This window comes from Pelophylax lessonae, assembly GCF_965119305.1.
Source record: "Pelophylax lessonae genome assembly, chromosome: 3".
Taxonomy (NCBI): Eukaryota; Metazoa; Chordata; class Amphibia; order Anura; family Ranidae; genus Pelophylax; species Pelophylax lessonae.
Window position 1 is genome coordinate 179,034,734 of NC_138770.1, and position 144,179 is coordinate 179,178,912.

A 144,179-nucleotide genomic window follows, 5' to 3' on the forward strand; every position below is an offset into this window, starting at 1 on the left:
GCCACCCTCTGAGGGGTATAGTAAGCCCTATGGAGGAACTTAATTTGAATAAAATGGTTCCTGGCCGAGATCATCCTAGACACAAAATATCCCAGCCCCTCCTCCCAGGTCTCCTCATCGAGTGACGGGATGTCCTCTCTCCACTGAGCAAACAACCAAGGAAAGAGCCCTCCAGTTTGAACGCTATCCTAAGATACACCGAAGAAAGTATACATTCAGCATGCCTAGTAGTCAGGAAGTGCTCCACAGAGTTGGGGGCCAACGTGATAGCCCGAGGGTATTGGGACTGCAACGCGTGTTTGAGCTGCAAGTATCGGAACAGCATAAAAGAGGGTAGAGCAAATTTAGAATGGAGCATCGAAAAGGGGAGCAGCTCTCCAGCAGGCATCACCTGCTGTAGTTTGGTGATCCCAAACCGGTGCCACAGCCCCGGGTCCAGGATAGATCGGACATGCTGCAGCCTGGGGTTCCCCCAAAGCGGGGTATGCGGGGAGACAGTGTCAGGGTCACTGATCACAACTGACATCTGTCGCTAAACTCGAACTGTAGTCCGCATCAGTACAGTCAGCAATTGGTAAACTACAGGACCGCGATACACCAGGTTACTGAGGGCCACGCAGGAACCCAATATCGCCGCCTCAAGACCCACAGCCAGATTATCCCTCAGTTGTGCGAACCACCACTGCACCGTGACCAACACCGTCGCCCAATAATAGTGATGGAAATTAGGCAACGCCAACCCTACTCGGGACAATGGGAGCTGCAGAGTAGACCTTGCAATCCTAGGTGTAGAGCCCGCCCAAACGAAATCCACCAACGTTCGGTCTAGTCTAAGGAAAAAGGCGTTCGGTATTTGCACCGGGGAAAGATCATTTTGATGAGGTTGATCCTACCTACCGGCGTCAGAGGCAAAGATCTCCAAGTCTGGCAGCGGGTAACCAGCTGCTGCAGGATAGGAATGACATTATCATCCAGATATCTAGTAAGGTGCCTCTGAACCTCAATGTCCAGATAGCGGAACTTCGTGACCCACCACAGGGGTAAAGAGGGGGAGGCAGGAGAGGGGGCTGCCGATAATGAGAACAGCTGCGACTTGTCCCAGTTGATACGCACATCGGAGAACGAACCGAACCGGTTGAAGATCTGCAGCGCCAGCTCCAAGAAACCCGCCATGTCAGGGAGGTACAGGTACAGGAGGGCATTATCAGCTTACAAGGAGATCCACTTGACCAGAGGGCCCACCTGCAACCCACCCAAGGTGGGGGTGGACCTCAGGAGGATGGTCAAGGGCTCCACAGCCAGAGCAAAGAGGCCCGTGGATAACGGGCAGCTCTGTCTAGTCCCTCGATGAAGGTAAAAATTAGATGAGAGAGTGCTATTGGTACCAACTCTAACTGTAGGGGCAGCGTACAGTAGCCGCAACCAGGAAATAAATTTAGGCCCAATTCCAAACCGACTCAATACCTCCCAAAGATAACCCCACTCCACAGAGTCAAAGGCCTTTTCCGCATCAAGTGATGCCACCACACCACCCGAGCCAGACTCCGCCGCATAAGAGAGGTGAGTATAAAGTCGTTGCACATTAATGTCTGTCCCCTTACCCGGCATGAATCCTGTCTGATCACCATGTATCAGGGATAGAATAACAGAGTTAAGCCTCCTGGCCAAAACCTTTGCCAGTATCTTAGCATTCACGTTAAGAAGTGAAATCGGCCTGTAGGAGGCGCAAAGATCCTGGTCCTTCCCAGGTTTTGGTATTACCACGATCACTGCCCCTGACATAGACAGGGGCAAACTGCTCCCATCCAGGGCTCCAGCTAGCAAGGTATGAAGACACAAGGCCACCATGTCTAAATTGGACTTGTAGAACTCCACTGGTAGGCCGTCCGGACCTGGGTCTTTACCCGATTGAAGAGCGGCAATAGCCTTGGTAAGTTCCTCAAGCGTGACCGGGCCATTCAACCTTTTCTGCCCACTTCTGAGAGTTGTGGAAAACCTATATCATCCAGGTAGGCATGGAGACTGTCTGGGGAGTACGCTACCTGGGACGCATAGAGCTCCTCATAATAGTGTGCAAACTGAAAATTAATAGCGGGGGGATCCTAGTGACAACACCCATGCTCGTCCTGAATGGTGGCAATCACCGTAGAGGCAGAGCGCTCCTGAGACAGCCAGGCCAACATATGTCCGGCCCTCTCACCCTGTTCAAAGACCCTTTGGGACTGAGACAGCAAGTGCTTCCAGCAAGCCGTGGCCCGCAGTAATGCAATTTCCCTATGCACCGCCTGTAACAGTTCAAATGGGCCCCGGTTCCTATCCTCCCCATACCTCAACTCCAGGGCCAGGGCTCTACCCTCCGCATCCTCCAAAGCCAAAGCTGAATCTTTCCTTGCCTGTCCAATCGCGCGCTGGTACGCTCCCCGGGCACATGCCTAAAAGCATCCCAAGCGATCAAGGGAGGGGTGGAGCCATCTTTATGGACCCAATACTCCAGCAGCTCGAATGAAATAGGCGGGGCCACCCGTTCATCATCCACCCAAAACCTGGGCAACCGCCAGAGGCCCTCGCCCGGGGCAACCCCAAGAGAGAAAGAGTAAAAAGCACGGGGGCATGGTCCGATATCCCAAGGGGAAAGATGATAACTTCCTGAGTACCTTCAAGCAGGGGGCTAGAGAGGTAAATGAGATCAATCCTCGAGTAAGAGGCATGCGTAGCTGAATGGCAGGTATACTGTCTCAGCCTTGGGTGCTTCCACCGCCACACATCCACCAAGCCTAGAGCTTCGGCCTAACGGTAGAGGGGAGAGTCCACAGGCCATCCATCGGCAAATTTGTCCAAGGACGGATTGGGGGGCATTTTGAAATCTCCCGCCACCAACAAACATGCAGCCGGATACAGGGCCAAAATTGGGGTCAACCGGTGTAGAAGTGCAAGCTGCCCCAGCGGAGGTACATAAACCCCAGCGACAAACAGCTCCATTCCTTCACAAAGTGCGTGTAATAATACATATCTCCCTTGGGGTCCAAGTGGAGATCCAGGAGGCTAAAACGGACAGATCTGTGTACTAAGATGCTCACACCTCTAGAGTAGGAGGAGCAAGTAGCATGATAGTAAGAACCCACCCAAGCCTTCTTAAGAGCCAACACCCTACTCCCCACCAAGTGGGTCTCTTGCAGTATACAGATATGTGTGCGGTAGCGTTGTAAGAAGGAGAACACCAGGGATCGTTTGAACCTGGAGTTCAGCCCCCTCACGTTCCATGAAAGTACAGTAATGGGACCCATATCAGCAATTTGTGGAATCATAAACCCTCCGGATCAGCTCCGCACCCCCCGAATAAGGAGCAGAGATCCTCCATCTGAGGTCATGCAGAAAAAAATAGTAAAAGCAGCAGACACAGAAATGAAAAATACACTTCCCCTCCAATAGCATAGCATACACTGTACCACAACATATGAAAGCATGAGAAAAAGGACAAAAAAGAAAAACAACATAAAATGAAACTCTTCCCCCCCCCCCGCACTACACCCCCCCCCCCCCCAACACGGGTGTGCTTGAAATCCCATAACTATCAAGGCAACCGCCAACCGGGTCGCGAGCCAGTGGGCACTGGAAATAACAACAGGTGCTACAGCAACATAGTCTCCGAGCCATGGACGCCGGCATAAGAAAGCAGATAGATGATCTCTGCAGAACAGTCAGTGTGTAATTCATAAACTTCGCCCCGGGGGCACATGCTTAAACTCGGTGCAAACCGGAAAACCATGCCGCTGGCGGGACAAAGAGAAAAGATAAGGGAGAAGGGGGCCAAAGTACAAAGGCCATCAGGGGCAGACCTCCGCCAACACAGGGAGGGACAGAGTCAGGGCTCAAAGCAGTCCAGCAGACCAGCAGGGGATATCCGGGGCACCCCGAGGGGGGTGTTCCCGCACTGTCCAAGGAAAGAGGGTTCAACGGAGCACACAGCCCCCACCAGCTAGGTAGCAGGAAAGGAGGACTCACAGATTCTGGGGTCGTGCCCGGGGAAGGGCCTCCATCCACTGCAAGGTATCTTCAGGAGAGATGAAGAATCGCACCGCTTCCCCCGTAGAACAAAGGTGCGCGGAGGGGCGCCCGGCGGGCCAAGGGACGCTGGCATCCTTTTCGTCCGCTCCTCAATGAAGAAGGGAAAAAAATTGAGCCTGAGGCAGTAATGAGGCGCTCCGCAAAAAGCACCGGGTCAGTACCCTCTGTCCCCTCCGGGAGTCCAACAATTCTCAAAGGGTGGCTTGGCAGGTGGTAATGGCCTGCATAAGAGCCGTGAAGTTGGCCTGCTCCACCAGGGACGGCTCCAGGTCCTCTGTCTGAGTCACCATGTGGAGGAGAGCAGCAGAGGAAGTTTCCGCGCCACCAGTTCTGCAAAGAAAAATGGGTAAATAACAGCAGCCAGTCCGGAGCTCTAGCAAAGCACGTCCGCCGCAGTGGCCCTCTTGGACACGCCCCCGGATAGATTTTTTTTAACTTTATGCATCCTTGCTAACAAAAGAACACTGGGCAGGAACCTATGATTAGCTCCTCCCATCCTGTATACGCCCACTGGCTACTCAGGAATAGAGATGGCCTTGCGGTTTGCCTGGCAGTCGGTTCGTGGCGAACTTTGCTTGTTCGCAACCCGCCAATTTTGCGAACACATGGCGTTGTTTGCAGCGGCCTTATTAGTTTATATAGGGGACAGGGAACAGGACAGCTAATTGAAACATTTCAGCACATGGACATGCCCCCTACCTTATAAATAGACCAGAGCTGGCGGCCATTTCATATTCTTCTTTTTGTCAGCATAGGGAGAGGTTGGCGAGTGCATCAGGGACAGAATGCCAGTGACACAAATAGCTCTGTTAAGATCCACAAAAGTCCTTTTCAGGGCTGGTATTTGGTATAGGTCTACTACAGTCTCTTTTCAGTTTAGGGACAGGTATGCTGTGTTCATCAGGGACAGATCGGCAGTGACAAAAATCGCCCTGTTAAGATCCACAAAAGTCCTTTTAAGGGCTGGTATTTGGTATAGGTCTATTACAGTCTCTTTTCAGTTTAGGGACAGGTATGCTGTGTGCACCAGGGAGAGATCGGAAGTGACACAAATCGCTCTGTTAAGGTCCACAAAAGTAATTTTAAGGGCTGCTATTTGGTATAGGTGTGCAGTACACTATATAGGGGTGTAATCCACGTATAATATACTTTGTAATATAGAAAGCATATTATAGTGGATTTGTATTGTGCACTGTGCAGCATTATGACTGGTGTGTTGAGCTTGCTGCAGCAATACTACAAACAGTGACAAAAGCACTTTTAATGTATTATAACTGGTGTGATAGACCAGTGGCCCCCCAATACCACATATTGAAGTGGGGTGTTATTTTACAGTATACTTTTCTAAGAGTGTATTGTAGTCCTGCAAAAATTTGGCCTCTTTTGCTCCGTTAACTGTGCTACACACAGTGACAACAGTTACTGACCAATTATTTGTAGAACTGGTGTGATAAAACGGTGGCCCCCCAATACAAAATATTGAAGCGGGATGTTATCTGAGTATACTTTTATAAGTATATTTGTGTCCTGCAACAATATTACCTCTTTTGCTGTGTTAACTTTGATACACACAGTGCGACACTCCCTGGCCAATTTTTTGAACAACTGGTGTGATAAACCAGTGGCCCCCCAATACCACATATTGAAGTGGGGTGTCATCTGAGTATACTTTCATAAGTGTATTTGTGTCCTGCAACAATATTGCCTCTTTTGCTGTGTTAACTCTGATACACACAGTGCCAAACTCACTGGCCAATTTCTTTAGAACTGGTGTGATAGACCAGTGGCCCCCCAATACCACATATTGAAGTGGGGTGTCATCTGAGTATACTTTCATAAGTGTATTTGTGTCCTGCAACAATATTGCCTCTTTTGCTGTGTTAACCCTGATACAGACAGTGCCAAACTCACTAGCCAATTTTTTGAACAACTGGTGTGATAAACCCGTGGCCCCCCAATACCACATATTTAAGTGGGGTGTTATCGGAGTATACTTTCATAAGTGTATTTGTGTCCTGCAACAATATTGCCTCTTTTGCTGTGTTAACTCTGATGCACACAGTGCCAAACTCCCTGGCCAATTTTTTGAACAACTGGTGTGATAAACCAGTGCCCCCCCCAATACCAGATATTGAAGTGGGGTGTCATCTGAGTACACTTTCATAAGTGTATTTGTGTCCTGCAACAATATTGCCTCTTTTGCTGTTTTAACTCTGATGCACACAGTGCCAAACTCACTGGCCAATTGTTTGTAGAACTGGTGTGATAGACAAGTGGCCCCCCAATACCACATATTGAAGTGGGGGTGTTATCGGAGTATACTTTCATAAGTGTATTTGTGTCCTGCAACAATATTGTCCTTTTTTTTGCTGTTTTATCTCTGATACACAAAGTGCCAAACTCACTGGCCAATTTCTTGAACAACTGGTGTGATAAACCAGAGGACCCCCAATACCACATATTAAAGTGGGGTGTTATCGGAGTATACTTTCATAAGTGTATTTGTGTCCTGCAACAATATTGCCCCTTTTGCTGTGTTAATTCTGATACACACTGCCAAAATCACTGGCCAAATTTTTGAACAACTGGTGTGATAAATCAGTGGCCCCCAAATTCCACATATTGAAGTGGGGTGATATTTAACAGTATACTTTTCTAAGAGTGTATTGTAGTCCTGCAAAAATGTGGCCTCTTTTGCTCCGTTAGCTGTGCTACACACAGTGACAACAGTTACTGGCCAATTATTTGTAGAACTGGTGTGATAAAACTGTGGCCCCCCCAATACAACAGATTGAAGCGGGATGTTATCTGAGTATACTTTTATAAGTGTATTTGTGTCCTGCAACAATATTACCTCTTTTGCTGTGTTAACTCTGATACACACAGTTCCAAACTCCCTGGCCAATTTTTTGAACAATTGGTGTGATAAACCAGTGGCCCCCCAATACCACATATTGAAGTGGGGTGTCATCTGAGTATACTTTCATAAGTGTATTTGTGTCCTGCAACAATATTGCCTCTTTTGCTGTGTTAACTCTGATACACACAGTGCCAAACTCACTGGCCAATTGTTTGTAGAACTGGTGTGATAGACCAGTGGCCCCTCAATACCACATATTGAAGTGGGGTGTTATTGGAGTATACTTTCATAAGTGTATTTGTGTCCTGCAACAATATTGCCTCTTTTGTTGTGTTAACTCTGATACACACAGTGCCAAACTCACTGGCCAATTTGTTGAACAACTGGTGTGATAAACCAGTGCCCCCCCCCCATACCACATATTGAAGTGGGGTGTCATCTGAGTATACTTTCATAAGTGTATTTGTGTCCTGCAACAATATTGCCTCTTTTGCTGTTTTAACTCTGATGCACACAGTGCCAAACTCACTGGGCAATTGTTTGTAGAACTGGTGTGATAGACCAGTGGCCCCCCAATACCACATATTGAAGTGGGGGTGTTATCGGAGTATACTTTCATAAGTGTATTTGTGTCCTGCAATAATATTGCCCGTTTTTTTGCTGTTTTATCTCTGATACACAAAGTGCCAAACTCACTGGCCAATTTCTTGAACAACTGGTGTGATAAACCAGAGGACCCCCAATACCACATATTAAAGTGGGGTGTTATCGGAGTATACTTTCATAAGTGTATTTGTGTCCTGCAACAATATTGCCTCTTTTGTTGTGTTAACTCTGATACACACAGTGCCAAACTCACTGGCCAATTTGTTGAACAACTGGTGTGATAAACCAGTGCCCCCCCACCCCCCCATACCACATATTGAAGTGGGGTGTCATCTGAGTATACTTTCATAAGTGTATTTGTGTCCTGCAACAATATTGCCTCATTTGCTGTGTTAACTTTGATACACATAGTGCCAAAATCACTGGCCAATTTTTTGAACAACTGGTGTGAAAAACCAGCGGCCCCTCAATACCACATATTGAAGTGGGGTGTTATTTAACAGTATACTTTTCTAAGAGTGTATTTTAGTCCTGCAAAAATGTGGCCTCTTTTGCTGTGTTAACTGTGCTACACACAGTAACAATAGTTAATGGCCAATTATTTATAGAACTGGTGTGATAAACCAATGGCCCCCCAATACCACAGATTGAAATGGGGTGTTATCTGAGTACACTTTTATAAGTGTATTTGTGTCCTGCAACAATATTGCCCTTTTTTTGCTGTTTTATCTCTGATACACACCGTGCCAAACTCACTGGCCATTTTTTTGAACAACTGGTGTGATAAACCAGTGGCCCCCCAATACCACATATTAAAGTGGGGTGTTATCAGAATATACTTTCATAAGTGTATTTGTGTACTGCAACAATATTGCCCCTTTTGCTGTGTTAACTCTGATACACACAGTGCCAAACTAACTGCCCAATTTTTTGAGCAACTGGTGCGATAAACCAGTGGCCCCCCAATACCACATTTTGGGGTGTTATCTGAGTATACTTTCATAAGTGTATTTGTGTCCTGCAACAATATTGCCTCTTTTGTTGTGTTAACTCTGATACACACAGTGCCAAACTCACTGGCCAATTTGTTGAACAACTGGTGTGATAAACCAGTGCCCCCCCCCATACCACATATTGAAGTGGGGTGTCATCTGAGTATACATTCATAAGTGTATTTGTGTCCTGCAACAATATTGCCTCATTTGCTGTGTTAACTTTGATACACATAGTGCCAAAATCACTGGCCAATTTTTTGAACAACTGGTGTGAAAAACCAGCGGCCCCCCAATACCACATATTGAAGTGGGGTGTTATTTAACAGTATACTTTTCTAAGAGTGTATTTTAGTCCTGCAAAAATGTGGCCTCTTTTGCTGTGTTAACTGTGCTACACACAGTAACAATAGTTAATGGCCAATTATTTATAGAACTGGTGTGATAAACCAATGGCCCCCCAATACCACAGATTGAAATGGGGTGTTATCTGAGTACACTTTTATAAGTGTATTTGTGTCCTGCAACAATATTGCCCTTTTTTTGCTGTTTTATCTCTGATACACACAGTGCCAAACTCACTGGCCATTTTTTTGAACAACTGGTGTGATAAACCAGTGGCCCCCCAATACCACATATTGAAGTGGGGTGTTATCAGAATATACTTTCATAAGTGTATTTGTGTACTGCAACAATATTGCCCCTTTTGCTGTGTTAACTCTGATACACACAGTGCCAAACTAACTGCCCAATTTTTTGAGCAACTGGTGTGATAAACCAGTGGCCCCCCAATACCACATTTTGGGGTGTTATCTGAGTATACTTTCATAAGTGTATTTGTGTCCTGCAACAATATTGCCCTTTTTTTTTTTGCTGTGTTAACTCTGATACACACAGTGCCAAACTCCCTGGCCAATTTGTTGAACAACTGGTGTGATAAACCAGTGGCCCCTCACTACCACATATTGAAGTGGGTGTTATTTAACAGTATACTTTTCTAAGAGTGTATTTTAGTCCTGCAAAAATGTGGCCTCTTTTGCTGTGTTAACTCTGCTACACACAGTAACAATAGTTACTGGCCAATTATTTTTAGAGCTGGTGTGATAAACCTGTGGCCCCCTAATACCACAGATTGAAGCGGGATGTTATCTGAGTATACTTTTATAAGTGCATTTGTGTCCTGCAACAATATTGCCTCCTTTGCTGTGTTAACTCTGATACACACAGTGCCAAAGTCACTGGCCAATTTTTTGAACAACTGGTGTGATAAACCAGTAGCCCCCCAATTCCACACATTGAAGTGGGGTGTTATTTAACAGTATACTCAGTTAACTCTGATACACACAGTGCAAAACACCCTGGCCAATTTTTTTAACAACTGGTGTGATAGGCCAGTGGCCCCCCAAAAACACATATTGAAAGGGGTGTTATTTAACAGTATACTTTTCTAAGAGTGTATTTTAGTCTTGCAAAAATTTGGCGTCTTTTGCTGTGTTAACTGTGCTACACACAGTAACAACAGTTAATGGCCAATTATTTGTAGAACTGGTGTGATAAACCCGTGGCCCCCCAATACCACAGATTGAAATGGGGTGTTATCTGAGTATACTTTTATAAGTGTATTTGTGTCCTGCAACAATATTGCCCTTTTTTTGCTGTTTTATCTCTGATACACACAGTGCCAAACTCACTGGCCATTTTTTTGAACAACTGGTGTGATAAACCAGTGGCCCCCCAATACCACATATTGAAGTGGGGTGTTATCAGAATATACTTTCATAAGTGTATTTGTGTACTGCAACAATATTGCCCCTTTTGCTGTGTTAACTCTGATACACACAGTGCCAAACTAACTGCCCAATTTTTTGAGCAACTGGTGTGATAAACCAGTGGCCCCCCAATACCACATTTTGGGGTGTTATCTGAGTATACTTTCATAAGTGTATTTGTGTCCTGCAACAATATTGCCCTTTTTTTTGCTGTGTTAACTCTGATACACACAGTGCCAAACTCCCTGGCCAATTTTTTGAACAACTGGTGTGATAAACCAGTGGCCCCTCACTACCACATATTGAAGTGGGTGTTATTTAACAGTATACTTTTCTAAGAGTGTTTTTTCATCCTGCAAAAATGTGGCCTCTTTTGCTGTGTTAACTGTGCTACACACAGTAACAACAGTTAGTGGCCAATTATTTGTAGAACTGGTGTGATAAACCTGTGCCCCCCCCCCCCCAATACCACAGATTGAAATGGGGTGTTATCTGAGTATACTTTTATAAGTGTATTTGTGTCCTGCAACAATATTGCCCCTTTTGCTGTGTTAACTCTGATACACACAGTGCCAAACTCACTGGCCAATTTTTTGAGCAACTGGTGTGATAAACTAGTGGTCCCCCAATACCACATATTGAAGTGGGTTGTTATCTGAGTATAATTTCTTAAGTGTATTTGTGTCCTACAACAATATTGCCTCATTTGCTGTGTTAACTTTGATACACACAGTGCCAAAATCACTGGCCAGTTTTTTGAACAACTGGTGTGATAAACCAGCGGCCCCCCAATACCACATATTGAAGTGGGGTGTTATTTAACAGTATACTTTTCTAAAAGTGTATTTTAGTCCTGCAACAATATTGCCTCATTTGCTGTGTTAACTTTGATACACACAGTGCCAAAATCACTGGCCAGTTTTTTGAACAACTGGTGTGATAAACCAGTGGCCCCCCAATACCACATATTGAAGTGGGGTGTTATCAGAATATACTTTCATAAGTATATTTGTGTACTGCAACAATATTGCCCCTTTTGCTGTGTTAACTCTGATACACACAGTGCCAAACTAACTGCCCAATTCTTTGAGCAACTGGTGTGATAAACCAGTGGCCCCCCAATACCACATTTTGGGGTGTTATCTGAGTATACTTTCATAAGTGTATTTGTGTCCTGCAACAATATTGCCCTTTTTTTTGCTGTGTTAACTCTGATACACATAGTGCCAAACTCCCTGGCCAATTTTTTGAACAACTGGTGTGATAAACCAGTGGCCCCTCACTACCACATATTGAAGTGGGTGTTATTTAACAGTATACTTTTCTAAGAGTGTTTTTTCATCCTGCAAAAATGTGGCCTCTTTTGCTGTGTTAACTGTGCTACACACAGTAACAACAGTTAGTGGCCAATTATTTGTAGAACTGGTGTGATAAACCTGTGCCCCCCCCCCCCAATACCACAGATTGAAATGGGGTGTTATCTGAGTATACTTTCATAAGTGTATTTGTGTCCTGCAACAATATTGCCCCTTTTGCTGTGTTAACTTTGATACACACAGTGCCAAAATCACTGGCCAGTTTTTTGAACAACTGGTGTGATAAACCAGCGGCCCCCCAATACCACATATTGAAGTGGGGTGTTATTTAACAGTATACTTTTCTAAGAGTGTATTTTAGTCCTGCAAAAATGTGGCCTCTTTTGCTGTGTTAACTGTGCTACACACAGTAACATCAGTTACTGGCCAATACCACAGATTGAAGCGAGGTGTTATATACCTTTCTCCAGATATACTGCGATTCTCTAGAGACTTTTGTCACAGGGTAATTTAAAAAATGACAGGCAGAGGAAGAGGCAGGCCCTTACGCAGGGTTGGTAGGGGTAGGGCAGGAGCAATAGGCCAGAGCCAAAGTGTGAAGTTTCAGAAGGTGCATTCTATTATGTCAAAGGACGCACCAGACTTGGTTGAGTGGCTCACTCAGCCTTCCTCTTCTGCACCCTCCTCATCCTCTCTATCTGCACCCTCTTCACTGTCTGCTGTGTGCACCCCCAAAGATACCACCACAAACCCCACCACCACCATATACCCTCCGATTGAGTCACTGGAATTATTTTCCGATCCATCACAAGACATTTGCGATGCGCAGCCATTGTTGGCATCGGATCAGGAAGAGGAGGTAGCAACAGCCGCCACTCAGCAGTCTGACGACAGTAGCCAGATCAGCCCAAGGAGGTTGTTCCCCGATATTGCTGCCTTCTCCGAGATCTTGAATGTTAGTGGTGGGGAAGGTGACGTGGACGATGACGTGTCTATGGATGTCACGTGGGTGGCCACAAGAGAGGAAGAGGAGAGGAGTTAAGAGGGAGAGATGGACCAGCAGATAGGGAGGAGAAGCAGGCAAAAATTGCATTGCAAAAGAGGTACAAAGCATACTGCAAATGTATTAGGAGCAAGCCATCAACCATGTACAGTCACATCTGGAGCTCCCAGGACGCCGACACATGGCTCCGCAGTGTGGGCTTTTTTTAATGTGTCCATTGTTGACAACAGTGTTGCCATCTGCAGCCTTTGCAGTCAACGCCTAAGTTGCGGTAAGCCCAACACTCACCTAGGGACGAGGCACCTGAACTTTCATCACCGAGCCCAGTGGGAGCAACACCGTCAGAACCCACAAAGCCACACTCCAGGCTCTCTCCGTCCAGCCTCTTCTCCTTCTCCTCTCTCCTCACAATTGTCCTCCACTCCACCTTTTATGATGCCGTCATCACATTGTTCTGGAAAAAGGCAAGCTTCTGTGGCCCAAATGTTGGAACGTAAAAAAATGATGACGCCGGATAACCCTCCTGCCCAATGTTTGACTGCTGGCTTGTCGGAACTGATAGCCCGCCAACTACAGCCATACCAACTGGGGGACTCGGAGCCCTTTTGTAAATATGTGGCCATTGGAACACCACAATGGAAGGTCCCAGGCAGGAAATATTTCTTGCAGAAGGGCATTCCAGAGCTGTATGGCCATGTTCAGCGGCAAGTGAGTGTATCTCTGGCACACAGTGTCGGTGCCAAGATACATCTGACCACAGACACATGGTCTAGCAAACACAGGCAGGGAAGGTATATCACTTTTACTGCCCACTGGGTGAACCTTCTGACAGCCGTCAAGCATGTAAACCGTGGCACCCGTGTAGATTTGGTTGTACCGCCATGGATTGCATGCAGGCCTGCCTCTTCTTCTCCTGCTCCTCCTCCTCCATCCTCCCTCTCCTCCTCAGCTGACTCCTCCTTTTCTGCTGCTACCTTTTCTTCCACTACGCCGCCCAAGATCCCCAGAACCTATTCCTCATGACAGGTGAGACGTTGCCATGCTGTGCTGCTTCTGTTGTGCCTGGAAGCCAAGAGCCACACTGGTCCTGCACTCTTTGCAGCTTTGTGTTCACAGGCAGATTAGTGGCTGACACCACTGAATTTGACAGTTGGTAAAGTGGTGTGCGACAACGGTGCCAATCTGCTGAGCGCGCTGAAACAGGGCAAAATAACACACATACCATGCATGACACACGTCCTGAACTTGGTCGTGCAGTGATTCATTGCCAAATACCCTGTGGCCCAGGACGTCTTGCGGCAGGCCAGGAAAATCTCGGGCCATTTCAGAAGATCTTACACAGCCATGGCTCGCCTTGCTGACATTCAGCGGCGACACAACCTGCCCGTTAGGCGTCTTATTTGTGACTCTCCAAAGCGATGGAACTCAACGTTGCAAATGCTTGATAGGCTGCTCCAGCAGAAACGTGCAGTTAACGACTACCTGTACGAACTCTGTGGCAGGACAGGTTCTAGGGAGCTTGGGTTTTTTTCACCTCGCCAGTGGCTGCTCATGCAGACTTCTGCGGCCATTTGATAAGATCACCAAACTGGTCAGTCACGGCCAGGGCGCCATCAGTGACATCGTACCTTGCGCCTTCTTTCTGGAGCGTGCATTGCGTTGTGTTATTGATCAAGCCGTCGAGGAGCAGGAAGATGAGGAAGTCGCAATGTTGGATGAATTCCCAGTGGGTGCTACTCCATCTGAAACAAGTCAACATCAGGAGTCTGAAGAGGAGTCAGAGGAGGGTGGTGCCGGGGTGGATAAGGAGGAGCAAGAACAGCATGCTTTAAACCTTTCTGGGATCCCTGGTGTTATCCGTGGATGGGGGGAGGAGAACAAGGACGACATTATCATGTCTGATGAGCTGGAGCAAGGCCACTACACCGCTTCCAGTTTGGTGCGAATCGGGGCCTTCATGCTCCAGTGTTTTAAGGGGGACCCCCATATAATAAGCATAAAGGGCAAGGACAAGTACTGGGTGGCAATGTACTTAGACCCCCGATACAAACAAAAAATGGCAGATATGTTACCAGCATCACAGAGGGCGGTCAGAATGTAGCACTTCCAGGCCTTGCTGCGAGAAATGTTGCATTCTGCTTTTCCAGTCACAGAGAGAAAGTTGCGGGTAGCAATCCAACAGCGCATGCAAGAAGAGGGCGGTTTGAAGATGTCTTGGTCACTTCAGATATGAGATCCTTCTTTCAGCCGAACCATCGACAGCTGTACTCCGGATCCTGCATCAGGAAACACCTAGACCGACAAATTTCTGACTACATCGGGTTAACGGCCGATTTGGACGCTCTGAGGAGTTATGAACCCCTGGACTACTGGGTGGGCAGGCTTGACCTCTGGCCAGAGCTTGCACAATTTGCAATGGAACTGTTGGCTTGCTCCCCATCCAGTGTCCTGTCCGAAAGGACGTTCAGTGCAGCAGGGGGGATCGTGACCGGTAAGCGCACTCGCCTAGCTCATGACAGTGTAGACTACCTCACATTTATAAAAATGAATGAGGCAGGGATCTCTGAGGAATTCAACACATGTGACCAGTAGACCATGTTTCATTGAAATTCCTCATGACAGGCCACAAATATCTGCCAGACCACCATCCACCCACAACAATTCCTGGTCCTTGTCTTCACCAAATACAGCGGCATAAAAGGCATTTCATGTCCATTGAATGCCTAATTTTTAGGGCCTTTCATGTCCGACAATTATTTTTTTTGTCATTGCCTAATGAACCTTCTGCCACAGAATACTACGTTCTTAGCTTTCAGGTAAACCCATGCGGGCTAATTTTTTGGGGCCTATACTGGCCGGCACTTACTTCTGTATCCTGTGAATGCCTTATGTACCTCCAGCCACAGAATACTACGTTCTTAGCATTCAGGTAAACCCATGTGGGCTAATTTTTGGGGCCTATACTGGCTGGCACTTACTTCTGTATCCTGTGAATGCCTAATGTACCTCTAGCCACCAAATACTGCATTCTTAGCTGTCAGGTAAACCCATGTGGGCTAATTTTTGGGGTCTATACTGGCCGACACTTCTGTATCCTGTGAATGCCTAATGTACCTCCAGCCACCAAATACTACATTCTTAGCTGTCAGGTAAACCCATGTGGGCTAATTTTTGGGGCCTATACTGGCCGACACTTACTTCTTTATCCTGTGACTGCCTAATGTACATCCAGCCACAGAATACTACGTTCTTAGCTGTCTGGTAAACCCATGTGGGCTAATTTTTGGGGCCTATACTGGCCGGCACTTACTTCTGTATCCTGTGAATGCCTAATGTACCTCCAGCCACAGAATACTACGTTCTTAGCTGTCAGTAAACCCATGTGGGCTAATTTTTGGGGCCTATTCTGGCCGACACTTCTGTATCCTGTGAATGCCTAATGAACCTTCAGCCACAGAGTACTACGTTCTTAGCTGTCAGGTAAACCCATGTGGGCTAAATTTTGGGGCCTATACTGGCCAACACTTACTTCTGTATCCTGTGAATGCCTTATGAACCTTCAGCCACAGAATACTACGTTCTTAGCTGTCAGGTAAACCCATGTGGGCTAATTTTTGGGGCCTATACTGGCCAGAACTTACTTCTGTATCCTGTCAATGCTTAATGTACCTCCAGTCACCAAATACTACATTCTTAGCTGTCAGGTAAACCCGTGTGGGCTAATTTTTGGAGCCTATACTGGCCGAGACTTACTTCTGTATCCTGTGAATGCCTAATGTACCTCCAGCCACCAAATACTACGTTCTTTGCTGTCAGGTAAATGCATGTGGGCTAATTTTTAGGGCCTATACTGGCCCGCAATTACTTCTTTATCCTGTGATTGCCTAATGTACCTCCAGCCACAGAATACTACGTTCTTAGCTGTCAGGTAAACCCATGTGGGCTAATTTTTGGGGCCTATACTGGCCAACACTTATTTCTGTATCCTGTGAATGCCTTATGAACCTTCAGCCACAGAATACTACGTTCTTAGCTGTCAGGTAAACCCATGTGGGCTAATTTTTGGGGCCTATACTGGCCAGAACTTACTTCTGTATCCTTTCAATGCTTAATGTACCTCCAGTCACCAAATACTACGTTCTTAGCTGTCAGGTATACCCATGTGGGCTAATTTTTGGAGCCTATACTGGCCGACACTTACTTCTGTATCCTGTGAATGCCTAATGTACCTCCAGCCACCAAATACTACGTTCTTTGCTGTCAGGTAAACGCATGTGGGCTAATTTTTGGGGCCTATACTAGCCGGAACTTACTTCTTCATCCTGTGAATGCCTAATGTACCTCCAGCCACCAAATACTACGTTCTTAGCTGTCAGGTAAACCCATGTGGGCGAATTTTTGGAGCCTATACTGGCCGACACTTATTTCTTTATCCTGTGAATGCCTAATGTACCTCCAGGAACAGAATACTACATTCTTAGCTGTCAGGTAAACCCATGTGGGCTAATTTTTGGGGCCTATACTGGTCGACACTTCTGTATCCTGTGAATGCCTAATGTACCTCCAGCCGCAGAATACTACGCTCTTAGCTGTCAGGTAAAACATTTTAGGGCAACTTTTCCAATTGCAATACTTCTGTTATGACATTGTCCATGTGGTGGGACTATTCGTGCACAGCTAGTAAGTCTTTTGTGGCTGCAAATATGACCTAAAGTTCGCCTCCTATTAAAGTCAATGGGGCCCGCCACGATCTTGCGGTTCGCGGACATTTGAGAAAATTTGCGGCTGACGTTCGCGAACCGCCCCGGCCGATGTTCATCCATCACTACTCAGGAACAGTGTCCCTCCCTGGAATTGATGACACTAGCTTTCAGTAACCACTCCCACTTGCTGCTCTTGGACTCGGAAGGAAGAGTGATTGAAGTCATATGACAGCACACAACGTCCTCAGCAGAAGTCAGGCAGGGTTCATGCCAAACCATCGCACTACAGACCACATCTACACCCTGCACAGTCTGATCAAGAACCATGTCCATAATACAAGACATGGGAAGATATTCGCCTGTTTTGTGGACTTTAAGAAGGCCTTTGATTCAGTGTGGCACCCAGGCTTATTCCTCAAACTATTGGAGAGTGGAATAGGAGGGAAAACATATGATGTCATGAAGGGTTCATATACCGAAAACAGCTGCAGCGTAAAGGTGAATGGAAAAAGAACAGAGCACTTCCGGCAGGCCAGAGGAGTCAGACAGGGCTGCAGTCTAAGTCCAACCCTCTTCAACATCTACATCAATGAACTGGCTGCAGCTCTAGAATCCTCTCCAGCACCTGGGCTGACTCTGCATGACACCGAGGTGAAGTTCCTGCTGTATGCAGATGACCTCAAAGAAAACAAAAATCATGGTCTTCCAAAAAAAGAACACAAAGAGCCCTTCATTTACACTAAACAGCCGCACTCTTGAGGAAACTAACAGCTACACCTACCTCGGCCTAGAAATCAACCAATCAGGAAGTTTCAAGCCAGCCCTAGAGGCACTAAAAGACAAGGCACGCAGAGCCTTCTATGCCATCAGAAGACCAATGTCTCACCTAAAACCCTCAGTGAGAGTCTGGCTTAGAATCTTTGATAGCGTCATCACCCCAATTGTTCTTTACGGCAGTGAGATTTGGGGTCCTGTCACCTACCCAGACCAATCCAAATGGGACTCAAGCCCGACAGAAATATTCCATCTGGAATTCTGCAAGCACCTCCTCCAAGTCCACCGGAGCACCTCTAACAGTGCCTGCCGGTCTGAGCCTGGCAGATTTCCCTTACTTCTTGCAATACAGAAGAGGGCGCTACCATTCTGGGATCATCTACAAAAAAGCAATAAGAAACCAGCCCAAGCCTGGCGGTCTGCAACAACTCATCAGCGCCTTGTCTATCCCAACCTCCCAACAGTCTGGCCTGACAAAATCACAAATAAAAAACATAACAAATTATTCAGAAGAAAAATATGTTGAAGAATGGAGAAATGAAATAACAAACTCCAAGAAACTAACTGTTTACCAGTCACTGCAGAGAGACTACAAACTGGCCCCATACCTGGAGGTGCTACAAGAAGACAAAAGACAGACAGACCCTGAGCCTGTACAGACTGAGCGCCCACAGCCTGGAAATGGAATTAGGACAGCACAGACAAACCTACAAGCCCAGGGAGAGCAGATTGTGCCAGCAGTGTGACCAGGGGGTCCAGGAGGACGAGGACCACTTCCTGCTAGAGTGCCCTAAGTATTCATCAGTGAGGGACACGCACTTCCAGAGACTCTCCGCTTTCATCCCGCACTTCAATTCTATAGAAGAGAAGAGGAAACTCCAAATCCTACTGGGAGAAGAGGAGCCAATGGTAAAAATAGCTGCACAATATGTGACAGCGTGTCACAGACTGAGAGGGACATGAAAAACTGAGAAGTTAAAAATCCTTTACATTGACCCACCCCCCATTCCCCTTTATATTACCCATTAAAACACACACAAACTCAACTGCTTTGGCAATGCTAAAATGTATTTGGTCCTGCCAATAAAGCTTATTTGAATTGAATTGAATTGAATTGTATGAGAGAGAGAGAGAGAGAGAGAGAGAGAGAGAGAGATGATGAGAGAGGGGATGAGAGAGGGGTGAGAGAGAGAGAGGGGGGATGTGAGAGAAGGGATGAAAGAGGGGGATGAGAGAGGGAGAGGGGGTGAGAGAGAAAGAGAGGGAATGAGAGACAGAGGGGATGATAGAAGGAGTAAGAGAGAGAGTGGGGAATGTGAGAGGGGGATGAGAGGGGCAGATGAGAGATAGAGAGAGGGGGCAAAAGAGAGAGAAGGGATGAGAGAGGATATTAGAGAGGGGGGATGTGAGAGGGGGAAAATAGTGAAAGTGGGAGATAAGAGGGGATGAGAGAGAGAGTGGGTGAGAGAGAGAGATGGGAGAGGGGATGAGAGAGTGGGATGAGAGAGAGTGGGGTGAGAGAGAAAGGGGGGGGGTGAGAGGGGGTATGAGAGAGAGAGAGGGAGAGGGGATGGACAGTGAGGGACACTCACTTCCAGAGACTCTCTGCTTTCATCCCAGAGTTCAATTCTATAGAAGAGAAGAGGAAACTCCAAATCCTACTGGGAAAAGAGGAGCCAATGGTGAAAATAGCTGCACAATATGTGACAGCATGTCACAGACTGAGAGGGACTTAAAAATCCTTTACATAGACTCACCCCCATTCCCCTTTATATATATACCCATTACCACCCCCCCCCCCACATCACAAACTCAACTGCTCAAATGTATTTGGTCCTGCCAATAAAGCAAATTTGAATTTGAATTTAGATGGGAGAAGGGGACGAGAGAGTGGATGAGAGAGTGGGATGATAGAAAGAGTGGATGAGAGAGGGGGATGAGAGAGACAGAGGGGATGACAGAGTCGGATGAGAGGGAGGGGATGAGAGAGGGGGAATGTGAGAGGGGGTTGATAATGAAAGGGGGAGATGGGAGAGGGAAGTGAGAGAGAGAGAAAGAGAGAGAGGGGGGATGAGAGAGAGAAAGAAGAGACAGAGAGAGAGGGGGAGACAGAGACAGAGAGATGGGGTGAGAGAGGGGAATGAGAGAGAAGGATGAGAGCGAGAAGGGGATATGAGAGAGGGAGATAAGAGAGGGGATGAGAGAGGGAGATGAGAGAGAGGGGAGAAAGAAAGAGAGGGGGTGAGAAAGAGAGAGGGGGAGGGGGATGAGAGAGGGGGCGAGATAGAGGGGGTGTGAGAGAGGGATGAGATGAGAGGGGGAGAAGAGAGAGAGAGAAAGAGAGGAGAATGAGAGAGAGGAGACAGAGAGAGAGAGAGGGAGGGGATGAGAGAGAGGGAGGAGGGGATGAGAGAGGGGGATGAGATAGAGAGAGGGGATGAGAGAGGGAGAGAGAGAGAGAGGGGGGGTGAGAGAGAGGGGGATGATAGAGGGGAGTGAGAGAGAGAGAGAGAGAGAGAGAGAGAGCGGGGATATGAGAGGGGGATGAGAGGGGGAGATGAGAGAGAGAAGGAATGAGAGGGGTGACAGAGGGGAGACAGAAAGAGAGGGGGGTAAAAGAGAGAGAAGGTATGAGTGAGGGGGATGAGAGAGAGGGGGATGTGAGAGGGGGAAAAGGATGAGAGGTGATGAGAGAGAGGGGATGAGAGGGGTATGAGAGAGGAAATGAGAGAGTGGGAAGATAGAGAGAGAGGGGATGAGAGAGAGAGAGTGATGGGATTAGAGAGGGGGATGAGAGAGAGGGGGATGAGAGAGAAAGAGGGGGGATGTGAGAGGGGGGTGAAAATGAGAGGGGGAAAGAGGGACACTAGAGTGAGAGAGAGGCGATGAGAGAGAGAAAGAGGGGAAACAAAAAGAGAGAGGGGAGACAGAGAGAGGAGGGGGTGAGAGCGGGGAATGAGTGAGAGAGAGAGGAATGAGAGAGAGAGAGAGAGAGAGAGAGGGATGAGAGTGAGAGGGGGAGATGAGAGAGGAAGATAAGAGGGAGATAAGAGAGGGTATGAGAGGGGGGAATGAAAGATAGGGGAGAAAGAAAGAGAGGGGGTGAGAGAGAGAGAGTGAGGGGATGAGAGAGGTGGGACGAGAAAGAGGGGGTGTGAAAGAGGGATGAGAGTGAGAGGGGGAGATGAGAGAGGGAGGGGGTGAGAGAGGGGGATGAGAAAAAGGGGAGATAGAGAAAGAGGGAGAGGATGAGCGGGAGAGAGAGGGAGGGGATGAGAGAGGGGGATGATAGAGAGGGAGGGGATGAGAGAGGGAGGGGATGAGAGAGAAGGATGAGAGAGGGGGTGAAAAAGAGAGGAGGGGATGAGAGAGAGAGGAGGGGATATGAGAGGGGGGTGAGAGTGAAAGGGGGAGATGAGAGAGGGGATGAGAGAGGGGGATGAAAGCGAGAGAGTGGAGACAAAGAGAGGGGGCGAGAGAGAGAGAGAAGGGATGAGAGAGTGGGATGAGAGTGAGAGAGGAGATGAAATAATGGGATGAGAGAGAGAGAGGGGGGGATGAGAGAGGGGGGATGAGAGAGAGGGGGGATGAGAGAAATAGGGGATGAGAGAGGGGGGAATGAGAGATAGAGAGAGGGGATTAGAGAGAGGGGGATGAGAGTGGAGAATGTGAGAGAGGGGGATGAGAGAAATAGGGGATGAGAGAGAGAGAGTGGATTAGAGAGAGGGGATGAGAGAGAGTGATGAGAGAGAGAGGGGATGAGAGAGGGGGATGTGAGAGGGGGGGTGAGAGTGAGAGGGGCAGATGAGAGAGGGAGATGAGAGAGAGGGGATGAGAGAGATAGAGGGGGGAGACAGAGAGAGAGGGAGAAGGGATGAGAGGGGGGATGAGAGAGAGAGAGAGAGAGGGGGGTGAGAGGGGTATGAAAGTGAGAGAGGGAGATGAGAGAGAGGGGATTAGAGAGGGGGATGAGAGAGAGAGAGGGGGGTGAGAGTGAGAGGGGGATAAGGGAGGGGGATGGGGGGGAGAGAGGGGGATGAGAGAGAGAAAGGGGGTTGTGAGAGGGGGATGAATGTGAAAGGGGAAGATGTGAGAGGGGGGGTGAGAGTGAGCGGGAGATTAGAGAGTGGGAGATGAGAGAGGGAGGGCATGAGAGAAACGGGATGAGAGAGAGAGAAAGCGAGGATGTGAAAGGGGGTGAGAATGAGAGGGGGAGATTAGAGAGGGACATGAGAGAGAGAGAAAGAGAGAGAGGGGGGATACAGATAGAGAGGGGAATGAGAGAGAGAGGGATGAGAGTAAAATAGGGGATGAGAGAGAGGGGAGACAGAAAAAGAGGGGGTGAGAGAGAGAGGGAGAGGGAAGGAGGGGATGAGAGAGCAGGGATGAGAGAGAGAGGGGGCGTGTGAGAGAGGGATGAGAGAGAGAGAGGATGAGAGAGGGGGATGAGAAAGAGAGAGAGGGGGTATGAGAGAGGGAGATGAGAGAGAGAGAGGAGATGAGAAGGGGAGATGAGAGAAAGAGGGGAGACAGAGAGAGAGCAAGGGGTGAGAGAGGGCGGCGAGAGAGTGAGGGAGGGGATGAGAGAGGGGGATGTGAGAGAGAGAGAGAGGGGATGAAAAAGAGAGGAGGGGATGAGAGAGAGAGAGAGAGAGAGAGGGGATGAAAAAGAGAGGAGGGGATGAGAGAGAGAGGAGGGGATATGAGAGGGGGATGAGAGTGAAAGGGGGAGATGAGAGCGAGGGAGTGGAGACAGAGAGAGGGGGCAAGAGAGAGAGAAGGGATGAGAGAGAGAGGAGATGAGAGAGTGGGATGAGAGTGAGAGAGGTGAAAGAGTGGGATGAGAGAGAGAGAGGGGGATGAGAGAGGGAAATGAGAGAGAGAGGGGGATGAGAGTGGAGGATATGAGAGAGGGGGATGAGAGAGAGGGGGGGATGAGAGAAAGAGGGGATGAGAGAGGGGGATGAGAGAGAGAGGGGATTAGAGAGAGGGGATGAGAGAGAGTGATGAGAGAGAGAGAGGGGGGTGAGAGAGAGGGAATGAGAGAGAGAGAGGGGGGATGTGGGGGGTGAGAGGGGGAGATGAGAGAGAGAGGGGATAAGAGAAATAGAGGGGGGAGACAGAGAGAGAGGGAGAAGGGTGAGAGAGGGAGAAAGGATGAGAGGGGGGATGAGAGAGAGAGAGGGGGGATGTGAGAGGGGTATGAGAGTGAGAGGGGGAGATGAGAGAGAGGGGATGAGAGAGGGGGATGAGAGAGAGAGGGGGATGAGAGTGAGATGAGAGAGGGGGATGGGGGATAGAGAGGGGATGAGAGAGGGGGATGAGAGAAGGAGGGGATGGGAGAGAGAGGATGAGAAAGTTGGATGAGAGACGAAAGGGATAAGAGAAGGAGGGGATGAGTGAGAGGGGATGAGAGAGGGAGATGAGAGAGAGAGAGAGGATGAGAGAAGGAGATGAGAGAGAGAGTGTGCACTGTATGGGACTCTGGGAATATTATTTTACCCATGTGACTTTCAGAAGGCAAGATCCATCCACACACAAGATCATCCCCAGATCCTCCCAGCTGGGGCCACGAACAGAATGAATGGGAGATCAGGGCTGCAGAGGAGGGGGCTATGCACGGCTCTCCTGCAGGGGTATTCCCTGTTCTCTAGCCAGACACTGAGCTCTCCACTGTGAATACTGTCCACTGTCTCTACCCACTCCTCTCCTCAGGAAAAGGAGTCTGTATGCATGGGGTGAATGGGGGCACTGATTTCATGTCATTGATCTACCGGGACTGACAGGAAACTGGACCGCTGAGGAGAGTAGCATGTACGGAGACCACTCTGCAACAAGTTAAAATGCAGTGACAGAGCCTCTCATGGGGCCCCTTACTGGCCCCGGGCCCTCGGGCAGTGCCCGACTGCCCGAATGGTAAGTCTGCCCCTGGTCCACTCTCATTGTTAGCCACTAGCGATGGTCCGAACACCCCCCTGTTCGGTTCGCACCAGAACATCTCAAACAGGGAAAAAGTTCTAGTGAACATGCAAACTCTAATAAATAAAAAGTAATAACCGCGCTAATGGTACAGGAGAACAGCAGCAACTTCAAGTGTGACCACACCCCAAGTAATATTTCTATAAAAAGTCGCGCTAACTTGAATAATGGAAAATAAAGTCCATAAAGTCCATATAAATCAGGAACACAGTATCCAAACAGGCTCCCTATGGGTATACGCTTACCAGAGCTGGTAAATCAAAAGGCAGGTTCTCAGAAGCTAATCTCGTCTCTTTGATAGTAGACTGGAACCAATATCTCGCGTAGACTCAAAAAATTGGAGGAAAGATAAAAACGCAATAGCATAAAACCCAACAAAAACGGATGAAAAAATACACCAAAGTGAGTGACTAACAACTGGATGAATAGTGTGAACTCCGCCAGTGTATGGAAATCAGAAAAAAGAAAAAGAGAAATGCTCTAATAGGGACACCTAAGGTACCCCTTACCAAAGATAGTTGAAAAACATGCAATCATATAAGTGCAATCCTGTGACAGCCGGAGTCGCCTCTTACCACAGTGTAAAGATATGTTTGCCAATGTGAATAGAAAATCCTATGGGTGTCTTCTATGTAGATAACCACCACCAATAACACTCGCCTCTTACCAGATAGAAATCAGATTGAGCCAAATAGAGCAAGAGAGTCAAGTATGACAGGACGCCAGCCTTCACCAGTAGAATTTGCCTCTTACCCTAAGGGGATGGTGAATGAGCCTATAGGGATGATGAGCTTCACGGAACCTGCAGTGGACTCCAGGGCAAGTGACTCCAATACGAGTGACTCCAATGAAACCAGGGTATTACCACCAAAAAGAAAAGACCTCCATAGTGTAAAACCATACGATTTATTGAAGAAAAAGAGAATAAAACTTACAGAAACAAGGAAATGGGGAGCATGTATATCAAGGCCGCCGGCCGGACGGTCTCCGCTCGTCCGCACTTCCTGGTCGCGAACGGATGACGTCAGTACGCCGTGTCCTTACGACGTTTCGTCACAGATGACGTTTTCAAAGGTGTGGACGGCGTACTGACGCCATCTATTTAACCAGAAGGGATGGGGCAGGGCCACCGGAGATCAATGAGGACCGCTCCGCCATCTTAAATGTGGGAACGGAGCATCCAATTCATGGTAACACAATGATATCCGGGCACAGCCCAGCATCCCTAATTGTACATAGCAAGCAAGGCAATTTGAACAGTCCCGCTCGCTGCAGGTTACATAAATAATTATCTGAAAAAACATATCAGACATTGAGTACATTATTAAGTTAAGAACACCAATTAATGGCAATTAAGAGAGATGCATGGTCTCCCTGCAAAGAACCAAGCAAAGTCTCTATTACACATTACATCCTTAATGAATGCTAGTTATACCAAAACAAAAAGAAAATAAAATCAGAAAATTAATGTATTGTCGATCCTAAAACGGTGTCATCTAAACCCAAAAGAATCGGGTCAAGCTCGACATTAACGATGGCAATATAATTGTAATGCCATCTGATGGCAACAAAAGGAATTGCAATTTCTTTGCAGAGAGCCATGCTTAACATAGTGTAGTCAGTGAAGGCCACATTGTACTGAAGGGTAAAAATTATATAAAAATTAGTATCCAAAAACAATTAAATCCGATCCAAGGATAAACTAAGTAGATAAGTGCTAGTACACATCTTAACAGTAAACCCCTTTAAAGGTAACAATAAGACTAGGTGTAATTCTTATTTGTAAAATATATGAAAAATTGTTTTTAAAAAAACTTTTTTATACCGGGAGAACCAAGAAAGGTAAAAAATAATAATAAAAATCATGAATTATCAATAAAAGCATTAACCTCAACATCAACGTTGAGACCAAACGGCACATATGTTTTAGCATGGTGTATCCAAGTCATCTCTAACTTTGATATGCCCCTCACCAAGGGTTCCCCCCTCCAATGAGGTTCAAATTTGTCTATCCCCAAGAAAAGTGTATTCTTGGGGTTTTTGCCATGAACCAGGGCATAGTGTTTGGACACTGAATGCTTCGGGAACCCTTTGAGTATGTTGGACACATGTTCATTTAATCTAACCTGCAGGGGTCTTTTAGTTCGCCCTATATATTGAAGCCCGCATGGGCACTGGAGGAGATAAACTATACCAGTGGTCATGCAGGAAATAAACGGCTTGATAGCATGGACCCTATTAGTGCTAGTAGCTGTAAATTGTTTGACTGATCTACATTTGTTGGAACTAAATGAACATACTCGACATCTATTACACTTGTAAAAGCCTGTCAGTTGGCTTAGGAAAGTAGGCTTAGGTGCAGGTGGTTCTAAGATATTGGGTGCTATCTTATCTCTTAAGGTAGGAGCCCCCTTGAAAACTATACGCGGTTTAGCTGGAAGGGAGGATCCCAAAACGGAATCATTACCCAGAATATGCCAGTGCCGTTTTATGATGTTTTTGACACTCATATGCTGACTTGAAAACGGAGTAACAAATGGCAGGTTATAAGAAGAATCATTTTGATCAGCTCTACTGACATTCCTTAATAATTGGTTTCTATCCATTTGACTAACTTCTGATAAAGTATCCTGAAGAAATTTTGCATCGTAACCTTTATCTAGAAATCGTTCAGTAAGGGTATGGGCCTGAGTCTGAAAAACTTGGAAATTGGAACAATTACGCCTGATGCGAAGATATTGACCCTTCGGAATCGCTTTTAACCAAGGTGCATAATGACAACTATCGACAGGAATATATGAATTCCTGTCGGTTGTCTTAAAATAGGTCGAAGTGGTAAACAGTCCATCCTTAATGCCTATAGTAAGATCTAGAAAATTAATGCTAGTCTGACTGCATTCATAGTTTAACTGTATACCACGGTTATTCAAATTAAGTTGGTTCAAAAAAGATATTAGGTCGTTATATTGGCCATCCCATAGGAGGAGCACGTCATCTATATACCTAGCCCAAAGCAATATCTGCGGCCTGCGATGGGCATATATGACGTCCTCCTCCCATTGGGCCATAAATAAATTGGCCAGAGAAGGGGCGTATTTTGCCCCCATGGCCACACCAGTGACCTGGCGGTAAAATTGTCCACTGTACCAAAAATAGTTGTGGTGTGTAGCGAACTCCAACAATTCCATGATGAAAGATATTTGAATAGCCGGCAGTTCTGAATCTCTATTAAGGTACATATTTACCGCATTTAATCCCACATTGTGAGGAATAATTGTATAGAGGGATGACACGTCGGCTGTGACCAGCCAAAGGTGTTCAGTGGGGGTCAAAGATGACAAAAGGCCAATGACGTGTCTCGTGTCCTTAATGTACGCTGGTGTAGTCTGCACTATGGGTTGCAAATAAGCGTCAATGTACTTCCCCACCCGGGACGTCACAGAGTCAATGCCGCTGACTATGGGACGACCCGGGGGGGAAGTCAGACTCTTATGCAATTTAGGGAGATAGTAGATAACCGGAGTGCGGGGGCACTTAGGAACCAGATATGCTCTTTCCTTTTTATTAATTATATTAAGATCAAATCCCCTATCGACTATCTCCACTAAAGCTTTTTTATATGCAGATTTCGGGTCCTTAGAGAGAGGTACATATGTTTGGCTGTCACCCAAAATACGTCCCATTTCTTTGTTGTAATCACAACGGTCAAGGACCACAATGCCACCCCCCTTGTCTGCTGGCCTAATAACCAGATCCTTGTTATCACACAAGGAATCTAGGCCTTTTTGTAGTTCGGCAGACAAGGAGGTTTTATGTGGCTTGATCTTATCCAAATCTCTGAGCAACACGTCCCTGAATACCCTAAGTGATGGAGCTAGGGATCCTGGCGGATTGAATAGAGAAGCATTAGACAGGCCAGAGTGGTGAATCTCTGAGCTGACCATGCGATTCTCTTTGATGGGATTGCTCAAAGATGGCGGAGCGGTCCTCATTGATCTCCGGTGGCCCTGCCCCATCCCTTCTGGTTAAATAGATGGCGTCAGTACGCCGTCCGCACCTTTGAAAACGTCATCTGTGACGAAACGTCGTAAGGACACGGCGTACTGACGTCATCCGATCGCGACCAGGAAGTGCGGACGAGCGGAGACCGTCCGGCCGGCGGCCTTGATATACATGCTCCCCATTTCCTCGTTTCTGTAAGTTTTATTCTCTTTTTCTTCAATAAATCGTATGGTTTTACACTATGGAGGTCTTTTCTTTTTGGTGGTAATACCCTGGTTTCATTGGAGTCACTCGTATTGGAGTCACTTGCCCTGGAGTCCACTGCAGGTTCCGTGAAGCTCATCATCCCTATAGGCTCATTCACCATCCCCTTAGGGTAAGAGGCAAATTCTACTGGTGAAGGCTGGCGTCCTGTCATACTTGACTCTCTTGCTCTATTTGGCTCAATCTGATTTCTATCTGGTAAGAGGCGAGTGTTATTGGTGGTGGTTATCTACATAGAAGACACCCATAGGATTTTCTATTCACATTGGCAAACATATCTTTACACTGTGGTAAGAGGCGACTCCGGCTGTCACAGGATTGCACTTATATGATTGCATGTTTTTCAACTATCTTTGGTAAGGGGTACCTTAGGTGTCCCTATTAGAGCATTTCTCTTTTTCTTTTTTCTGATTTCCATACACTGGCGGAGTTCACACTATTCATCCAGTTGTTAGTCACTCACTTTGGTGTATTTTTTCATCCGTTTTTGTTGGGTTTTATGCTATTGCGTTTTTATCTTTCCTCCAATTTTTTGAGTCTACGCGAGATATTGGTTCCAGTCTACTATCAAAGAGACGAGATTAGCTTCTGAGAACCTGCCTTTTGATTTACCAGCTCTGGTAAGCGTATACCCATAGGGAGCCTGTTTGGATACTGTGTTCCTGATTTATATGGACTTTATGGACTTTATTTTCCATTATTCAAGTTAGCGCGACTTTTTATAGAAATATTACTTGGGGTGTGGTCACACTTGAAGTTGCTGCTGTTCTCCTGTACCATTAGCGCGGTTATTACTTTTTATTTACTTTTGCTTTTTTGACCTTTAACTGCAGCTTTTGGTTGATCCAATTTGATATGGACATCTTTGAGTATCGGGCCTCTAGGTCCTTAAACACAGATGGGGTTTTTGAAGCCCTTTCAACTGAAGAGACTGATATGAGTGGGCTCTTTATGAGATTGAAGAACCTACTTGTATCTGAAATTCATACACAATGGGACATAGCCTTTCTTGACACCTATATCAAAAAAACTATGGTTCCCAGGAGCCTGAGGTGGGAGGTCAGTCCCCAACAAGGTGAGGTGGAGTTGGAAGATTGGTACAAGTACTTTAATGAGGCGGGGGTGAATTTTTTGCGCTTTTTATCAGGGAGAAAAACTGCTAAACTCTCCAGACTCGATGACGAGGTCAAACTGGTCAAAGAGAAACTGGCACCCTATATGGAGAGTGCAGAGTATAAATCCTCCTCTTCTGATCTTTTAAAGAACCTCGAAAAAGAAGAGAAGGATCAGAGGATTAAGAAGCGCAAAAAGTTCAATCGTGATCTTCAGGATTATCTGTCCAGTAGCGTTTTTGAGTGGCAGAAGCGTTTAATGGCAGAATTGAATCCTGATGATGAGGTTATGGAAGTAACCCCAGCTCTAATCAATGGAGCAACACCAATTCCTCAACCAATAACCAACACCAAGAAAACACAAAAGAAGGGACCACTTTAGAATAATCGTCGTCCTTCACTTAAATCCCCATTTAGGGGACAAAACCCCAAAAAAAGGTAAACAACCGGCCAACCAACATAAGCCAAATGATTCCTATAACAATCAAGGTTATAATACTAATTGGCAACAGGGAAATAGAGAACATCAAACTGTTCCGAATTATCGTAAGGAGGATTTTTTGCATACTCCGGGCTACCCAAACACTCCACAGTGGAGAAGGGGTCCTTACAATTACCCTGAACCCCCTTATCACTATCAGAGAGATCAGGGTTCCGATTATGGCCACCAACGTCCAGCCTATGGGAGGTATGATCATAGTCCCCCTAGACCAAGTACACATTGGTATGATCCACCTACAGGACCTATGAGAGGCCCGGATAGGGACCAACGCTGGCAGGGAAGACCTGATAATAGACAGGACAATTACCATTACAATGTCCCAATTGAGAATAGATTTTATCCTTTAAAGGATAATGAAAGCCCCAACAATATTCAGGCTTCCTCAAACTCGAATGCTTCCCAACGGTCCAGGGAGATAACATCAGAAAATATTACATCTCAAAACCCTAACAATCAAAGCTATCCAGGTTGGGGTTTTCCCAGGGCCACACAGGGAACCAAGCGCCCTGCCGAACCTCAAGAGGAGTTAGAGGAGGCAGGCGCGTCAAATCTAAAAAAAGTAAAAACATAGCAGGGGCAGGGGTCTTCAACCTAAGCAAAGTAACGTTGTCAGAATCCGAAAAACTCATTTTAGATAAAGGTCTCAAATATGCCCCTCCTAAAGGGTTGGATAAGTTCCAAACCTACATGGATATCCATAAATTTGTAAGAAAACTCAATGTCAAGAGATATATATTGAGCAATCCCATCAAAGAGAATCGCATGGTCAGCTCAGAGATTCACCACTCTGGCCTGTCTAATGCTTCTCTATTCAATCCGCCAGGATCCCTAGCTCCATCACTTAGGGTATTCAGGGACGTGTTGCTCAGAGATTTGGATAAGATCAAGCCACATAAAACCTCCTTGTCTGCCGAACTACAAAAAGGCCTAGATTCCTTGTGTGATAACAGGGATCTGGTTATTAGGCCAGCAGACAAGGGGGGTGGCATTGTGGTCCTTGACCGTTGTGATTACAACAAAGAAATGGGACGTATTTTGGGTGACAGCCAAACATATGTACCTCTCTCTAAGGACCCGAAATCTGCATATAAAAAAGCTTTAGTGGAGATAGTCGATAGGGGATTTGATCTTAATATAATTAATAAAAAGGAAAGAGCATATCTGGTTCCTAAGTGCCCCCGCACTCCGGTTATCTACTATCTCCCTAAATTGCATAAGAGTCTGACTTCCCCCCCGGGTCGTCCCATAGTCAGCGGCATTGACTCTGTGACGTCCCGGGTGGGGAAGTACATTGACGCTTATTTGCAACCCATAGTGCAGACTACACCAGCGTACATTAAGGACACGAGACACGTCATTGGGCTTTTGTCATCTTTGACCCCCACTGAACACCTTTGGCTGGTCACAGCCGACGTGTCATCCCTCTATACAATTATTCCTCACAATGTGGGATTAAATGCGGTAAATATGTACCTTAATAGAGATTCAGAACTGCCGGCTATTCAAATATCTTTCATCATGGAATTGTTGGAGTTCGCTACACACCACAACTATTTTTGGTACAGTGGACAATTTTACCGCCAGGTCACTGGTGTGGCCATGGGGGCAAAATACGCCCCTTCTCTGGCCAATTTATTTATGGCCCAATGGGAGGAGGACGTCATCTATGCCCATCGCAGGCCGCAGATATTGCTTTGGGCTAGGTATATAGATGACGTGCTCCTCCTATGGGATGGCCAATATAACGACCTAATATCTTTTTTGAACCAACTTAATTTGAATAACCGTGGTATACAGTTAAACTATGAATGCAGTCAGACTAGCATTAATTTTCTAGATCTTACTATAGGCATTAAGGATGGACTGTTTACCACTTCGACCTATTTTAAGACAACCGACAGGAATTCATATATTCCTGTCGATAGTTGTCATTATGCACCTTGGTTAAAAGCGATTCCGAAGGGTCAATATCTTCGCATCAGGCGTAATTGTTCCAATTTCCAAGTTTTTCAGACTCAGGCCCATACCCTTACTGAACGATTTCTAGATAAAGGTTACGATGCAAAATTTCTTCAGGATACTTTATCAGAAGTTAGTCAAATGGATAGAAACCAATTATTAAGGAATGTCAGTAGAGCTGATCAAAATGATTCTTCTTATAACCTGCCATTTGTTACTCCATTTTCAAGTCAGCATATGAGTGTCAAAAACATCATAAAACGGCACTGGCATATTCTGGGTAATGATTCCGTTTTGGGATCCTCCCTTCCAGCTAAACCGCGTATAGTTTTCAAGGGGGCTCCTACCTTAAGAGATAAGATAGCACCCAATATCTTAGAACCACCTGCACCTAAGCCTACTTTCCTAAGCCAACTGACAGGCTTTTACAAGTGTAATAGATGTCGAGTATGTTCATTTAGTTCCAACAAATGTAGATCAGTCAAACAATTTACAGCTACTAGCACTAATAGGGTCCATGCTATCAAGCCGTTTATTTCCTGCATGACCACTGGTATAGTTTATCTCCTCCAGTGCCCATGCGGGCTTCAATATATAGGGCGAACTAAAAGACCCCTGCAGGTTAGATTAAATGAACATGTGTCCAACATACTCAAAGGGTTCCCGAAGCATTCAGTGTCCAAACACTATGCCCTGGTTCATGGCAAAAACCCCAAGAATACACTTTTCTTGGGGATAGACAAATTTGAACCTCATTGGAGGGGGGAACCCTTGGTGAGGGGCATATCAAAGTTAGAGATGACTTGGATACACCGTGCTAAAACATATGTGCCGTTTGGTCTCAACGTTGATGTTGAGGTTAATGCTTTTATTGATAATTCATGATTTTTATTATTATTTTTTACCTTTCTTGGTTCTCCCGGTATAAAAAAGTTTTTTTAAAAACAATTTTTCATATATTTTACAAATAAGAATTACACCTAGTCTTATTGTTACCTTTAAAGGGGTTTACTGTTAAGATGTGTACTAGCACTTATCTACTTAGTTTATCCTTGGATCGGATTTAATTGTTTTTGGATATTAATTTATAATTATATAATTTTTACCCTTCAGTACAATGTGGCCTTCACTGACTACACTATGTTAAGCATGGCTCTCTGCAAAGAAATTGCAATTCCTTTTGTTGCCATCAGATGGCATTACAATTATATTGCTATCGTTAATGTCGAGCTTGACCCGATTCTTTTGGGTTTAGATGACACCGTTTTAGGATCGACAATACATTCATTTTCTGATTTTATTTTCTTTTTGTTTTGGTATAACTAGCTTTCATTAAGGATGTAATGTGTAATCGAGACTTTGCTTGGTTCTTTGCAGGGAGACCATGCATCTCTCTTAATTGCCATTAATTGGTGTTCTTAACTTAATAATGTACTCAATGTCTGATATGTTTTTTCAGATAATTATTTATGTAACCTGCAGCGAGCGGGACTGTTCAAATTGCCTTGCTTGCTATGTACAATTAGGGATGCTGGGCTGTGCCCGGATATCATTGTGTTACCATGAATTGGATGCTCCGTTCCCACATTTAAGATGGCGGAGCGGTCCTCATTGATCTCCGGTGGCCCTGCCCCATCCCTTCTGGTTAAATAGATGGCGTCAGTACGCCGTCCGCACCTTTGAAAACGTCATCTGTGACGAAACGTCGTAAGGACACGGCGTACTGACGTCATCCGATCGCGACCAGGAAGTGCGGACGAGCGGAGACCGTCCGGCCGGCGGCCTTGATATACATGCTCCCCATTTCCTTGTTTCTGTAAGTTTTATTCTCTTTTTCTTCAATAAATCGTATGGTTTTACACTATGGAGGTCTTTTCTTTTTGGTGGTAATACCCTGGTTTCATTGGAGTCACTCGTATTGGAGTCACTTGCCCTGGAGTCCACTGCAGGTTCCGTGAAGCTCATCATCCCTATAGGCTCATTCACCATCCCCTTAGGGTAAGAGGCAAATTCTACTGGTGAAGGCTGGCGTCCTGTCATACTTGACTCTCTTGCTCTATTTGGCTCAATCTGATTTCTATCTGGTAAGAGGCGAGTGTTATTGGTGGTGGTTATCTACATAGAAGACACCCATAGGATTTTCTATTCACATTGGCAAACATATCTTTACACTGTGGTAAGAGGCGACTCCGGCTGTCACAGGATTGCACTTATATGATTGCATGTTTTTCAGCTATCTTTGGTAAGGGGTACCTTAGGTGTCCCTATTAGAGCATTTCTCTTTTTCTTTTTTCTGATTTCCATACACTGGCGGAGTTCACACTATTCATCCAGTTGTTAGTCACTCACTTTGGTGTATTTTTTCATCCGTTTTTGTTGGGTTTTATGCTATTGCGTTTTTATCTTTCCTCCAATTTTTTGAGTCTACGCGAGATATTGGTTCCAGTCTACTATCAAAGAGACGAGATTAGCTTCTGAGAACCTGCCTTTTGATTTACCAGCTCTGGTAAGCGTATACCCATAGGGAGCCTGTTTGGATACTGTGTTCCTGATTTATATGGACTTTATGGACTTTATTTTCCATTATTCAAGTTAGCGCGACTTTTTATAGAAATGCAAACTCTATTAACCACTTCAGCTCAGGAAGGTTTTACCCCATTAATGACCAGGCCATTTTTTACGATTCGGCACTGCATTAATTCTAATTACGCGGTTGTGCGGCGCTGTACCCAAATATAACTGGTGTACTTTTTTCCCACAAATAGAGCTTTCTTTTGGTGGTATTTGATCACCTCTGCGGTTTTTAGATTTTGCGCTATCAACAAAAAAAGAGCGACAGTCTTGAAAAAAACACAATATTTTTTTACTTTCTGCTATAAAACATTCCCAATAATAAAAAAAAAAAATTAAAAATCAAATTTTTTTTATCAGTTTAGGCCAAATTGTATTCTGCTACATATTTTTGGTAAAAAAAAATCCCAAAAAGTGTATTTTATTGGTTTGCACAAAAAAGTTATAGCATTTACAAACTGTGGGATATATTTGTGGACATTTTTTTTTGTTTTTATTAGTAATGGCGGCGTTCAGCGATTTTTAGCGTGACTGCGACATTGCGGCGGCCAAATCTGACACAGTGACACTTTTTGGGGACCAGTGAATTTAATACAGTAATCAGTGCTAAATAATATGCACTGTCACTGTATAAATGATCTATGTGATTATGCACAGCCAAGCCGCCCTGCCGCAGAAAATCTGTGTGGGGCAGGCGGCAAGTGGTTAAAGTCTATGGGACACGAACATGAAAAATCAAAAGTCCTCATTTTAAAGGCTTATATGCAAGTAATTGCCATAAAAAGTGTATGGGGACCCAGGTACTGCCCTGGGTAATATGTATCAAAGCTAAAAAAAAAAATTGTAATAATTGTTTTTAAAGGAGCAGTGATTTTAACCACTTCTGGACCACCCACCACATATATACTGCAGCAGGGCAGCTCGGCTGAGCTAAATCATGTACATGTACGTGATTTTGTGCACAGGTTTTTTGGGGCGCGTGCACACCACTGGAACGCCGCTCCTACTGTGATTGGACACAGTGGGAGCCAATCAATGGGTCCAGTGGCCGCGACGGCCACTGGGACAAGCTGATCGTTCAGCGGAATGACAGAACAGTGGTCTGCCTATGTAAACAAGGCAGACCGCTGTTTTGTCGGGGAGTAAAAGAGAGATCTTGTGTTTCAGCTAAGCTGAAACACAGATCTCTCTTTTCCTCTACTGTATCCACTCCCCACACAGTTAGAAAGCACTCCCTAGGAGCACACGTAACCCCTTGATCACCCCTAGTGTTAACCCCTTCCCTGCCAGTGTCATTTATACAGTAACAGTGCATTTTTTTAGCACTGATCACTGTATTGGTGTCACTGGTCTCCAAAAAGTGTCACCGAGTGTCAGATATGCCCGCAGCAACGTCGCAGTCCTACTAAAAATTGCTGATCGCCGCCATTACTAGTAAAAACAATAAAAAAAAATTAAAAGTCCATAAATGTATCCCATAGTTTGTAGATGCTATAACTTTTGCGCAAACCAATCAATATACACGTATTAGGATTTGTTTTTTTTTTTTTTAACCAAAAATATGTAGAAAAATACAATTTGGCCTAAACTGATGAAAAAATTTGATTTTTTTTTACATCTTTTTTTTGGAAATGTTTTATAGCAGAAAGAAAAAATATTGTTTTTTCTTTTCAAACTTGTGGTTTTTTTTTTTGTTTATAGTGCAAAAAATAAAAACCTCAGGGGTGATCAAATACCACCAAAAGAAAGCTCCATTTCTGGAAAAATAAGACATCAATTTTATTTGGGTACAGCATTGCGTGTCCAGGTCGCAGGATTCGCGCAGCCGAGCCAGCCTGCCGCAGTATGTATGCGGCGGGCGGTTGGCAAGCGATTAACCACCTCAATACTGGACACTTTTAAGACAAAGGTGACCAGCGCTATGGATTTATGGGGTGAATGCATAAAAAAATCACGGTTTGAACCTGGTTCAAACTGGCGAGGCAAGCTGCCATGAATGATCAAACTGCTGTTGATTGAGTGTATTGCGACGGTCGGGCTGTTTGTTGCAGACGGTGGATGCTGGATATCCTACACATCTAAGATATTTTTGCCGCTCTGGTTTCTTTGGATACCTTACTATATCCTAGGTGTCCGGGATTATTTAAACTGGATTCTATCCTTTAATTCATTCCACCGTCTAACCTCCGTGTTTTTAAGGCTCTGACGATTGGCGGAGTCTGCGACGTCTTACGTAATTTCCGGTACCCGGAGCCAGAGCCGTGGAACACGGAAGTTTCCCGGCCACACAACACTGATCGCGGACAGCCTAGAACTTCCCTGTGAGTCTCTACACTTTTTCCTGTTATGTTGTTTGGATATGGTACCTAGGGGTCTCCTTCTTTCTTTCTGAGGAACACACAGACCCACAAGGAAGCCAGAAGGGACAGCGGAACCCATACACGGTACCCTCCTGCAACTAAGACATATCAGGTCGTATAGCAGGGTGCGACACCTAGCGGTCACGCAGGTTGTTGCAACCCGAAATCATCACATTCATTCATCTATCTAATTTATCTTACACTAATTAATTTCAGTTTATATGCTTATTACCGTTTGCTCATAGCAGCACTTATTATTTAATTCTCTTTTCTCTTCACTGAGCACCATCACCTCTGCTTTATAGTGAGGATGGCTACATGCTTCACTTGTTTGTTTTAAATAAAATATCACCATTTTATTTCAGCCTTGTGTCTCTTTCTTTGCACTAACACTTATGCACTTTATTACTGTAATATTTAAAGATACAAGGCATATATACATTTTATCTCAACTGATCTCTGTTTATCCTTTATAAGGCACCTTTTAAAAAATTGCACTTTACAAAATGTATTTATTTATTTATTCACGGCACATATAAGTGGTATCATTCCACACCACTACTCACGCTAGTAAAGCACATTATTGCTATATTCTTGTAATACGGTAGCGCCGTTCACAACCCCACTTGCACATATTTCACTGGACACTTTTACCCCCTTTCTGCCCAGGTCAATTTTCAGCTTTCAATGCTCACAACACAACCTAAATTAAAATTGTATTCTTTTTTTTTAAAACAGATGAAGCTTTTCTTTTGGTGGTTTAATAATCACTGTTTTTTTTTTTTTTTTACCTTTTGCTATATTAATGCAAAACTGACTGTCAATTTAAAAAAACATTTTCTTAGTTTCTGCTTTAACATTTGTAAATAAATACATTTTCTTTTAAAATGTAGGCCAAAATGCATTTTGCTGCATTTTTTTGGCAAAAATAACCCAAAATCTGTGTAAATTTATTTTTCTGTGTGTAAGTTAAAGAGTCAACTAACTATGATACATTTGAAAATTCATCAGTGCTGATGTACTGACTACTGACTGCTTATCTCATTTCTTGAGGCCATAAATAGCCAGAACAGTACAAATACCCCCCAAATGACCCCTTTTTGGAAAGTAGACAGTCCAAGATATTTAGTAAGAGGTATGGTGAGGTCTTTGAAGTTGTCATGTTTTGTTTTGGAAAATGCCAAAATTTAAAGAAAATTGTTTTTTTTTTTTTTCAAAAAGTTGCTATTTTAACTTTTTATTTCTCATACACAGCATAGGCATACTTAGAATTACACCTCAAAACACATACTGCAATGCCTTCTGAGTATATGGGTACCACACGTGTGAGACTTTTTCACAGCCAAGAGGTATAGAGGGTCCCAAAATCCAAGGAGCACCATTGGGCTTTCAAGGAGAATAAATTACTGATCTAATTTTCTGACTACCTATCACATGTTTGGAGTCCCTGGAGCACCAGGACAGTGGAAATACCCACAAAATGACCCCATTTTAGAAAGCAAATACTCCAAGGTATTTTCTAAAAGGCATAGTGAGTCTTTTCAAAATGTCATTTTTCGCCACATGCTTTTGGAAGATGCAGGAAAGAAAATGAAATGTATTTTATTTTTACTTTTTTCACAAAGTTGTCAATCAAGATATTTATAATACACATCATAGACATATTTAGAACTACACCGCAAAACACATTCTGCTACTTTTCCTGTGTATGGTGATATCACATGTGTGAGACTTTTTCCACAGCCTAGCTGTTTAGAATGGCCCAAAATCCATAGGGGCATACATTTTTTCATCTAATTGCCTGACTACCTATCATATTTTTGTAGGTCCTGGAGCACTGGGACAGTGGAAACACCCACAAATTTACCACATTTTGGAGAGTAAACACTACATGCAGCATGGACATACTAAAAATTACACACCAAAACACATCCTGCTACTTCTTCCGAGTAGGGCAAAACCACATGTGTGAGACTTTTTCCCTGTCTGGACTGATTATATACATTGTATTTGTGTATCGCACAAATCAATATACTGCAATGGTTACCTTTATACAAGTGGTTAGGTAATATTATGTATCGTAGTGTCACCTATAGCAGTTTCAGTTCCTATAAGCCAAGCAAGCCAAACTTATTGGTGCGTCACTGCGTCCAAGGAATGCCTTGTTAAGTGAATGGCCCGGTGTCTCATAGGAACGTAGTCAGCTGGATGTGCAGATAGGTCAGTTCAGACCGCAGGCAGAGACATGCTCAGCAAACAGGCAAAGGATTAGTCCAGGCAGCAGGCAGAAATGTGGTCACCAAACATTCCAGGGTTAGTATAGGCAGTAGGCAACACTGCACTGGTGTGGCAGTGATCAGGGACACTATAACTGTTGTGGCGGTTATTAGGGACAATATGAGTGGTGTGGTGATGATCATGGACACTGGGACTGGTGTGGTGGTGATAAGGGACATTGTAACTGGTGTGGCGGTGTTTAGGAACACTGACTGGTACAGCAATGATTAAGACACTGTGAGTGGGTGGCAGTGATTAGGAACCCTGTGAGTGGGTGGTGACCAGGGTTACTGACTGGTGCAGGGTGGATCAGGGACATCTTCAGTGGACGCTGGTGATTAAGGACAATGTGAGTGGACTGTGGTGATTAGGGACATTGTGAGTTAATGGCGGTGATTAGGGACCCTGGCTGGTGCAGCAGTGATTAGGGATACTGACTGGCAGCACTGGTCTGGTGACATTGTACTTCTGTGGCATTGATATGATTATACAATTTTTTAAATGTATTTATTGTTTATTTATTATTTTACAATTTATTTTTTTACATACTGCCACCAGAGCACACCGTGACACTATACTATTCTGGGGGAGTGATCAAGGGATTTTTTTACACTCTGATTGCTTTTTACAGTGATGATCACTGTAGTAAGCAATATGTAACACTCTTCAAAGGTATCTATCATGAAACAACATTGCACCTGCCCTATTTCTGTGCATTGGCTGGGTGGGAAGCAGATAAAAAAATTACAACTTTATTTTTTAAAAAATGAATGTTTCTTTATTACATGATTTTCTAAAAACTTGAAGCAAGAAATGGAATCTGCAGATGACACACTGCCTCTTGGGATATCCACTCACTTTTCCAAACAGGGGTCATTTTTGGGAGTGTTTGTGATGCCCTTGCACTTCTGGCCCTCCAAATATGGATAATTTACAGTTATACTAAACAGAGAAGTCAGTTTCCCGGATTACCACCACATCCGATAATGCTGTACTGCACTGGTGACAGTATGTAAAAAAAAAAAAAAAATTAAATTTTTTATTTAATTTCTTCATTTTCGAAAAAATTGTGATAAAATGTTACAACTTTAAAAAACTTGCAATGCCTCTTACTAAATACCTTGGACTGTCTAAATTCTGAAAAGGTGTAATTTGGGGGATATTTCTATTTTCCTGGCATTTTCGGGCTTCAAGAAATGAGATGGGCTGTCAGTACATCAGGATTGATCGATTTTCAAATATATACCATCATTTAGGCCTCTTGCACATGATACTCCTGTTTGAGCATCTACTTTTTTATCGTTTTTTTTTTTTTTTTTAAATGTATTTGCGCGTATTTTCACGCAAATGTGCAGAAAGGTATTTTCGTGTTCTTGTTCTGCACATTTTGTAAATTGCCATTTGCGCACATTTGTGTGCAATTGCGCATATTTGCATGCATTTGCACGCATAAGGCGTAAATTACTGCCCAAAAATGCTGATTTTTCTATTTTGTTTTTACTGAAGAATGCATGGCGCTTGCTTATGCGCCTGTCTGCATTACAATTAATGAGCTGATTTTTAGCTAAGTAAAAAAAAAAAGCTGTACTGAGCTTTTTCAAGCTGCAGTGTGCAAGAGGCCTTATGGACTCTATAACTTTCCTACAGACCAAATTACATACACTGATTTGGGTTACTTTCACCAAAAAAAAGTAGCAGAATACAGTTTGGCCTAAATGTATGAAGGCAGAATATTTATTTGCAAACCTTAATAACAGAAAGGAAGAAAAATGTGTTTTTTTTTTTTTTTTTCAAACTTTCCTGTCTTTTTTTTTTATTTAATTAGCAAAAAAATAAAAATAACCCAGTGGTGGTAAAAATGTTATTTGGGTACAGTGTTGCATGACTGCCCAATTGTCATTCAAAGTGTGACAGCACTGAAAGCTTAAAATATGCCTTGCCAAGAAGGGGGTGAAAGCGCCTGGTATTAAAGTGATGAAGTATGATTTATCTGGGCTACTATAGATATCTCATCTTCTGGGAAATTAATTGAAGGTGATAGATTATATTGAATAAAAATATATATGTGCCTCTTAAGTCCTCTGTTTTGACCTTTGGGATTGAGTTGTAATGTCTAAATCAAAAGAATGCCAAAAAAATCAACACTATAACTGAAAATATTTATTGAGAGATTGAAGGCAACACATCAGTGTACAGGGAGTTGAATATTTATTTTTTTATGAAGAAACAAGAAGGTAAGTGAAAGGAAACTATGGACACTCTGTTGGTTGTGTCCATCATTACAGCTTGCATGTGTGGAATGTGCAGGCCTCCAGCAGACCTAGAGAAGGAAAAGAAAAGATAACATTTATGACATTTGGGGTATGTCATCATTATTCTGTGACTTCATATAATCTGTGCTCCCTATAAATTAAAAATACTTTTCTTCATTAAAAGATTTGTTTAAATATACCACTACTACATGTTACTAGGCTCATTTTTAGACAACATTCTTCCACCAGTTTCATTGGCGTTCCAAAACCTTATAAAGACGCAAAATAAAGGTGCTTAATGTGAGTATGACGCCATTGTGACACCCCCTCAGGAGCATGTCTTTCATGAGCCACGCTGCCTTTCGATGTTCTCAGCTAAGTATAAAGTGGCTCGTCATTATGTTATATAAGTGTGGTAAAATCAAGAAGCTTTGGAACAAGCTTGCAGGGTGGTTTGGGAAGCGGACTCAACATCTCATTCTCCGGTTTAAAGAAATAGTTTCTCTAGATGTAATTCAGAGTTCTCAAAAAATTCAGTCTTGATAGCATTGTAAGAGATACTGGGCAAGTGGTTGAAAATAGATTCCCCACAGGTCAGACATACTACAGAGGCATTTGTCCCACTACTTTTTACTGGAGTTTTATGATTCTATATCTGAGATGGTCAATTTAGAAAATGGAAAGTTCACTACATGATGGTGTAATTATTTGAAGCAATATCTTCTTCATTCAATGAAGTCAGGGGGAAGATAAGGAACTTTGTAATTAAGATCTGTTGATGTCTTTCATGGGGGAGGGTAGAGGTTTGAGAAATTTTTGTTTGTATTTATATTTTTCAAGTAAAAAAGAAAGGTTTCATATAAAACTTGAGTTTAAAAAAAAATATTATAGTTGGAGAGTACAATTAAATACACATTTAATTTTACCTGATTTTCCACATATGTTAAGATTCTCTATAGCATCAGCATATGGTTTGCCCAGATAGTCATTCATGGTGTTTTCTTTCACCTCAGTCAGACATTGTGTAGAGTCTTTAAATAATTGGTCTTTTCTGCCTTCTGAGACATACATTTCAAATTGTGGATTCCGGCCTTCATTCCTTCCGAAATCTTCCTACAGTTAAGGACAAAGAGATTGTTTAATACCTTGGAGTACTTACATGCAGTCCTGCCTTATATTGTACATTTGCCAGACATTTAAAACTGGAAGGATGGCAAAATGTTTTTCAGAGTAAACTCAAATTGCATCTGATAGCAACACCAATCTACCATAGAACAACATTCAACCACAATGTAAGATTATAAAAATAAATGATGTGCTTGCTTCAGGGATTGTGGTCAGGTGGGCACACCAATGCACGTATGAGGTTGAAGGGTTGAGGTATGTGCAGCCTGTCACCTCCGGGCAGGCACAACTTCTTCTCTCTCTTCCTTTTTGTAGGAAAGGTGACCACAGAGAGGGAAGGGAGAAGTGGTGCTGGGAGAAAGGGAGCGGGCGCCCTCTGGTAGTGGGAGGATGGCAGTGCAGTTTATGCTGGCTCGATTACCTGCTGCCCACCCACGGTCGTATGGCCACCAGTTCGTGGCCCGGGGATCAGGGACCCCCGCTTTACAGGAAAGTCAAGGTTTGCTGCCAGCCTAATCAAAATGAATTAATTTGAGTTAATTAGCACTATTTAAAGTGATAATAAAAGTTCGTTTTTTTTTTAATTAAAATACATTTTTTTGTATACTTGCTTGCTCTGTACAAGGATATTCCTCAGAGTGGTCCCTTACCACCTTTACCACTCAATGTCTCCTGTGAAAGCAGGAAGTGAGGGGACAGTGCTGGCTCATTGACTCAGTCAGGAAAGTGTTTACCGATATAGGCGGGTAGATTAGGTAGTGGGGAGTTTTTAAATATCTTAATGCAGTACAGACATAGGGGGAGAATTTTTAAACTGAAGCATGCAAAAGCTGGTGCAGTTCTGTATTGAAACTAATCAGCTTAAGCCTAATTTAACAAGCTGAAGTTAAAAGCTGATTGGCTACCATCAGCTGCACCAGAGTCTCCAGTGCTCTCTATGTACTTTTTTTGGAGGTTTTTGTACCTCATGTTCATGACCGTGACTTACTGAGTTTTCCTTCAGTGCAAGGGCTGTGGGTGGCGAGAACCTGCAAGAGGATCGCCACTCATGGACTTCAGTTTCCAGTGCTCAGTCCACAGTCCTCATGGGTTTTGGTTTCCCAGTGCTGTAGTTTCACTGTAAAGGTTGATTGGCACCCTTGTTCCCTTCTTTTGGCCTACAGTGGTCTGGTAATGGAGGGCATTACAATTGATATGGAAACAAGTCAGGGACAACCTAGAGATGTTAACCCATTCACAATTGTACCAGGCTGATATTGTGACAAAAGTGTAAAAATTGCAAAAAAAGAGGTGTTACTAATTGAAATAAGTTTTATTTTCTTTTCCAAAAAGTTTTATTTTCAAACCAGAAGACAACATATTTACCTATAGAGGGCCTTTAACCATTTGCCGACTGCCGCATGACTATTTACTGCGTCAGTCAGCCTCTCCTGGGCAAAGTGACGTAGGGGTACGTCGCTCGCCCACGAGCCTGTCGGCTCGCTCCCACCCGCTTGTTCCGTGTCTAGCCAGTGCGTGTGACCGGCCACTCGTGATCTCCCACAGGAGAGGGAGAAAGACAGACGGCTGATGTAAACACAGCCGTCTGTCATTCTCCCTGAAGTAGGCACAGAGGCTATGCGATCCTGCTATATAGGATGTCTCTGTGGTTACTTCACTAGCCACGCCCCCTAACAGTTAGAATCATAGAATCATGCCCCTAGGGACACACTTAACCCCTTGATCACCAATAAAGTTAACCCCTTCCCTGCCAGTGTCATTTTTACAGTAACAGTGCATATTTATAGCACTGATTACTGTAGTAATGTCACTGGTACCCCCAAAAGTGTCAAAAATGTCATTCAGGGGTCCGATCTGTCCGCTGCAATGTGGCAGTCCAGCAAAAAAAATGGCAGATCGCCGTCATTACTAGTTAAAAAAAAAAAAACAATAACAATGACATAAGAGCCGGTTCACATTAGAGCGACACGACTCCTTACTACTTCAGGAGGCGACTTGTCAGTCCCTTGCACCACGACTTCGGAGCGACTTGCAGGGACTTCACATAATGGAAGTCTATGCAAGTCGCTCCGAGGTCGCCCTGAAATAGTACAGGACCCTTTTTCTAAGTCAGAGCGGCTTGTGTCGCTCCTATTAGAACGGGTCCTGTAGCGGTCAATGGACCGCGAGGGAGCGCAACTTGTCAGGCTGACAAGTCACCTGACAAGTCGCGCTGATGTGAACCGAGTCTAAATCTTTATCGTAGTTAGTAAACACAATAACTTTTGCTCAAACCAATCAAAATACGCTTATTGCGATTTTTTTTACCAAAAATATGTAGCAGATTGATTTTTACTTTTTTTTGCAGAATTTCATATTAAAAAATGTGAAAAATATTGTTATTTTTTCAAAATTGTCACTGTTTTTTTGTTTATAGCGCAAAAAATAAAAACCGCACAGGTGATCAAATACCACCAAAAGAAAGCTCTGTTTGTGGGGGAAAAAAAGTCGTCAATTTAATTTGGGTAGAGTGTTGCACGACCGCGCAATTGTCCATTAAATTCACGCAGTGCCGAATCGTAAAATAGGGCCTGGTCTTTGAGCAGCCAAATCCTCCGGGGCTTAAGTGGTTAATGAGGCTTTTTTTCAGGAACATTATTGGATTTCTAGGAAACCCTTTCTTATGTAGCAAATGGGGCTCAGAAGACTGTATATGAAGCTCCAGCAAAACTACACAGAAATACCAGGTGACTTGACAGGTCTGTATTGAAGTTTTTGTCAAAGCTCCAATTAGGTGTAACCTATTATAAATTTGCTGTAGGAGGAGATGGGCCTTGAAAAGACTAGTGATTGTTTCTTCTAATTCCTTATACAGAGGTAATTTGAAAGCATCTGCTTTAATTTTCAAAATTTCAGTATTCAATCATTAGATTTGGTAGGGCGTGGAGGAGATTTTCTAGGAGGGTCCTTTCAAGCATATGTATAAAGGGTTAATTGCCAGACAACTAAAAAAAGCAGCAATTAACTTTTACCAAAAATCAGCAACTTACAACTTGACTACACCTGACCCCTTTTGCATGTGCATTGTGGTGTGCTGGCCCTAGTATATTGCCAACTGCTGTAAAAAAAAAGTATGCTTTGGTATAATTTATAACTAAGGGTATTGCAACTCACCATTCTTCAGTTGGGGCTGTACCGTGTGGTAAATACCTAACCTGTAATACAGGGTTCACTTTCCATGTCATAGTGTTCTTAGAGGACCTTTGGGCTTTTTAAAGTTACAGCACAGCATTAGCTATGCTATTTTAGACATTCTGTTGTGTATTTATAAAAAATGTAATTAGCAAATTTCTCAGTAAAAGTGGCCGTACATTCATTCTATAAGGATGGGGCAACAAAAAAATTTTTATTAGGTGATCTCCTGTGCTGGTTGAACATTTTCCATTGATTTAAAATTAGAAATACTGCATTGGCCCCTAGTGTTTAGGAATATAACAGCCAAATTGAGTATTTTTTTTTTTATAAATATACCTTCATGTTTCTGTTTAAATGTTCCTGGGAGAAGACTCAAGAGAATATAGGTTTGAGTCAGGCTGCATTCACATGTCAGCTTATAATCGCGGGCAGAACCGCCGCGGTTCCGCCCGCGATTCGGAGATTTATTGCAAATCGCGGGACGGCTAGCGTTGCCCGTTGATTTGCAATAGCCCCCCAAACGCCGAGCGATGTTGCCGCGATTTACGCCCGCGGAATCGCGGCAACATCGCGCAAACAAAATCGCGGGACGCAATACGCTCCAAAGAAGCTCTTGTACTTTTTTGGAGCGTATTGCGTCCCGCGATTTTGTTTGCGCGATGTTGCCGCGATTCGGCGGGCGTAAATCGCGGCAACATCACTCGGCGTTTGGGGGGCTATTGCAAATCAACGGGCAACGCTAGGCGTCCCGCGATTTGCAATAAATCTCCGAATCGCGGGCAGAACCGCGGCGGTTCTGCCCGCGATTATAAGCTGACATGTGAATGCAGCCTAAGAAGGGCTTCTGACTTTCTGATGCAACATTGTTTACAGTAAATTCTATTTTATTAATGCTGACTATATGCTATTAGGAAACTTCCCCATGAACTGCTGCCCGTCAGCCAATCTGAACTCATGGTAATGACCCCAAACCACAGAGATGGTGCTTAGATTGAAAAGAAAGACAATACCATGTTAGCAATGAAATCCATTAAAAGGTATTTCTTTCCAGTATAGCAATTTTTCCACTGTTTTATTAAGTGTAGGAAAATCCCATCAAAGAGATTTTAGGCAAAAAGATCCCAATTTTTAAATGTGGAAAAAAAGTGCTTGAAAATGGCTTACCTGCTGCTGTTTGAGAATTCTTACAACTACTTCTTTTCTGCTTAGGGTGGTGGCAACAGCATGGGCTGGTACTATTGCGAGGTTGCAGTTTTCATATTCACTGACAGGTTTGCGAGAGCCATCTGGACACAATAGTTCCAAATCATCTTTCTTCACACCTTTAGCCCATGCTGGAGATTTTTCATCTAGACAGTAAAATGAATCTCAATTATTTCATTACCACTCTTCATAGGTATAACAATATGTAGTTAGGACACATGTTGAAATAACCAGTGTTACATTAAACACATGCTGTACAAAGGTGTTTGTATCTCTTTGCTCTTTTACACTAAGCTCTTCATTACCAGCACACCACATAAGGCTGATATATGATATGTGAATGGCTATGGCATAGTGATAACAGTGTGTATATAGAATGAAGATATCTGGCAATTTTTAATCAGGAAGGTTGGAAAGTATTGCCAGATTTTCCTTCTGTTTGGTTGATAGTCAGGTCCAAATTTCTGTAAAAATGCAGGACAGATAGCACTGATAATGAACTGGCAATAGAAAAATCTTCTGAAACTGGCACTGGTTAAATATTAAAACATCTAATGTTAACTCTTGGAACATACAGAGTCATGATTTTCATACCCCTCTCATTAGGTAATAGGTTGAACCATAAAGGGAAAGATTTGGGCTGTTTTGAAGCATGTTCCTTCTAGAGCTACAGATTTGGAAACTAACATTTTGGAGGGTGTATGTTATATGTTTTTTTCCCCCCAAATTGTTCGCCCTTTTATTATTTCACACGGAATACAAAATGTGACATTATACTTACTTTCAATTAGTTCATCTACAGTGGTGTGCTTCACAAAACATACTTCTCCTTTCTCAATGAGACACCTGAAGCAAAACAGAGTATGCATGTATTAAAGTAATTGTGCCGTATGCATCGCTTATCATAAAATATATATATGTCGTGTCCATATCATACATACATCTGGTGCAGGGCCTATCTTAGAGAACATATATTTACTGATTTAGATTTTTTTCACAGAACCAGGATGGTAATGAAGGGGATACACTGGAGGAACCTTCAGAATGGGGGGAAGTTGTATGAGCCCCTAGTCAAGACTCTACAGTGACGACTAGTACAGCTGAGCTGATATAGTTAAATGACATAAATAACACAGTGAACAAACAAGTCCATAAAATGTGTTGCAAAAATTAATAGTATGTACTGATGAAAAGTCCCAGAGAGGTGATGATAGACCCGAAGACTTGGAATCCAAAGGTAAAGGCAGAGGTACACCCGTGGAATAGAAGTAGCGAAATAGCAGCTTAGCAGAAGCTCAGGCCTCCAACTTAATGGAATGGCCACATACGCTAAACCAATGATTCCAAATGGATCACCTCCTCCAGAGACCAGGTAGCCAAGTAAATTCCTCTATATCACATAGGAACTTACTTGGCTACCTGGTCTCTGGAGGAGGTGATCCATTTGGAATCATTGGTTTAGCGTATGTGGCCATTCCATTAAGTTGGAGGCCTGAGCTTCTGGTAAGCTGCTATTTCGCTACTTCTATTCCACGGGTGTACCTCTGCCTTTACCTTTGGATTACAAGTCTTCGGGTCTATCATCACTCTCTGGGACTTTTCATCACTACGTACTATTCATTTTTGCAACACATTTTATGGACTTGTTTGTTCACTGTGTTATTTATGTGTTATTTATGTCATTTAATACTTCACTTTGATTTATGGGTTACACCATACTAGATAGCGCTGCACTATTTTTTGTTTTATACTGTTGATCCTACTATTGATCAAGTGTTTTCAGCTGCTTTCACATTTATTTATTTTTGCTCACTTGTATATTCACTATTAGCACAGGATTTTTTGTGTTTTAGAGCTGATATAGTTGCAGTAGACATAATAAACGTGGCAAAACACTGGTACAAACGGCACCTTTCTTATCACATTCTATAAAGATGCTTTGAATTATTAATTCTTTGGTCCTTGAGATGAGAAGAACTAATGGTACTTTTTTTCTTACACTGATAGTTACATTTTTATCTCTATATCTTTCTCCAGTGGCACAGGCTAAGAGTGCCAATCAGGGCCGGGACAAGGGTTGAGCAGAAGGGGCAGCTGCCCTGGGCACTGTTGTATCATGTGAGGTGGGGGGGGGCGCCACATGGAGATTGGGGGGGGATATTTGTTGGAAGGGGGAATTAAAGGGCTGCAAGGGTAAGTATTGTTCTAGGAGTGAAAATCTGGGGGGGGGGGTGCTAATATGGTGATTTAGGGGGATTTGTGTTGGGAGGGGGATAAGGGGGAAGAAGATTTGGGCTAGGTGAGGGATTTGGGGGGAATATGTGCTGGTAGTGGGAGATCTGAAGTGGGGGGGGGGCAATATAGGCAGACTTTGGGCAGGAAGATCAGAGCTAAGGCATTTTATACAGTTGCATAGGTAGCCAGGTTAAAAAAATACATATCTATAGAGTTCATCCAAAAGACAAAAAGAAATAATTAAAATCCTTGTATCCTCAGAATTGTAAACTGGAAATTGACCGTTATAAAGTCTGGTCCAATTTGCTTCCTGTTCCCCAAAGTCAATCAGATACTCCTTGGATCAACATTATACAGTGTTATTTCTTATACAGTAAATGTTAAAAGCAAATAATATTTTCCACATTTAGAAAGATATCTGGTCCCTTTTTAGAAACATTCTATGGAGTTAACTAAACTAGATACTGTGGAGGTTCATACCACATGTTCTAGTTCGTTTCATTGCATCTCAAGCTAGGTTTGCTACTTGAACAATTGTTTAGTACATACATCTTAAATTAATATTGCATAAACAAACATATACACACATTTACATGCCTGCCTTTACATGCCCATGAACTTTAATGGCATCCCAGTCTTAGTCTGTTGGGTTCAGTTATGAGTTGGACCACCCTTTGCAGCTATAATAGCTTCAACTCTTCTGGGAAGGCTGCCCACAAGGTTTAGGAGTGTGTCTATGGGAATGTTTGACCATTCTTCCAGAAGCCCGTTTGTGAGGTCAGGCAATGATGTTGGAGAGAAGGCCTGGCTCGTAGTCTGCACACAAATTCATCCCAAAGGTGTTCTATCGGGTTGAGGTCAGGACTCTGTGCAGGCCAGTCAAGTTTCTCCACCCCAAACTCGCTCATCCGTGTCTTTATGGACCTTATTTTGTGCACAGATACAAATCATTTGGTGGAGGGGGGATTATGATGTGGGGTTGTTTTTCAGGGGTTGGACTTGGCCCCTTCGTTGCAGTGAAGGGAACTCTTAAGGCGTCAGCATACCAAGACATTTTGGACAGTTTCATGTACCCAAATTTGTGAAAACAGTTTGGGAATGACTCCTTCCTGTTCCAACATGCATGTGTACCTTTACACAAAGCAAGGTCCATAAAGACATGGATGAGCGAGTTTGGGTGGAGGAACTTTACTGGCCTGCACAGAGTCCTGACCTCAACCCAACAGAAGACCTTTGCCAGAAGAATTGAAGCTGTTATAGCTGCAAAGCGTGGACCAACCCAATATTTAACCCTACGAATTAGACTGGGATGCCATTAAAGTTCATGTGTGTGTAAAGGCAGGTGTCCCACTACTTCTGACACTATAGTGTATATATAAAACAAAATTGCAGCGCTAAAATTAACTAAAATATATCTGACATGGAAAATAAAAGTCCCATTTGAGATGAAATAAGGTCCAATCCACTAGAGACACCTCGATATGTGACAGTTCTTAAGGTCAGTGACTGAAACTATAGTAACCTCCACCACACACAAGGTAGCCGATTGGCCTCTTACCAGATATGTATGACCACTGCTCTCACAAACACCTTATAATCCAAAACAAGGGGTCATCCCCGGAGATTGCCAGGGAATTATCCCAAGGTATCCGGATATCACATCCCAGAGACAGGAACAGCCACACAACACCTCTCCCGGATGTATAAATATAAAAAGGGAAGGACAATAGTGTAATACGTTCCCAAAAGTACAAGTTTATTTGAAAGTGAATACACTCCCCAAAGCAAGCTCCAGCAAGCGTCGACGTCACAAGCCGGAATGGACTGACCACCCCAGAACGGTTTTGTTTGCATCTGATGTTTTAACTGAAGGCTTTTACAACTATTAAATTTGGTGAGTGTATTCACTTTCAAATAAACTTGTACTTTTGTTTTTTATTTTCCAAGTCAGATATATTTTAGTTAATTTTAGCGCTGCAATTTTGTTTTATATTCTCTTATCACATTGTGGTTATTGCTAGCTGCTATCCTCTGGTAGCGCGGATATTCAGTTATTTTATACTATAGTGTACATACATATCAACATTGAATAAGGTTAAAATACATTCAATGTTGTCCATCAAGTTCCAACTAGGCTTGCTATCTTGCTATCTGATAAATAGTTTATCATAGTTTATCAAGTATATATATATATACACACATATACACACACAGTATATATATTAGCTTTAATTAAATCTTACAATTTTTTTTTTTTTTTTAATTTTCAATTTTTTTTTATTGCTTTTTCTAACCTAAAACATTAACTGTCATTCATGAATCCTGCTTTACTATTTGGTTTATAATGAAACTATCACAGTATTAATGTTTCATTCCATTACCTGAGAGCACCTTCATAACCATAATATTTCTCTACGTTATTTGGAAGGCATTTTGCTTTATCAATCCCACCGCACAGCTTGCAGAGGTTAGAGTTAACATCAGCTCCAGGAATACAGCTCTCACTGAAGAAGGTTGCTGCCAAAACAAATTACAGTATCAACATGTTTGTAGGACAATAAAAAGACCCCCTCTTTCATGATACTTCAGTTTTGGTTATGTTCACTGTTCCTCCTTCTCTTTCATGCTATAAAGGCCTATATCACACCAGAAAGCGGTGCAGGAAACCACCATTCTGTGTGCGTTTACTGCACCACATTCAAAATGCACTGCAATTGCAATCTACAGCACATGTCATAATTAAGTTAATAACACAGGTCGCAAAGATAGTGCATTTCTGCATCGGATCACATGGTAAAGTAGGTTTCCAAAAGTAGTGCATACACTATTTTTGGCTTAGTAAGGTGCGATTTCAGCCTATTTGAAGTGAATTGGCTAAAATTGCACCTCATAGAACTGCATATGACTTGCACAGGACATACAGCATGTTCCTGTGTGATTGCTGGTGGGAATTGGCCCTAACTGTAATGTATTCTAGCCCTGCACTGAATGTGCTTTTTAAGGAAGAGGGTAGAGGGTTCAGCTGCTTTACTGCCTTTGAGGCTATCTGGGAGTTCACACCAGCATATTATGCCCAATCTTTGTGTTGGGGGAAATCCATTGCCTCTGCCTACATTAATTTCATTGGTACCTGGTCCAATAATGAAACAAGTACACTCTTTTAATAAATGTGCAATCGCAACATCTGGATTTGAAAAGTGTGTAAAGTCAGTATGTACAGTTATACCTGAGTTCAAGATGGAATAGGAGAGACTTTGTAAAGAAACCTCAATGAAATATCATTTTTTTTCTCCCCTGCATGGCAAAAACAGAGCAATGGAAAGGTGATGCTACCTGGGAAGTGCAATGTGATCCCTTTCATTTTTACTGTGTAAACAAATAAGCAGTCAACTTTAAGGATTTTGAAAGGCAACCACTATTTCCACAAGAATTTTACAAGTAGCATTTCCTATGCAGGACTGAATTAAATGGGGGAGCCATTTGAATTATGCTGCCCACAACTTTACTAATAACATTAATATATAACTTAATAATACCAAATGCAAGATTCCATTAACATTCCAGAAATCAATAACTGATGCATTCCAGAATGCAATAACGCCTCATAAGAATAAAAAGAAAACAGGGCCTTAACAATGGCCTTTTATTATATCTCCACAGTAGTCTAGTACCAGCCATCAGTCACACCTGTGGCTATATATATATATATATATATATATATATATATATATATATATATATATATATATATATATATATATATACAGTATATCTATCTATCTATCTATCTATCTATCTATCTATCTATCTATATATGGCATATATATATATATATATATATATATATATATATATATATATATATATATATATATATATATATATATATATATATGGCCTATATAGTGGGCACACTATGTCCAGCTCCAATTACCTTTTAGCAGCCACTTTATAAAAAACTGTGAAGTTAGTTAGCCCAATCATTTTAACAATGGATGTGACCATACAAGAACATAAATTATGATCTTTCACTTGCATGCATATATTCTATATTTTAAGACCTTATCTGAAAAGGTCTTCCATTAGAATTTTTTAAATAAATGCCTTCCTATTCAAACACTGGTAGATTTTTGCCAGACCAATCTTTTAACATTCTATGTGGAGGTAAACTGTAATTTGGATAGATGAGGCCTGTGGATTTAGTGTATCTAGATTTGCTAAGGCATTTGATAAAGTCCTTCATGTTCAGAGAGTAGTGATTAAAGGCATATGTTCTGAATGGTCTAGAGTTGTGAGCAGGGTTTGAGGAATGAATTTAAAATGTAAAAGTATTCTCCCTGAGAAAAGACAATTAAGAGGGGATATATTCATGATATAAACATATTTAAATGGTGACCCTAGCATGGGAAAACATTTTTTAATCTAAGGTTTCTAAAGAAGACACATGGCCACACAATGAAGTTGAATGAAAAACAGTTCAATCTTAAACTATGTAAGGGGTTCTATACTGTTAGAGCAGTAAGGCTGCGGAACTCCCTTCCACAGTTAGTGGTGTCAGTGGGGAGTGTAGATAAATTCAGAACACTTTTCGTTTCTTTTCTTAGATGTACACAATGTACATGAATATAAAAAAAATGGTAGTGACATAAACACACAAGTGAATAAAGACACTGGTCCATCCAGTTCAACCTATGTATAAATACTAACTTACACAAATCACAAACTCCATGTTCCTTGTGAATATAACCAGCAGGAATATTATAGCCAGCGGTGCGGCCAAGAGCTGTGTGGCAAGACTTAGTTCCTCGTAGATTTTTCAATGTGATGCTCTTGTCCTTCTTTTTTACGACTGCAACAGCACGGTATGTTCCTTGATGGAGATCAAACCAGAAATTATTATTATTATTATTAGTTACGTTTCTCTTTCTTCCAAAGCACAAAAAAACAAATCTATGTAGAAAAACAGTGTCTCTGAACAGTCTAACCAGTTTACATGTGCCATACCCCAAGCATAAAATAAAGAATATATACAGTCTTTTAATTATATAATGAAAATTTGACTATTCTGTAAATATGCTGATTCACTTTAAAAAAAATAAAAAACAATGTACATCTTTCTGCTGTGAATAAGTAGAATAGCAATCATCTAGGGTTTTATGCTTGTCTACTTATGGTGTTGGCTGCTGACCTCTATCTGTACACTGGAGTTTGCACATCTACACATTACAAATCAAACTCAAGGTTTAATTATAAAAAGGATTACCTTTTACATTTGGTCTTTTTTGTTTGCACACGTCAGCTGTTGAGAGATGAAAAAGAAGTCACATAGATTAAAACAAGCACATTCTGTTACATGGATTTAGAAATAAATCGTTGATATTTCCCCAACATAAACCCTTTCCCCTATTTCTGATTTCTACATAAATCTGAGGATAATGACAAAAACAGTAAGTAGTAATTATATACATACATGGATATGTATATTTTAGGAACCTGTCACAATATATTCAGTTGTCAAGCCTAAAAAAGACACTTTAAAATGCAATGGTCAGCAAAGATTTCAGAATCCAGATATACAGTCCTGTTTACTATGGATGTACTGCACTTAAAGCGGAGATCTACTCGAAAAGGAAAGCTCCACTTGTTTGCTTTCTCCCCTCCTCTACTGCCACATTTGGCACCTTTCTGGGGAGGGGGGGGGGGGGGGTTGGGTGGAGTGGATACCTAGCAAAATCAGGTACACACTCACACTTTTGGGCAAGATTGCCGCAATCGTTGTGCGGCAATCTAAGAAATTTCCACCCCCTCTTCCTTCCCCCGCTGCCTTCTGGGAGACACACAGGTCCCAGGAGACAGCGGGACCATTCAGAAAGTGCAGCACAACTCACGCTTGCACAGTAGGAAACAGGCTTAATTTCCTGTTTCCTTTAGTGAAGAGTGTCCTTATATTAAAACTCTGCTGGTAATAAGAGGGAGTCCACCATCCAGCAGGTGTTCACATCCACTGCCAGAAAACCACCGAGAAGATCTGAAGGATGAAGTGACTGGGTCAAACCTTGAGACATAGACCATCTAAGGAGAATCTCAACCCCACCAGAAGTGTGGTGATACATCTCGATTGAAGATTCCTGAGCTATTGAGGTCCCTACATCACTGGTGATTATCATTGCTTGTATGACCCATTTACTATACAGTATCGGGGTCCACTACATCTGGTAAGCGTAAATATCTCCAACCGTGGTGGTAGGCTTGTCACATTGGTGACCACTGACATCTGAACACCCTTGGCTTTCTACCTGGTTTCAAGTATCTTCCCCTAAGCACTTTATGGGAATGTGGATTTGCTTTAGGATCTCCCCACTTCAACTTTGTGGATTGTTTTATGAACTTTATTTTTTCACGAGTTTATACTGTATATATGATCAATATCTATATATGTTTTCCAGCGCTGCACTTTTTTATACTTAATTTGTACACTATGTCTTTGTCGATTGTAGTGCTAGCAGCTTTTTAAATCTGGTCTGTCAGCGCAATATTATTCTTTAACCACTTTCAGACCAGAAGATTTGGCTGCTCAAAGACCAGGCCCTATTTTGCGATTCGGCACTGTGTGAATTTAACAGGCAATTGCGCGGTCGTATGACGCTGTACCCAAACAAAATTTTCCCACAAACAGAGCTTTCTTTTGGTGGTATTTTATCACCTGTGTGATTTTTATTTTTTGCGATATAAACAAAAAAATTGCGAAAATTTTGAAAAAATAACAATATTTTTCAAATTTTTTTTATATGAAATTCTCCCATAAAAAAATAAAAAATCTAAATTTTTTAACATTTTAGGCCAATTTGTTTTCTGCTACATATTTTTGGTAAAAAAAAAAAATCAATCGCAATAAGCGTATTTTGATTGGTTTGCGCAAAAGTTATTGCGTTTACTAACTATGGGAAAGATTTATGTCATTTTTATTGTTTTTTTTACTAGTAATGGTGGCGATCTGCGTTTTTTTTTGCGGGACTGCGACATTGTGGCAGACAGATCTGACCCCTATCTGACATTTTTGACACTTTTGGGGGTACCAGTGACATTACTACAGTAATCAGTGCTAAAAATATGCACTGTTACTGTAAAAATGACACTTTCAGGGAGGGGGTTAACTATAATGGTGATCAAGGGGTTAAATGTGTCCCTAGGGACGTGATTATAACTGTCAGGGGGCGTGGCTTGTGAAGTAATCACAGAGACATGCGATCCTATAGAGCAGGATCACATAGCCTCTGTGATCACTTCAGGGAGAATGACAGACGGCTGTGTTTACATCAGCCGTCTGTCTTTCTCCCTCAGCTGCGGGAGATTGCGAGTGGCCGGCGGCCAGCAGAGCTGCCATTCACACACGCTGGCTCCCCGAGTCTGCGGTGGGTGGTCATTAAGTGGTTAAATATTTGCATATATGAAAATAAAACATTTGTGAGGATGACCAGTGCACATAATTGGTGCAAAAACAAGAGATCTGCAGACATCAAATGCCTGATAATATTCATAGCAAGAGTCTAAAGGTAAAAGAGGAAAGCATAGTCAGAAAAGGGAATAGAAGAAAATAGAAAAATAGAAAGAAAGAGAGAAAAAAGAAAAACAGTGGAGACGAGTTCTTTTAGGGTATAATGCAATCATAAGGTTAGACTTTTCAATGAATTCTATTACTCAATTTCTCAGATGAGGAATAATGAATCCATATGTACCAAAGCTTGGTAAACTTTTCCCACTTATCAAGCTCTCTCGCTTGCATCTCCTCCATGAGCATGATGTCATTAATTTTGCTTACCCAAGAAGATAAGGTTGGGGTGGAGGAATTTTTCCAATGTCTGGATATTAATTGACTAGCAGCGGAAAGGAAGAATCTTAGTAGGCTAGATTTTTTAGTTTAAACCGTGCCTGGGAGGATGGATAACAGAGCTATGGAGAGAGAGAAGGGATAAGGGGTTCATCATAGATCTCTGTGTAGATCTGAAAGATCTGTGACCAAAAGGGGCGGATACAGTCACACTACCACCAAATACGTTCCTCTCCTCATGTGACAGTGCCAGTATGTGTCTGTGGAGGTTGGAAAGATCCGGTTGATTCTAACCGGGCCACAATACCATCTGGATAGTAGTTTTTAGTTCTTCTCTTGAGCATAATCTGAGATAGAAAATTTGTGAGTAAATAAGAATGTAGTGTGCCAATCTCCAGCTGGGACCTCAAATCCCAGCTCCCTGCACCACAGTTTAGTAAACGTGGGGAGTGAATTGCGGGTGTGAGCCAATATTGATTTGTATATCACTAATAAGGTGTGGTGGGGTATGGAACTCCTCTTTAAAGTGGTTCTTAACTGTATCTGAGTAACACAAACCCGAAAATGCTATTTAATTAATTTCTTCATATTGAAAGCAAACTCACCCATCCATCTATGCCTCCATGATTTAATTTGCTCATAAATCATTTTGGTTTAAGGGCAGATGTTTTATGGAGCATTTGCTTCCTGGAATCCATCTGCCCTTAGCTCATGCTCTCCCCTCCCCTCTTAAAGAAATACATTAAAATAAATAAAATGCCCATGAAGATATATGGGATGTATGACATCAATTTAGGTTAGAACAGAAACCAGAAAGCAACTGAAAAAAAAAAAGTTTAAAACAAGTAAATATACAGTAATATACCTTTCTAGCTATTTACTAAGGCCAGCAGCATAATGATTAAAAATAGTTGATTTAGATAGCTTAGTTCCACTTAAAAGGAAAACTGTATTTAGAGAAAATGGTAAGGGTTTCATTGCTGATCTCATTTTTAAAATGTAATTTGTCTGACTGTCTTTAGCATCAATACTTATAGAGCCATTTAAAAACAACTAGCATGAAGCAGCAAAATTCAGAGTGAAGTATGAAGTTCTGGGTCTGTAACTCACACTACTGAAGCCATTGGACCTGCAGACAACCAACCAAGACTAATGGGCCATACACACTATACAATTTTCTTTAGATTTTTTCCTTCAGACTTACCAAAACCATATAATATAAGGTAAAACCTAAACACTTTTAATTTGAATGCAATCAGGCAGGCTCTTGCACTACATAGAAAAGGTAAATCTAAAGGAAATATGACAACAAAAGTTGTATAGTGTGTATTCAGCTTAAGTCATCCACAAGACTGCCTAGGCAGGAGCCTAGGACCTGGCAAATATCCAGGGGGGCCTAGCTACAACTTTAATGCTTCTACAGTAAGTCAAGTGGATAGTGCAGTTAGTTGAAACTGTGAACTCGTCTGTCATTTAATAAGAAAAGATGCACTTTTTTTTTTTTTTTTCAAATTCTATATTTGTAAACACAAAGGAGAAAAATACAGCATTTGAACAACAATGAGTAAACAATAGATTCATGTATAAGAAACCATTAGATACAGACTTCCATGCCAACAAAGGAACCCGGAGTAAGTTGAGCCCCGGTTCACACTTATGCGATGCGGGAAGGCTGCGAAGCCTGTTCCCACATCGCAAACGCACCCCTGGCAGTTTACACTGCCATATGCGATACGCTGGGGTGTCAATGTAATCTTAACGACACCCCCAGTTTGATCGCATATCGCAGTGCGATCTTAGAGTTCGCACAGGATCGGATCACACAAGTGTGAACCACTGTGCGATCCGATCCTGATGCGGCTGCAAAAAAGGGTCCTGTGCGTCTTTGCTGCGGGTGCGGTGCGAATTTAGCCATACAAAGTGTAATCGCATGTAATGAAGGAGCAGTGCGCTCCGATATTACATGCGATCGCCGCAGCCGCACTAATGTGAACCGGCACTGAAGATAGGGAGCGCAGACCAATGTTGGCAAAAGACAGAAAAATTATAGCAGGTAATCAGTTGCTGATGGTTATGCAGGAATTCTTTACGAAACAAGAGTCAAAAATAAAATGGAAAGATCAGTAATTGTCCAAATATTTCAGGCAAAGATAAAGAAGAGAAGGCAAGGGGAAAAATAAAAGAGAGGTGGAAAGGGTAGAAGATGGTGGGGTGGGAAGAAGAGAAAAAAAGAAAAAGGGGGGGAATAAGGAAAGCGGGGATCGAATGGTACAGCTGTTCTAGCGGGGTCGGCATTTGCCAGGGAGTCATTCATTTAGGAGGGCTTTCCCTTTACCAGAGAGAACAAATTGGTTCCAGAGCAGCCAAGTTTTGTCGTATTGTTCCCTCCTGTCCTGGGCCGATAGGACCAAGTCCTCCAGTGTTTCCACAGATCTAACCTTTTTCAGCCACCTGGCTACTGAGGGGGGGCTGGCACTCTTCCAACATAGACTAATACAGGCCTTGGCAGCATTGAGGAGATGGCGCAAGATTGATTTTTTGTACTTTTTGACTGAAATTTGCAAGCAGTGTAGTAAAAAGAAAGCAGGGTCATCCTGTACTGGGAAGTCCGAAAAAGTTTTGAGTGATCTGCCTCACCTCCGACCAAAAATGCGTTAGCCTCCAGCAGCTCCAGAAAATATGGAGCATGGTGCCCAACTTTTGTAATTCATCTCCTGAATATATGTACATATTGAGGTTTTAAGTGCTAGGAGAGTAATATTTTGGCGTGGTGCTGGTGAGAAGGTCCTATTCAGAGCCCTCTCCCACTTGGTCAGTCCCGGTGATAGGAACCCCTCGGGGGGGCTCAATAAGCAAAGCATACATCTTGGACAGGGTGCGGGGGAGAGGGTCACCTGGTGAGCAGTATTCCTCGAATAACGTGAGCGGTCGGCAAAAGGGGGAAGGAAAGGTCACCTAGAGTGTGAAGATAATGTCGCAGCTGCAGGGTTTGCCAAAATTGCAGTCAATAAGTCCCCTGCGAGCCAGTGAGCGCAGCCAGTGAGGGCCAGGTGCGGGATTCAAGAAAATGTGAGGCCTGGGAGACCCCCTGCATCAAAAGCTTTCTGAAAGGGCCTTTCTCTGTACCTGGAGGGAAGGCTGGATTTCCCAAGATGGGAAAAAGCGGAGAGTAGAGAGAGGAAAGGCTAGGAACTTGGCAGATAGTGGAGCAGATCTGGAGAGTGGGGCCAATAATAGGATGAGATCAGAGCATAGGGGGTAGGGACGCATAGCACCAAGGCACCCTACTCAATGGCAGTGCGACATGGTGCTGTTCAATGGAGGTCCACAATTTAAGTGCCCCGTGTCTACACCAATCCACCAGCCGTCCCATGTGCGATGCTTGGTAGTATCTGTGGACGTCCGGCATAGCTATTCCATCCTGGATTTTTGAGAGGGTCAGGAGGCGTCTCTGAAGTCTGGGCTGTTTGCCAGCCCAAACATATTTAGTGAAAAGTGCATGTGTTTGCTTAAAGAAGGCTGGCGGGACAGTCACTGGGAGTGTCTGGAACAAATAGAGAAATTTTGGTAAAATGCTCATTTTAAGTATATTACAATGTCCAAACCAGGAGTGCAGGTAAGTCTGCCAACCCTCTAGAAGGGAGCAAGCCCTGCCAAGGAGGGGAGGGAAGTTTAGCCAATAAAGATGTACTGGATTTGGGGGAAGGAAAGATGCACTTTGAGTCAGTTAGAAGTGTCTGATGGGGGAAGCCTTGACAGTTTAGACAATACAAATGGTTGGGTGGAAATGGGTGGTCATCAATTGCAGGCAAAGTATTCCAATCAGTACAGGTTTTCTTTAGAAGTTCGTACTTGCTAATAAATAAGTAAGTAGATAGCGAGTGCTGCTTATTTAAAAGGTCAGACATTGTCTCCATGGTGGAGTATGCAGTACCCATGTTTGCAATGACTTTGTATATAATCACTAGCTATACTACCATGTTAGTGTTGTCAAATCTTTTTAGCTTACCATCGTAAATTTCTTGCATTGCTGGGACTAATCCACATGCTCCTGCTGTAGACAGGTATCCACCATCAAGAGCAACAGCATCAGCTTCACCTTTCTGCAAAGACCAGTCAACAAAATGTTATACACAAAAGTAAAACATCACACCGGCACAATACTGTTCTAATAAAATAGGGGAGCCAACTGAAGGTTTGGCATACACACATATGCACAAACAAACACACAACACCCACTTACAAGTATAAGAAACTCCCGTAGTGGGCAAGAACTGCATTTCTTGCACCAGACATAAGAATAATAGCATATACTGGATATATCTACTTCTTTCATTTTACAAGTCTTAAATATTATTTCAAAAATATACAAATGGCATCCATTTATTTAATAGCGTCATCCATGTACTAACCCAGCAATCATGATCAAGGAAATTAAAATCCAGTGATTCATAGGATAATTGATTTAAACGTAAGGCTCCATGCACACAGGGCGTCATAAAAACGTGCTCCAAAGCTGTTTACATAACGCCGGGAAACAGCAGCTGTAAAAACGTGCTTTCAGTAGCTTTTTCTACTAGCGTTATTGCACGTTTGGCCACAGTAGCTGTTAGCAGCGTTTTTTTCTGCCTCCATTCAAAATCAATGGTTCCCTATGGGAGCCTATTGATTTGAATGGAAGTCACACCGCAGGTCGGATCAGGGTGATCCGACTTGCGGTGCGACCTGCACTGTGAGAATCTTGAGGGGGAACTCCACGCCAAAATGGGGAAAAAAACGGCATGGGGGTCCCCCCCAGGTTCCAAACCAGGCCCTTCAGGTCTGGTATGGAATTTGAGGGTAGCCCCGCGCCGAAAAAACGGCGTGCGGTCCCCCCCAAAATCCATACCAGACCCTTATCCGAGCATGCAGTCCGGCATGCCAGGAAAGGGGAGGGGACGAGCGAGCGGCCCCACCCCCCCCTGGATCATACCAGGCCACATGCCCTCAACATGGGGGGGTGTGGGTGCTTTGGGGCAGGGGGGGCTCTGCACCCCGCACCTCAAAGCACCTTGCCCCCATGTTGATGAGGACAAGGGCCTCATCCCCACAACCCTGGCCGGTGGTTGTGGGGGTCTGCGGGCAGGGGGCTCATCGGAATCTGGAAGCCCCCTTTAACAAGGGGGCCCCGATCCCGGACCCCCTCCCTATGTGAATGGGTATGGGGTACACTGTACCCCTACTCATTCACCCCATAAAATGCAGTGTATGGAAATAACGACAGGAGACGTTTTGGAAAATTTATTAAAAATCTTCATCCGGCTCTTGTCCTCCCTGGGGGTCTTCTCCTCTCCGAGGGTCTTCTGCTCTTTTGCTGTCCGCCCTTCTTGTCTTCTCCTCTCCGAGGGTCTTCTGCTGTCCGCCCTTCTGCTGTCCAATCTTCTTATCTTCTCCTCTCCGGTCTTCTGCTCCTTTGCTGTCGGCTGTCCTTCTTCCTCCGGTCCTCCTCTGACGACGTCTTCAGCGATTATGCCGGCCTCTGGTCTCTGCAGCTTATTATATAGCCATTAGGGGCGTGGCCGCCAGATGACATCATTGGGAGACCACGCCCCATTGTGTCACAGATGACGTCATCTGTGACACAAGGGGGCGTGGTCTCCCAATGACGTCATCTGGCGGCCACGCCCCTAATGGCTATATAATAAGCTGCAGAGACCAGAGGCCGGCATAATCGCTGAAGACGTCGTCGTCGGAGGACCGGAGGAAGAAGGACAGCCGACAGCAAAAGAGCAGAAGACCGGAGAGGAGAAGATAAGAAGATTGGACAGCAGAAGGGCGGACAGCAGAAGACCCTCGGAGAGGAGAAGACAAGAAGGGCGGACAGCAAAAGAGCAGAAGACCCTCGGAGAGGAGAAGACAGCAGAAGACCCCCGGAGAGGAGAAGACAAGAAGGGCGGACAGCAAAAGAGCAGAAGACCCTCGGAGAGGAGAAGACCCCCGGAGAGGACAAGAGCCGGATGAAGATTTTTAATACATTTTCCAAAACGTCTCCTGTCGTTATTTCCATACACTGCATTTTATGGGGTGAATGAGTAGGGGTACAGTGTACCCCATACCCATTCACATAGGGAGGGGGTCCGGGATCGGGGCCCCCTTGTTAAAGGGGGCTTCCAGATTCCGATGAGCCCCCTGCCCGCAGACCCCCACAACCACCGGCCAGGGTTGTGGGGATGAGGCCCTTGTCCTCATCAACATGGGGGCAAGGTGCTTTGAGTGCGGGGTGCAGAGCCCCCCCTGCCCCAAAGCACCCACACCCCCCCATGTTGAGGGCGTGTGACCTGGTATGATCCAGGGGGGGTGGGGCCGCTCGCTCGTCCCCTCCCCTTTCCTGGCATGCCGGACTGCATGCTCGGATAAGGGTCTGGTATGGATTTTGGGGGGGACCCCACGCCGTTTTTTCGGCGAGGCTACCCTCAAATTCCATACCAGACCCGAAGGGCCTGGTTTGGAACCTGGGGGGGACCCCCATGCCGTTTTTTTCCCCATTTTGGCGTGGAGTTCCCCCTCAAGATTCTCACAGTGCAGGTCGCACCGCAAGTCGGATCACCCTGATCCGACCTGCTTGTGACTTCCATTCAAATCAATAGGCTCCCATAGGGAACCATTGATTTTGAATGGAAGAAAAAAAACGTATAACGTGGCTTAACGCACGTTAAGCAACGTTATGGAGCCTTATGGAGCCTTTAGCAGCGTCAGACGTTTTTTGCAGCTTGACGCTGGAGCTCCTGAACCCACAGTTCCTGGGTTTTTTTTGGAGCTGTAAAACGCCTATGCCACTTGGAGCTCCTAAAAGCTCTATGTGTGCATGAGGCCATAGAATAACATGGATGGGCGTTCTGCAGCTGCAAAAAAAAACGTCTGACGCTGCTAACAGCAGCTGTAAAAAGGTCCAGTGTGCATGAGGCCTAAGTGTTGCTCTTAAGAGGAATTAAAATTAAAAGTGACAGGCCAGTCAATTAGGTCAGATAAACAAATAAATGTGACAGGCCAGTCAAGTTTCTCCACCCCAAACTAGCTGTTCCATGTCTTTATGGACCTTACTTTGTGCACAGATACAAATCATTTGGTGGAGGGGGGATTATGGCGTGGGGTTGTTTTTCAAGGGAAGCCTTAGTTCTATTCAAGTGAACTCTTAAAGTGTTATCATACCAAGACTTTTTGGACAATTTCATGCTCCCAACTTTGTGGGAACAGTTTGGGGGTGGCCCCTTCCTGTTTCAACATAACTGCGCAGTGCGCACCAGTGCGCCAAGCAAGGTCCATAAAGACCTGGATGAGTGGGTTTGGGATGGAGGAACTTTACTGGCCTGCACAGAGTCATGACCTCAGCCCGACTGAATACCTTTGGGATGAATTAGAGCAGAGATTGCGAGCCAGGCCTTCTCATCCAACATTAGTGCCTGACCTCACAGTGGTCAAACATTCCCATAGACACACTCCTAAATCTTGTGGACAACCTTCTCAGAAGAGTTGAAACTGTTATAGCTGCAAAGGGTGGGCCAACTCAATATTGAACCCTATGGACTAAAGCCTTGTACACACGCGTCGAAAATTGGCAGGGAGTTTTCGTCCAACGTCCGATCTGCTGATTTTCGGCTTGTTAGTATGATGCTTCCGACAACCGACTCCGACTTTTCGGCTGAAAAAAATCTGGTGTGCAGACTATAAAATTTTTGTTGGCCGTCAACACAACGGCCGATTTTCCATCAGTCAGTACAGATTTCGTCAGACAAAAATCTTTTGAGCAAGTCTGGGCATGCTCAGAGAAGAAAAAACACAAAGAAAGCAAACCAAAACATGACATCACTTCTGAAGTAGATTTTTGTTGGGCGAGAAAATTTGTGTGCAGTCTAGGAACATTCCAACCAACAAAACACCACTCTGGACAAAAGTCAGACGATCGGTCGGCCGATAATCGTTGCGTGTGTACAAGGCTTAAGACTGGAATGCCATTAAAGTTCATGTGGGTGTAAAGGCAGACACCCCAATACTTTTGACAATATAATGTGTGTGTATGTATATATATATATATATATATATATATATATATATATATATATATATATATGTATGTATATATATTAGTGTATGTAGCAAGTTAGGTGGGGAACAAAAAATGATGTTTCTTTTAGGTGGAAGCTCATTAAGCTGCTTATTGTCTGTCCTCCCACCCTCTACCTTTCTCAGAGCTCCAAGTTCTGCACTACATTAGTGCCATTAACACCCTGGAATATGTTCCTAATACATGACCAAACTATGTGAGTGTGGCACTTGGTAGCTTTTTTTTTCTTTTTTTGTACTTTATGCTTTAACTGGCCAAACTAGATACTGTCATGTCACTTCATTATACCAATATGCAAACCTTACACATATACAGTATAAACTCCTAGGTAAGATATTAATTCCTAAATGCTGTTCAAGATTTCCCAACCCTCTAAGACCCCAGGAACAGTTTAAAGGATCTTAGTTATTGCACAATCATGGCTGTAGTGTTTTCAGAAGGAGATAAAAGGTGTTCTTAGGGTGCCTATTTTCTCTCTATATTTCTATTTTACTGGGGTTTTTCCTATTCTGACCTTTTATATATCCTATTCATCTATTTTGAACCCCTGTCCTAGCAAGTCTACATAGGTTCCGCTTTACTGATGTTCACTTTCATCTTTGGTGTCCCTTCCCAAAACAAAGCAAATCCAACATGTTTTACCACTTTTGCAGTTTCATCAGTAATTACAGTGTTCTAAGTATACACTGTGCTCCAGTGCATCAACACACAATTCAGTAACAATATGGCCATATTTGATCTTATTGTGTGTTGACATACTGGACTGGACAGTTTCATAGAATAGTAATGTGGGATATTGTAGTGAATTAGCAGCAGGGAATACCTCAAGTGTTTGGTAATTTAAATAGGCCTATTCAACCATAAATGTCCTTATGTTTTCATTCTAGAAATGTCTCACTCACCAAGACTTTTGTAATGCATTCTTCTGCATTGAAAGCCTCAACGCATTCAATGACTCCGTTGCTTGCAACACTCCATTTGTCACACTTTTTCTTCTCCTCTGTGCTCTGCGTACACCAACGGATTGTTTTCTCTGATGGAGGTTCCAACTCTGCATTAAAGGTAATGGAAATTGTATTTAGAATTCAATAACACTTGTCACTGCTAGGAATCTGAAGCTTAAGTTCATGTCTAGTGTTTAGAGGATGGTGCCGTGCACATGACAGGGTTACTTTCTAAACACATAAAAATGTGCACATTTTGAAATGTAGAGATGAGAAAGCATCCTTAATGTAAACCTATGCCCGCCAATGGAAGCCTCAATCACTGCCTCAGTAAAAACTATTGCATATAACATATTGTACAAGTACTTTAGGAACAGCACTGCACAGCCCCAAAAATTCTCCTCTTTGAACTCTGCTGAGCACTCTTATAACAACACGGGTATGGCCATGTTGGAATTACTTGGAATCCTCTCACTCTATTTGCTGTATCATAGCAATGCCGCAAACACTTCAAGTAAATCACTTTACCCTTTTTGGAGGTTTTTAAATACTATTTGTTCATGATGCAGACAATTGACTTGAAGACTAAAGGCAAAACTTTTTTTTTTCAGTTTTGGATAGAGTGTAGAGGGATTACAACCTCCATCAGTTCTTATTGCTGTCTGTGCCTCCGTTAGGAGATTCATCCTCTCTGTTTTGTTTTGTTTACCATTATAATTGAAAGTGGCAGTAAAAAAAAAATGCAATTTTGGGGTTGTCCCCAGAAAAATCTACCAATGCTAGTTCTGTTGACCTGCGAGTCCCAAGGTTTTCCCCTAATTTGTAGGGATTTTCTCTCACTTCCTGTTTGGGACAGGAAGTGAAGGGAAATCTTTAAAATGGGACACAGATAGTGAAAAAAAATTTGACAGAGGTTATATGGAATTTTTATTTATTTTTTTACTAGTAATGAAGAGGATCAGCAATTTTTAGCTGGACTGCAACAGTGTAGATCGGAAATCTAACTGACACTTTTTGAGGACCAGTGACACTAATACAGTAATCATTGCTAAAAATATGCACTAATGACACTGACAGGGAAGAGTACAGGGGCGTTCAGAGGGCTGATGCACTCCTAGAGAGTGCTTTCTAATTGTGGGTGAGGGTGCTTTAACCGGGGAAAGACAGAGATCCGTGATCTCAAGAGGAGTAAACATTTTTCATTGTTTCTAAAAAAAGAACAAAAAAACATGAATTAGCATTCTGATCCTTACTCTATCCAAAATGAAAAAAAATTGCCTATAGTTCTATTTTAAAATAAGAGTTATAATAGGAGACATGACAAGAACCCAAATTTATTTTGCTATTTACATATTAATAAAACATTATAGCAAGGCCCGAAGCGAAAAAAAAAAAAAAAAAAAAAAAAATAGCGCAGGGCAGACATGACCATGTGAAGAGGGGAGACAGGGCAGGTGTGAGTTAAATTAAATTGTTTTGAGTTGGGGGGTATTCAGGGATTGGTGTATCAGGTTTGGGAGGGGTTGAGGTACAGTTAGGAGGGGTGGCCCCTCAGATTGGAGGTCAGTGGAAGTTCAACGGACGAAGGAAGAAGAAGCTTGGTCACCCACCTTTTTCACTGCAGAGCATCTCACCTCAGCTTCCCTGGTCTGTGATGGCGGATTTGGACGTTTTGCTGGAGCAAATCAAGGCCGCTGCCGCGGTGAAGGGGACTGAGTGGCTCCGGTCCCAGGTCTCCACGTTGATGGGGGTTCAGGACTCTGCACAGGATTCGGAGGGGCTTGCGGTCCCGCGGGCTCGGCGGTCACGGCCGCCAGAGCGTTTTTCATCGGACCCTTCCCCTCGAGCTCAGCGTCATCCTAGGAGCCCCGACAGGGACCCTTCAGGGCCGCCGGCTAAGCGTACTCCTGCTGCGGCCGTGCGCGCCTCTGGGAGGAATCCTCTGCATGGACGGAGCTCTGGGGGTAGTGGGGGGAGGCGGCCTTCGGTCTCTCCCCGTCCCTCTCGCCGGGGTGCTACTGGACTGGCGGGCTCCCCTACTGGCGATGCTCCGGGCGGAGGGGTGCCTCGGCGTGGGAGCGGCTTCATGGCGGCCGGTGGCAGCAGTGATCGGCGGGACTCGGAGTCGGCCTCGGCTGGGCGCAGAGAGATGACGCGGCGGGGCAAGTCACGTGGCCGGGTCATCGGAAGTTCGGCTGGTTCACAGAGGTCTCCGTCGGGCGGAGCTGGAGTACGGGGGCGTGGACGCCTGTCGCTCGGCTCTGCAGATGGCGGGAGTGCGACACCTGGTGGACGGATGTCGGCGGTGCCCGGGGACGATCGTTCGGAAGGCGAGGTGTCCGGATCGGATGTGGAAGAGGATGTCGGTGGTCGGTCGGCGACGAGGGAGGCTGGATCGGCGGCTGGGGGCGCCCCCCCTGGGCAGACAGGTGAGGTCACAATTCCTTCTCTGGCTTTGTCTGATTTGCGGGGCTTGTTTGATGTGGGGGGTGGGAGTGCTGGAGGGGCTCGGGGGGTGGGGGTGTCCCGGCCAGTGGGGGCGGGGACCCCGGAAGGGGGTGATGATGGGGGTTTGAGGGGCTTCCTCCTGGGTCTACGGGACCTCTTGGGGCGTTTGCCCCCGGGGGACGGGGGCCGCTTGTCTCCAGCGGCGGGTTGGGTGCCTCCGGCGGGGGGCTCGGGCACGGAGCCGGGGGGGGCCCCGGGGCTGGCGGGGCCGTCTTCCACGGGGCTAGTTGCGGGGGGGGCTGGGGCCCCTCCCCAGGTTGTGGGTGCGCCGGCAGTGGTGGCAGTGACGGCCGGGGCGGCGGGGGACAAGACCGGGACGGCGAAGGAGGGGAAGGCGGACGCTGTTCGCCTGGACGATTCAGCGAAAGGTGAGGTATATGTTTGTTTTGAGGGCCCATTGGGGGCACATTTGAAGCAGGAAGTCCGGGAGAAGATCTGGAAGGGTGAGTACGTGGAAATCTTCACGCTGTTGCCCCTCGAGAAGTTTCACCTGGACAGGGTTAAACCGGAGGAGCGCAAGAAGGAGGACGAGGAGGCGCGACGCTATCGGCTTATCCCTCGGACCTTCGCCAATTGGCTGCAGGCCTTTGCCATTCTGGCGGGCGTCATAGGGGAAAAGGCGCCGGAAAACTGCTCGGCCCTGTTCTGCTACATGGACGCTGTAGGGGAAGCCTATCGGGTTTACGGGGGGTCGGCCTGGCTGCGGTACGACGAACAGTTCCGGCAGCGGAAGGCGGTTAGGCCGTCCTTGCGGTGGGACCACAAGGACATCAGCCTGTGGATGCGGCTCATGTCGTCTGCGAAGGCCCCGAATCAGTTTTTTCCAGGGGGGGCCGGTGGTTCTGCGACCCCGGGACAGCCGGCCGCAAAGAGGAGGGGTTTCTGCTGGCAATTTAATGAGGGTTCCTGTAAGTTCGGTGGCACATGTCGCTTCAAACATGAATGCTCCGGTTGCGGAGGTTCCCATTCCTTGGCTCGGTGTTTTAAGTCCGGAAAAGGGCGGTCCGGAGAGCCTTCGCACAAAGGGGACGACGCCGGTGAGGGTGGAAAGGCTGCGGCCTTTTCTAGATAGGTACCCCGATAGGGCGGCTGCCCGACTTCTGGGGGAGGGTTTTGCGGTGGGTTTTCGTATCCCTTGCTCTTTGGCCTCGGTGCCGCCGGTGGCGAGGAATTTGCGTTCGGCATTGCGCCACCCTTTGGTGGTGTCGGATAAGTTGCACAAGGAAGTGGCTCTCGGTCGCATGGCGGGCCCGTTCTCGGAGGTGCCGGTGCGTGACTTGGTGGTTTCGCCGTTGGGGGTGGTTCCCAAGAAGGAACCCAACAAGTTTCGCCTCATTCACCACATCTCCTTCCCAAAGGGTGGGTCTGTGAATGACGCCATCGACCCGGATGCCTGTACGGTGTCTTACATTTCCTTTGACGCCGCGGTGGCCTGGGTGCGACATTATGGGCGGGGGGCCTTGATGGCCAAATCGGACATTGAGGCGGCGTTCAGGTTGCTCCCGGTTCACCCGGACAGTTTTCGATTGCTGGGCTGCCGGTGGCAAGGGGCGTATTATGTGGATCGCTGCCTTCCTATGGGCTGCTCCATATCGTGCGCGCTGTTTGAGACCTTCAGTTCCTTTGTGGAGTGGGTGGTTCGGGAGGTTTCCGGTGTGAATTCGGTGATCCACTATTTGGACGACTTTCTGTGTGTGGGCCCGCCCTCTTCCAACGGGTGCGCGATCCTGCTTGCCACGTTGCAGCATGTGGCCGGGAGCTTCGGCATTCCGTTGGCCCCCGACAAGACGGAAGGCCCGACCACGGTGCTCAGCTTCCTGGGCATTGTCGTGGATTCGGAGGCCATGGAGTGTCGCCTACCGGAGGATAAATTGGGGGCTTTGAGAGCTGAAATTGAAGGGGTGCTGGGTTTGCGCAAGATTCAGTTGCGCAGCTTGCAGTCGTTGCTGGGTAAATTGAATTTTGCCTGCCGCATTATGCCCATGGGCCGGGTTTTCTGCCGACGGCTGTCGGCGGCGACTTCGGGGGTGAAGTTGCCCACTCACTTCGTCAGGCTCAACAGGGAACACAGGGATGACTTGCGTCTGTGGCACGGTTTTTTGGCCACATACAATGGTAGATCCTTGTGGATGGCCGGGCCGATCTGCAACTTTGATTTGGAACTGTTTACCGGTGCGGCTGGTTCGGCGGGGTACGGGGCTTTTCACCGGGGGGCGTGGAGCGCCGCCCCTTGGCCGGGGGCATGGCAGGTAGCGGGGCTGGTCAGCAACTTGGTGTTGCTGGAACTGTTCCCGGTGGTGGTGGCCCTGGAGATTTGGGGGGCGGAGTTCGGGAACCTGAAGGTTCGCCTCCATTGCGACAATCTCGGGGTGCTTCAGGTGATCAACCGCGCGTCGGTTTCGTCTCAGCCGGTGGTGCGCCTCCTCAGGTATTTGGTTTTGCGGTGTCTACGGTTGAATGTTTTCCTGTACGCTGTGCACATTCCGGGGGTTAAGAATGATATTGCTGACGCGCTGTCTCGTTTTCAGTGGGACAGGTTCCGGGAGTTGGCACCGGCGGCGGAGCAACGCGGAGTCACGTGTCCGGAGTGGCTATGGGGGATTGCCTTGGGGTCCTCGCTGGATGGATCAGGAAGTCGGTGAGCGAGTCCACGTGGTCGGCTTATTGCAAGGTATGGTTGGAGTGGCTGGAGGTGTTGCGGGTGGCATCGGTGGATCCTCTGGGTCCGGAGGTCAGGTGGGTGTTACTTTCTTTTGTCTCTGATCATTTTGAGAGGGGCGCGTCGGCTTCCGCTGTGGCTCGCAAGTTGTCCGGCTTGGCCTTTCTGTTTAAATTTCTGGGTTGTCAGGATTACACGAAGGACTTCGTGGTGAGACAAGCGTTACGGGGCTATTCCAGGGCTTATCGGAGGAGGGACACTAGGCGCCTGGTGTCCTTCGCTCTTTTGCAGGACGTCTGCCGGCAATTGGGGGAGCACTGCGCCTCGAGTTACGAGGTGGTGTTGTTTAAGGCGGCCTTTTCTCTCGCTTTTTTCGGGGCTTTCCGGATTGGGGAATTGGTCAGCTCCTCCCGGACGGTGCCGGGGGGCCTATTGGGTCAGGATGTCTCTGTCGGTCGGGAGGGGGTTACTATCCTCCTTTGACGGTCCAAAACGGACCAGAGTGGCAAGGGGGTCCGTGTCCGGTTGTTCGCGGTGCCGTCTTCACCGCTGTGCCCGGTAGGGGCGGTTCGGGATTACTGGGCAATCCGCCCTTCGCGGCCCGGTTCATTTTTAATGCATGCGGACGGGTCGTCGTTATCTCGTTTTCAATTTGTATCGGTGTTCAGAAGGTGTGTGGGCTCTTTGGGTTTGGATGCCAGTAGGTTTGCATCTCATTCCTTTCGGATCGGGGCGGCCACTGAGGCTGCACGCTGGGGATTGAACGACGATGCGGTCAAACGCATTGGGCGCTGGGAGTCTAGGAGGTTCTTGTTGTACGTTCGTCCACAGCTGTTGGTGTAGGGTATGTACGGGGGGTGGTTTTGTCGCTGGGGGGGTGTGGGCCCGGCTGGTTATCTGATTATTGGTTGGTTTTCTTTTCCTTTTGTCCCCTTTTCTTGTAGGTTTGGAACCCTGCCTTGTTTGGATCGTGGGACACTCGTATGTTTTCTGGGGGGCCCGGAGAGCTGATGTGCGTCCTAATGGTAGACAACTTGGTTTTTCTCGGCACGAGGCTTGTGTCAGGTGGCTGGGGGTGCCGGGGCTTACTTGGGGCAGGGTCCTTCCCGAAGTGCATCGTTTCGCCCGGTTGGACAGGCAGCCAGATGTTTTGGTGCTGCATGCCGGGGGCAACGATTTGGGGGCCAGGTCCGCGCGGGCCTTGATCAGGGACATAAAGTTGGATTTCCTTAGGCTGCGCACGGCTTTTCCGGCGCTGCTTGTAGTTTGGTCGGATATGGTGGCCCGCACGTCCTGGCGCATGGCCAGGTCGGTCGCGCGCCTTAATAAGGCTCGGATTAAGTTGAACAAGGAAGTGGGGCGCTTTGTGTGTCGGAATGGGGGGTTGGTGGTTCGCCACCTGGAGTTGGAAGTGGACACATGGCGGTATCTGCGGGATGATGGAGTCCACCTCAATGCGGTGGGTATAGATTTATGGGCCCTGGGATTACAGGATGGGATCCAGCGAGCCTTGAGGGTTTGGAGGGGCACGCAAGGGTAAGGTGTCACCCTTGGGTGCTGGTGGCGTTTTGTTGGTCTTTGCTGGCGGGGGAGGTGAACAGTTTAGGATAAGGGTATGGTTGGGACTCATCGTTGGTATGGGTCCCTATGGTGCATTCCATTTAATGTCAGTTTAAATGGAATTCAAAATGGTGGCACTGCGGGGAGTGGTTTGTCTCCGAGCCGGTGACGCGGCTGGAGGCCTATCAGGGCACAGGTCCCGCAGTGCAGGATTTGGAATTATTTGGAGGAGCCTCAAAGACCAACAGGCCTAATGACTGATTGTTTTATGTTTGTAAGGAATGTTTTTTCTCCTTATGTTAATTTTAAGGTAAAAGGGTTAATAAAATGGCTGCTGTGGCCAATTAACTCCAAGCACGGTGTGGTCTCAATTATTTAGGTAAAGGGAAAGGTTTATGGCATGGGGGTGGAGCCTTTGGCTTTAAGCAGCCTAAGAGTTTGGGGGTGACATCTATTCTACATTGGTCAAGCAAGGCCCGAAGCGAAAAAAAAAAAAAAAATAGCGCAGGGCAGACATGACCATGTGAAGAGGGGAGACAGGGCAGGTGTGAGTTAAATTAAATTGTTTTGAGTTGGGGGGTATTCAGGGATTGGTGTATCAGGTTTGGGAGGGGTTGAGGTACAGTTAGGAGGGGTGGCCCCTCAGATTGGAGGTCAGTGGAAGTTCAACGGACGAAGGAAGAAGAAGCTTCCCACCCACCCTCCCTAATTTCTGGGACTGTTATGGTTGATTTTGATTCATGTCTTTTGTGCTTTCTGTCCTTTCTGGGGGAATTTTATATTGTCATGGCAGCTGGGCGTTTTGTTGGTCTTTGCTGGCGGGGGAGGTGAACAGTTTAGGATAAGGGTATGGTTGGGACTCATCGTTGGTATGGGTCCCTATGGTGCATTCCATTTAATGTCAGTTTAAATGGAATTCAAAATGGTGGCACTGCGGGGAGTGGTTTGTCTCCGAGCCGGTGACGCGGCTGAAGGCCTATCAGGGCACAGGTCCCGCAGTGCAGGATTTGGAATTATTTGGAGGAGCCTCAAAGACCAACAGGCCTAATGACTGATTGTTTTATGTTTGTAAGGAATGTTTTTTCTCCTTATGTTAATTTTAAGGTAAAAGGGTTAATAAAATGGCTGCTGTGGCCAATTAACTCCAAGCACGGTGTGGTCTCAATTATTTAGGTAAAGGGAAAGGTTTATGGCATGGGGGTGGAGCCTTTGGCTTTAAGCAGCCTAAGAGTTTGGGGGTGACATCTATTCTACATTGGTCATGTAGAATTAACAATTTCTGATAAGTTTCATTTATCACATTTATATCTATTATGCTTTGCAGTATGGTGCATTGAAAAATAATTCATACCTGATTTATGGTGCACTAAAGTGCTCTGCTGGCCCTTTGAAACTGAAAGGACTGCCTTAACACAGTACACCTTAACAAGCAATAACACATTGTATTAATGCATGTTCTCTAATGCAAAGCTTTGTGTGAAGTGGACCTCAAACTTATGGCAGCAATAGCAGCTGGTCACATCTTAAAGCCCAAGACTGCAGCTAGATATAAGGAATGTATCAGAAACTCAAAAAAATTGAATCCACAGAAAACAGAAATATCAACTTGAGGGCAGACTGATCCTTTAGGCTTTATTTTACATGAATTTTAAGTAATTGGGTCATAATATATTATTTACTTGTACCCTCAATAAATACATAAGTGAATTATTAAAAAATATAGTTATTCATATTTTGGCTCTTTTTTTGTAGTTAACAGAGAATATGTAAATTATAAATGAGACATATGGGCCACATACCATTATACAGGGCTTTATTGGCACTTGTAAATGCTGATCCCAAATACAGGAAGGAGTCCATTTCCTTTGGAAGAGTAATGAGGCTAGTTGCAGAGTCTTTGAACATCAGATCCTTTCCATAAGGAGAACTGAACAATTTGCATTCTGTTTTTTTCTAGAATAAACATAAATGGACAGTAATTATGGTTACTGTATACATGCATATGTTAAAACTAATCCTATCAGCCATTTTGAAGCTTAAAAATAATAGTCAATAACTAGTTATCTGTTATTACCTGTAACAGTCCAGCCATGGCTGACCTAGGTCTTGAGCCCACTGTCTGCTGAAAATGGGTCATAGGAGTTCAGAACGAAATGCACCTGTGTGATCAATAGGAGATGTACAGCCAAACAAGTTTGGCTGTACTTCACCATTAATCATTAGTAAGCTGCATTATATTACATTTTTGATCTTGGGTTTAATACTGCTTTAACGTCAGACATCAGGGAAACCAGACCTTTATTAATAAAGTGAAACTAAGCATTATGTTGGAGATTGTGGTACCTACCAACTAGTGGGTCATAAGCATCAGGAGCAATCATCAATGGGCTTCTTTGGGGGTGGCCCTGCATACAGTATTAGGTTTTTGCTTTTAGATACAGTTTAATCAATACTTGGTCATGTTTCTGGATCTAGGATGTGCGGGATGACATTCACAAGGAATAACATATGTTTAAAGGGTAACTACATTTTAATGGGAAAAAATAGCATATGAAGAAATAATAAAAATATAGCATATACAGTACACAGCTACAAAAGCCATATTGTAATTGAATGTTATTAAAAAGGGCATTTCCTTTTTAATCTCTAGTGCTATCATTTTCTGTAATATTCTATGTAATATGGCAACCAAGGGAACTCTGTACATAGTTGGTGTATGGAATGCCTCCAAAATGTAATTTCCTGATTTCCCCAAAAGTCTGTTATTTTTGGTGAGATACTCCAAAGGGTTTATCACTTCTAAAGGGATTCAGACCCTGCAACTTTTCTCATTAGTGCACTGCAAGTGCATCACAAAGTGACTCAGATTTACTTTACACATTGACATAACCAAACTATTGGTTCTTCAGAGCAGAAACAGGTAAAACAAAATCTTCCCCAAAATTTGTTGAAATCCTTGCAATGCACATTAATCATGCAGAGAGGACTGCTTTTTTTTTTTTTTTTTCAACAAATGTGGTGTTAAGCCTCGTACACACGTACCGATCGTTGGCCGAACGATCGGCCGTCTTTTGTCCAGGGCTGTCGTGTCTGTTGAAAACTGCAAAAGACTGCACACGAATTTTGTCGGCCAACAACAGCCAACTGCAGAAGTGATGTCATGTGATGGTTAACTTTCCTTGTCTTTTTTCTTTTCTGAGCATGCCCAGTCTTGCTAATCTGCTGTCTGTCGGCCGAAATCTGTACTGACTGGCGAACAATCGGCCGTTCTGGTGTTGGCCAACAAAAATTTTAATGCTTGCACGACAGATTCTGTTCGGCCGAAAATGCGCTGTCGGAAGCATCATACTTACAAGCCTACAATCGGCCGATCGGTCGTCGGTCGAATATTTACGGCCGACAATCGGTACGTGTGTACGGGGCTTTACTCATTAATGTCACTGCTGTAGATACAAGCTGCCTCCTGCACTTACCCAAGAATAGACAGGCCCTCTTTAATAGCCTCTGGAAAGCTGTATGCTTCTAAACTTTATGTATAGAAATTTTGAAGTGGCTGACTTTATAGGCACCAGAGTACAACAATAATTTATTTTAAGAAATCATAAATGTTATTATAAATCTTTAAAAAAAAAAAAAAGAAGTGCATTAAAATCTTAGTAATAGGCTTGCTACCCAAAATTGTCTGCTAACACCAACTAAGACACCAAATTGCCCCCTTTTATTCTATAGTATATATGGCAAGTAGTACAGCTGCCGGTATTCAGGCGGGCTTGGTGGGAGTTGATGTAGCTTGTTCAAGCTCTACATATTTGGTGAACTTGCACTTCTTCAGGAGCTTAAATATACAGTAAGTATCTATGATATCCTAATTATACATTCAATGGTATCACAAGTAATATTGGTAATCAACTCTCCGGTACGTACAGAGGCCCAAGCAGTGAACCAGTGAAGAAGGGGCAACAAGTGAACATGGGGACACATGCAAACACAGCAACACACTGCCAGAGTACGGTGTGACATACGAAGAACCAACTAACAACAAGGGAGTGGAGAGAAGGTATCTAGCCTTTATATAGTAGAGGCACCAACACCCCAAGTGTGACAGAGAGCAATGTAGGTAATAAGGAGACATGTATAAATTAAAGAGTAAAAGCTAACAGTTTAAAGTAGCAGACTTTGGGACTGGGTTATCAGAATAAAAATAAAGACCATCTGGAGGAGCAGTCAACTTTCAACATCTCGGGAGTCTATACAGCATATAGTAGTAATACTTATCAGCAGTGTTCCCTTTAGCCTGCGCGCATGCGCGGGCGCGCAGTGTGAATGAAGGTCCCGCGCAAGCACCTATTCAAACCGCGCAGCCGCAGACGTGGCGGCCGTGTAGCAGAGCGTGCGCCGCGAGAGCACGCCCATTGTGTGACAATAGCGAATGAAAATTCGCTATTGTCACACGGATCCTCCTCCTGGCCAATCAGGGAGCGGGTCCTCCCGCTTCCTGATTGGCCGAAAGGCCAACTTCATGCCATTGGCCGAGGAAGAGGCGCCGGGACTCGGGGAGTCAGGAGGACTGAGGAGAGGCAGGAAGCCGGGGAATGAACTGAAGAGAAGCTGCCGCCCGTGACCATGAGGTAAGTGCACGGGGGGGGGGGGAACACTGGCATCTCTACATTGATTTGGGGACAATGCTGTGGGCACTCTGCATTAATTAAAAACTGAAAAAATGGCAGAACCATTACTAGACTCGGGACTGAAGAGTCTCTACATTGAAAGGGGGCACGCTGGCATCTCTACATTGAAAGGTGGCACGCTGGCATCTCTACATTGAAAGGGGGCACGCTGGCATCTCTACATTGAAAGGGGGCACACTGGCATCTCTACATTGAAAGGGGGCACACTGGCATCTCTACATTGAAAGGGGGCACGCTGGCATCTCTACATTGAAAGGTGGCACGCTGGCATCTCTACATTGAAAGGGGGCACGCTGGCATCTCTACATTGAAAGGGGGCACACTGGCATCTCTACATTGAAAGGTGGCACACTGGCATCTCTACATTGAAAGGTGGCACACTGGCATCTCTACATTGAAAGGGGGCACACTGGCACCTCTACATTGAAAAGGGGCACGCTGGCATCTCTACATTGATTGGGGGCAATGCTGTAGTACTCTGCATTGATTGGGGGCAATGCTGTAGTACTCTGCATTGATTGGGGGCAATGCTATGGCACTCTGCATTGATTGGGGGCAATGCTGTGGGCACTCTGCATTGATTGGGGGCAATGCTGTGGGCACTCTGCATTGATTGGGGGCCACAGAAAAATGATCAAACGTTGACCGGTCCGCGGCGATAAAAAGGTTGGGGAGCACTGCGCTCAGAAATTTTTTTATTTGCTCAGCCCAGTAAAAAATTAGAGGGAACATTGCTTATCAGCAGCATGTATATATTGGGCTCTGCAATAATCCTCACCTCCAAAGGCCTAGATAACCCAGAGGATATGGATGTTATGTGTGGCAGGGTGTTAGCTCAGCCTTGGTATGGGGTAGGTGCTGATGAAGACAATACAAAGGGGTAAACAAAATAAGTGTCATGGAATATAAGAAACCCATTCCCTCCAAGAGTCTCCACAGATAAAACAGGTCTAAATCTTCAATGAATTGTTGTCCCAGATATGAGCCAGCTATTTCTTAAGCCTCCTAAAGCTCCATATGGCACCTACCTCTGCTGTGTGTACTGCTGGGTGCAAGCTTGCACATTGATATGTGCATGTGTCCCGGTCAGGGCACCCAACGCTGGTGCAGCTGGCGATGACGTCATCCGACCTAGCCGCTCTTAGTGCACATGCCCCGACCCATGCAAATATAAGGGTGCGAGCATGCACTAAATAGTATACGCCACGGACGTGGGTGATATATGGAGCTGCAGACCAGTCATGCTGAGATATATGCCACGATATGCTATCTTGTACTACACGGTGGGACAACAAATGGGGGGTGTCAGCAGAGATGGGGATGGGCGCATGTACTCTTTTGTATATTACTAATACATGTTTTTAACACACTTTAGGATGCCTGAAACATAGCTGGCTCATATCTGGGACAAAAATTCATTGAAGATTTTGACCTGTGTCATCTGGGTGGGAATGGGTGTCTGATATTCCATGACATTTATGTTGTTTACACCTTTATATTGTCTACTTCAGCACCAACCCCATACCAAGGCCAAGCTAACACCCTGCCACACATAACATCCATATCTTCTGGGTGAGTTATCTAGGCCTTTGGAGGTGAGGAATAATGCGGAGCCCAATACATACATGCTGCTAATAATTATTACTACTATATATATATATATATATATATATAGACACCCGAGATGTTGAAAGTTGGCCTCCGCACTGACTGCTCCTCCAGACAGCCTTTTTTTTTTTATTTTGATACCCCAGTCCCGCAGTCTGCTACTTTAAAGTGGTTGTAAAGGCAGAATGTTTTTTTTATCTTAATGCATTGTATGCATTAAGATAAAAAAAAAAAAGCCTTCTGTGTGCAGCAGCCCACCTCAGCCCCCCCCCCCAATACATACCTGAGCCCATCTCGATCCAGCGGTGTTGCACGAGGGACTCCGTTGTCCGAGACTGTCCCTCCTCATTGGCTTTTTCCTGTCAGTAATCACTCTGGTTTTACATGCTGGTTATCTGCAGATGTCTGTGAGTGTTTTTACCATTTGAAATACATTTAATTGAAGCGGTTTTACACTATGTATGTGTACTTTGGTTTGCTTTTTATGTTGGTGAGACCAAGAGACCATAACCCAGGAGTATATGGATTTATTTGAACGACCATCATCCACGATCGGGTCACTTTCCTTTGTGAGGATTATCTGGCCTGTTTGACCCATTTACTGTAAGGTACCTGGGTCCATATTTTCTGGTGAGCGCATTTGCCTTTCACATTGGTGCTGGATCCTTTTTCACTGATGAGTTTGAATATCAGAACACTTCAGCTTCACTTTGGTTTCCAATATTTCTTCACTACGTCATATGAACTATGGACTCACTTTTTGTGATATAGTTGCACTTTTTTTGACTTTCATCATCACAGTTATATGCACTTATAATTTCATTTAGCTCTGCACTTTTTTGTATGTGATTTGTGGACAATTTTATGCCAGTTGTAGTGCTGGCAGCTCTAAAACTATAAAAAGGGGTGAGTAGCCTCGCCCTTATGGTAAATAAATATATATATAAATATTGTACAATATAGCTGCTGCTGAAAAAATAATAAAGTGCTGGTGCCTTTACAGTGTTAAAAACCAAAAGTGATCAGCCCTGCTATTTCTGTGACAATTTCTCAAATAAATAGTATACTACGCAACTGTATAATAAATATATGTGCAAATTAGCAATAATCCACATCAATACATATACTATATGCGTAAACCTGTGTGCAATGCAAATTTAAATAAATAAAAATTCTTTCAATACATAAAACAATAGTCCTTAAGTGCATATATCCAAGTGCTTTGGTGCTTCAATTCATAAAAAAGTGCAAAGTTAAATGATTTCTTAAAAAGGTGCAAAAATTAATTGATAGTCCTTAAGTGCATATATCCAAGTGCTGTAGTGCTCCAATAGCTTGAGACAAAGTGCTGGTGCTCCCCCTATGATTCCCTACTCACCACAGGCAGATGGAAATCGGGCGTTGGATTGTATGTGATCTCCTGATGTATGACCACAGATCCTGCTAGGAGCAGCCTTTGGATAACAGCTAGTGAGAGAAATCCTTTATACCAATATTCATGGATCCAGGGTATCCTCATAAAATATAGAAACCATCCATGGTGAAGTAAGTTTTTGGTATACTTTATTGAATAAACAGAAACCTACTTACAAACATACGATAAACTGTGCAAGACACGGCTCAGTGGTTAGCTGCTCTCGCAGCGTGCGCTCCACCGGCCGGATATGACGTCCTATCCGCCCGGTGGAGCGCACGCTGCGAGAGCAGCTAACCACCGAGCCGTGTCTTGTACAGTTTTATTGTATGTCTGTAAGTAGGTTTCTGTTTATTCAATAAAGTATACCAAAAACGTACTTCACCATGGATGGTTTCTATATTTTATGAGGATACCCTGGATCCATGAATATTGGTATAAAGGATTTCTCTCACTAGCTGTTATCCAAAGGCTGCTCCTAGCAGGATCTGTGGTCATACATCAGGAGATCACATACAATCCAACGCCCGATTTCCATCTGCCTGTGGTGGTGAGTAGAGAATCATAGGGGGAGCACCGGCACTTTGTCTCAAGCTATTGGAGCACTACAGCACTTGGATATATGCACTTAAGGACTATCAATTAATTTTTGCACCTTTTTAAGAAATCATTTAACTTTGCACTTTTTTATGAATTGAAGCACCACAGGACTTGGATATATGCACTTAAGGACTATTGTTTTATGTATTGAAAGATTATTTATTTATTTAAATTTGCATTGCACACAGGTTTACGCATATAGTATATGTATTGATGTTGATTATTGCTAATTTGCACATATATTTATTATACAGTTGCGTAGTATACTATTTATTTGAGAAATTGTCACAGAAATAGCAGCGCTGATCACTTTTGGTTTTTAGCTCTAAAACTATAGTTCGTGCAGTGTATTTCCACATGTATTGAGTATGTCTCCAATTTTGGGTAGCAGGCCTATTACTAAGATTTTAATGCACTTCTATGTTTTTTGTAAAAGATTTGTAATAAAGTTTATCATTTTTTAAAGAAATTATCATTGTACTATGGTGCCTATAAAATCCATAGCAACTTCAAAATTTCTATACATATTGATCTAGGATGTCGCACTTGCCACTAGCACTCGCATCCACAGTACCACCCCATGAAGATGCAAATACTTACAGTATCTAAGCTTTATACCAGTGGTTCCATAGTCACACCTCCACATAATGTGCTTTTATAACGATACTGCTACTCTCTACAGAGCATTGTGTATTAGTAAAGGGAGAAAAAAAAGGATTTACCTGAGCTTCCTCAAGGAACTGAGTGACAGATCTAGCTTTCTCTTCCCTGTCCACAGTCACCACAGCATGAGCTGGTATTCTTGTCCAGAAACATTTCTCGTACTCTTCAACTGGCTTCCTAGTATTGTCCAGGCACAACAGTTCATAACCTTTACGGTATTCCTCTGCAGATAAATATAAATGCACAGTTGTCAATTTCTTAAAAAAAGAAATTGAATGAATTGCTGTACTCGTGTTTTGTTGATTTTATAAATGCATGTTTATTACTTTGTATATCACAGAGATCTAGCAGAACATTAAAAAAAACTGAAACAAATATGTAGCCATGGAAACTATTTATGAGGAAAGCACTAGAATATATGGACTAACTACTGCTAGTGTGTGTGTTGGGTGTCTTTAAAAGCTGAAATGCTAATTTATTGCATTTTTCTGCCAGTGTTCCTATGCATCTATTTGGTAGCTTGCGCAGTTCCTCGACTTCCTTGTGACATGACAGCAACAGGGGATATCCAGCTGCATTAGGATAACATATTTGCACTATGGCAGTGGTTGGCAGCACCTGTCCTGTAGAGCAAATCAAACATGCAGGTACGCTTTTTCACAGACAATGGAGGTGTTATCATAAGCCCTTGCCAAAGTAGCATTATGACAGGCATGAGTGTGGGCCACTAACCCTGCATATTTCATATTTCTTTATTAAAGTTGTCTCACAATATCTAACAAAGACTCCAATATCCTGGTTACCATAGCTGACTTCATACCAAAGTCCCTAAAAGATCATGTTGCTTGCAAGAAGGTGTCCATTTCCTTACATTCAAGTCGCATATATACTACAGCTAAAATTCTGTCTCACCTCAGAGCAGCCATAATGCCATGCCATATAAAATGGAGGGGTCCATGGCGGAAACATCATCTTTAGTTAACTATTCCTGTTATATTTTATAATATTATTACAAATGTATCTGTAATTACCTAATTAAATGTTATACTTATAAGTATTTGTGTGATCCTTCTTCGTGCATCTCAAATACAACCCCAAAAACGTAAACTATCATGTAACCATGATCTAATACCCTGAAATATCAATCGCATTTCCTACAGAGGAAATCCTAGGCATTAGAAGCAGTGGAACTGAAACTGTAAAAGTTGTTCCTCAGTACTACTAGTGACAACATGAAGTGTGGTACTGCAGGGTCTGTCCAGCTGTGATGTTTCAGGACATGTTTGTGTAGCACCCTTCGAGATAGGTCCTAGAATTGGTTAGATTTAGTGCTGACACACTGTGTTCAGTGGAGCTGTGTGTTATGTTAGGTAAATTTAGCTGGCCTCACAGTAACTAGTGTGGCTGTAATTATTGTGTTAGGTAACATTAGTTGTAATCACTGTAACCAGCACAGCTGCCTTTGGTTAACAACTTAAAGACAACCGTTGCAGATATACTGCGGCAGGCTGGCTCTCCTGCGCAAACCGACGTATGGGTACGTCGGCTCGCAGGAGTGGATCTCGGGTGTGCGCGCGCCACCAGCGGCGTGATCGCGTACCTGCTCTCTAGCCCTGTAGCTAAGCAAAAAGCTCCAGCAGCCGCTGCAGGGACTGACAGAAGGCGGTGTACCATTGTAAACACGGCACACAGCTCATCTGTCACTGATTGAAACAGGACTCCTGTGTTCCTGTTATTTCGGAACACAGGAGCCCTGTTTCCATCCACCAAGTCTGGCCTCCACACAGTTAGAATCCCCCCTAGGTACACATTTAACCCTTTGATCGCCCCTGGTGTTAACACCTTCCCTGCCAGTGTCATTATTCCAGTAACAATGCATGTTTTTAGCACTGATTACTGTAGTAATGTCACTGGTCCCCCCAAAAGTGTCAAAAATGTAAAAAATGTCAGTTAGGGGTCCAATCTGTCCACCGCAATGTCGCACTCCCGCTAAAATCGAAGATCACTGCCATTACTAGTAAAAAAACGTAAATAAATAAAAATGACATAAATCTTCCCCCTAGTTTGTAGACTCGATAACTTTTGCGCAAACCAAAATACATCAAAATACACTTATTGGGATTTTTTTTACCAAAAATATGTGGCAAAATCCAAATTAGACAAAAATTATGAAAAAATTTGATTTTTATTTTTTTTATTGAGAATGTTATATGTCGCTCTTTTTTGTTTATAGTGCAAAATGAAAAAACCACAGGGGTGATCAAATACCACCAAAAGAAAGCCCTGTTTGTGGGGTAAAAAAGGACGTTGATTTTATTTGTGTATAGCTTTGCTTGACTGCGCAGTTGTCAGTTAAAATAACGCAGTGCCGAATCACAAAAAATGGCCTGGTCATTAAGAAGGGCAAATCCTTCCGGTCCAGAAGTAGTTAATTAGGTCTGTTCAGTGTTTTCAGCTGCTGCTTGTCTGACTGCATCCTTTACCTTCCAGAGAGCTGTAGAATTCTCTGGAACAGAGGAGCTGAGTTATGCAGATGGCAGTAAGAATATTTATGCAGCCCTGGCCAATCCCAGGGAGCAGGTCCCTGAAGGCTGGTGGGAGTCTGTAGAAATACTCTGAGACCCTTAGCTTCTGGGGTCTTTTTCTTAAAGAGAATAAGTCCAGCCTGGATGGTTGCTGCCCTCTAGAGCAGCCTTTTTCAACCACGATGCCCAGGCACCCTGGGGTGCCTTAAGGTTTATTTAGGGGTGCCTTGGCAAAATTCCTAAAAAATGCCCCAAAATTGTATACAAGCCAGCAGATAGATGAAACCTGCTTTTTAGTTACACAAAGCCACAGGTTTTCATTATGCACCATTCCAACCTTCAAGCCGTCGGCGTCCTAACAACCAATGACTGTTCCCTGCCCCTCTCTGTCAGCACTGGGGTCACATTAGCTGAGTGAGGGAGAATAGAAACATTGGATTGCTAGTCCATACCAGTGTGAAAAAGTGTATTGGATTTGGAATAATAAATCACCTCTAATGTTGGGTGTCCTACTTGTGTGGATGTTGATGCATTATGTAAAACTATTAGAATAATTTTTTTACATTTTAGAATGGGGTGCCTCAAGACTGTCTATAATTTTAAAGGGTGCCTTGAGATTTTTCCATAATTTTAAAGGGTGCTTTGACTAAAAAAAGTTTAAGAAATACTGCTCTAGAGCAACAATGCCATGTGCTTGCTTTTTGTAAGGCCTCGGGTGGGTGACCCGAGAGCCTTGATGCTGATGCTACAGAGAGCTGACTGAGGGGCTGTCTGCTGAAGATCTGGTCTGGTATCACTTGAGAAAAGTGTCACTTGGAAGTTGAAGGGAGGCAATCAACTGTCCTTGGACGATTGTGAGTACAGACTGCTGTCAGAGTTCTTAAGAGATTTTTGGGCTGCTGAAAACCCTTTTGTACTAGAGCGTCACCTGTGTGTTTGTTCAATGGGGACATTGACAGGTGTCCTGATGAGCTTAATCTATCTGATTCCATGTGAAAGGACGCCACTCTTAGTGCTCTAAAGGAAGAAGTCTGCATTTAACTGTTTCTACTATAAAGCCAAGTCCCCAGTTTGCTATTTCAAGGACTTTGGTTTCAGTTTTTCAGAAAGGAGTTTATTGTCCTCAATCTGTACATAGTTCTGTTTTTGGAGTATCCCACTCAATTCCCTTAACCCTATCCCAGTCACGCCAAAAATAAAAAAATAAAAACAACAAAAAGAACAACCCTATACTGGTTATTGAAGAAAAGAGTAACTGTGTTCGAGTGCCTGGCTGTGGGGCAATCTACTGGGAAAGAACCTAGGTAAATTTCCAGTGGCTCTTGCGGCAGTAAGTGCTACATTTGGCTGTACTGATGAACAAAAAGGAGAATCAGTAATTCATTACTTTGATTCATCATGATTCCTGTCCAGTAGCAAAGAATCACCCAATTTAGAAATCCAGGAAATCACAATTCATGAATTGTATGTAAAACTGGAAGAATCAGGGATTTACTACCTGTAAAAAGGACCAAATGGACAAACAGAAAAAGCAGACAAAAAATGTAATTATTGTACCCATTGGCTGTTCTATTCCTTTTCATCTTTGTTATTTCATAACAGTTGTTTCAGTAAATTGGATTGATCATAAGATCTTTTCTATTTTTCTTTCCCCTAAACTGACCACATAGCAAAACCCCAGTGCAATTAAACAACAACAAAAAAACCCACCTTACAGTTGAATCAATGCAACTCTATTTCAATGTTATACATTTATAGCAAAATTAAACAAAGTTAAGCCTGACTGTGGCCACTTCTTCTCAGAAAGTCAAAGTTGAGCTAACTGCCCCATAAAACAATATAGATGTTCCTTCCTGTGCTTTATGTGTCAATAACACAGAAAAATCAATGGGTATTCAATGACACAGCATAATTGCCACTGACTTCCAATAGTCTTATTGGATGGATGCACTTTCACAGAATGTGCACTTATCCTTCGTTGCTAGCACCCCTGACCTACAGTAGTCCTCTCTTCGACACTCCAGATGCATACTTATCTTCACCACTTCTTAACCGGGCCAATTCTGACACTTCTCACCTACGTGTAGACATCGACTTTCTTTTGCTAGGAAATTACTTAGAATCCCCAAACATTATATATATATATATATATATATTTTTTAGCAGAGGCCCTGAAGAATAAAATGATGGGTATTGCAACGTTTATGTTACATGGTATTTGCATAGTGGTTTTTCAAATATGATATAAATATATACCTAACATTGCACACTTTAAAATTGCATCCGCTCATGGAACCCGGACAGAATGCACAGGAATGAAGAACAAAGTGCACTCCTTTGACCTTTAGAAGCAGGGCCAAAAGAGCTTTTGCTCTACTTCTCATTTAACCACTTGCTGACCGTAGGACATCCATGGACATCCTCGGTTTGCAGTGGTTATACCAGCATGAAGCCTGCTCCTGCAGATATCATCCCAGTATGAAAATTTGCAGCTGACGATTCCCTTTTTAGCAAAATTAATTTTGAGAGGCTGAACAGAGCCCAGGAGCGATGCGACGGCTGCACAGAATAGAGAGAGAGAGGAACTGACATTGTTCCTCCCTCTTTGTGCCCCCGAAAAGGACAGCTTCTGGTTCTGTCTTTCTGTTTACCGAGCCGTTAGCGGCTAGGAAATCACTCAATCTGACAGATCTATGTCTGATCGGCTGCATTGAAGGCCAGAGGAGAGATTTGGGGTCTAATAAACCCCATCTCTCCATTAAGAGGACCTGTCATGGCCCATGCTGTCACAATAAATGTTGATCATCGCCTGTGATAGCAATAAAGTTAATAAAAAAAATGAAAGATAGTGTAAAAAAAAAGTTTTGTATAAAATAATGAAAAAAAAATTTCAAGCGCCTCCGTCAACCAATGCTTACGCGCAAATGCAAATGCCTACATTACTCCGGTATGCATTTGTAAATGGTGATGTAGCGAACGTCAGTGTGAGAGCACTAATTGTAGCACCAGATCTCCTGTGTATTTCTAAACTGGTAACCTGTAAAGGCGGTTAAAGCGTTGCCTATGGAGAATTTTAAGTACCGTAGTTTGTCGCTCTCAGAATAGGTAAGTATAGACATCCTTCCTCTAGAGGGTAGTTAGAATAAGCTTAGAATGGGTCTGGGATTAAGTTTAGGCTTAATTAGTATTTGACTGGAATTACACTTTAAGGCTTTGTGACCAGATTCAGGTATAAATGCCTAAATATTAAGAAACACCTATGTTAAATATATTTTAATTACCTGGTAAAATATGCTTCACAAATGCCACGTCACCTTTATCATCTTTCAGACATCTGCACAAAGAAAATAAAAGGCTACTTAGATATAATTGTAACAGTGTTTTACGAGTTGTAAATGTATTCTTGCATTGTGTGTCCTGTGTTAACAGCATTTAAACCCAAAAACAAAAATGTAATATATTGCACAGTGGACACTTTGCTTTCTCTCCTAGGCTCCTTTTCTCCTATCAGCGGTATTTTGGCAGAAAAAATGTTGGACACTTGTAAACACATGTAATGCCTTTGGGCTCTTTCACATGGGCGATCCTGTCAGATCCGCCTGTCAGTTTTTTAGGCGGATCTGATCGGATCCTCCATGCAGCTCTATGAGGCAGCGGATGTCAGCGGAGACACCTCCGCTGACACCCGCTGCCATCCGTATCCGATCCTATCCGTGAAATCTGGACAGATGGAAACCCTATTTTTCCATCCGTTCAGGGATCGGATCGGATCGGATGAAAGCGGACAGGCGGGCCGCTCTCATCCGACCCCCCATAGAGAGCAGCGGGGACTGTGACACCTCCCTCTCCACACTGCAAGTGGAGACGGAGCTGTCATCCGCCGGCTCAGAGGGGATCGGCGGATCGATCCCTGCTTAGCAGCATGGATCCGCCTACGGAGGCGGACCGTGTGAAAGAGCCCTTAGGGCGCTTCAAGCTCTTGGGCATTATTTAATTTAATTGTCCAGAATAATATTTTATTCTGGCCACTGAAATAAAATACCGCTCTACCGCTAAACGTGCCTAGCATTAACGTGGGTTTACAGGCATTAAGCATTATTTCTGCCAAAACGATGCATCTCCTGGACACACTTGTTGTGGGGGTTTATTCAGCCTCTAAACGCCCCTTCTTCTAGACTCCTCTAAATGTCTATGTGTGCATATGCACATAGTCTAACATGCATGAATGAGGCAGAAAAAAAAGGCTAGACGTCCCTAGGAGAAGCATTAAAAACATCCAGTGTGCATGTGGTGGCTGATTTTATTTTATTTTTCAGGTTAAGAACATTTTCAGCAAAAGCAGACAGTTTTGCCAGAAATGCAGTATCCTTGTCACTAAGTTGTATGAGAGTGTAAAACTCTGTTCCTATTGGATTGTGACTGTCACGTCCAGTCTTCAACAAGGTCCACCTGGGCGGTAACCTTGTGGGTGAAAACTGTATATAAGTCTGTTTCTCGTTCAATAAAGTTGTTCTAGAGTTACTTCACCCTCAATCTAGAGTCCTGTTTATTATTGGGGGAATATGCTACAAGGGATTGCTATGGTCTTCCATACTCCCTTAGATAATCACTAAGCTCTTGTAAGAGCTTGTGTAAGAGTTTGTTCTGCTGCCCTCGATGGGGAAAGAGGTTCACCCACGGGAACCTGGAGCCTTGTCGTAGGTCCAGGGTGGGTAGGAGATGGTGAGACCCTAACCAGCCAGCAGCGGTTTGTGGGGTCTGAAGTGGTTACGGTGTCTGGTGGAGTGCTTGGAGCCCTCGGGAAGCACCAGGAGCATCTGTCAACGGAGGTACCCGGTCAGGGTGCTGGTTGATCCGTTACAGTAATCAATGGTCTGCAGTTCATCATTGTTTTCATCCACAATTACAAAGTATTTTGGGGGTACAAGGACTGTGTCAAGTGAATTCAGTGTGTATTGTGAGTGGGCTCAGGTTCTATTTAACCATGTTCCTATAAACTATGCCCAATATGCAGCTTTTCAAAGGCACATCCAATTTTCTCTGTGGTACTCTATGCAAGCCTCAATTAGTAGCTACTCCCACTATTTGGCATGGCACCCATTGAAGCAGCCCTGGCATGTCTTAAGTAATTTATACAGCCTCATTGTTTGGGAGGATGGGAAGGAGGTTGGCCCTGTGAGGTGGGCTGTAGAGGGGCCCCATTTTATTGCTTAAAATGAAACAATATAAATACTCAATTCCTTGAAATAATGCCTGCCATGGCTGTGATGGGCCCATTTCTGTGATGTACAGAAAATACTGCATGAAGCCTGGCTGTCCAGTTAGGAAGATGGGGGTTTCTTGCAAGGGGAGACCCCCCAGAAATGCACTTTTTCCCCATGTTGTTGGCCTTCCAGATACTGCCCTCCCTTCCACATCAATGAGAATCAGAAAAATGAATAAACAGTCAAGATGCCCGCCGCCCAATAACTCACCAACCCAACAACCCGGGCACATGACTGATTCCACTTGCTGAATGACAGGGGAGGGGCAGAGATATTGGTGACATCATTTCCCAAAAATGACCAGTGACCATATTTGAGCATTGATATCATTGTTATTCCCTCACCTTTGCTTACATTACCAGGGATTTCTGGTGATGTCAGCTGTTTCTAGGGATGCAGCTGGTGCAAGCACCTGCTGCTTTCTTAGGAACCATTGAAAGTGGAAATCTGTCATATATAGAAGCAGTAGAAATACCACTTCTAGATATGATGTTTGGACATTCATCCAAATGCCGGAACAACCAAAGTTTGGTCTGAACCTGGGTTTCGACCAAACCATCAACTCATCCCTACTCAAAAGATTAAGCAGCATTCCACCTCCACATCCCAGGAGACCATAAACTGTATTGATGGTGTGCCTGTCCACTCATGCCTGGAAGGCACATGTCTTCAATTATTTGTTCAGGTGTGAACCAGCATTATAGAATATTTGTGGGTAATTTCTACTGTGCTCAGAGGCCTCTGTTGGTCCTTCAAATCCTGACTAATGCAGAATAGGTTTGTGGAGAGAACTCTACTTGCCTGTCCAGAAAACATACTCTTTTTCATTTAATATGTTTAGATACTACAGAAGAGCAGGCAATATGCTTGGTAACTCAGTAAGAAAGGTTCACAAGTTTTTACTCGCCTCTATCCTCAGTCAAGAAGAAAACATGTGATCTGAGACCAGTTCTACACCTGAAGTCAGTGAACAAAGGGAGTCCAAGTACCATCTTTGCAAATTGAGACAATACAGTCAATTATTTCAGCCATTCTGCAGGGGGACTGGGTGCTATAGGTGGATTTATCTGATGCATGCCTACACAATAGGGATGAGCTTTGAGTTAAACATAAGTTCGACTCGAACATTGGCTATAAATGGGCTTCCTCGCGGGAACTTCGAGTTCCAGCATTCTAATGGACTCTGACCTCAATAAATCACCTGCTGGCCAGGGGAATCAAGCCCACAGCCATCTCAATTGCAAGACTGGTATTCTACCACCTATGCCACCGTTAAGCCTGCTTAAGCTGAACACACTCTCCCTAACTTTTATCTAATCCACTGTGTGTAGGGTGAGATAGGAGTTGGTTAGGAAGGGAGAGTGTGTTCAAACTAAGCGTGCTTGATGGTGGCATAGCTGGTAGAATACCAGGCTTGCAATTGGGAGGTTGAGGGTTTACTTCCCTTGGCCAGAAGGTGATTTGTAAGTGGAATTCTATAGTTAATAATACATTGCAGGGAGAGAGATTTTTGCTTTTTTACAGTTTGTTGAGATCAGATAGTGCAGTGTATACCACAAAGTTTTATATATATATATATATATATATATATATATATATATATATATATATATATATACAGTGCATTGCAAAAGTATTCGGCCCCCTTGAACTTTTCAACCTTTTGCCACATTTCAGGCTTCAAACATAAAGATATAAAACTGTAAATTTTTTTTGAAGAATCAACAACAAGTGGGACACAAGTGGAGCGAAATTTATTGGATATTTCAAACTTTTTTAACAAATAAAAAACTGAAAAATTGGGCATGAAAAATTATTCAGCCCCTTTACTTTCAGTGCAGCAAACTCTCTCCAAAAGTTCAGTGAGGATCTCTGAATGATCCAATGTTGCCCTAAAGGACTAATGATGATAAATAGAATCCACCTGTGTGTAATCAAGTCTCCGTATAAATGTACCTGCACTGTGATAGTCTCAGAGGTCCGTTTAAAGCGCAGAGAGCATCATGAAGAACAAGGAACACATCAGGCAGGTCCGACATACTGTTGTGGAGAAGTTTAAAGCTGGATTTGAATACAAAAAGATTTCCCAAGCTTTAAACATCCCAAGGAGCACTGTGCAAGCGATAATATTGAAATGGAAGGAGTATCAGACCACTGCAAATCTACGAAGACCTGGCCGTCCCTCTAAACTTTCAGCTCATACAAGGAGAAGACTGATCAGAGATGCAGCCAAGAGGCCCATGATCACTCTGGATGAACTGCAGAGATCTACAGCTGAGGTGGGAGACTCTGTCTATAGGACAACAATCAGTCGTATACTGCACAAATCTGGCATTTATGGAAGAGTGGCAAGAAGAAAGCCATTTCTTAAAGATATCCATAAAAAGTGTTGTTTAAAGTTTGCCACAAGCCACCTGGGAGACACACCAAACATGTGGAAGAAGGTGCTCTGGTCAGATGAAACCAAAATCGAACTTTTTGGCAACAATGCAAAACGTTATGTTTGGCGTAAAAGCAACACAGCTCATCACCCTGAACACACCATCCCCACTGCAAACATGGTCGTGGCAGCATCGTGGTTTGGGCCTGCTTTTCTTCAGCAGGGACAGGGAAGATGGTTAAAATTGATGGGAAGATGGATGGAGCCAAATACAGGACCATTCTGGAAGAAAACCTGATGGAGTCTGCAAAAGACCTGAGACTGGGACGGAGATTTGTCTTCCAACAAGATAATGATCCAAAACATAAAGCAAAATCTACAATGGAATGTGTATATTTTATTGGATATTTCAAGCTTTTTAACAAATAAAAAACAGAAAAATTGGGCAAGCAAAATGATTCAGCCCCCTTAAGTTAATACTTTGTAGCGCCACCGTTTGCTGCGATTACAGCTGTAAGTCGCTTGGGGTATGTCTCTATCAGTTTTGCACATCGAGAGACTGAAAGTTTTGCCCATTCCTCCTTGCAAAACAGCTCAAGCTCAGTGAGGTTGGATGGAGAGCGTTTGTGAACAGCAGTTTTCAGTTCTTTCCACAGATTCTCGATTGGATTCAGGTCTGGGCTTTGACTTGGCCATTCTAACACCTGGATTTTTTTTTTTTTTGTGAACCATTCCATTGTAGATTTTGCTTTATGTTTTGGATCATTATCTTGTTGGAAGACAAATCTCCGTCCCAGTCTCAGGTCTTTCCGTACCCACTGTATATATAGGCACTTCAGTTTATATAGGTTTATGTCAGTATTGCTGAAAAAATGGCATGGGGTCCCCCCAGTCCATACCAGGCTCCTCGTAATCTAGGTGAATCGGATGGCATAGGTTACAGTATACTCACAAGGAAGCTCCAGCGTAGCCAAAATATGGCTCAATGTAAGATGCCTTGCACTTTTTATCTTGCTTTCCTGCACACTGCTTACACAAATTTGGCTCTTTGGCTCCAGGAGCACAGCCAGTAACGAATGATGCAACAGCTGAAAACAAGAAATATAATGTCAAGCAATATAACTTTACTGTATGTTCAGTATAGACGTGTCAAGGAAAATCAAAATAATTTTTTGAAAGATGATGTTTAAATTTACTATTAAAAATCTAATATTTGGAATCCACCCCACCCCACTCCACATTACTCAGCAAGCAGCCTTAAAAAGAAGGTAATATACTATACTTCATTGAAGAGAACCTTTCAACCTTTACAAAATTGTGCAGGAGAATTTATCAAACCTAAATGTCTTTCTAAATATCATTGTGTTTGAAACAAATACAGGCTACGTATAAATGCTTAACAAAAATGACAACGTACTTACTTTTAAAAATTAGGTTTAAAAGTAAGGGCCACAACCATTTTTCCAGCACACTTACCAAGTAGCCGGAACAAAAAAAAAAGTCTAATAATTTACATTGATAGAGGTTTTAGTTTCACAACATTTGAAAATACTGTATATGTGGAAACCACAATGTCTTGTCAAGGCCACTCTGTGTAGTGTGGTCCTAACCACAGTACATGGGAAAGGGTTGCCTCCAGGCATACCTTCCCTAAATGTATCCATTGCTAAATTTACTCTAGTATGGAGACTCTCATACACTAGAGTTAGGTACCACCCTACACAGAGGGATTTTAATGAGGCTGTTGTGTTTTCCACATATATTTGCAAATGTTGCACAACTAAAACTCTGCTTTTAATCCAATTTGTTAGACGGTGTTATTCATTTCATTTGGTTGGTTAGCTGTAAAGTGTGCTGGAAAGAAATGGTTTTGATTTATCTTTAAGTGCTGTTGCCTACACATCATTAATACAGACAATTTGCTGGCCTTCATTTTTGGTGGATAGCATTCACAATAAAATGTACCTTCACCCATCCAACCCACATTCTGTAATTCCACTCTAATCTCCCTCCTCTCTATCAATCAGATCATTTTTATTATTATTTTTTAATACCTTCTTTGGGAAACAGTCCCCTCAATTTCTGCATTTTTATCTAAGAGAGAATGAATTATTTGTTGCCCACAGCCTCCTGTGATAGCAACATCACACATACCAGGAGGTCTCAGGGTATGCTACAAGCCATGCCCTGCAGGTGTGTCATCAGGGGTCAGCTATCCCTTTCTGGTTTCTGCAGCCAGCCTTTTTATCACACAACATCATGAATACGTGTCATCAGGGGGTCAGCTGCAAAAACTCAGAAGAGGCACCCAAATGACGTTAGAAAAGAAGATGGCAGTACAGGATCGGATGTGCAGTGGTAGATCTCTACAGAACATTTGTGGGTCACTTGGCGTGTGAGTATGGTTTTTGTGAAAAATCCAGCAAAAAAGGATAAGGTGGGTGGAATAACAATGGGGGGGGGGGGGTGAAGTTCCTCCCTAAGGCAGCATGCACAGTAGCGTTTTTCATAATCTCAAAAAAGCTAGAAGAAAACAAACGCTGGATGTAAAATGCTGATAATAGCATTTTTGTGCTAGCTTCTAGTAGAATTTTAGTAGCATTACACTTTTATTAGCATTTTTGCAGTACATTAAAAAAAAAGCTCAAAAAAAACATTTTCGTAGCAGAGCGTTTAGGAGTTTTTTTTTCTGCTGAAAAACACGCTCCAAAAATCCGTTTTTTTTTTTTTGCTCCTAGATGCTGAAGCTCAAAAAATGTTAATAGCCTAAAGTTGTGTCCATGGACACATAGGATAACACTATTTAGCTTCTAGGAGCAAAAAAATGCTAATAACAGCTAGAAGCTTAAAAAAAAAAAAAAAAACACTAAAAAAACTAAACCCACAAATAAGTGAGACAAACTTACAAGGTGAGAATCTTTTCTGCAGGGTCACAGTCTAGTCTAGTGGTAAACATAAATAAGGTTTCCCTAGTGTCTAAAATTGCAAAAATAGTCACTGCCAGGACAACTGGCTTATCGCTAGTAGGGGAAGCCAATTTTCATGTTCTTCTTCAGCCTGGAGATCATTTTTTTGTAACTTACTGTGGTTAGCAATGTGGTTAACACAACAACAGGACAATATACAGTATGATGTCGTGGTCCTAATTGTTGTTCTGGCTGGTGCAAAGCATTGGGCTCCCTTTAATCTCTTGCTCTCTAGTAACATTGAACCATCTTTTCTTCGCTCCCCAGCTGCTTTGTTTGGATGCCGGGATCAAGTAGAAGCCAGCACGAGTCATTACTTACATAGACTTTCTCCATGTGCCAGCACATCTGTTTGGCTGAGTGACATTCATACCAAGAAGTACTGGGGTATTTTATTCTTTTTGCTCATGGTGAGTTAATGAAGGATATGTATGTGCTGCTGAGGAATGGGTCATTATAGTGAACTCATTGCTCATCTCTACAAAGACACAGCACAGGTTTACCCTAAAGCAGTGGCGGCTGGTGCTCAAAATTTTTGGGGGGGCGCAAGCAGAAAAGGGGGAGGGGTGGGATGAGTGGAAGCAGGGATGGGATGGGGTGGGATGAGTGGCAGCAGGGATGGGATGGGGTGGGATGAGTGGAAGCAGGGATGGGATGGGTGGCAGATGGGATGAGTGGCAGATGGCATGGGTGGCAGATGGGATGAGTGGCAGATGGCATGGGTGGCAGATGGCATGGGTGGCAGATGGCATGGGTGGCAGCAGGGATGGGATGGGTGGCAGATGGGATGAGTGGCAGCAGGGATGGGATGGGGTGGGATGAGTGGAAGCAGGGATGGGGTGGGATGAGTGGAAGCAGGGATGGGATGGGTGGCAGATGGGATGAGTGGCAGCAGGGATGGGATGGGGTGGGATGAGTGGAAGCAGGGATGGGATGGGGTGGGATGAGTGGCAGCAGGGATGGGATGGGTGGCAGATGGGATGAGTGGCAGCACGGATGGGATGAGTGGAAGCAGGGATGGGATGGGGTGGGATGAGTGGAAGCAGGGATGGGATGGGTGGCAGATGGGATGAGTGGCAGATGGCATGGGTGGCAGATGGGATGGGTGGCAGATGGAATGGGTGACAGATGGGATGGGTGGCAGATGGCATGGGTGGCAGATGGCATGGGTGGCAGATGGGATGAGTGGCAGATGGGATGAGTGGCAGATGGCATGGGTGGCAGATGGGATGGGTGGCAGATGGAATGGGTGACAGATGGGATGGGTGGCAGATGGCATGGGTGGCAGATGGGATGAGTGGCAGATGGCATGGGTGGCAGATGGGATGGATGGCAGATGGCATGGGTGGCAGATGGGATGAGTGGCAGATGGGATGAGTGGCAGATGGCATGGGTGGCAGATGGCATGGGTGGCAGATGGGATGAGTGGCAGATGGGATGAGTGACAGATGGCATGGGTGGCAGATGGGATGAGTGGCAGATGGCATGGGTGGCAGATGGCATGGGTGGCAGATGAGATGAGTGGCAGATGGGATGGGTGGCAGATGGCATGGGTGGCAGATGGGATGAGTGGCAGATGGGATGAGTGGCAGATGGCATGGGTGGCAGATGGCATTGGTGGCAGATAGCATGGGTGGCAGATGGGATGGGTGGCAGATGGGATGGAATAGGATGAATGGCAGCAGGGATGAGCACTGCTCTCTCCTGGCTGCCTCTATGAAAGCACATCCTGCCTGAACGGTAAGCAGCTTCTTCTCTCATCACTCCACATGTGCTTCTTGCAAAACACACAGAGTGAGACCTCCCCCGAGAGCTGCACTGTCGCTGCCTGTGTGTTTCCTCTCACTCTGCAATCTATCTCCATTGTCTGCACACACACACAGGCACACAGACAGGACAGAGAGGACCACACTGAGTCTGTCTGAGTCTGACTGAGGCACTTACCTGTCACTGCTGCTGCTGCTCTCGGGAGTCGGCCAGTCAGGACTCTCTGGAGAGTGGAGTGGAGACAAGATGTCCTCTTCTCTTCTTCCTCCGATGCGTGCCATCCTGGAGCCCGCTCTGACCATCTGACGGCGGGAAGGTGACCGCACCGCCCCCAGCAATGATGTCCTGAATCATGATTGGTCCAGGCTGGAGTCTGGACCAATCATGATCCAAGACATCACAAAAGGGGGTGGTGTAGCGCAGTGCTCTGCGCTACAGTTACGCCCCAGAAGGCCGCCAATCGGCGCCTCTGCGGGTGGAAAACCCCACCCCCCATAGGCACCAATGAGGCGGGCGCCAAAAGGGGGTGGTATAGCGCAGTGCTCTGCGCTACAGTTACGCCCAGAAGGCCGTCAATCGGCGCCTCTGCGGGTGGAAAACCACCCCCATAGGCACCAATGAGGCGGGCGCCCCTTGTGGCCAAAATTTTTTTTTTAAATCTTTTTTTTTTCTTTTTCTTTTTTGGGGGGGGGGGGGGCGGCGCCCCTGCACCCCCTATCGGCCGGCCGCCACTGCCCTAAAGCGATATTAAACCCAAAACCAAAAATGTAATTGTGTGGGGAGGGGAGTGCTAGATGTTCTGACAGATTTAGCTACACTAGCAAACTGAAGCCAAACTCCAGTTCACACTTTATAATCAATTACAGCAACAGTTTTCCTTTTAGGATAAAGTGTTTAAAACAAATAAATTGACCATTATACACCCCTGGCAGTGGTAAATAGTTTGTCTCATCACACTAACTGCTACACCTGGAAGGGAGTTTGTTCTTTTGAAAAACAACAGACTTTAGTGGCTGGATCACCAAGTGAAAATAAGGGGAAGAAAGCTTAAACAGGAAAATGAATGCAACTACCACATCCAAGAGTTGGTAAGCTTCTATATAATAAATGTTTGCTTTTGGGTTTAACCACTTGCCGACCGCCGCACGACTATCTACGGCGGCGGTCAGCCCCTCACAGGCAAAGTGACGTAGGTCTACGTCGCTCGCCTGTGAGGGTTTAGGGAGCGAGCGCGCGCCGCCGGAGGCGCGCTCCCGCTCCCGCGTGGTCACGGACCCCCCCGCGCGTGTGACCGGCGGACCCGATCGCCGCCGGCCACTCTGCGATCGGCGGGGGAGAGGGAGAAAGTCAGGCAGCTTGTGTAAACAAGCTGCCTGTCATTCTCCTCTCTGTATGAGAGATGATCACATGGATCTACTATGTAGATCCATTGATCACTCTGCATACAGTTGAAGCCACAGCCAATCACAGTTAGAATCACGCCCCTAGGGACACACACAGCCCCTCCCTCTCAAATAAAGTTAACCCCTTCACTACCAGTGTATTTTTACAGTAACAGTGCATATATATAGCACTGATTACTGTAGAAATGTCACTGGTAACCCCAAAAGTGTCAAAAATGTCAGTCAAGGGTCCGATCTGTCCGCCGCAATGTCGCAGTACCGCAAAAAAAATCGCAGATCGCCGCCATTACGCGTTAAAAAAAAAAACAACAAAAATGACAAAAATCTTTCCCTTTGTTAGTAAACGCAATAACTTTTGCGCAAACCAATCAAAATACGCTTTTTGCGATTTTTTTTACCAAACATAGGTAGCATAAAACAAATTGGCCGAAAATATTAAAAAATTTTGATTTTTACATTTTTTTTGGGGGGAATTTCATATAAAAAAAAGGGAAAAATATTGCTATTTTTGCAAAATTTACGCTCTTTTTTTGTTTATAGCGCGTGATCAAAAAATCGCACAGGTGATCAAATACCACCAAAAGAAAGCTCTGTTTGTGGGAAAAAAAGGACGCCAAATTCGTTTAGGTACAGCGTCGCACGACCGCGCAATTGTCCGTTAAAGTCACGCAGTGCCGAATCGCAAAATACCCTCTGGTCGTTTAGCAGCCAAATCCTCCGGGGCTTAAGTGGTTAATACCGCTTTAAGCTATCTTGTTCCTGCTGGACATTGAGCCCCAGTTCACACTGCCGCATCTTGTCATGCGACTAGAGAGCTCAAAGTTGCATGACAAGTTGCGCCCCATTAACGGCAATGGAACCGTTCTAATCGATGCAACTCCGACTTAGAAAAAGGTTCCTGCACTACTTTGGGGGTGAATTCAGCATGACTTTCACTGACTTCTGTTAAAAAAGTCATATGCAAGCCACGATGAAGTTGTGCAGGGGTGTCGGCTTCAAAGTCACACGACTTTAAAGCCACTCTATTGTGAACTGTGCCTTAATGTTTAGTTAATCAAGTAGCAAAATATCTCTTGTGTCCTAACTGTGTCCAGATACCAAGTACAGAAATGTTAAAACAGTACATTAGATGTTGCCAAAAGCTGGAGATCTTTGCAGTACCAGAAACCATACATAGAAGGGTTTGCTTGCATACAACAAAATATTAGATTCTAACCAGAGGAATTCCAGGGCTTTGTTTCCATGCAGCCAGCATAGCCAATGGCCTAGGTAGGGCCAGATTCCCAAACTTCATGTTGCTGCCTATCCATAACACATTCCTATGTATAATAAAAGGTTTCACACTACTGCTTTTCAGAGCAGTTTTACCCAGGTTGTTATTGTTGCTGTTCCTGCAAGCTCTATGTATTTTTATTGGTGGCATGGCATCATGTATTGTGTCATTTTAACTCACCCCATGTGAGCCAGTACACCTAGAACCAAACTGTATTTAAAAAAAAAAAGAACCAAACTGCTAGCAGAGTCAAGCACCAGCTTTCCTTACTCTTCTATTGGTTTATTCTAGGTGTACTGACCCAGTTTGAACTCTAAAGGCCCGTACACACGTACCGATTGTCGGCCGAAAAGATTCGGCCGACGACCGATCGGCCGATTGTAGGCTTGTTAGTATGATGCTTCCAACAGCGGACAGCGCACTTTCGGCCGAACAGAATCTGTCGTGCAAGCATTTTTGTATGCCGACACCAGAACGGCCGATTGTTCACCAGTCAGTACAGAATTCGGCCGACAGACAGCAGATTTGCAAGACTGGGCATGCTCAGAAAAGAAAAAAGACAAGGAAAGTTAACCATCACATGACATCACTTCTGCAGTCGGCTGTTGTTGGCCGACAAAATTCGTGTGCAGTCTTTTGCAGTTTTCAACAGTCACGACAGCCCTGGACAAAAGACGGCCGATCGTTCGGCCGACGATCGGTACGTGTGTACGGGGCTTAACTTTCAGTTTTGGTGTGTCATGTGTAGCTATGATGTTTATATTTTATTGTGATGCTAAGGCTAGATAAGATAGGGGAAGGGGGTGGCAGTGGCACAAGACAATAGGTTTAGGGGGCAAGAAATATGAATATAACCCCGACCTGTTCTTGTGCTTGGCCTAATCAGAAAAATGGTGTAAATAAATTAAGACAATTTATTTGTAGACCTGTAGGTGAAGAAAGAGTGCTTACCTCTCTCAACAGGCTGGTTCTCAGGTCCCTCCCATTTTATCAATCCCTTCGAGATGAGAGTTCCAACCGGTGAAGTCCAACCCGCTGCCCTTCCGACTCCAGTGTGACAAGTCCTCTTGCCCTTAAGGTCTTGAAACATGAAAGTACTTGACTCTTTTACCAGAGCCACTGCATAATAACACGTATCTGGAGCTGAAATGAAAATTAATTTGCAAATTTTATGTATACAAATGTAACCAATAACAGTGATTTTTTTTTCTTTCTTTGCATTTAGGGTGTATACTGTAGTTTTTATGGCCATCAATGGCAGTATAGCACCTAATGAAAATGCTGTATATTTCTAAAATGGACATTTATTGTTTTTATTTCAGTTAAAATGTTATTGATATTTTTTTTTTTTCAGTTTGCACATAAAAATAGTTTCTATATAAACAACTACAACATGGTGCTATAGACAGTGCACTGTCTATAGCGCTGTGTTGTAGTTGTTTATATATGATTTTCACTGAGTGATGAACAGCAGCGGCAGTACACGTTTTTTGTGAATATATATACTGTATGTATTTATTTTTGCCTAAGTGCAGGGTGGACTCTTGGTGTAGAGCAGTGTTAATTTTGGCAGCAAATTTCAATTTAGTTTTAGTCTTAGTATTAGGACTAAAATGGCATTTTAGTTTTAGTCCCATTTTAGTCTTCTGCAAGTGTTTTAGTTTTAGTCCTATTTAGTCGACTAAAACTCCAGTACATTTTAGTCGACTAAAACGTCCTACATTTTAGTCGACTAAAACTCATTTTAGTCATCTAAATGGTTATGGTCAGGTCAGAGAGGAGGCCTGTAATGCTGCTGCCTGCAGTCAGTGCAGTGAGTGCACACAGTGCTGCTCAGAGTGCTGGATGGGGGTCTCAGGTTTAAGGGTGGTCTCTGGTCTGACTCTGAACTAAAGTTGTTGAACAGGATGGGCCGGGCGGGCCTCAGCGACCTATATGCATGCACACAGTCCTGGATGGATGGCGAAATCGGATGCCAGTGGTAACTGGTGAGTGGTCTGAGGGGACTCAGGGAGGCAGTAATAGCTGGCCTGGCTGTTAACTCACAGTGGGTGCTCTGCTCTGGATGTGGTGGTGGCCGGGTGCCAGTGCCGTGTGATGAGTCGGGCCTGGCGTGTCTGGCTGTAATGCTGCAGTGCTCTGGTGAGGTCAGGTGACTGGTCTCGAGTCGACTCTCTTGTAGTAGTCCACTCCTCACGCCAGACGTCACGGGGCATGCCACGCCAGACGCCACATAGGCGGAGCTCTGTGAAAACCGGAAGTTGGGTAAACGTCCCTGCCTTACATTCTCGTTTAATTTTCGTTCGTTAACGAAAACGGATTTGATTTTCGTCATAGTTGTCATTTGACGAAAATGTGCTATACTTTGCGTCTCGTTTTCGTCAGTTTAAAAATGCCAGTGACGAAAGCGGTGACGAAAACGTTTTCGTTGATGAAATTAACACTGCTGTAAACTCCATTGGCTGTAATGTCAATTTCACATATTACCTGAATATATTACCAACATTAAATATTAGGGAAAAATATAAGAAAAGCCTTTTTCTTAATTGTTTAGTAGATGCTCCTTACTTATGCTTATGTGGTGGTGCAATACATGTTTTAACTTTAATGTGCTATTATTACATGCTATGGATGCAATTGTGTTGCCGATATATAAATGACCAGCAGAGGAGTGTTAATTTTAATGATGTCAATTTTTTATTTAGTTTTAGTTATAGTCTTATGACTAAAATGCCATTTTCGTTTTAGTCGTATTTTAGTCTTAAGACTAAAATGCCATTTTAGTTTTAGTCGTATTTTAGTCTACTAAAATTGTGTTAATTTAGTCAACAAAAACATTTTAGTCGGTTTTAGTCGACTAAATTAATACTGGTGTAGAGTCATTTATCACATTATTCACATAAAATAGTTGTTATTGTATAGAAAATTGTCCACCAAAGGGGATCTATATTTGTCTTATCTTACCTCCTTGTTTAACAGCTGTTGCAATAATGTATCAGCCACATAGTGAGTCTACTGTTTTTAATGAGCCTGCTGATATATAGACTTTCATTGTGAGAAGGAGCAATAAAGCACAATCAATTATGCAGCAGTGCAAAGAAGGAAGTAGAACCTGTGTATGTAATGAGCAATTTTGCCTCCCTTGACCTTCCCCCATGTATAAACACCATTATAAACTATTTACAGTAACAAAACATTTGCAGACATCGATAGCATTGTTTGCACTATTTTCTGATTTTTTTTTTTTTACAGATTTATGCAAAAAGGACTATATATTACCGTTAGGGGTTCACTATATAATCAGACTATTATATGCTAGGGAACCTAGGGGCAGGTTTTTAAAAAAATGTTTCTGAATAGGTGAAGAATTTCTTCAAACATAGTGAAAACATACCAACTTCATGCAGGCTTATAGGGACCAATGTATCTAAGTGAGTTTGAAAGTATGAGTAGCTATAAACCCACCACCCATGGCCAGCATTATTTTTTTTTCTCTCTCTTCTCTCTTCTTACTTTTTCATTTTTTTTTAATTTATTTTGGTTACTCAATAATCTGAGGAGGTTCAGTATTGATAGTATTGATGGTATATGGAATTTATTGCAGTATAGTTCTAATGGTGTTTGTACTAAACTTGACAGAATTAATTTTTTTTTTTATTTTGTTTTTGGTGTATGTTTATTTTTTTCTTTATTAAATGAAATAAAAAAATTATTAAACAAACAAACAAAAAAAAAACTTCAAATCTTGGCTGGACCTAACTAAGGCAGAATTGTGTGCAGGTAATCCACAGACCACCAGCAGAAAACAATGGCATATACTATCCTATAATCTTCAGTAGAGAACCAAGTTCACTTATGTCTTACAAAATGGGCCGTAGTCTGTAGCCTGCATGATTGACATCATTTTTTTCAAGTGTTAGGATCAATTTACCTTTCTCCGTGCCATAGTTTTCAGCAGCAACTGGTCTCAAGCTGTAAGGTTTCATGGAACCTTTGTAAACCTCTCCACTATCCAAACTAATTGCATCCGCCACGTCTTCCTGAAAAACAAGCACTTTCAGTGACAACCTAAACACTGCATAAAATCATAGTGGTACCTAAATGGTTTCTAACTCTACTTATATCTGGCCTATGTTGTCCAAAACTATAACCAGATTTTAGGAAACGTGATGTTTTTAAATATAGCTAGTCAAGGGCTGGTAGACTCAAACAAATACCATAGCTTAATATTCCAGAACCGTTCTCTTTTTTTTTTTTTTTTTCCAAAAAGTTTTTATTTAGAAATTGTCAGAAAATACATAGAACACACAGTCTCTTAAAACAAGAAACAGTAATTTGGCAACAAGTTTACATGAGAGATATAATACATTATGCAACGATAAATAGTATATCATGAACGTTGTTTACTGAGCTGAAACAGAATTGGTAACAATATTACACATCTATCCATAACTATAAAAGCAGTCGGAACGGAAGATAAAGAAACCATTCTTTTATGGGTAGGTTCACCGTTCAGCTTTTTAACAAAACAATACAAAAAGGGCGAGTGAGGCAACAAGTAACACGCCTAAGCGAGGGTGTTATGGGGGTGAGTTGGCCCTTAGAGAAATAGAGGTAGCGTGTGTAGTTTAACCATTGAGTCAAGGTGAAGTCGTGTGTATGGAGTTTGGAAAGGTTAGAGTTATAGATAGAGTATCTCTATGATGGCACGAGAGAAAGTATGTTCCTGTAGGGAGAAGAGGTGATAGGGTCCACCTTCCTACTTAATTTGGAGAGTGTTGTGTGGGGTGGTGGGATGGAAGGAAAGGAGGGGGGGAGGTGGGGGAGGTGGGGGAGGTGGGTAGGGGAAGGAGGGGAGGGTGGGAAGGGTAGGAGAGGAGGGGGAGAGAGAGTCCGCGGCCCCCGCCTCCCGACTAGAATGATTGCTTAGTCTGAGAGCGACCAAATAAAGGAGCAGGTGTTATGAGTGGTTGGTGAGATACCAACAAGAGTCAGATCCGCAGTCCATTCCCACTTACTTCCCTTGTGTAGGGGTGGGAGGGACCTACAGATGTGAGTCCAGCTGGGGAGAAAGTGTTAGATGTATGTTTTTCCAAGAGTTATTTGGAGGTGTATTGTGGCTTAGATGAGTTAGCGATAGATGCGTCACGAGTCATTAAGTGTAGGCTAAGTCATTGGAGCGGTTATATTGGATGAGGGAGCTTGAGAATAAGACTCGCGGAACGATTTCCAGGGGGCCCAAATGCTAGCATATGAGTTTGTCTTGTCACGGGCAATCGCTATTAACTCTTCCAGTTTAGCAATTTTGTCCATTCTATTTAGCCATTCCGGTTTTGATGGCAGGTCATTTGATTTCCAGTGGGATGGAATACATGCTTTGGCTGCATTGAGTAGGTGAGGGACGAGGGATTTGCAGTATCTGTGAGGGGGAATTTTAGTAAAGTGTAATAGAAATTGGGCGGGGGAGAAGGTGATATCCATATTCAGGTCATTTGCGATTGTGTCACGAACTGAATTCCAGAACGGACGGATCTTTGGACAAGTCCAAAAGATATGGAGGAGGGTTCCCGTGTCAGAATGACACCTCCAACAAGTGTCAGGGATGCTAGGGTTAAATTTGTGGAGGAGTGCTGGGGTTCGATACCACCTGGTTAGGAGTTTGTAGCAGTTCTCCTATGTGGAAACATTGAGGGATCCCTTATGTGTGATCTGGGACATGTTTTCCCATTCTTTATCAGAGAAGGAAAGGTCGAGGTCTGATTCCCATCTTGGTTTAGCTTTGTTAGTTTTTCCTTGGGGGTCTGTAATCAGGAGATTATATGTTATTGAAATGAGGTGGCATTTGGGTGAGGCATTTACACGCAATTTTTCAAATGGAGAGAGGTCTCTCGATAGGTTGCCGACCGTTCTCTATTCAACTGGCACAATGTATTTCTTATTTTATAATATAATTCTACTTTTCCAGTTCTTTTCTGTTTGAGAACTAACAGGGAAAAAAAATAGCTGCAAAACATGAAAAGAGATTGCTAAGTGAGACTAAGGGCTCGGTTGTGTAATTGCCTTCCCTTGGTCCTTTTTCCTCAATCCATGTATTGCAATGTTCTCAATGAATGGGTTATGCTGACAATAAAGGGAGGCTTCAGGCCATGAGACCACAGCTCTCTGCCACAGAATATGAGTCCTTGTTATAATAGATAGAGGACAGTATCCCAGTCCAGTCAGTTGTTCAATGACAGTACAATTTGGTACCCCTAGGAATACATATATAGTCTTGTTAATTGTTGCAGCCTACTAGTATTGGTATAGTAAAGGGGAAGCGAAAAGTAGTGGGTAGTTATAATTTATTTTTAGACAACTAGGTGTCAATAGGGTTAAAGCGGAATTAAACTCCACAATTTTTTTTTAAATGGACCCCCAGGCTTTTAGCCATGATGTGCTACCGCATGCACTGATTATTAGCACATAATGGCAGACTTACCTGTCAAATAATCCCTTCCAGCACCATGCTGTCAGCACTCCCACTGGTCATAGGCATTTCCATCTTCTCCCTATCTTCCTTCTGGGTTTGGAATGTTTGGCCACTTTGAATGGCCAGGACATGACGATATCACTCTTAAACATGCACACAGGAGTTACATCACCACAGCACAGAGTCGTGCTGTAAATGTATGATGAACTGTACATGTGCGACTCAGTGTACATCATAGGAGTGCGCACAGGGCGTGCCAGGTGTGCCTGGGAACACTCCAATCACCCTGTGCTGTGCAGATTCCCCTTTCTGCTTGGCTGGAGAGGAAAGGACTAGGGAATCTCTGTCTCTAAAGTGAGACATCAGGGGTCTGTTTAGGCCCCTGATATTTCACCAAAGCCCCCCTATGGAGCTCCAAAAAAAAATGTAAAAAAGAAATAAAAAATTATCGGAGAAATAAATTGTATAAAATAAAATTGTAAAAAAGCAATAATTAAAAATAAACTACTGACACCAATCTCTGTCCTGCTAAACCCATCCACTGCTATACTGACACCAACCTCTGCCCAACTGACACCATCTACTGCTCTACTGACCCCAACCTCTGCTCTACTGACACCATCCACTGCTCTGCTGACACCAACCTCTGCCCTACTGACACCATCCACTGCTCTACTTACACCAATCTCTGCCCTGATGACACCATCCACTACCCTACTGACACCAACCTCTGCCCTACTGACACTAACCACTACTCTACTGACACTAATCTCTGCCCTACTGACACCATCCACTGCTCTACTTACACCATCCACTGCTCTACTTACACCAATCTCTTCCCTGATGACACCATCCACTGCTCTACTTACACCAATCTCTGCCCTGATGACACCATCCACTACTCTACTGACACCAACCTCTGCCCTACTGACACTATCCACTATTCTACTGACACCAACCTCTGCCCTACTGACACCATCCACTGCTCTACTTACACCAATCTCTTCCCTGATGACACCATCCACTACTCTACTGACACCAACCTCTGCCCTACTGACTCTATCGACTACTCTACTGACACCAACCTCTGCCAAACTGACACCATCTACTGCTCTACTGACACCAACCTCTGCCCTACTGACACTGCCAAATGCCATACTGCCCTATATATATTTAGACTTCGGGGTGCACACCCTAATGCAATAGGCTTCACACACCTATGGTGTACATTAACCACTTGCCGACTGCCGCACGACTATTTACGTCGGCAGTCAGCCCCTCACAGGCAGAGTAACGTAGGGCTACGTCGCTAGCCTGTGAGGGTTTTGGGAGCGAGCGAGCGCCGCCGGAGGCGCGCTCCCGCGCGGCCACGGACCCCCCCCGCGCGTGTGCCCGGTGGACCCGATGTCCACCGGGCACTCGCGATCGTCCATGACAACGGGAGAAAGGCAGGCGGCTAGTGTAAACAAAGCCGCCTGTCAGTTCTCCCTCTGTAAGAATGATGATCAAACGGGTCTACTATGTAGGACCGTTGATCACTGTTCTTACACATCAAGCCACAGCCAATCACAGTTAGAAGCACGCCCCTAGGACACACTTAACCCCTCCCTCTCCAATACAGTTAACTCCTTCACTGCCAGTGTCATTTTTACAGTAACAGTGCATATATATAGCACTGATTACTGTAGTAATGTCACTGGTAACCCCAAAAGTGTCAAAAATGTCAGTCAAGGGTCTGATCTGTCCGCCCCAATGTCGCAGTCCCGCAAAAAAATCGCAGATCGCCGCCATTACGCGCTAAAAAAAAAAACAACAAAAATCTTTCCCTTTGTTTGTAAACACAATAACTTTTGCTCAAACCAATCAAAATACACTTTTTGCGATTTTTTTTACCAAACATATGGTAAAAAAAAAATTGGCCTAAAATGTTAACAATTTTTGATTTTTACTTTTTTTTTTGTGAATTTCATAAAAAAAATTTGAAAAATATTGTTATTTTTGCAAAATTGATGCTCTTTTTTTGTTTATAGCGCATGATCAAAAAATCGCACAGGTGATCAAATACCACCAAAAGAAAGCTCTGTTTGTGGGAAAAAAAGGACGCCAAATTAGTTTAGGTACAGCGTCGCACGACCGCGCAATTGTCCATTAAATTCATGCAGTGCCGAATCGCAAAATAGGCCCTGGTCAGGAAGGGGGTAAAATCTTCCGGGGCTTAAGTGGTTAATGCTAACAGGTAAGAACAAGTATTTATCAGAGAAGAGACCAACAAAGTTTCCATTGATAGCCATTGATGAAAATATAGGGGTAGATTTACAAAAACTGGTGCACACAAAATCTGGTGCAGCTGTGCATAGTGACCAATAAGCGTCTAACTTCAACTTGTTCAGTTAAGCTTTCACAACAAAACCTAGAAGCTGATTAGTTGGTATGCACAGTTGCATCAGATTCTGTATGCACCAGTTTTAGAAAACCCCCCAATTTTTATTGTGTAGAGAACTATGGGTGGTACCTTTACTTTGATTTCAGGCAGTATATAGCTAAGGTCTGAGATTCAATCACCATATCTATATGGTTCAAATGCTGACTGAAGTATGTTCCATTTGTTTTGCCCAACACCTGGGATGGAAATGCCTGTAATTTTTATTCTTTTTCTTTCCAACAACTTTTTTTGCTGGTAAATCTTCCTTTGTAATAGTTTTAAATGTTCTGGTTAATGTCAAATAGCTCAACATTACCCAGTATATGTACAGGTGCATCACATAAAATTAGAATATCATCAAAAAGTTAATTTATTTCAGTAATTCAATTCAAAAAGTGAAACTCATATATTTTATGTAGATATGTTACACACAGAGTGATATATTTCAAGCATTTCTTTTTTTTTAGTTTTGATGATTATGGTTTGCAGTTAGTGAAAATGAAAACCCAAAACTCAGTATCTCAGAAAATTAAAATATTAGCTGTAAAGTAAGCGCAGCCCTCTACCAGGAAATTCTAGAACACTTCATGCTTCCCCCTGCTGACCAGATTTATGGAGATGCTGATTTCATTTTCCAGCAGGACTTGGCACCTGCCCACACTGCCAAAAGTACCAATACCTAGTTTAATGATCATGGTATCACTGGGCCTGATTGGCCAGAAAACTCGCCTGACCTAAACCCTATAGAGAATCTGAGGGGGTATTGTAAAGAGGAAGATGAGAGACACCAGACCCAACAATGCAGAGGAGCTGAAGGCTGCTATGAAAGCAATCTTGGCTTCTGTAACACCTTAGCAGTGCCACAGGCTGATCGTCTCAATGCCACGCCGCATTGATGCAGAATTTCATGCAAAAGGAGCCCTGATCATGTATTGAGTGCATGCTGTACTGTACATGGACATACTTTTCAGCAAGCCAACATTTCTTTATTAAAAATCCTTTTTTTTATTGGTCTTATGTAATATTCTAATTTTCTGCATCAACAATGAGAGTATTAACTAGAAATCAGGAAAGAAATATTTAGGAAGTGAGGGAAAAAGGGTAAAGAAGTAGAACTGGGTAAGAGGGTGATAAGTGGCAGTTGGGGGGGGGGGGGCAAGTGTGGGTGGAGGGGAAAGGCTTAAAAGTCTCCTGGGCATACCCCTTCCAAATTGGTTCAGCATTTGGGCTCTTTCACACGGTCCGCCTCCGTAGGCGGATCTATGCTGCTCAGCAGGGGATCGTAAACACAGATCACTTTAAATATAAAATAAATAAGCTGATGTGTAGTTGCTTTAGAGCCGGTTCATACTGGGACGACTTGTTAGGCGACCTGGTCGCCTGACAAGTCGCCGTGGGTCGCCTGCCATAGATTAGCACAGGACCCGTTATAATAGGAGCGACACAAGTCGCTCCGACTTAGAAAAAAGGGTCCTGTACTACTTTGGGGCGACCTGGAGCGACCTGCATTGACTTCAATGATATGAAGTCCGTGCATGCCACTCCGAGGTCGCGGTGCGAGCTGCGCACCGCGACTTCACAGGTCGCCCTGGCAAGTCGGGTCGCGCCTATGTGAACCGGCTCTCAAAGTACAAACATATTCAAAGAGTAAAGTTGGGCAAACATAGCCCCAGCCAAACGAATATACTGAACCGAGTCCCCCAACAACACATTCGAGGTGGATGCAGGAATCCTCCCTGCTGTGTCATTGTATTCTGACAGCAAGACTCCTCTGCTGTCAGAATACATTGACCTGCATTGCAAAACTTTCCAACAAGCCCGTTCATGAAAAGTCAATTTTTAGATTGACTTTCATAACTGGGAATGGATGAATTTGGATCCATCAATTGCCAGCTTTAGTAAACTTCTTGATATATGTTTTCAATAATCCTTTTAAGTGAAATTCTCTGATTTAGCTAACTCTTTACCTTCTAAAGAAGTGTGATCGTTGTCTGTGTTGTTTTCTGTGTCCAGAGGGGAGGGTTTTCAGTTATTATCAATGTTTGCTGGCAATTTTTTGAGTTTATGACACTGACATTTTATTCTCTACAATCTCTTTCTCTCATCATCCCCGCTCTGCTACTGTTTCACATCATGGCAGGACCCCTTTTCCAGTTCACTTTACATAGACAAAAATGTAAAGTGATTTAATGAAGATCATAAAAAAGCCTAGGAAATTTAACCCAAAAGTCTGCAACTTTGAAAACTAAGAGCTTTATGTTTAAAGGGAAACTCCAGTCAAAAATATTTTTTTTCCTTATTAATAGTATATTAAATACCTTTATCTTTGATATTATTCAATTTCTGGCTAGCTGCTTGTGTAGGTTAGAAATTCTTATCTAAACTAGACAATCAGCTTCTTCGTGTTCTTCATTGACAACTCTATTTCCTGTTATCTGAATTTACTAAGCTGTCTTACACTTCCTAATAAGGTTGTCCGTCTTTCTTAGACAGGCATGCCTAGACCTGCCAAGCCCCGCCCCCATCCCTCCTATTCCTCCTATCCTTCACCATGATCTCCTCCTGTCTTCATTGCCTCTTTCTGGTCCAGCAGCCTCTCATGAGAGAGAGAGAGAGAGGGAGGGGAGGAAGAGGGGTCACGTGACCGGCGCAATATATGAAAGAAATAAGGTACAAAGGAACATTTCTGAAAGTTTAGAAGGATAAAGATCCATTTCTATTGCTCATTACATGTGAGTAATGAGTTTTAGGCTCTGTTTCCACTAGTGCAACTTGTCATGCAACTTTGGACACATTAAGTCACATGACAAGATACAGCCCTTTGATTTCAACGGCACCCGTTCCCATCTATGCCACTTTGAAAAGGTGCCTGCTCTACTTTGATGCAACTTTGATCCAGTGAGTGTAAAGTTGGATCAAAGTCGCACTCTAAATCACACAACTTAAGAGTCGCACTAGTGGAAACATAGCCACTAGGCTAGAGTGTGACTTTGGAGTGCAACTTTGATCCAACTATACACTCTCTGGATCAAAGTTGCATCAAAAGTTGCATCAAAGTAATGCAGGTACCTTTTCAAGGCTGCTGATTTTCTAAGTAGCATAGATGGGAATGGGTGCCATTGAATTCTGTTGGCTGTGACTTTTCATGTAACTTTGTGTGTCCAAAGTCACACTAGTGAAAACAAAGCTTTAGGCTACATTTCCACTACTGCGATTTAGAGTGTGACTTTGATCCAACTTTACACTCTTTGGATCAAAGTTGTATCCAAAGTGGCATCAAAGCAGTGCAGGTACCTTTTCAAAGTTGCTGATTTTCAAAGTTGCATACATGGGAACGGGTGTCATTAATTAGTTGCACTGGTGGAAACGGAGCTTAAGGTCCTTTTCACACTTGTGCGGCCTAAAAGTCGCACGATTTTGCCGTGATTTTGCCACGATTTTGACTGGACTTGAAGCATTGCCAATGTCTTTGGACCTCAAAATGCAACAAAGTGGGACCAAAGTAGTGCAGGGACTACTTTGAAGTCGTTGCAACCTGAAGTCACACAGATATGAACGGTACTCATTGGAAATCATGGAGTACGACTTGTCATGTGACTTTGCAGTCCCAAATCGCAGGACAAGTCGCACAAGTGTGAAAAGGGGCCTTAGTCTACATTTCCACTATTGCAACTTAGAGTGCGACTTTAATGAGAATTTGGTCTGACTTTATACTCTCTGGATCAAAGTTGCCTCAAAAGTTGCATCAACGTAGTGCAGGCACCTTTTCAAAGTTACTGATTTTCAAAGTTGCATAAATGGGAACAGGTGCCATTGAAATCAATGGGCTGTGACTTTTCATGTGACTTTGTGTGTCTAAAATCGCATGAAAAGTCACACTTGTGGAAAAGGAGCTTTAGTCTATGTTTCCACTACTGCAATTTAGGGTGCGACTTTGATGCAACTTTAATCCAACTTTGATCCAACTTTACACTCTCTGGGTCAAAGTCGCATCAAAAGTTGCATCAAAGTAGTGCAGGTACCTAGACTTAGTGTGGTTGCCTGTACTATGATCATTGTAGGACTGTGAGCTGAGACCCCCGAGCACCTCCAGCTACACTGACAGCCCCCCCCCCCCCGCCTGTCAGCTTCCTTCTCCTATGGGAGTCTTTATTCAAAGCCCAGCATAGCTATAGTGTATGTATGTTCATCTCTGTATAAACAGAGCCCTTAACCACTTCCAGACCGCCCGCCACAGATTTACTGCAGCAGGGCGGCCCTCCTGCGTGAACCGACGTAGCGCTACGTCGTCGCGCACCTGCAGCTAGGGGGCGAGTGCGCGCCGGCGGTGGCGCGCTCCCGTCCCCACTCAGCAGCGGGGACTCCGATGCACGGGCTGGTGGCTCTGATTGCCGCCTGACACCCACGATCTTTGCCCGCTGAGAGAGAAGGACAGTCAGCTGTTGTAAACATAGCTGACCGTTCTTCTCCCTGAACTGATCACAGAGCTCCTGTGATCCTTCTATATAGGATCACAGGTCTCTATGATCATTTCACAAGCCACGCCCCCCACAATTAGAAACACACCCCTAGGTACACATTTAACCCTTTGATCACCCACAGTGTTAACCCCTTCCCTGCCAGTGTCATTATTACAGTAACAGTGCATATTTTTAGCACTTACTGTAGTAATGTCAAAAGAGTCAAAAATGTCAGTTAGGGGTCCGATCTGTCCGCCTCAATGTCGCAGTCCCGCTAAAAATCGCAGATCGCCGCCATTACTAGTAAAAAAAAAAAAACAATAAAAATGACATAAATCTTTCCTGTAGTTAGTAGACATGATACCTTTTGCGCAAACCAATCAAAATACGCTTATTGCAATTTTTTTTTACCAAAAAAATTTTTTTTGGGAATGTTATATAGCAGAAAGTGAAAAATATTGTTTTTTTCAGAATTTCGCTCTTTTTTTGTTCATAGCGCAAAAAAATAAAAATCGCACAGGTGATCAAATACCACCAAAAGAAAGCTCTATTTGTGGGAAAAGGACACCAATTTTATTTGGCTACAGCATTGCACGACCGCGCAATTGTCCGTTAAAATAACGCAGTGCCGAATCGCAAAACATGGCCTGGTCATTAAGGGGGCAAATCTTCCAGTCCAGAAGTGTTTAATAAGACAACAAAGTTTTTCAGGAATGTCAGATGCTCTTTTATGTTCCCTAGAGGCAAGTGAGTGTAAGTACTCATGGCATGGCATTAGTAGCCCTGCCTTTTTTTTTTTTAATTTGCATTTTCTTTTCCAATAATATTGAAAAGAGGTTTAAGCAAACAATAAGGTATGAAATAGTACAAATGCATATCAAACAATGGTGTTACATTGGAGATTGGCAAGATCATCATACTCTTGTTATAATACCACTATACCATAGCATAGTTACTGTCCACAGCCATCTCCGGCCGAGGGGGCTAGATGGAAATGTATGAAAAGCACATAGTGCAATGAACAGGATGATCTGTTCACTATAGGCATAGTAATGTGAATATCAACATGTAGCACTGTCTCCGTAGGGCTTGCTGTATGATGACTTGTTGGGCCTCCTATGATTACCAGCACACAGTCACTTAGGGTACAGGTCACACATCCCTCCTTACTCCCGATGGTTCGTCACTCAATAAACAGTCCAGAGGTATTGGTTTTTAGTTTTTATTTTGGAACTTGGATGGGAGAAGGGAATAGTGGGATACTCCAACTGTAACTATTCACAATGGATAAGGACAACTCTCACTTAAACTCACCAGCTGCACTGCTTAATCCATACTGCCACATGCATGGAAAGGGTTAAGTCTCCTTGCTCTTTCTCTCCAGTAATAGACTTGGTGATCTAAATTATCTTCAGGACACTCACTAGCATCCCTTTTACTGACACCTGTCCACTGACTCTTCTAGCTGCAGGGGTGGCCCCCCTCAGGTCAGGTCCTTCGACACAGATCTGTACTCACTGTACTGCAGAATCAGATCCTTTGTGTCTCCCCTTTCAGTAAGCTTCACAAGACTTCGGTTCAGTTCCTCACTAGCACTCTCCAGACCCTTAGACCAAATACCTGAGGTCGCATGGCACCTCTAAAGAGGAGGAGGCAATCGCCCCTTCCCTGTCTAGACCCTAGCACATGTACTCCTGGCATTTATACGATATCCCAGCATGCAACGAGGCACTTTCCTCTGGCAAATCACCAGGGCTGTATCAAACGCCTGTGCACTCATTTGTTAGGTGTCCTCCCACTGTCCAACATGCCTCCCTTTTGGACCAGAGTGAAACACTCTGCAGAAAGAATAAGTTACACCTGAGCAGTGCACAATGAGCAGACCTCACAAACAGATCCTGCTCTCTGGTAAGCAGAGAACAATATAGATTTAACTGCAAGCCCTCTGGTAAGCAGACAGGATTCAAAACTTTACTTTCTCTCTCTAGCACCTACCTAGGAGAGTGCTACAAACATATATAGCAATTCAGAAACATTATTCCTATTTGGTTCCAAACCAGGTGAAGAAAAACAAAAAGAAGAAAAAAAAAGTGGGGTGGGGTGGGGGAGTGAAATTTTGCAAAATGAATTCTGCATGGTCAACCCAAATTTGCCTACCTTGATCCAAAAGACACCACCTTTCTGACTGTGAACTAGATTGAGGGCAACCTTGAAGCCCTTTCTTAATTGTACAGAAAAAATTAGGCAAACATTAGAAATGATAGAAGAGATCAAAAGAAAAGAAGAAAGAAGATTTACCACGAACCCCCACGCTCCAAACCACCAATCCCCCTTATTTGCATTTTATTTACATGATTTGAAAGTCTTTCACCAAATCTTCAAAATGAACTTACGGAAATTGCTTTGAAGCAGTCTTCAACGTTGCCTTTGAGAACACAGCTGAGGGTTGCATGATCACTTCCACAATTTTGGCTCACATCTCTGCATTTTTTCAGCTCAGCCTCGGATGTCACACACCAGCGGATGTTGTTTACTGGATTTGCAAGGCCCAGGGCTGTTTGAAGACACAATGGATGATAATGGCTCAGGTAAAGAAAAACTACAATGGTTTTGGCCACAAACTATTCTATTTATTCATTACAACTCAGGTCACACACACCAGCTGCGGGTACCAGCAAATCGCCGGGTGTCCTCTCCTACCCCAATCCACATACACAAAAAGGTTAGGCTGTAAATCACTTATTTGTTTCCTCTTAAAAAACGTAATTACGTAAGAGGTGAGGACACTACACCTGCTATCTTCGGCTGATGCGTTTTTCCCCCTACTGGGGCTTAGTTTCTGTAGCTAAGCCCCAGTAGGGGGCAAAATATGTCAGAGGAAGTTAGCGAGTTTTTTTCTTTACCATTTGACTTAATAAAGAACTTTAAAGTTCTATAAGGAAATTTGACAAAGACTAAAGAGAAGAAACAGACTAATAGTTGGTGGCCTAACCATAAAAAGGTTTTGGGTCACTCATTCTTTTGTTTCCTTTTTTTTTTTGTGTTAGGGCTCTTTCAACTGGGTAGACCGATTGGGTCCACCTGTCGTTTTTTTAGGCGGTCCCAATCGGACCATTCATTGTCCTCTATAGAGTAGCGGGTATCAGCGTACATGTGTAAATTGACACCTGATGACATCCGATCCTATCCTATGTGCTAAAAACAGACATATTGGGGATCTGTTCACCATCCGTCTAGAACAGGGCCCACTAACAGGCCAGATTTGCAAGATAACTGAAATACATCCCAGGTAATATAATTTGCTGCTTAGTGATTGCAGTACTCTAGTCTGCATTTCCCCAAGGTAATACTTAAAATCTGGCCTGTTAGTGGGCCCTGAGGACCAGAGTTGAGGACCACTGGTCTAGAAGATTGGGTTGGATGGTAGTCGGGTGTATAATATGGTCAATCACCTTTATCTGTAAATTGCAGCTTGAGCTATGAAGCCTGTAAACAAAGTGTTTTTTTTCAACAAGCATTAAATAGATAGGGAAACATATGTGAAAAAAGTCTAAGGCCTCTTTCACACGGCCGTTCAGTTTTTTGGCTCCGCTCCGGTCCTTTTTTTTTTTCACGGAGCGGATGACACTTGTGTCATCCGCTCCGTATGTCCGCATATCATCCCATCCGTTTGCGGATGATATACGGACATAATGTAAGTCTATGGGCATTGCGGATGTCAGCGGATGACACCGCTGACATCCGATTTTGCTTCCTTTCCGTTTTTTTAACGGAGGAAAAATAAGGTTCTGTTCCGTTCCAAAAAACGGAACAGAACTGAAAGGAAGAAAATCGGATGCCAGCGGATGGTCATCCGCTGACATCCGCAATGCCATAGACTTACATTATGTCCGCAAATCATCCGCAAAAAAATAGGATGATTTGCGGACATACGGAGCGCCCGTGTGAAAGGGCCCTAAAAGTCCACTCTTTGGCTTAAAAAAATTTTAAATATTAAAAAAATAGCATTTCATATATACATTACATGCCTTAAGTAAAAAAAAAAAAAGATAGATCATGTTGGCATATTCTTTTGTTCCCAATCATAATAAATTAAGAAAATATACATACAACCACTAAATATTCTCTTTTATAAGTTTTCAAACTTTATAACAGTGATAAAAAAATATTATTTCCCTGACCTCAAATGGGCTGTACGTAAAATATAGCCTGTAATTTTTGTCCATGTTCAGTGTTTTTTTTAGCATGAGATCAGTTGCAGGATTTCTAATATACAACTCCGTGCCCTAACACTTTGCTTTCAAGAAAAAAAAAAAATCCTATCTCCAAACCACCTAGAATATTCATTACACTATACTCATACTTCCTATCAAAGTTCATTCAGTGTACCACTGGCACCAGAAAATGCTGTCCAAGTGCACAGACCAAAGTCAGTAAAACCCAATTCTGGTGATAAATGCTGAACCATGGAGTGAAGTGCAAGCTAAATGTTGCAATACATGCTGCTGTGTGTAACCTTTTTAGCTAACAAAGATCAAAGGAACGAGCTCTGAGGCCAATATGGAGGTTGTCATTACTGACCTCCTGAGAAGGCTGTCATCACTGACCTCCTGGCAGTGTCTCGCTTTAATACTTTGAAGTCAGGAAAGGGCTTAAAAATCATATTCACCCTTCCACTGCCAGAGTGGTTTTGCACACATTTTAAAAATGATTTTAGGCCTGAAGATTACTTAAAGTGTAACTCCACTTTTGTTGAGAAAAAAACATTCCTCTCTGGGTGACCTATGTACATTGGAAGGATTTTACCAAATGTTGTTGCAGATTCCTACCTTTTGTTATGCTGAAGAAATCACTGTTTGTTCCTCTGTACCTCTGTGCTAAGTGGGTCTAATGGGAGTGGTTTCATAATGATCAATCAGCTGCTGCAGCTGTAGGGCTCTAATGAGGAAAACTGCAGGGTCTGCATCCCTTTAGATGTGATTTCTTTTTGGGAGTAGCTTACCAAAAACTACATTTTTGTTGCAGGGGATGCCACAAAATATGACTTGTATCTTAGTGTAGAAAAATCAGTGAGCAAATCACACAAGCAGGAAATGTTGTTTCTGGGGGGTGGTCAGTACACATTCTGTGTACAGAACAGCTACAGGTAGCCATATTACATTGCATTTACAGAAAATTAAAAAATTTTATGTCACATGATATTACGCAATGGTTTATCAAGCACACTATTTCCACAAAAAAATACATTAAAGACAGCCAACAGTCAGCTTGTCAGATTTACACACATTTCCAGCTGCTACAGCAGCTGCAAGTGTGTATAAAACCCCAGATGCTGCAGACATACGCCATATGTTGGTGGTAGCAAAAGGTGTGAACCCAAAAACAAAAATGTAATCTATTGAAACTTACCTATCATTAACTGTGGTGGCTGCACTAGTTTTCTATTTTTTTGGTTTATTTTTCCTTTATTTTCACCAGGTGGGCCATCGACTAACAAATTTCCAGTCCAATCCAAGCTGGAAGGAGGAGCAACGGAGGCATCTTTGGGCATTCTATGCATTAAGATTAAAGGCCTTTTGTGTGCAGCAGCCCCCCTAATACTTATCATTGCAGGAGTGTCTCGGCTGCTCGAGACTCTCCCTCCTCATTGGCTCAGAAGGCAGCATGTGCCAATGGCTCCTGCTGCTGTCAATCAAATTGAGGAGAGTGAGGGGGAGGGGCCAGGCCACAACTCTGTGTCTGAATGGACACAGGGAGCTGTGGCTCATCTCGGGCGCCCCCATAGCAAGCTACTTGCTGCGGAGGCACTCAACAGGAGGGAGGGCCCAGGCAGTGCCCACCAGGGACCCAAGAAGTGGAAGATCTGGGCTGCTCTGTGCAAAACCACTGCACATAGCAGGTAAGTATAACATATTTGTTATTTTTAAGATTTTAGATTATCTGAAATGCCAAGGTGCTCTAGTCTACCATATAGCTGTGTCTAAGCATGTCTCTCTGACAGACAATGCTAAAAACTGTATCACCAATGGGGGTGTCAGAGCCCAGACTAAGGTTACCATCTCATTCAGCCTATGCTTTCAATGCCTTGGCTTTCATATAATGCTGGGTTAACCTTTTTTTTTTATATATATCTACCTGCCTCTTATTTGATTCTTCATCTCACTATATGCATCAGTGCCGGTTCACATTTGTGCGATGCGGGAACGCTGCCAATATGCAGCGTGATCCCACATCGCATCCGCACCTCTGGCAGTTCACACTGCCATATGCGATACGCAGGGGGTGTCAATTAAAAGTTAATGACACCCCCAGTTGAGATCGCATATTGCAGTGAGATCTGCAAGTTCGCACAGAATCGGATCGCACTAGTGTGAACTACTATGCGATCCGATTCTGCTGCGGATAAAAAAAAAGCCTCATGCACAAGTTTAGTGCGGATGCAGTGCGAATTCGGCCATACAAAGTGTATGGCTGAAATTTGCACCGCACATGAGATCGCATGTAATTTAGGAGCAGTGCGCTCCGAATTACATGCGATCTCCGCAATCGCACAAATGTGAACCGGGGCTAAAGGGTGCCTTAATAATTACCATATGTATTCTACACGGCCATGTATTATTTACCGGGATTACTGTTTGCTCATTTTTGGCGATTTTTTTCAATTTTACAGATTCTGTATTCTGTGAAATTTTCAATAAAAAGTTTTATTTAAAAAAAGCTAAAAACTGTATGATGCCCTGAGAACTGGTTGATAATACATGCAGTCTCCATATTCCAGAGTGTACATAACACCATCAAATAATGGAAACCCATTAATTGTATACATTACTTAACTATGGAACTCTGTTTTCAGATGCCTGTCAGTACAATTTTTAAAGAATTCCTCAATTATTGTTTATGCCTCAGTCATACCCAAAAAATAAGGATCTTTGTGTGAATTCTTTATATTTAGATAACATTTAAAATGGTTAGAATGCCAACATCTTACAAAGGTCTCCCACAACTCAACTTATGTTTTCTGTAAAAGTCTTCTGTTAAAAAAAAAAAAAAAGTACAGATTAAATTGTTACATCTTCTTACAAGTAAAAGATGTCTTTCACTTACCCACCATCCCCAGGCAAAGAATAAGTTGTATTGTAGAAGCCATGGTCACTGCAGATCCTCCAAACTGTCAGACTTCAGTTTGTGGAGGAATAGCGAGCATGATTTCTGGCTTTTTATACAAGAGCAGGGGAGCTGAGTGGACAAAATCCATGTTGCTGTAATGTTTACCTAATAGTGTTTCTCAATATCAGCCGCCTCCTCGCCCTGTAATTCCTGGAGACGGATTTGAAGTATTGGCACACAACTTCTCAATTGTTTGAATGGCCAAATTAACCCTTGCTTTTAATTGGGGTATTAGGCATGGGGAAGAGAAGGGAAATTCCCAGCTATCACTTTGGCACAGATACAGGTCCGAGATTTGCTTGCATCCCAGCAATGTGCTTCATTGTTTTATTATAAGACACACAACGCACACAAAGTCCAAATTGTTTCAAATATCTCATAACATCATTATACTGTGTAAACTGGAGATCATTAAGTCATCCAGAAAAAAAAATCTCTAGTTGTCAATATGATTATCAGATTATAAATAACATTAATTTATTACAAGATTAGGATACCCAGACTTCAAAGATAATTATAACAAAAATTGACTGAAAAAAAAGCTTAGTTTATCAACCATGTGATGTAGTAATATACATACAGTGTATACTTATACTAAAACAAAATTGGTTTATTACAACATGTTTTTAAATATTAGGTCCTCCAAGTTCATCAATGGTTGTAAACCATTATAATGACTAAGAGCCGGTTCACTCTGCCGCGACCTCTAAGTCGCCTCATAAGGGGCGACTTGTTAGCGCGACTTTCAGCGCGACTTCAGCGCGACTTTGCGCGTATTCAGCGCGACTTGTATGATAGACGACTTTGTACGACTTTGTATTTGGCCAATCAGAATATGATGGTTCTGGGTCATGCTCAATCACACAAAAAAAAGTTCTTAAAAATTGTCGTTTTTGATAGAGAGCCAATTATTGAAAAAATTATTGAAAAAAAAAAAAGAGATTTCTTTGGATTAGTGTCTGGGGGGTCTAAAAAGTGTAACTGTGAAGTTTCAGCTCTGTAGCATGTCCAGAACCAGAAAAAAAAAGATAATTTTTCTTAGAATTTTTAGTAGCAAAAGGAGGTAGGTGTAAAAGGAGCGGAGCGCTATCCCTGTGCTACTAAAAATTCTAAGAAAAATTATCTTTTTTTTCTGGTTCTGGACAGACGATCTTTTTTTTTTTCTGGTTCTGGAGTCCAGTGGGGAATGTGGGGAATGCCTGGCTAATAAATAAAACAACCAAAAAATGCCCAATAAACGCCTACAACAAAAACGCCCAGGTGTAAAAGGAGCGGAGCCCTATCCCTGTGCTACTAAAAATTCTAAGAAAAATTATCTTTTTTTTTCTAGTTCTGGACAAACAATCTTTTTTTTCTGGTTCTGGAGTCCAGTGGGGAATGTGGGGAATGCCTGGCTAATAAATTTTCTTCTTCTTCATGGAAAGTCAGATCACAAGTCGCTTTAAATAAGATAAGGAGGCGACTCCCATTGAAGTCTATGGGACAAGTTGGATACAAGTCGCCTCAAAGTAGTACAGGACCCTTTTCTGAAGTCAAAGCGACTTCAGTAATGCCAATTAAGACGGCACTCATTGATTAACATTGCTTTTGTTATGTCAAGCGACTTGGGGCGACCTGAGGGCACACAAGTCGCCTCACAAGTCGCGGCAGTGTGAATGGGCTCTAAAACTGTCTCCAACCACAATATTGATATTGATGCTATCCGCATTAGATCAAATGATCACCCTTTATAAATAATATTGTTGCACTTAAAATCCCAGTGTTCTGGTAAGCAGCACCAGCATACAATTTAACTACAGTTGTAAAAACGACCTCTTATCCAGTTAATCTATCTGTAATAATAATAATAAGCATCTATCATCATTAATTTATATTTAGTATTACAAACCTCCTTAACGTATCTAAACCCAAAAGCAAAAATGTAATATACTGCAGCTTTCTAATCCTCAAACATGGTGGCTGTATTCTTTTTTTTTTTTTTCTAGGCAGTTTTATTTTATTTTTACCTGGTGATCCGGCCTAGAAGTATTTTATTTTTCAACTTCCTTTAACAAACTGTCTAGCAAAATCAGTTAGAGGGTTGAGACAAACCATTCAACACTGACAGATGTGCTTACAATGGTCAACTTTGATTTATTTATGTAAAATCTTTATCCGAAAAGGAAAAAAACTAGACGTGCGGTTTGTTTTGTCCTGAATAAATATTTAGACACATTTTTCGTTAGTTGGAGATTCAAATACTGTATGTCTGAATACCCAAATTGCAGTATAAACAAAGTTTACTGAATGCTTTGAATAACTAAACTAAATTTGTCTGAATTTTGGAAATTCTAATTGAAATTCGAATCAAATTTTTCATCAAATTAGAGTCGAATTCGAACTGTAAACATATTTCTGAAATCAAAGTCTGTGTGTGTTATTAGAATACCATTTTGAAATGATGCTGTTTTTGTTAAGCCAAAGATGATTTAAAGAATCATTGTAATCAGTTGATGAAGATTTTTCATTTTTTTGTTCACTGTGCCACATTTGAATTTAAAAAAAGAAAGAAATCGAATGTTTTTGATTCGGCCAATAAAAAATGTATCGTTTCAAATCGAAAAAAAATCTGTAAATTCAAAGAAAATTAAAAAAAGTCATAAAATGAATTCGGAATAGGAATTCCGAATAGGAATCCCAAATGCGGATTGAACAAATCAACAGAATTTACCAAAACTAAATAACTAGATTAACGAATCTAAACAAAACTAAACTCATTTTTTCATCATGCACATGTCTAGAAAAAACGACTACTGTAACTAGCGTCACCCGTCACACCCAGAAGTCTGAGGTCGGCCATCTTTATGGTGGATACTGAGGAGCATTGCTTGTCCTATAGTTTTATACATGTTTTGCATTATGTACCTTCGTCTATGGTGAGTGCAGGCCTTTGATTTTATTTAATAAAAGGTTTTAACATACTACACTATGGGCGCATTCTTCTTGGCCTTTTCCCCATGCATAAGGTTGGTTGCTGACCTATACTTTTAAGGTGGACCGTTTCCTGTGTATGATCCTATCTGGAGTATAGACATCTAAGGATTGGTGGTGTGTGATGATCTAAATTGTGGATGTCCCCTGTCATTTTATACCATGAGAGCGGGGTTTAGTGGTCTCATAACCACTTACTGCTGATTACATCTTCACCTGTTGGTAAGAGTCAGTGTGTGGTGGATGGTCTGTGTCTCTTCTATGCCATGTCAAGCACTTGGCTGAAGAGTACACAATTCAACATTTATCTGCACTACTGCCACTCCTGTGGAACTTTTGATGGACTTTTCCTTTACTATTATTATTCTTATACTAGCGCTGCTTGTGTGTGTATCAACTGTTTAAAAAGTGTTAATTGGAGTTCAGCTTTAACCTGGAAGTCAAGTCCATCTAAATCTGCTAGTACATCAACACTACGCTCTTCGCAGGTTGATAATGCTGCTGTGCAAGGGTGGTTCGTTCAGCTCCTCTACAGAATGCAGTCACCCCAAGTTTAAGTGTTACTAAACCCAGGAGCCTGCATTCACTATATCTGGTCTCCCACACTACACAGAACATGGAAATGTAATTATTTTAGTAAATAAAAATGAATGAATACCTTTTCTCATCAGCAGTATATAGCAGCCTTTTGACTTTTATCAGTTTCTGCTTAAAGCTTGTAGGAGGAGTTTTCGTTCTCCCCTGATCATCTGTCTGGACATGTCTAGTCAGTGCTGATTGGCCCTGTGCTGATCACATGCACTCTGCCAAGAAAACAAAAAAACTCTCTAGCACTACCCACCAAACTGAGCATGTACAGCCTGTCCCCTGTTGCTCTGTTCTATCACGAGATGGGCTGGAATCAGTTAAAGAAGAGGAGGATCAGAGAGACAGAATCACACAGCCTATATACACAGTGCAGAGGATTAACCCCTTAGGTTCCTCAGTAAATATACAAGCATACATTACTGCATATACAGACTGATTTTACTGTTGTGGGTTTAGTAACACTTTAAGAAGTGTGTAAACAAAGAAAACTAATGAAGATACAACATTTAAAGCTGCACAAACAATTCATTGAAATATATTGTATTCATTAATGGGCACAAATAATATAAATCCACTTTGTGTGCACTAAACAGCTTTCACAACCCAGTTATTTAAACTAAATTTATTTAAACTAAATTAAAAGCAATGACATCATCACTGTGCTGTACATAGCCTGTACAGAGAGCACAGCTGTGGGAGGGACCCAGCAGACTCCACCCACTATGGAATTCCTGCTGTAAACTACAAGAATGGGCGGAGACAAGACCAGTCACCTTGCACAAGGAGAGAGAAGAGCAGTGACTGGTCTGTATTACAGGATTTGAAAAGAGGAAAAGTTTCACACTGGATTACTGCACAGATCTGGAAGAAATACACCAAGCACACCAAGATTCAAGTACAAACACACATACCACTTGTATTTAGACAATATTTGATTATCCTGGAGTTTACCAAAATAAATAAGCAATAAGGTAGGCTTTCCAAACCAAAACACATTAGCTTTTTGCCGTATACTGGACAACTTGACCACACAGGGACTGAGCCTCGGTTCACATTACTGCGGCTGCGGCGTTCGCATGTAACGTCGGAGCGCACCGCTCCTTCATTACATGCGATCGGCTGTGCGGTGCGAGTTTAGCCATACACTTTGTATGGCTAAATTCGCACCGCACCCGCAGCAAACACGCACAGGACCCTTTTTGGCAGCCGCATCAGGATCGGATCGCACAGCGGTTCACACTTGTGCGATCCGATCCTGTGCGAACTGCAAGATCGCACTGCGATATGCGATCAAACTGGGGGTGTCATTAAGATTACATTGACACCCCCAGCGTATCGCATATATGCCAGTGTGAACTGCCGGGGGTGCGTTTGCGATGCGGGAACAGGCTGCGGATTCGCAGCCTTCCCGTATCGCATAAGTGTGAACCGGGGCTTAAAGTGTGTTATTTGCAACAAACAAATGAAAAACAAATGCATCCACCAAACCAAGGTCTAGTAAACTACAATGGATTACATTTTTGTTTTTGGATTTTATATACATTTTAAGGCTCAAATCAATACAGGGCCAGATTTCAGGGCCGTGCCCCACGATGGAGATATTTGTTACATTACTCTTCAAAAAAACGTCCTTGATCTTAAAGCCAGTGACTTTACCTAGGCAGAGATGATCTCAGTCTGCTTCAGGCAGGAGGAAGCATTTTCCCAGTCTCTTCTTTCTGTGTTCAGACTGGAAAATGTAACTTTGTTGCAAGTCACAAAGGGGGTTCCAATGGTAAACAACCTTATTATTGTTTTCTTCACACACATTTCCTAAGTAAAATGTAGAAAAAAAATGTAAATAGAGATTTTATTATAAATAGAATATACTAACACAGTATGAGCTGTCTAGAACTGTGTACCTACAGAGACCTGTGGTTATAGGGGGGCATAGTAAAAAAACAAAAAAAAAAACCTAGATTAAGTGGTGTAAAGCTTAAAAACTCAGAGCCTAAAAATGTAGGTAGATCAGTTAACTCAACGGAAATATACCTGCTAATGCCCTATAGAGAACAGGTCTTGTATAGGGCTATGGGGCTTGTATAACCAGACAACTGCAGTATGCTTTCAGGAGCATTTATCTTGCATTTACGAACAGTTCCTTCTCTAATGTATTTAACCTGCTGCTGATCTCCTTCTGGCCTACATTTGGACTCCTTCAAAGCTCTCCCAAGCTGATATTGCATTCCCATTGACTTGTATGTGATGAAACAGTTGCAATGTGAACAAAAGTATGTGTACAGGCCTCTATGAAGGTTGAGAATGCTACTTTGCTAGGCTAGGCCATTTACAGCCAGAAATCTGAATCAAAGATTTAGCATTGCAATTTTGAAAATAATGAGAGAGACTAGAGTGGAATATGAGGATGATTTTATTGACATTAAAATAAAAAATGTTTAGATGGGGTAAGGTTGCAGGGAATATCTGATTGTTTCCCAAGAAGCCAAGTGTTAGTAAAGTTTCCTGTTTTGTCAATATCACATTTTACTAATACCTTTTTGAGTTTAGTTATTTATTGATCTTAAGAGGGTAGAAGCAATCAATTGTTTTCAGTGCCCTGATATACAGCAACCAAGACTAAAAAAAATGTTTTTTGTTTTGCTTTTTTGGGGGGTTTTTGTTTGTTTTTTTCAGAAGAAATTGAGTTTGGGTCCATGCGTAATAGAGCAATATACTGTATATATATATATATATATATATATATATATATATATATATATATATAGGGCTTTTTTTCTGAAGGAACGTGGGGGAACGCAGTTCCGGCACCTCCAAACACTGAATGTATTTTATGGCAAGGTGTGCTGAAGGGTCTTTTGATGCTGGTTGCTGGGGGTCTATTGTCAAAGGTGGGGATCTGTCTTTTTTTGTAGGGGCCTATTAATACTGGTGGGGATCTGTTTTTTGTGGGGTCTATTGTTGTTTGTTGGGGGCCTTATGTTGCTGGGAGGTCAATTGTTGCTGGGGGGGGATCAATTGTTGAGGGAGAGGTCTATTGCTGTTGGCTTCTGGAGGGTCTATTGATGCTGGATGCTGCGAGATTTGTTGTTGCTGCTGGGGGTCTATTGTTGCTAGGTAAGTATTTTGTTATGGGGGTTTACTGTTGCTGGGGGGGGAGGTCTGCTGTTGTGTAGGGGATCTATAAAGATTTGAACAAATAGGAAGTGCTAACAATGGAGTCAGGGTTGTCTAAGAACAGGAAATGTACCAAACCACCTTCCTCAAGAACTGAACATAGAAATATTCAGGAGACTGGGAGAGTATGGAAATCTCCTGATAGTATCTATTTGGGTAGCATGAAGATGTTAACAAGAAGAAACCAGAAAAACAAAAAGGAAAAAGAAAGGTTTAGTATGAGAAAGAGATAGGAAAAGGGAAAAACAGGGAAAAAGGGAGAGGGGAAAGGGGAGTCCCAACAATTCTCCCAAATTACACAACGAGATGTCCCCAGACTGATTTGTAGGGATGGTCCAAATAAAATGAAGTTGGGCCTGCAGTGAAATACAGTACACAGTTAAAGACTAAATTTATAGTTTTGAAGTGTAGTTTGAAAGTAGACTCCTCTGGCATCTTATATTTGCTTCATTGTCCTAAACATTCCCCATTCTGGAAGCTTCAATACTGTGTTTTTTTTTATCTTTGGTTTAAAATAAGATTGAGGGTAAATCAGAGCTATTTAACTGTAAGTACATGATTATATGATCCAATGTGTGGGCATATGGAAAAATAAATGGCAGCTTATCAGTGTTTAATATTCTAGTGAAATATCTCTGTCATTTTCTAACACATAACCCAATTTGCGATCTATTCCTAACATCAACCTCAACCAGAAGAAAAAATTCCTTTCTGTGTTTTGGGAGCTCATTATCATAATTCAATTTTTCCATGGCAGAAAGGTACATTAATGCCAACACGTGTGTACTATCACCCAATTCACCCAATTCACTACCAAACTCAGTGGCCACCCAAAAAATGTACCCTTGCATAGATAACTCGCAGATGAAGAAAGATACGCATACACATGCAAAGACAGGATTTTACGCTCTAAGTATGTATTTCCTATATGCTTGTTGTTTGTGCATTACTGTCTCAATAATAGATAGGAAACAAGAAAAATTTAGCAAAAGCATATTTAAATACAGAGTAAAAGTTAGGCTGGCCATGCATGCATTAAAATTAACCTGGTTTAGCAGGGACCGAACAAATTTCGATCCATGTATGGACAGCAGGTTGTACACAAGTTGATCTGCCGATTTCTTTAGAAACATATTTTTTTATAATCGAGATATGTATCTAATTTATATGATATTTTATATAAGCTGCATGTAGCACCACATTTCAATCAGAATTTCTCAAAATAAAGATGCTATGGCAAGTTTAAAAGATTGAGGTGAACTATAAATGGCGAGGCTGATTTACTAAATTGAGTGAAAAATTCACCTCAATATTAATCCATGTAAAAAGTTCATTATTAGCTCACTTTGGAGTCAATTTTCAAACAATATTTTGAGTAAACATTCTCAAATCCCTAAAGTAGTTCTAAAGCCAAAACATTTTTTACCCCGTGCTTTCCTTGCAATATAATAAAAAACATTTTAGAAGTATTCTGTCCTCCACCTTCCTTGTGTAAAGGGAAAGAGAAGGGAGAAGAGATCCAGCGCTGTGCATGGCTACATCTCTTCTTTATCCTCTCTTCCTCTTCACACGGGGACTCATGCAGCAGCAAGAGCCATTGGCTCCTGCTGCTGTCAATCAAATGCTGTAAAGGAGGAAGCGGGGGCGGGACTAAACTCTACTGTGTGTCTATGGAGTGGGGCTCCATAGACACACAGCACTGTGTGCCCCCATAGCAAGCGGCATGCTATGGAGGCACATAAAGAAGAGGAACAGCCAAGATCGCTGACGGGGGACCCCAGAAGAGCAGGTGAGTATAACATGTTTATTATAGTCACAAAATAGTGCAGCGCTCTCTTTCAATAAAGTGCATTCAAATTATAGTGCATAAATAAATATCTGAAAATAGTGTAAAAATCATCTATATATAATAAATTAACGTGAGTCCATCTTTTCCTTTAAAATATATATACAGTCCATCAAGAAATTATTCAATGTCCGTGAAAAAAAAAAAAAAGGTTGCAGGCCCATACACCAGAAAATCTTCAGTAATTGCCTCTGATCACCACAGTGCCCTTCAGCCCACCTATGGGTGTCTTCTCACCTGCTTGAATGGACCTCACTAATTATAGGGGGTCTATATGCACTTTGCAGTGTTATAAGTGGCATCGCTCCCACTGGCTGTATACTGCAAATCCGTGGCTCTCAGCAGCTCTTGACGTGGTGTCAATCATATAGAAGGCAAGAGGAAAGAAACATAGTGCAAATCGTCAATAAAAAGTATTTTTTTTCATATACAAATCCACTCACATTTCAGAAGTAAAAAACTTGCATTTCACAAAACAATCCTCTGCATACACAGCTCCACCTAGTCCCAGCATGATTACATCACCGCCCAGCTCACGAGTAGTGCCCAATGGGCTTTCTCAAAAGTTTAGGCTTGTCCTGCAGGGGGACTTGTCCCTGTGGCCAATTGGTGAGTGCGCGCCTCCGGAGGCACGCGCACCCCCCACTAGCTGTCTCACAAAACGACGTACAGGTGCGTTTTTTCGGGAAACAGAGCCAACCTGCCGCAGTAAAAGTACGGAGGCTGGTCGGGAAGTGGTTAGAGAGTAACTTCAATCTTTATATTTACCTATAGGTAAGCCTATAATAAGGCTTATCTATAGGTAGTATAAATATCTCCTAAACATGTACCTAAACATGTACCGTTTAGGAGATATTTGCTGAACATGCAGCCAGTGACATCACTGGCGCACGTACTCTGAAGGAATGGCCATACGTGCCATTCCTTCAGAGCCCTGTGCCGTAAATGGCGGCTCCCGCGCACATGCGTGGAAATGATTTCATCGCAGCTCCAGCCAGTCACAGAGCTGGAGTCCACAAACCCGGAAGCAATGCATCGCTGAAAGGCTTTATTTTCAGGTAATGTTCACATAATGTGCTAGTATGCGATGCATACTAGCACATTATGCTTTTGCCTGTGCAGCGGTTTACAATCGCTTTAAGCTTTATTTTATGTCTTAAGATTTTATTGTAATTCTCAACAAGCACTTCCCAACGCCAGTTAAACTTTGCTTCAGATTTTTATGGGATATATACAGTATATATATATATATATACAGTGGGTACGGAAAGTATTCAGACCCCCTTAAATTTTTCACTCTTTGTTATATTGCAGCCATTTGCTAAAATCATTTAAGTTCATTCTTCTTCCTCATGAATGTACACACAGCTCCCCATATTGACGGAAAAACACAGAATTGTTGACATTGTTGCAGATTTATTAAAAAAGAAAAAATATCACATGGTCCTAAGTATTCAGACCCTTTGCTGTGACACTCATATATTTAACTCATCCTTGAGATGGTTCTACACCTTCATTTGAGTCCAGCTGTGTTTGATTATACTGATTGGACTTGATTAGGAAAGCCACACACCTGTCTATATAAGACCTTCCAGATCACAATGCATGTCAGAGCAAATGAGAATCATGAGGTCAAAGGAACTGCCTGAAGAGCTCAGAGACAGAATTGTGGCAAGGCACAGATCTGGCCAAGGTTACAAAAAGATTTCTGCTGCACTTAAGGTTCCTAAGAGCACAGTGGCCTCCATAATCCTCAAATGGAAGACGTTTAGGACCACCAGAACCCTTCCTAGAGCTGGCCGTCCGGCCAAACTGAGCTATCGGGGGAGAAGAGCCTTGGTGAGAGAGGTAAAGAAGAACCCAAAGATTACTGTGGCTGAGCTCCAGAGATGCAGTCAGGAGATGGGAGAAAGTTGTAGAAAGTCAACCATCACTGCAGCCCTCCACCAGTCGGGGCTTTATGGCAGAGTGGCCCGACGGAAGCCTCTCCTCAGTGTAAGACACATGAAAGCCTGCATGGAGTTTGCTAAAAACACCTGAAGGACTCCAAGATGGTGAGAAATAAGATTCTCTGGTCTGATGAGACCAAAATAGAACTTTTTGGCCTTAATTCTAAGCGGTATGTGTGGAGAAAAACAGGCACTGCTCATCACCTGTCCAATACAGTCCCAACAGTGAAGCATGGTGGTGGCAGCATCATGCTGTGGGGGTGTTTTTCAGCTGCAGGGACAGGACGAATCGAGGGAAAGATGAATGCGGCCAAGTACAGGGATATCCTGGACAAAAACCTTCTCCAGAGTGCTCTGGACCTCAGACTGGGCCGAAGGTTTACCTTCCAACAAGACAATGACCCTAAGCACACAGCTAAAATAACGAAGGAGTGGCAATCACAACAACTCCGTGACTGTTCTTGAATGGCCCAGCCAGAGCCCTGACTTAAACCCAATTGAGCATCTCTGGAGAGACCTAAAAATGGCTGTCCACCAACGTTTACCATCCAACCTTACAGAACTGGAGAGGATCTGCAAGGAGGAATGGCAGAGGATCCCCAAATCCAGGTGTGAAAGACTTGTTGCATCTTTCCCAAAAAGACTCCTGGCTGTATTAGATGAAAAGGGGGCTTCTACTAAATACTGAGCAAAGGGTCTGAATACTTAGGACCATGTGATATTTCAGTTTTTCTTTTTTAATAAATCTGCAACAATGTCAACAATTCTGTGTTTTTCTGTCAGTATGGGGTGCTATGTGTACATTCATGAGGAAGAAGAATGAACTTAAATGATTTTAGCAAATGGCTGCAATATAACAAAGAGTGAAAAATTTAAGGGGGTCTGAATACTTTCCGTACCCACTGTATATATATATATATATATATATATATATATATATATAAAGAAATCTTCAGTGTCTTGGCAATTTCTTGCATGGAATAGCCTTCATTTCTCAGAACAAGAATAGACTGTTGGGTTTCAGAAGAAAGTTCTCTTTTTCTCGCCATTTTGAGAGTATAATCGAACCCACAATTGCTTATGCTCCAGATACTCAACTAGCTCAAAGGAAGACAGTTTTTTAGCTTCTCTAATCAGCACAACAGTTTTTAGCTGTGCTAACATAATTGCACAAGGGTTTTGTAATAATCAATTAGCCTTTTAACTCGATTAGCTAACACAATGTACCTTTAGAACACAGGATGATTGCTGTAAATAGGCCTCTGTACACCTATGTAGATATTCCATTAAAAAAATCAGCCGTTTCCAGCTAGAAAAGTCATTTTCCACAATAACAATGTCTAGACTGTACTGATTAATTTAATATTATCTTCATTGAAAAAAACAGTGCTTTTCTTTCAAAAACAAGGACATGTCTAAGTGACCCCAAACTTTTGAGTGGTAGTGTGTATATATATATATATATATATATATATACAGACAGACTATATACTGTACAGTTGGCAAGCGGTTAAATAATAGTTATCGTTTTAAACATACTTTTTATGTGGTTGCATTAAAAGTCCCATGGGGGATACTTTTTTTGGTTGTATATAGTCAAGGGATGTTGGCAAACCACATCAACACAATGGATAGCTCCTCCTCATTCTAAATCCTCCCGCCCCCATTTGCCAGTGGGGAAGCCGATGCACGGGTCAGACGGCTCCGATTGCTGCCTGACACCTGTGATTGCTCCCCACTGAGAGAGAAGGAGGGTCAGCTGTTGTAAACACAGCTGACCGTTCTTCTCTCTGGAATGATCATAGAGCCCATGTGATCCTTCTATATAGAATCACATGTGTCTATGGTCATTTCAGAAGCCACGCCCCCCAAAGTTAGAATCACTCCCCTAGGCTCACATTTAGCCTTGATCACCCACAGGGTTAACCCCTTCCCTGCCAGTGTCATTATTACAGTAACAGTGCATATTTTTAGCACTGATTACTGTAGTAATGTCACTGGTCCCCCCAAAAGTGTCAAAACTGTCAGTTAGGGGTCCAATCTGTCCGCCGTAATGTTGCAGTCCTGCAAAAAATTGCAGAACACCGCCATTACTAGTAAAAAAAAACAATAAAAATGACAAATCTTTTCTGTAGTTAGTAGATGCAATAACTTTTGCGCAAACCAATCAAAATACGCTTATTGCTATTTTTTTTTTACCAAAAATATGTAGCAGAAAACAAATTGGCCTAAAATGTTAAAAAATTTTGATTTTTAATTTTTTTTTTTGAGAATGTCATATAGCAGAATGTGAAAAATATTGTTTTTTTTTTTTTTTTCAAAATTGTCACTGTTTTTTTGTTTTTAGTGCAAAAAATAAAAATCGCACAGGTAATTAATTACTGCCAAAAGAAAGATCTATTTGTGGGAAAAAAAGGACATAAATTTTATTTGGGTACAGCGTTGCACGACCGCGCAATTGTCCGTTAAAGTAACGCAGTGCCGAATCGCAAAATAGGGCCTGGTCAGGAAGGGGGCAAATCCTTCCGGGCTTAAAGTGGTTAAAAAAAGTAAGTAAATACATTTTTCCTTTCATAGGGTGGTTAGTATAGGGCTTTGAATGGGAGTGGGAACAGGTTTAAAGCGGAGTTCCACCCTGGATTTTTTTTTTTTTTTTTTAATACCCCGGGACAGTCAGGGCTAGTGCATTCCACAATGGCTAGCCTCTGATCTGTCCCGGGTTGCACTTACCTGTTAGGACAAATACTTACCTTGCAAACGTCTTGTCCAGCGCTGCCATCTCAGATGTGGGCAGCTTGAAGCCAGCGAGATCCCCTTCGGCGTCTTCTTCCGCCTTCTTTGGTCCCACGATGCTCTGCGCCGCCCCCGACGTCACTTCCGGGTCGCGCGCGTCATCCCTCTACAGCTTCTGGGCATGCCCAGAAGCTGTTTAGAAGGGGATGACGCGCGCGACCCGGAACTGACGTCGGGGCCAGTACAGGCGCAATGATTCCTGGGAGCTATGACGTTCAGCTCCCAGGAATCATTGCAGAGCCAGGAAGTGACGACGGGCCGCGGCCGAGGAAGGAGGAAGGAGGAAGAGGAAGTAAGGTAAGTATTTTTTCTTCGCTACGAGGTAAGTAAAAAAAAAAAAAAATATGCGATTATCCATTTCTTTTTCAGGTGACCCGGAGCGAGAAGATGGAGGTAAGTATAAAAATAGGGTGGAACTCCACTTTAAGCTTAGATGATATTTGATTGGAATTCTACTTTAAGAAACCAGAAGTTGATAACAGCTAAAAAACAAAAAATTATTTATTATAATCCCTTTAAAACAATTCAAATCAGGTACAGAAACCACTTACCTCTGGATTATCCGGAGGAGCATGTTTTCAGTATCTGCCTTGCATTGTTTTTACATGAATTTAATTAAAGGATTTTGTTTTATATTTTGGCTGAACTGATCAGCTTGTGGCTTCAGTCTTGACATTGTGAAGCAACACCTCAGACCTGTCTTCAATGAGAGCATATAGAGTTTGCACAGGTTTGGACATTTAATCTGATAAACTAAGCCTGGATTTTTATATGTGAAAATAAATCTAAACTTAATTACTAATATTATATAAAGTGTTAAAACGGAACTCCAATTTAAATTTTTTTTCTTTTTTTTTTTTACAATTTTGTGCCTCCCCCTACCAAATAAAAAAAAATGCTAAGCTTTACTTACCCTCTCTACACCCCAACGCTGTCCCCATTTTTCTCCATGCTGGGCCACCAGTCCCTTTTGGGCAGAATGACAGTCAGCCTCTAACCGTTTGCTGTGAGCTCACCTTGTAATTGAAACAACCCCTGAGGTGCATCATAACACAGGCTGGACTCAAAGTACTCCAGAACGGTGCAGTGCTCACATGTCATTATGGATTTTATTTACTAAAGCTAGAGAGGGCAAAATTAGTCACAATTATGCAGAGAAACCAATCAGCGTCCAGGTTTTATTGCTAAAGCTTAAAGGAGTTGTAAAGTCAGAAGGTTTTTTTTTTCTTAATGCATTCAATGCATTAAGATAAAAAAACCTTCAGAGTGTAGCAGCCTCCCCAGCACCCTCTAATACTTACCTGCGGTCCTTCTCTGTCCAGCGATGTCCCTCGGCCGTCAGGGACTTTCTCTGCTGATTGGCTGGGACACGGTGCCATTGGCTCCCGTGGCTGGCAATCAAAGTCAGTTAGCCAATCAGGAGAGAAATGGGGTGGGGCCGAATGGCAGCTCCTTGCCTGAATGGGCACATGGAGCTGCAGCTCGGCTTGGGTGCCCCCATAGCAAGCTGCTTGCTGTGGGGGCACTTGATAGGAGGGAGGGGCCAGGAACAGCAATGAGGGACAGGAGAAGAGGAGGATCCAGGTTGCCCTGTGCAAAACCAACTGTAGAGAGCAGGTAAGTATAACATGTTTGTTTAAAAAAAAAAAAAAATAGACTTTGCAATCACTTTAATTAAACTAGCTGAGGTTAGAAGCAAATTCGTTTTTTCTGCAGAATGGTGACTAATTTTGCCTTCTCTAGCTTTAGTAAATAAACCCCTATGTGAGTGCTGCTCAGTCCAGAAAGAAGGCCTGCCGACACCGAGAAAGAAGACAAAGGACCTGTGAGGACACCGAAGTGGAAAGCCTGGATTGAATAAGGTGCGTATTGTATAGGGATTTTCTTTTAACCGCTTGCCGACCGCCGCAAGTACATATACTGCGGCGGTCACCCCCGGCCAGGCAAAGTGAAGTATCGGTACGTCACTAGCCTGTGAGCCAATAGCGAGCAAGTGGGCGCTCCCACCCTGGCTCGTTCCCTAACAAATCCGCGCGCGTGACCAGCAGACCCAATGTCCGCCGGTCACTCGCAATCGTCCGCTGTGAAGGGAGAAAGGCAGGCGGCTTATGTAAACAAAGCCACCTGTCATTCTTCCCTGTGTAACAGCAGAGATCTAATGGCCCTGCTATGTAGGACCGTAGATCTCTGCTGTTACATGTAAAGCCACATCCCTGCACAGTTAGAAACACGCCCCTAGGGACACACTTAACCCCTCCTTCCCCAATAAAGTTAACCCCTTCCCTGCCAGTGTCATTTTTACAGTAACAGTGCATATGTATAGCACTGATTACTGTAGTAATGTCACTGGTACCCCCAAAAGTGTCAAAAATGTCAGTCAAGGGTCCGATCTGTCCGCTGCAATGTCGCAGTCTCGCAAAAAAAAATCGCAGATCGCCGCCATTACTCGTTAAAAAAAAAACAACAAAAATGACAAAAATCTTTCCCTTAGTTAGTAAACGCAATAACTTTTGCGCAAACCAATCAAAATACGCTTATTGTGATTTTTTTTTTTTTACTAAAAATATGTAGCAGAATGTAGTTGGCCTAAAATGATGAAAAAATGTGATTTTTAATTTTTTTATTGGGAATGTTATATAGCAGAAAGTAAAAAATATTGTTTTTTTTTCAGGGTTGTAACTATTTTTTTGTTTATAGCGCAAAAAATAAAAATCGCACAGGTGATCAAATACCACCAAAAGAAAGTACATCAATTTTATTAGGCCACATCGTCGCAGGACCGCACAATTGCCAGTTAAATAACATATAATAACATAATAGTGCCGTATCTCCAAAAAAAGGCCTGGTCATTAAGGGGGTAAATCCTTCTGGTCAAGAAGTGGTTAACCAACCCTCTGATTTCTCTTCCCTCACTACATGCCCTAAAAAAATGTGAAAAATATTGTTATTTTTGCAAAATTGTCGCTCTTTTTTTGTTTATAGCGCATGATCAAAAAATCGCACAGGTGATCAAATACCACCAAAAGAAAGCTCTGTTTGTGGGAAAAAAAGGACGTCAAATTCGTTTAGGTACAGCGTTGCACGACCGCGCAATTGTCTGTTAAAGCCAAGCAGTGCCGAATCGCAAAATAGGCCCTGGTCAGGAAGGGGGTAAAATCTTCCGGGGCTTAAGTGGTTAAAGGGGAGGGGACTTTAGTTACGGTTAAGGGGATAGTGAAAAAGGAAGATGTCTAATCTCTCTGGAGTTTAACATGTTGAAGTTTTTTCCAAATTTGCTTTCAGTCTTTCTAAATCTGCAGCTTTTTTTTTTTTAACCGCTTTACCACTGGTCACTGTGCTGCTACTGCAGCACAGTGGCTCGTTATCGTCTGGTGACGTAGGTCTACGTCACCAGACTTTCCCCTCTCTCGACGGCGCGCGCGCGCCGCCAGAGGCTCGCTCCCGCTGTTTTCAGTTACAGCGGGAGTCGGGCCAGGGGAGAAGCGGCGGTGATCGCCGCCGCTCTTCCCCGATCGTCGGGGAATCTAGTTTGGAGATCCGCCCGCCTGTGTAAACAGAGCGGGCGGATCTCCTAAGTGACAGGTAGGGTCAGATTTCAGGGTTCAGCATAGCTGAACCCTGGATCTGTCCCTGTGTAACACAGTCACCTCCCCCCCCACACGTTAGTAAGCACCAGGCATACATTAACCCCTCCCTCTCCAATAAAATTAACCCCTTCCCTGCCAGTGTCATTTTTACAGTAACAGTGCATATATATAGCACTGATTACTGCAGTAATGTCACTGGTAACCCCAAAAGTGTCAAAAATGTCAGTCAAGGGTCCGATCTGTCCGCCGCAATGTCGCAGTCCCGCAAAAAAAATCGCAGATCGCCGCCATTACGCGTTAAAAAAAAAACACCAAAAATGACATAAATCTTTCCCTTAGTTAGTAAACGCAATAACTTTTGCGCAAAAAAATCAAAATACGCTTATTGTGAATTTTTTTTACCAAACATGGGTAGCAGAAAACAAATTGGCCAAAAATTTAAAAAAAAAATAGTTTTTTACATCTTTTTTGGGGGGAATTTCATATAAAAAAATGTTAAAAATATTGTTGTTTTTTCAAAATAAACGCTCTTTTTTTGTTTATAGCGCAAAAAGTAAAAATCGCACAGGTGATCAAATACCACCAAAAGAAAGCTCTGTTTGTGGGAAAAAAAGGACGTCAATTTCGTTTGGGTACGGCATCGCATGACCGCGCAATTGTCAGTTAAAGTCGCACAACGCCGAATCGCAAAAAGTGGCCCAGACGTAAGACAGCAAAATGCTCTAGTGGTAAAGTGGTTAAATAATAAATGGTGATCCTGCCATGAATAGATGTTGGCTCTAAACCATATCTCTCGTTTTCAGACTGATTATTGTGATTTGAACTGCGCACCCTTATAGAAGATGAACTGAGGCTGGTAGGATGTGGGATTCCAAGCCATAAATCAGTTTGAAAATAAAGTGAGGTCTTATTTTGTGACCTGTTTAAAAAATAAGAGGTTCTTGGATTTGAAACCATTTTTAAAGTTCCTAAAACTTTCTGTAGTATATAACACACCAATGTCCCCTTTCCTCAGCCCACCACTACCTGTTAATAATTTACCCATTATGACGTTTCTGTGTGCAAACACTCCAGTAGTTTGTCCTTTTGGCAGAAGGGAAGGATGATTCTCTGGTTTCGCAAATCATTAAATTAGCCAATATTAATGGGGACATTTCTTCATGCTCTCATTTTAGAGCACATAAAAATACATTCCGATAAAATAATTGCTGCTTTGTTGCCTGTACGGACCAGTATTGTAATAAATAATACCGAATAATATAATAGGAAGAACTGCTCTCTACATTCAAATCCCCAATCATTAATACAAGTAACCACAATGGTATCATCTGCACCTTCAGTTTCCAGTGAATTGTAATCCTTGTTATAAAATATTCATATAAATAGGTACAATATAATGCTGCAACCCATCACCACATAAAGTATACTCTATATGAAAAAAAAAAAAATAACACAGTATACATTATGTGTTAGGGCCCTTTCACGCAATCAGATTGATCAGGTCAGCCTGCCCATTTTTCAGGTGGACCTGATCGGGCCACTCATTCTCCTCTTTGGCGTGGCAGATCCGCTGACACCCACCTGGCATCCGATCCGACAAGATAGGCTGAAAACAGACGGATGGCGATACGTTTGCCATCCCTCCGTTTTCATCAAATCTCCCTATGGAGGAAAGTTGATTGTGAAAAATCCGTCTCTGCACAGTAAGCGGAGACGGACCTGTCCTTCGCCTGCAGGTCCAGCGATCCCCGCTGATCTAGCGGAGTCCATGAAAACGGATCGGCCCGTGTGAAAGGGGCCTGACTATCATACATAATAAAAAGAAACTACAATGTGTCAATATGTACAATAAATACATAAAAGCATCATAGTCCATCCATTTAAGCGGAGTTCCGGCCTCAAAATCCACTTTGGGCCATCCGCTTGCTCAGTGTCACCTGTAAAAGAAATGTATAGTCCCGATTTTTATTTTTATTTTGTTTACTTACCTTGTTATTGAAGAAAATATACTTACCTTTCTTCCACTTCCTCCCTCTGTGGCCACGGCCCGCGCCATCGCTTTCTGCTTGCATTGATTCCTGGGAGCCGAACGTCATCACTCCCAGGAATCAATGCGCCTGCACCGGCCCGCTCGTCAGTTCCGGTGCAGGCGCATCATTCCCTGCTAAACAGCTTCTGGGCATGCCCAGAAGCTGTGCAGGGATGACGCTCCTGCCCCGGAAGTGACGGCGGGGCCAGTGCAGTGCATTGTGGGACCGAAGAGGACGCAGAAGAGGACGCGCTGGCTTCAGCTGCCCACACCTGAGATGGCAGTGCTGGAGAAGACATTTTTAAGGTAAGTATTTCTTCTAAAAGGTAAGTGCGACCTGGGACAGATCAGAGGCTATCCATTATGGAATGCACTAGCCCTGACTGTCCCGGAGGTATTTTTAGTGAAAAATAATTTCCGAGGCCAGAACTCCGCTTTAAGAGTCCCTGTTGCCAGGCCGTTTATTTCAGCAAATATCATACAATAAAATTATAAAAGCATTTATTTATTTTAAGGATTTTATTTCCAAGTAAAATCCTCCATTGTGTAAACATTCACAAGCCCTGAGATTGCTGTTGGGTGCTGCGATTTTGGATGTGTTACCAGCCTCTGCAGACTCAGAGATGTTAGTCAAATTGAGAGCTGCTGTTAGAAATCACAGCGGCCTATACAGCCTATCTAACAGCCCATCCTGAAAATATCAACAGGATATTTTTCCTAAAAATACACTAAAATCATTATTAGCGGACACAAACACAACATAACTTACAAAACGTATACTAATAAATAAATAATAAATAAAACTCTGTGGGGGAAATTTACTAAAACTGGACCACACAGAATCTAGTGCTGCTATGCAAAGTAACCAGTCATCTTCTAACTTCAACTTGTTCATTGAAGCTTTACAATAAAATCCTAGAAGCTGATTGGTTACTATGCATACCTGCACCAAGCTCTGAGCCCACCAGTTTTAGTAAATCTCCCTCTGTGTGTTAATGAGGCTCATTCACATGGGTGCTGTGGCCTGTACAGTGTGAATCCGTGCTTTCTTTATGTGGCTGGAGCTGTGTGCAGGCAACCTATTGTGCATTATGGAAAACATGGTGGTACGAACACTGCCACGGGTCCTTATTTGACAGGTGTGTGCGTGCAGGTGTACAACCCCAAACACAGACAGGGTGCATTCAGTGCCACTCACCCACACCTGCACACCTGTCAAATTAGAACCTACGGCTGTGTTCATACATCCTCTGCATCCCCATAGGGGTAGACAACCTTTCAGGGGTGCAGATCTACCTGAATAACATAGAAGAAAATAAAGATCATTGGAGTACAGAGCCCCCTTTTTTTTAAAGAAATAAATAAGTCCTCAATAAAAAGTAAAGAAATCTTAGGAAAATCTAATAAAATAATTGTTACTGTATCAATATAAACTTACCTACCTTAAATGTTAGCTTCAGCTAGAAACTCAGCATTTGCTTATTCACAATTTTTTTCATGTTTTGGGATTAATTGGCCACCCCCACAAGACTGATACATGAGTCCATTATGAAGGCAGAACCACTGGAACTGCAGGTTGACTTGCTTGACTAGTTTAAGGCCTGGCTGGCCTCAATACTAGCCTAGCTGTGCGCTCCTAGCTCTCACCAGTGTACAGTATCTCACAAAAAGTGAGTACACCCCTCACATTTTTGTAAATATTTTATTATATCTTTTATGTGACAACACTGTCAAAGTGTCAAGAAATGACACTTTGCTACAATGTAAAGTAGTGAATGTACAGCTTGTATAACAGTGTACATTTGCTGTCCCCTCAAAATAACTCAACACATAGCCATTAATGTCTAAACTGCTGGCAACAAAAGTGAGTGCACCCCTAAGTCAAAATGTCCAAATTGGACCCAAAGTGTCAATATTTTGTGTGGCCACCATTATTTTCCAGCACTGCCTTAACCCTCTTGGGCATGGGAGCTCACAAGAGCGTCACAGGTTGCCACTGGAGTCCTCTTCCACTCCTCCATGATGATATCACAGAGCTGGTGGATGCTAGAGACCTTACGCTCCTCCATCTTCCATTTGAGGATGCCCCACAGATGCTCAATAGGGTTTAGGTCTGGAGACATGCTTGGCCAGTCCATCACCTTTACCCTCAGCTTCTTTAGCAAGGCAGTGGTCATCTTGGAGGTGTGTTTGGGGTCGTTATCATGTTGGAATACTACTCTGCGGCCCAGTCCCTGAAGGGAGGGCATCCTGCTCTGCTTCAGTATGTCACCGTACATGTTGGCATTCATGGTTCCCCCAAAAAACGGTAGCTCCCCAGTTCCGGCAGCACTCATGCAGCCCCAGACCATGACACTCCCACCACCATGCTTGACTGTAGGCAAGACACACTTGTCTTTGTACTCCTCTCCTGGTTGCTGCTACACATGCTTGATACCATCTGAACCAAATAAATCTTGGTCTCATTAAACCACAGGACATGGTTCCAGTAATCCATGTCCTTAGTCTGCTTGTCTTTAGCAAACTGTTTGCAGGCTTTCTTGTGCATCATCTTTAGAAGAGGCTTCTATGCAGCCATGCAGACCAATTTGATGCAGTGTGTGGCATATGGTCTGAGCACTGACAGGCTGACCCCCATTCCTTCAACCTCTGCAGCAATGCTGGCATCATTCATACGTCTATTTCTCAAAGACAACCTCTGGATATGACGCTGAGCATGTGCACTCATCTTCCTTGGTCAACCATGGCAAGGCCTGTTCTGAGTGGAACCCTTCCTGTTAAACCGCTGTATGGTCTTGGTCACTGTTCTGCAGCTCAGTTTCAGGGTCTTGGCAATCTTCTTATAGCCTGGGCTATCTTTATGTAGTGCGACAATTCTTTTTTTCAGATCCTCAGAGAGTTCTTTGCCATGAGGTGCCATGTTGACCTTCTAGTGACCAGTATCAAAGAGTGAGAGCGATAACACCAAATGTAACACACCTGCTCCCCATGCACACCTGAGACCTTGTAACATTGATGAGTCACATGACACCGGGGAGGGAAAATTACTAATTGGGCCCAATTTGGACATTTTATCTTAGGGGTGTACTCACTTTTGTTGCCAGCAGTTTAGACATTAATGGCTGTGTGTTAAGTTATTTTGAGGGAACAGCAAATTTACACTGTTATACAAGCTTTACACTCACTACTTTACATTGTAGCAAAGTGTAATTTCTTCAGTGTTGTCACATGAAAAGATATAATAACATATTTACAAAAATGTGAGGGGTGTACTCACTTTGGTGAGATACTGTAAGTAGTATGTAGGATAGTGTGCAAGGGTCACTAGTGTGTACAGCAGTCTACAGAGGTCACTAGTGTGTAGGGCAGTGTACAGGGGTCACTAGTGTGTAGGGCATTGTACATGGGTCAGTAGGATGTAAGGCAGCGTAGAGTGGTCAGTAGTATATAGGGCAGTGTAGAGAAATCAGTAGTAGGTAGTGCAGTGTACAGAGGTCAGTAGTAAGTAGGGCAGTGTACAGGGATCAGTAGGGTAGAATAAAGGAAAGCAGGGTACAGGGAGGTTAGGCACGGTACTGGGGGAGTTAGCAAGGCATGGTACTGGGGGGTCAGGAGGGCATAGTGCAAAGGGGTCAGCACAATACTTGGTGGGTTAGGAAGGCTGGGGGGTCTGGAGAGCACAGTACAAAGAGGTCAGGAGGGCATGATAATCGAGATGTCAGGAGAGCAGGGTACATGGGGTAAAGAGGGCACACTACAGATAGGTCAGGATGGCATGGTACTGGGGGGTCAGGAGGGCATGATAGATGAAGGTCCGTAGGGTATGGTACTGGGGGGCAGGAGGACACAGTGCGTGGAGGTCAGGGTACACAGAGGTCAGGATGGCATGGTACTGGGGGTCAAGAGGCCATGGCACTTGGGGGTCAGGAGGGCACAGTAAATGGAGGTTAGGAGGGCATGGTATTGAGGGTAGGAGGGCATTGTACTGGGGGCAGGAGGACACAATATATGGAGGTCAGGGTACACAGATGTCAGGAGGGCATAGTACTGGGGGTCAGGAGGGTATGGTACATGGAAGTCAGAAGAGGACAGAAGCAGTTTCCTAATGCAGAGTGGCAAAGGGAAGCTGTTGTGGCAGATCTACTTGATGTAGTATGCTGATCACTACTGGCCCTCCTCTCTCATCTATCCCATGTGATAACACAGACAAGCACTTTGGATGGAATGGAGAGGAGGGCTAAAAGGGGTCAGCACACTATACCCTGGTGTAAAAGAGCCCAGACTTGCCTGAGCAACACTTTTGAGTCAGCGTCACCACAAATCCAGGGACAGCTCAGGTCAGTGCTGCTGTACTAACTATCCAATCTTAGTACAGTGGTCTCCCCTGCTGTGAATCTGTGTTCTGACAGGGGGATGCCCCCCTCCCGCCAGAACACTTTGGTCAACGCTCTCAGCCATTGGCTAAGATCGCTGATCGGTAGCAGGTCCGCAGACCTTTTTCGGTCCTGAACATTCGACTGAAGACAGCCGAACGTCCGGCTTCTGTCGGGCCGGCTGCCATACATACGGGCTTGAATGCCGGCCTGTGTGTACTAGGCTTAAGACTTTTTGGTCTCAAACTAGGAGGTTGTTATTGGAAAAGTAGATTTATCAAAATTAGACACACACCCCTTCTATCCCCATTTTAAGGTGAATATGGATGCAAAAGCACAGGTATTTAAAAAAATGAATACAATTATTTATCAATAGTTTAAAAAAATGTTTAAATTTGTCCAAAAATATTTTTTTTCTTCATATTAAATAAAGTAAGCAATGGCTTTAAATTCCTGTCAGGTTTTTTTTTTTTGCAATCTTTGTTACATTGGGTTCATTTCCTGTACTTCCTGAACTTCCTGACCCATATATATATATATATATATATATATATATATACACAGTAAGTGAGAGGCAATCTTCCCAAAGGAAGGGAAATTTCAAATGGTTTGTCATCAAAACAAATATAGTTTAGAAGATTTTCTAAATATATTTAGAAGATTTAAAAGATATTCCTGTTCGGGTGACAAATCAAAATGTTGGATATTCTTTCATTTTTAGCCTGGGCTCACACTTGTACTGTGTGGGACACCGCATGTGATTCACATAGGAATCGCACCACATTCCTGTGCAAATCACATGCGATGTCTGTGCGGTGCGATTTGAGCCATTCATTTTGTATGGTTTAAATCTCACCGCATCCACACCAAAATGATGCAGGACCTGTTTTATTTGCCACACCTGAATTAGATTGCATGGGTGTTTTCACATTGCGTTTTGCGAGCTCTCTCAGTGTGTTGGTAATTTTAACATTGACATCTGCAGCAGATCGCATGAACGCAGTACAATTTCAATGCGGTGTAGGAACGCACAGGATTTGCTGCGTTTTCTGTATCGCATCAGTGTGAACCTAGGTTCAGCTCTGCTGACAATGAACA

The 144,179-nt window shown here is 43.4% G+C and overlaps 1 protein-coding gene across 1 annotated transcript; it reads right to left on the minus strand.

Moving 5' to 3' along the window:
• Nucleotides 1-41,254: 41,254 nt before the first annotated feature.
• LOC309551119 (serotransferrin-A-like) lies at nucleotides 41,255-119,861 on the minus strand. Its single transcript, XM_082251564.1, has 17 exons — nucleotides 119,710-119,861; nucleotides 114,999-115,159; nucleotides 103,186-103,294; nucleotides 100,206-100,397; nucleotides 92,798-92,933; nucleotides 87,483-87,535; nucleotides 81,736-81,899; nucleotides 74,503-74,656; nucleotides 65,935-66,083; nucleotides 60,941-61,034; nucleotides 54,367-54,402; nucleotides 53,815-53,973; nucleotides 51,485-51,620; nucleotides 47,650-47,714; nucleotides 46,830-47,014; nucleotides 42,293-42,479; nucleotides 41,255-41,434 (listed from the first exon to the last, which is right to left on the minus strand). Exons 1-17 carry the CDS (start codon nucleotides 119,750-119,752, stop codon nucleotides 41,394-41,396), a joined length of 2,064 nt encoding a protein of 687 aa, XP_082107690.1. The 5' UTR covers nucleotides 119,753-119,861; the 3' UTR covers nucleotides 41,255-41,393.
• Nucleotides 119,862-144,179: the final 24,318 nt, after the last annotated feature.

What these genes read in the sequence shown, in the direction of transcription:
- LOC309551119 (XM_082251564.1), bottom strand. Translation starts at nt 119,752, where the DNA reads ATGGCTTCTACAATACAACTTATTCTTTGCCTGGGGATGGTGG. An exon ending in ACATGGAGTTTGTGATTTGT is followed by an intron (nt 51,621 to 53,814) that starts GTAAGTTAGTAT and finishes TTGTTTTGGCAG; the next exon opens with CAACCTTCTTCAGTGAGAGC. An exon ending in TGTAGATGAACTAATTGAAA is followed by an intron (nt 47,015 to 47,649) that starts GTAAGTATAATG and finishes TTTACTGTCTAG; the next exon opens with ATGAAAAATCTCCAGCATGG.